Source organism: Urocitellus parryii, chromosome 11 (genome assembly GCF_045843805.1).
Source record: "Urocitellus parryii isolate mUroPar1 chromosome 11, mUroPar1.hap1, whole genome shotgun sequence".
Classification (NCBI taxonomy): Eukaryota; Metazoa; Chordata; class Mammalia; order Rodentia; family Sciuridae; genus Urocitellus; species Urocitellus parryii.
The window spans coordinates 37,537,499-37,659,394 of NC_135541.1; the positions used below are offsets into that span (position 1 = coordinate 37,537,499).

The 121,896-nt window shown below is 50.7% G+C and overlaps 2 protein-coding genes across 4 annotated transcripts; one reads left to right on the forward strand and one right to left on the reverse strand.

Annotated features, from left to right (window-relative positions):
* Positions 1-56,072: 56,072 nt before the first annotated feature.
* Acot11 (acyl-CoA thioesterase 11) lies at positions 56,073-102,664 on the forward strand. Of its 3 annotated transcripts, XM_026381593.2 has the most exons (17): positions 56,073-57,250; positions 57,442-58,277; positions 81,518-81,725; positions 82,703-82,772; positions 88,626-88,686; positions 89,548-89,646; positions 90,003-90,138; positions 92,454-92,610; positions 93,752-93,871; positions 94,508-94,652; positions 95,770-95,825; positions 97,324-97,390; positions 97,704-97,787; positions 98,427-98,560; positions 100,806-100,937; positions 101,529-101,655; positions 102,502-102,664. In XM_026381593.2, exons 2-17 carry the CDS (start codon positions 58,245-58,247, stop codon positions 102,655-102,657), a joined length of 1,785 nt encoding a protein of 594 aa, XP_026237378.1. In that variant the 5' UTR covers positions 56,073-57,250; positions 57,442-58,244; the 3' UTR covers positions 102,658-102,664. The 3 variants fall into 3 exon arrangements, with proteins under 3 accessions (XP_026237378.1, XP_026237383.1, XP_026237388.1); XM_026381598.2 differs by lacking the exon at positions 56,073-57,250 and having other exon boundaries at positions 57,406-58,277; XM_026381603.2 differs by lacking the exons at positions 56,073-57,250; positions 57,442-58,277 and adding an exon at positions 58,399-58,693.
* Positions 102,665-102,774: 110 nt separating this feature from the next.
* Fam151a (family with sequence similarity 151 member A) lies at positions 102,775-116,110 on the reverse strand. The gene is made up of 8 exons (XM_077791644.1): positions 115,998-116,110; positions 114,185-114,333; positions 108,927-109,079; positions 107,694-107,853; positions 105,603-105,827; positions 104,716-104,855; positions 103,913-104,056; positions 102,775-103,456 (listed from the first exon to the last, which is right to left on the reverse strand). Exons 1-8 carry the CDS (start codon positions 116,108-116,110, stop codon positions 102,783-102,785), a joined length of 1,758 nt encoding a protein of 585 aa, XP_077647770.1. The 3' UTR covers positions 102,775-102,782.
* Between the last annotated feature and the right edge of the window lie 5,786 nt (positions 116,111-121,896).

Here is a 121,896-nt window from a genome sequence, read left to right on the forward strand (position 1 = left end):
TTTCCTGAGCTCCATATCCTTACCTATAATTGGGGGAATATTCTGCCAGGGGTAGGAAGAGGCTACCTGGGTGAAAAAGAGGAGCCAGAGGGTGGGGATATAGCTCAGTTAGTAGAATGCTTGCCTTGCATGCACAAGGCCCTGAGTTCAATCCCCAGGACTACAAAAAAAAAAAAAAAAAAAAAAAAAAAGAGGAGATGGAGCAGGGTTCTGGGCCAGAGTGAGGATCCTAGAGGTTTCAGGACACACAGGGTAACAGGGAGAAGGAAGGGGTGAGGCCAGCATTTTGCTTGCCCTTTTTGGAGTGGACAAGTGGTCACTTGTGGGTATGGAGGTGGCATTCCCAGGGGGAACGCGGTGAGTTTAGTGTAGATGGCTTAGAGCTGAGGTTCCCCAGGGAGAAGCATTCAGGGCAGGGTTAGAGGGACAGCAGCTGACATGGCATTGGCAGTGCAGAGGAAGTCTGCAGTGACCAGAAGAGCAGAGGCAGCATATTCTCCTCCTATCACTTCTATTGTGTGCCCCAATTTTAACTAGTGGCTTGGGAAAGAGCTTGGAGAGCAGGTCCCTAGCTGCTGCTGGTCCCCTGGTCCCCGTCCCTGGCAGTACCACCCCAGGCTGCCTCTGCTGGCCTCTTATGATTGGAATTCGACTTTATCTCCCCAAAGGTCACCTTGCCCAAGGCCCAACCCTGGGGATGGACATTCCTCGCATTCCATGGCCCTGGCTGGAGATGGCAGGCCCAGGTTTCCAGCTATCCTCAGCTCCTCTTGGCACAGCTTACTAAAGGCCTACTATGGGACCCTGAGGTCTGCGGTAGGGTTCTAATTAGCTGGAGTTTAAATTCCCACCTGCCTCCTATCGGCCCAGATGATTTGGGCAAATTACTCCTCCTTCCAGAGCTCTCACGCCCTCACCTCTGAGCTGACAGTTGTTAGGGAGGCTGTAGGGTCCTGCCTTTAAAAGCACCTGCCTCAGCGCTTGGCGTTTAGTAGGTGCTCTGCAATGCTAGCTCCTCCTTTGCTTTCTCTGAGCCTCTGTTCCCAATTGTTTATTTTTAAAACATTTTTTGGGGGTACTGAGGATTGAACCCAGGGCCCCTTAACCACGGAGCAACATCCCCAGCCCTTTGTTATCTTCTTTTAAGACAAAGTCTCTCTAAGTTGCATAAGGCCTCATGAAGTTGCTTAGGCTGGCTTAAACTTTCGATCCTCCTCCTTCAGCCTCCTGAGTTGCTGGGATTATAGGCGTGCAACCATGGTGCCAGGCTTGTTTCTTCAATTTTAAAGGAGAATAATAACAGTACTTCCCATGACAAGTGAGGGACTGGACACACACTGGTGTGATGGCTCATGAGGTGGTGAGTGGGAAGCCTCAAAATTCCACTCTCCCCAGGGTCAGCAGAGGCTAGCTATGGCTGGAGGCAAAGTTTGAAGTGACCTCATCTGGTCAGGGAGCAGACAGATGCACAAATGGCTGCCATGATACAGCTGCCGGGAAACGGTGACTGGGCAAAGGCCTTGCTGGGAAAGGCTGATGGGAAAAGAGGCAGGTGACCCGTAGCCCTGAGCAGTTGGAGCCCTATTATGTAGGGTTCCCTTATTTTTCCTCCAGTCCTACCATTCCCTATAAGGTGTGTGCAGGGCAAGGGAATGTGTACACTTGGGGCCCAAGATCACCATTCTAGATTACACTCCAGGTACCTGGCATCTGGAATTCCCTCCCCAGGACACTGAGCCCACTCCCAGGACAGGTGTGTTTCTAGGAGGTGGACAAGGGGAGCTGGGATGAGGGGCCATGGTCTACATATGCGTAAGTGACTGCAAGTGAGGGTGAAGGATGTGGAAAAGAATAAGCTGGCAGGAGGGCTGCCTGTGATCTCTCTAGCCTCAGGCTGCAGTGTGGGGGTGGGTACCTGGTGGAGGGGCCATACTAGCCAATCTATGGCATTTGGAGGCCTTTGATCCAATCCTGACCAGCTCACCTACACATCCCCAGACCAATCTCTGGAAGTTAACATTCCCTGCTCTTAAAGAAGATCCTGAAACAGGCACATTTAACAAGAATGCCTTCCTTGTGCCAGACCCCAAGCTGAGAGCTTTGTGTTCAACATCCTGTTTCATTCTTAAAATGACCCTGCAAGGCAGGTAGCAGGGAGGAAACTGGGGCTTGGTGAAAAGACTTGCCTAAGACCCAGAGCTAGAGAACAACAGAGCCTAGCCAGGCACAGTGGTACACGCCTGTAATCCCAGCCACTCGAATGTCTGTGAAAGAGGATCACAAATTTGAGGGCAGTCTGGACAATTTAGCAAGACCTTATCTCAAAATAATAATAATAATAATAATAACAACAACAACAATAACAATAATGAGTTGGGGATGGCCGTGGTGACACTTGCCTGTAATCCAGCAGCTCAAGAGGTTGAAGCAGGAGGATCCAGAGTTCAAAGCCAGCCTCAGTGACTTAGTGAGGAGCTAAGCAACTTTAGTGAGATCATTTCTTTAAATAAAATACAAAAAAGTCTGGGGATGTGGCTCAGTGGTTAAGTGCCCCTGAGTTCAATCCCTGGTACCAAAAAATGTAATAAAAATAATAATGATGATGATGGGTTGGGGATATAGGTCATTGGCAGAGGATCTCAATTCCCAGTAACATACACACACACACCACACATGAGACTGCGACAAATCAGCATAACAGACTAGCTCCTTGTATTCCTCTTTCCCCCCTTCATCCCCAAACAAACTTGGAAGCCCCCAAAAAGTTCAGAAAGAGATCATAGTACAGAAAGAGTTTGTCAGAACTCCAAAATTCCTTTTGGACAGATCCCACTGGGACCCAAGAGAAAAGGTGCTAAGAATTAAATCATGAAGGACAATCTGTCCTCTTCTCTGTGGAAGGGGTGGTGGCCTGGTGAAGGCCCTCCACAGCCTGCTGATTCTGGGCAGCTCTCAGGTCGCGACAGGGCTTGTCTATCACCATGTCCACTCCATAGGTGCAATTCTGCCACATTTACTTCTTACCAGCTCTTGATTCTATTCACACCTTTCATGGACTTTGCTTCTCCTCTTATTCAGGCCTTATCATGTTTCAGAAAGACCACTGGCCCCTCCAAGCCATTCCACCCAGGGCAGTTAGAGTGACCTCCCTACGGCCCCATCCTATTTTTCACCTCCATGTCCTTGCCCATACTGTCCCCTTTCTCCCCTAGGCTTCTGACCTCTGCTTCCTGGGAGTCCAACAAGAATTACCTCCTCTAGAAAGCCTCCCCGAGTGAGTCTGGGCCAGGACCCCTCCCCTCTCCCTCTCCTGTGGTGCGGTGCCCTGCGTGCTTGTGGCCTGCAGAAAGATGTTTACTGAGTGCTACTTCCACACACTTTTCTTTATTGACCCATTTACTCCTCGGGACCATTCTAGGAGGCAGGTTCTAATCGCCTCTATTTTTCAGATGGGTAATAGTTAACTCAGAATGCCGTCTCAGGCCTGGAACCCAGGCTAGCTGTATCCAGAAAACTGGCCACAAATTCTGAAATGCTGCCACCTGGACAGTTAATGGGGGGGTCTCTCTCCGCCTCAGCCATTAGAGAGAATTTGAGACCCCCAAGGGCAGGGTGGCTTCTGAACCATCTCGTGCTCCCAGCCGCCAGCCATCTCCATGGCACCGGGAGGTGCCCAGCGCCTGAGCTGCCCGCGCTGGTCTCGGGCCGCTGCGGGGCTGCGAGGCCCCTGGCGAGCTGGGCCTCGGGCGGCCCAGCTGGGGCGGGCTGGGGGCCAGATGGACTGCGCCGCGGCAGGGAGGCCCGGGCGGCCCGGGCGCGCGTTGCTATGGGGACCGGGGGCGGCGGCCCCGCCCCGGCGGGCGGGGGAGCAGGTGGCGGGACGGTGCGCAGGCTGGGGGAGGGGCCGGAAGGGGCCCTCGGGTCGGGCGGCCGGCGGCCCGGGCTGCGCCTCCTCCTGCTGCTCCTTCCGCGACCCCGGCGCTGGCGCGGAGATGGGGCTGGGGCCAGGACCAGACCCGGCTTCTGGAGCATCTTGAGCAACTCACCACTTCCACCTTCCTTTCCAGCCTCAGTTTCTCCCACGTGAATGGAGGGGCCAGCCTAGGAGGTTTCCATGGATGCTTCCAGAGCATGCTACTTTTTCTAGTTCTGGGTTGGTCTGGAGGATGGAAGGCTAGGGAATTTCTCATCATCTTCGTAGATGGAGGCGTTTTCTCACCCAATGAGGTCCTAGACCTAGAACCTGGCAATGTGTGCTAGAACCTGGGAATGTGTGCTGGAAGAGCTAAGTCTCCACACCCAAATTCTCCATCTCACAAAGAGGGCAGAAGTAACCCAGAGAGGGTGAAGGACCTGTCCACAGTCATACAGAGAGGATGGGAAAGCAGGCCTGAGCCTCCCAGTGTCTCTCACCTCCGGCCCTGGAGCTAGTACCTGGGTGGGGGTCCAGGAGGCTGGGGAAGAAAACACCCAGGTTCTCTGTTCTGCAGCTCCATTTGCTAAAATCGGCAGGTAGACTGCCTGAGGGAGGTCGCAACACCTAGGCAAGGGTTTCCTGCCTGCAGTAGAGACTCTCACCGCTGTCTTGCCACCACGTGCCCTACAAGGTCTCCTGTGGTGCCTCCTATGCAGCTCTGTGCCTTGTCAGCCTTGTAAAGAGGTGTGGAGGTTGGAGGCTCAGCGTGCAGCCCTAGTCAGTGAAGAGCTGGAGCGCCCTCCTTCTTGCTGTCTTGTCCCTAGCAGGCCCTCGTTCTAAAGGGAGACCACCCTTCCTCAGCAATAAAGCTTCTTTCTTCTTCCTCCTGGAGGACCCATTCCTGAGCTCTCTGTGGTGGGGCTGGGATGTAGCTCAGTAGCAAAGCGTCTGCATTGCATTCACAAAGCCCTGGGTTCGACGCCCCCCCAATTAAAAAAAAAAAAAAAGCCCTGTGATGGAAGGCTAGTTCTGAAAGTAGTGGGCTTGCTTTTTTTGCCCCTCAGGCTGGAGTCACTGGGGACACCCTACCCTAGTGCAGCTGATGGTAGTAAGGAAGCTGCAGTTCTAGCTAGAGGTGGAGGAAGAGGTAGAGGGGCACAGGAGGAGGCAGAGTCTGCGCCTTTAAGGTACAGCTTGCTGCTGGAGAGACACACACACACACACACACACACACACACACACACACACACACCAGACTCTCCTGCACACAGTCACTCAGTCACACAGCCACACAGCCACACACATACACTCCCAACCTCTGTTCTGTCTCCCCCTCCCTCTCTCCACACACATACTCCCAGGCTCTGTTCTTTCCCTCCCTCTCCCTCTCCCCTCTGCACAGACATCCATACTCAGCCCCACACACAGAGGCACCCCTCCCTCCCTCCCTCCCCCTCTCTCCCCAAGGTCTAGTTTTGAACCATAAGAGCAAGGGGAGGAAGGGCAGGGGCAAGGAGCTCTGACCTAGAAAATGGCCCTGCCTCCTTCTACCCACCCCGGGCCCAGGAAAGGGGGCTTCTTTTTCAGTTTGGCTTCTCTGCCTGGGTCAAGGCTGCAGGAAAGAATGAGTCCTGCGCAGAAGGCAGGTCAGGCTCTTGGACAGGGAGGGAAGAGGGCTGCTTGGCCAGGTGCCCAGCCTGTTGGACACAAACCCAAGAATCAGAGGGGAGCCTTCCCCACCCACAGCAAGGTGGGGCTCACTTTCAGCACAAAGGAAGCAGGCTTAGGGACAAAAGGAACTGTAATTGGGCAGCTTAGCCATATAAGGATGGACCAGTGACCTTTTGATTTATGATGAAGGGGCCCTTGACCCTTCTTAGGTTACTTTATACCTTTAAAGACTAGAATTTTTTTTTTCTTTTGAATGCCGGGGATTGAACCCAGGGCTGCCTGTGTGCTGGGCAAGCACTCTACCACTGAGCTCCCCGCTAGCTCCCTTACTAGAATTCTTCCCAAAGCTCTGGGACAAGTCCTTCCTTATTCATCAAAATTTTTTTTCTTCCTGAAGTTCCAAGTATAGACTGGGAGTGCTCTCTCTGGGGGACTTTTAGCCTCTTCATTGAAATTTCTTAAGTCTTATGGCTTACTCAATGGGGGAACTCCTGTTTATACTTCAAAGCCCAACTCAAAAATGCCCTCATAACTATAGCCCTTTCCCTGCCTCACTCCTTTAGGTAGAATGAGTTCCTGTTTTCCATAGGCATCAAGGCTTCCTGCACTTTCTATAGTTAGAACATGTGTAATTAATAAGGAAGTGTGTACCTGACCTGTGCAAGTTGCTTTTCTCACATTATCTCATTTATTTATCACACCCTGTCCGCCTCTATGGAGGGAGTTGGGATCACCATTTAATACACAGGAAAAACCAGGTTCAGCTAAATCAACTCTGGTTGAACAGCTAAACAGGATTTGAACCCCAGCCACGTGGTGTCCGCTCTCTGGGCCTTTCCATTATCTCTCACAACTCTTCATAGGACCTTCCATCTCCTACAGGAAGGCGAGGCCCATGAGATTTCCTGGAAGATCAGAGCTGATATAGCCAAAGTGAGCTCTGAAGTAGACCTTCTTCAATTCACCAAACTTGTTTGAGCACTTCCTTGCGCCAGCCCCTGTGCTGGGTGCTGGGATCTAGAAAATAGACACTGCCTCCCATCTGTGGGGCGGGATGACAGGACATAGGGAGCCCGGGGCTGGGATGCTAGGAAGCAAGAACCCTGCAGGAAGCACTGACTCGGATTGGGCAGGGGCGTGAGAGATGGAGTTAGGACTCCCGGAAGTGTCAACTCAGGAGCTTGAAGGGTGAGTAGAATCTGCCAAGTAGACTGGGGGGACCCTGAAGAAGCTTGAGAACCACACATAGGGTGGGAGGGTCCTCACCAGTCTTTGCCTTCATCAGCCCTACTCCCCAAATGGTTGCAAGGTCATTCTGCTGCCGGCTGCTGTGAACTGACTGGAATGTAAAATTTCCAGAGTTTCTTACCTAGGGTCCCCAGAATCAGAAGAATAAGGTTGGCAGGATTGGGGGTGGTAGAATGTTTGCCTAGCACGTGAGAAGCTTTGGGTTCCACTCCTAGCCAACCTCAGAGACTTAGCGAGGCGCTAAGCAACTCAGTGAAACCCTGTCTCGAAATAAAATACAGACACACAAAAAAGGGCTGGGGATGTGGCTCAGTGGTTGAGTACCCCTGAGTTCAATCCTTGGAACCCCTACCCCCCCAAAAGAAAAAAAACAAATTGCTGAGGGGAATTTCTGGGAAATAGTTTGATTTCACCATGAAATGCCCAGTGAAATGCTCACCTTCTCCCCCCCCCCCCATTCAATGAGACTCTAAGTTGCTTAGGAATAACTGAAGATTTAGAGGGGGACCACACCCAGGATTTCCCCAAATCTGGTTATTTGTAACTCCTCCATGATTTTTCCGCCCATAGTTGCTTACCTTATCTACTTGGTGTTTTTCTGTAAATTAATCCAGTTTTGCAAAAATTTATTTTTTTATTTTTATTTTTTAATATTTATGTATTTATTTTAGTTCTCGGCGGACACAACATTTTTGTTGGTATGTGGTGCTGAGGATGGAACCCGGGCCGCATGCATGCCAGGCGAGCACGCTACCGCTTGAGCCACATCCCCAGCCCAGCAAAAATTTATTTAATAAGAAAACTGTATCGGTACTCTAAATGGAAAACCAGTACAACTTTCCAAAAAACAGAAGGTAAAGATAAAAATAGGGTTGGGGATGTCCTTGGTGGTAGAGCACTTGCCTAGCAAGTTCCATCCGCAGCACCAAAAAAGAAAAAAAAAAAAAGATAAAAATAAATTCAGGGAAAATGAACCAGTTCTACAGTCCTAGCTGATACCCTTGCTCGCCAGGAGGCCTTCCTCTTTGTGATAAAGGTAGACTCATAAGCGTTAGAAAGGCGTTAAAGACATATTAGCCCCTAAGGAGCCTTTTCCCTTCTCCCCGATTTAATCAGAGGAAGGAACCAAAAATGAAGAACTTTCATTAAGATGAGGTAGATGTTCTGGTTTGAGTGGCCAGGCCCGTGGACTCCCGCACCTTCTCCCCAGTCTGGCTGCACGTGCCTGTCCCCACACCTTGGGGAATTCTGCTTCTCTCAGTCCAAGTCTTCCGGTCCAGGGAGAGGAGGAGACAGACCCAAGGTCATTCAGCAAGGGAGTAGCCAACCCAGGAACCCAGGATTTCTGGCCAAGGCAGATGTTGGCTGAAGAGAAGCTGAACTCTTGGACAACAGAAAGACCTGGCACAGGGGTGCAAGTACTGGCTGAGTCACAGAAGCCTATCCCTATCCTAGATGTCTTTTGAGCAAGACCCAGCATTGCTCCTAGCCTCAGGCCCCTCCTCTATATGGTGACAAGGGTCATTCATGAGGTCATTGGACTCCCCACTCTGGCTCTCTATGGCCATATACTTCCTAGGAGATATGGACCCTCAGGGTCTCCCACAGCTTGCAGGCAGACCTGACTAACTTGCAAGACATAAGGCCTCCCCTACCCCACTTCTCACTGCGGTGGCCCTGCCACTGTTTACTCCCCAGCTCACCCTCTTCCAATCCAGAGTAGCAATTTGCTGAGTGAAGTGCCTGGGACATCACAGGAGTGCCATCAATATTTGTTGAATGCATGAATCAATGAATTCTCTGCCCTGCGCTCCAGGCTGCCTGGTCTCTGTGTCCGCTGTTCCTTTTGCTTGGAATGCCCTTTCCTCCTTGCTTGGTCTCTAAGCTTTTAGTCATCATTTTTAAAAACTGTGTTTACATGCACCCCTTTGCTGCAAAGCCTTCCCTGAAACTACTAATTCAACAAGTGTCCACTGAGCATTTGCTGTATGCCATGCACCATGTTGGATGCTGGGGAGACCAGGGTAAGGAGGATAGGCAAGGTTCCTTCCCTCCTTGCTGTCCATTCTCTCATCTGGGCTTCCCAGGACCCAGGTCCTGTGCTGCCCTTGAGCTGGCCACCCTGCTTAGAGCTTCTGGGCTGTGCACAAGGTCTGAGCTCCAGGCATCTCATTATGCCATGAGTTGCACTGTCAATCACCAGGCAGCCCTCCCTACCCCCAGAGCATGAGCTGGCCATCATTCACTGAGCCCAGAGAGCCCAGCGGGTGCTGGGCACCTGACCACATCTCTACAAACGTCACCGTACTCACTGTACATTGGTAACCATGACCCAGGAGTCTAACCCAACCTTGCAGGCCACACATCTTCCCCAGCGGCCCCTCAGCCCTAGGGGAGCCCCTTTCAGAGGCTGGATTCCAGGAGCCTCCTCTTTTCTGAGCCCTGCTCTGCACACCCCCATCCCCCCAGCACTGGCCTGGCTTCCTGGAATTTGTCCTCCTAATTGAAACCAAACACCGGGGCTCCTCAAGGGCTGTGCCCCAGAGGCCCTGGTGGGTTTCTCTTTTCCTCCCTCCTCCCTTCCCAGGCTGGGGGTGGGGTGCTTAGCCCTAGGCAGCATGGTGGTGGTGGGGCTCTTCCCCTGCACAGAGTGTGGGGTAAGGAGCCCTCCCTGCTGCTGGGATGTGACTTAAACTGTGCTGTCTCACAGGCTGGAGAGATGGAGGAGAAGAAAGGACAGAGAGCATGTAGAGTAGCTTGGTTAACTCAGTCCTAAGGAAACCCTGTCTCAGGCTGAAGGCCTGGAGACTGGAGCATGGATTTGTGAGGGTCAACTCCATCCAGACCTACTGTGTGACCTTGGGCAAGTCTTTTCCCCTCTGTGGTTCCTGTGGGTCTTCCTGTTACAAAAATGGGAATATCTGAAACCTTTCTGGCAGGTTTTGGAGAAGTTTAAACAAGGTAATCTGCGTAAGTATCAAGTGGCCTATGGTTGGTGCTCAATGAAGGAAACCAGGCACCATTATTATTACTGGCCGTAAATGGGTCTGTAGGGTTGGTGGGAGGTGTGCCTGACCCTCCTCAATGCAATTACTTCAAGCAGCACTTGTCATTGTGTGCCACCTGGCTCTGGGTACTGTGGGAGGCCGTGACCATGCTGGAAAGTCTAAGCTGACCTTTGCCCACAGGGTTCTGCCCTCCCCATGCCATTCTCACCATCCTTGCTCCCACCACATTATCACCATAACTTCTTGTTTCCGTGTCCATACTCCTCACAGTGCTGTCCTACTGACATAGAATACAAGTCACCAATATGGACCACTTCTGTTATTTCAAATTCTCTAGTAGCCACATTTTAAACAGAAAAAAGAAACAGGTGAAATTACTTTGTATAATATATTTTATTAAATACTATATATTCAACATATTATTTTTTTAATATTTATTTTTTAGTTGTAGTTGGACACATTACCTTTATTTTATTTATTTTTGTGTGGTGTTGAGGATCGAACCCAGGGCCTCGCACATGCTAGGCGAGTGCTATACTGCTGAGCCACAACCCCAGCCCAATGTATCCAATATATTATAAACATGGAATCAATACAAGGAAATTATTAACAAGTTATGTTGCCATTCTTTTGGTACTAAGTCTTTGCATCTGTAGCAAACCCTCATTTTAACTGGCCATACTTCATGGCCTCAGTAGCTCTGTATGGTGAGCGCTTGCCATATTGGTTGATAGAGCTCTAGAATGGGTTCTTCCAAGGCAGGAACCCTGGACTATTCATCTTTCTTTAGTGGTGAAAGGGTGTCCTAGGAGAGGGCAGAGTATGTACAAAGATTCAGGAGCATGAAAGAGCAAAGAATATTCATGTGACAGTGAGTGGCTGGAGTGTAAAGTAAGTTACCTGGGAAGAGTGAGCCATGTGGAGTGGCCTTGAATGATGTGCTATCATTATGTGGGCCACTCAGATGGGATTTTTATCCTAAGCAGAGGAATGTCACATTCAGGTTAAGGCTTCCAAAGAGCCCCCTGGAAGGCCACCTGGAGGACAGTTTGGAAGGAACCAGTCATTCATCAAGAAGACCCGCTAGAAAGCTGACACAACTGTGTCTTAGGATGATCAGGAGGTTGAGCTGGGGGCTGACTGCAGAGATGACAAGCAGTCAGGCCTCAGGATGTGCAGGCTGCCGGTGGAGTGGGAAGTCAAGGGTAATTCCCAAGCTTCTAGCTCAGTGACATGTAGCCCAGCTTTCTAAGCCAGACACAGGAGAAAGGGGAGGAAGAAAAGGACTTGAGAACACTAAGATTTCAATCTTGGTACATGCTAGCTTTGAGATATTGACAGGACATCTTGGTGAACACAGTATGCTGTGTTAGAGTTCATAGATAGTAGTTGGGCATGCTGATGAACATTTGTAATCATAGCAACTCTGGAGCCTGAGGCAGGAGGATTGCAAGTTCAAGGCCAACTTGGGTGACTTAGGGAGACCCTCAGCAATCTAGCAAAACGCTGTCTCAAAATACAAAATAAACAGGGCTGGGGATGTAGCTCGGTGGTAGAGCATCCCTGGATTCAATCTCCAGTACTGGCCTGGGGGTTGTTCATAGATGGTAGAGAGCTCCCTGTCGCTTGTGGTATCCAAATAAGGGCTGGACAAATACTAACATGGGGTGTAGAAGAGGGCCTGTGTGCATCCCAGGTGAGGTGGGCCTCCTGACCTCTCAGCCTGGACAGTCTCTGACTCCAGGGTTTTGCTGTGTGTATGTGTGTTTGTATGGGGTTGGTAGGGCTGACACTATCAGAGCTTGAGTATATCTGTAATTTGAGGACCTCTGCAGTCTAGAGGTGGTTTGTTTATTTGTACCTTGGCCCACAGTCAGAATTGGGGGCAGGATATAGGGATGACGGCTACGTGGGGACAGAGGCTGCTTTTCAACAGACCATAAGGGAAGAACCCCCAAGGTCCTACTGGACCTCTATCTTATAACCACAGAAGGATCCTTGGAGACGCCCTCCTGTGACCCCAGACTCAGGAGGATGGCAAATTTAAGGCCAGCCTGGGCAATTGCATGAGACCCTGTTTCAAAACAAAATAATACAAAAGGCTGGGGATGGACCTCAATTATGGAGCACTCCTGGGTTCAACCCCCAGTACTGCTGCCCCACAAAAGATCCTCGATCCTCAACTAACCTCCCCTTCTCCCCTTACCCTAATTTAATTTGTGGGCAGAAAAAAGGATCTTTCTCAGGTCGCACCTCAGGGCGTAACTGACAGGTGGACCCATCCCTAAACCATCTCCCACAAATAAGAGCTGAACAAATACCCCAGGGCCTTTAGATCCCCTTGCCTTTCCTTGGTGCTAGAGAAGTTCTGTAATGCATGGGGAAAAAAGGATCTTGGTTCTTTTTAATTAAGAGGATACAAAGGCAGAAGGCAGAAGGCAGACAGCCGCCCCCACCCACGGACGGGAGACTAAGTGCCCCCCAAATTACACAGCAGATGCCTGGGCTCCAGCAACAAGACCCAGCTTGATAGCTCTGTGGAAACCACGGCCAGCACAATTTTATTTTTACATTTTAACTCCTCAGTGACATATAGCCCTCTCACAGGCAGGAGGCACGGCATCCAAACTTCTCCCTTTAAAAAAAAAATATTTTTTGGACTTGTGTAACACATGCCCAGTTTAATTACCCTTTTGTCAGAAGCTTGGTCCACCCCAGGCTGGGTGAGAGGACTTTTTGTCCCCTGTGAGCTAGAGCTTAGTGAGAAACACTCCAGGGGACATGCCACCTCTGCCACTGCCTGGCTGTGTAGGACCCTGGGTTGGCGGCGACCCTCTGCTGCCTCTGGATCCCTATTGGACAAATTACCCTTTGGGCAATTTTATGCTCCTCCTTTGGGGGTCTCTTATTTTCTCTGTTTAAACAATTTCATAGCTGGGGCGTAGCTCAGCGGTAGAGTCCTTGCCTAGCATGGGCAAGGCCCTGGCACTCCCCAAACAAAACAACACCCAGGAAGTAGCCCAAGGTGCTGTGTGCTCTGGGAGTCCCCAGTTCACCTCATTACACCCCACCAAATTCCTATTTTCATGCAGACTTGGAACTCAGAACTGGAGCCTGAATGTTTGGGATCTAAGCTCACCTCTGGATCATACTCTGGTTCCAGGGTACAGGGGCTTGCCACTCCTGCCCCACACTGGGTCCTTTTTTCCCTAGCCACACAGACTCTGCTTATTGTCCCTTGTATTTATTTCTGTACCTCTTTCTGGTCTTAGCTTTTAAATACTCAGCTCTGCTCTGTGGCTTCGTTGGTCAGACAACTTCAGTAACCCACCCCCCCTCATTGTCTGAGGAATGAAGCCCTAACTCTTGCACCTCCTGTACCCCCAAACCTAGGCCCTGGCCACTTTTGCAGCCATTCCTGCAGCCCTTTATATTTTCCATATTCCATTCATTTACCCTGTAAATATTTGTTGGGTTCTTACTTTGTGCCAGGAATTGTGTGGGCACTCAGGAAACAGTACCGAAATGCTCAAAAAACTAAGTGTGTTTTGAGAGCTTGGGGTCCAGGGGCTCATAGGAGGGGCACCAAATTGACACAGGGACTGGGCTGCGGCCAACTCCCTTCTCGCCGGTTTCCTGTTTACTGCTGACAGCTGCCCATCCCGCCTAGCACACAGATGCCCCAGCGAACCCTGGTGTGTTTTCAGACCGCAGTTCAATCACAAACGTGAAGCAGGCAACTTGAAATCTGCCTTCAGCTGCCCTGGAAATCTGTAAGGGAGCCCCCTCTAATCCCTGCCGCCCTGTGCACTCCCCAACTTCTGCCTTCCTCTCCCCCCTTAGAGGACATATGGCCCCTTGAAGTTTTTGTTTGCTTGCAGGGGGAAAAAAAACCCACCCAGTCAGTGTGGAGGGTTTTTCCCTTTTATTTTTTATTAAGCATCAAGAGACAGCAATCTGCTTGCAGATTCTGTACGTGCATAATTAATAAAATCTCATTATTTATTTATAAAGCGACACACGAGGAACTGGAGAATTAGGGTTATCCCCATTATGTGGGAAGAGAGGGGGAGAGAGTGGGAGAGAGGCGAAATACTTTTTGAACGTTGGATCCTTCCAGAGAAGTGAATCTCTTAATATGCAATGAATAAAAAGACATGTACTCTTCATCGGAGTGGTACTCTGTGCCCAGGAGGCATCAGACAGCGGAAACCTGGTTCAGGAGCTTAAAAAAGGAACGGACGGATTTGGTGCTCTCAGAGCCCAGCACGTTGGCAGGGGAGAAGAGCCCGACGAGGCACCGTGGAGGGCCTGGCCGCGGGGACAGGGGCTTGGGAGGCAGTCCGGGTCTTCTCAAGGAGGGGTACTTGGGGCACCGAATCCTTGGCAGGTGTGGGAGACGGGGCAGTGACCCAGCTGCCCACCACATAAATAACCGCGTCCCCTTAGAAGGCGGCTAAAGGGAGCCCTTGGTTTCTCTGGCTAGTCACAAGGCAGGTCACTTTAACTTGGTGGTGGTGGTGGTGGTGGGCTTCTCAATGGCAGCTCTGCCCTTGGAATCTCGCATCCCGGATGCCAGGGCAAGACCGCCAATATCAGTAACCCAACTTATTACATAAGAGCCCCTGAGATCAGGGACTCAGGGGTCAGATCCTCCCAGGCTTCTAGAGTTGAGGGTGGACCTTCTCTGTTTTCTCTCCCTCTCATTTTTTTTTTCTTGAGACATGCTTTAAAATAGAAAACAGGCTTGTGCAGGAACCAACCCCATAGAAAGGGGGTGGTTTGTAAGGATTTTTTCCTCCACCTCCCTCGAGTGCAAGCAACTCCTGCAGCGGAACGCTCAGCCCTCCCCGGGCGGCGGGCTCCGGGAGGGGTGTGGGGGCGTATGGGGGGGTGTCGGCTTGGGCAGCAGCCCCCGCAGGGTTACCGGGGCGCGTGCAGGGAAACGTCTCAGCAATTCCAGCGCCCGAGCGGAGCGCGCGGGGGGGTGGGGGCGCGCGGCGCGGGGCACCTTGAAACCGCCGGCGGCCGCGAGCTGATTGGCCGAGCCGCCGCCTCAGCGTTCCAGCCAGGCGCCCCTCCCCCCGCGCCGTCCACCCCGGAAGGAATTTCCTCCTCTGGCGGCCGCTATTGTTGTCCGCCTTCGCTGTTTGGGTCGGATCGCGTAACCATAGTATCCAAACTGTGTCCGCGCGGGGCCCCAGCCTGGGACCCCTGTGCCCCCCAACCCCCCAGCCCACCCCCCACTTTTTCTTCTTTTTGCAGCCTACTTATCATGACTTCATCGGACTCCGGGGAGCAGGGGAGGGGGATGGGGAGGGGGGCGGGGAGCTGGCCCGTTCCTGGCGGCCCTTACTTCGAGATGTTTTCAATTATAATTTTTTAAAAAGTCGGCTTTGTGGGTTCGGGGCTTTTACATTCTTCCTATCTCCCCCCGCCCCACCATTCAACCGCTGGACAAAACTTGAATGGGGTTTTTCCCTCGGTTTCCCCTTTACCACCCTCACTGCAGCCCCTGGCTTTACGCTCACAGCCGGGGGTGGGGGGAATTCGCAGCAGGAGTCACCCCAAAACCATAGCCGGTCAGGTCCTGGCTGTGTCCGGACTCTGGGCCTGGGCTTGAGCTGGGGAAGTGAAGGCTGGTGGTGGGGTCGGAAAGCGGGGACACTGCAGCCCCGGGGCTCTTCCCGGCGGGGTTTGGAGATCCCTGGAGATGGATCTGGGGGAGGTGGTGCGGGATGGATGCCTGTCAGACGTTGGGGAGGGATAAAGGGGCCACGGCGAAGCAGCTGACAGGGTCTTGGAAGAACAAGCCCCTTTGCCCCTCCAGTTTCTCCCACAGATCTCTGAGCACAGACATCCTACTCCGCACTAAGCAGCCTGAGCCGAATGCCTGCCCCCCACCTCTGCAAAGAAACAAAAACAAAAACCCGTCCCTGCGAAGTGCATTCTGCTGGGAGAGGTGGGGAGCCAGCAGCTAGTCCGCACCGAGCGGGCGGCGCGGGAGCCCCAGGGCTGGGGCCGACGGCGGGGGGCGGTGTGTGCCGGGGGTGTCCAACATTCCCAGAACTCTAGTATTCTCCCGGCGCTCGGCGGGGCGGGGGCAGTGGCGGCAGTCGCCCAAGTTCGGGGCAACACTGCCCCCTAGGGGCTGCCGCCCGAGGCTTGCAGGCGGGGCGGCGAGGGGTTTTGAGGTCTGGGTCTAGTCCTGGGACAAGGTCCCCTGCCTGCAACATTGCAGAGAACGGGCCGAGGCAGGGAATATCTGGCCAGGGGCTGCAGTGATCCCTTACAGACCCAGGCCAGAGAATAGGGTAGCAGTAGATTTGTATTTTTCCTCTAGGGCTCAGGGAATAGGGTAGTAGTAGATTTATATTTTTCCTCTAGTATTTTAAACTTTGGTGGACAGTTGGGTGCATCCTACACAGCCTTTCTCTGATGGTCTGGACACTCCAGATTACTGGATCAAGTCCTTTCGTTGTGCAGTTAGGGAAACTGGCCCCAAGAGAGGGTAATGCTGGCTTAGGGACATGGGGTTTGAACCCAGACCTCCTGTTTTCAGTTGGGTTTTTGAGTTCATCCCTGATGATGGCTCCTTGTTAGAGAGGCGTTGGACACATTTTATAAATGAGAAATCAGAGAGGCTCCACTTGGCTCTGACCGATGAGTGAGAGCTCAGTCCCCTGTCCTTTAGTCCAGCTCTCTCTGCCACGGGGACTCTGGGGCTAGGGTCAATGAGCAGGCCTGCTCTCTGTTCCGGAGCCTACACTAGTGTTCCACACCCATCCCTGACAGACCAGGGGAGGTGGCTGCTGCAGGCTGGAGTCAGGGAGGGAGGGCACCCCACAGAAGGGTGTGAGTTTGCCAAAACCTGGGTTCTAGGCCTCTAGCCAGCTGCCATCTCGGGGCCTCAATGACCCTGTCTCTAAAATGGGGGATGGCAGGAGGACCTGGAAGGCATCTAGCCTCTCTGTGGTTGGGGACAAGGTCCTCCTCTTGTGTCGGCCACGCCCCCTCTTCTCTCTCCGCCCTAGGTTGGGGTCTGCCTGGCTGGCTTCCTCCCTTCTCCCGCCCTGCAGAGCTCCTGCGGCCGCCCCTCCCTCCCCGCCTGGCAGGAGCAGAGCTGCCTGCGGGAGGGAGCGGTGGGCTGGGAGCCAGCCGAGCGTCGAGTCAACCCCTGGGGAACACCGGGTGGGAGACCGCTGTTGGAGGCTGCAGCTCAGCGCTGGCGGGGGGCAGGGGTCCCGGGGGTTATTTGTGTCCTAGGTAACTGGTGTCGAGCTGGCTACTAGCCTCTTCCCTCTCCCCCTGGAGACAGGGGAGCTGTCAGGAGTCATCTTAACTCCTCCTTCACCCTTACCGCCCTTGGGCAACCAGGCACCAAGTCTGGGCCTTTCTCCCCTGAAGTATCCTCCCTGCTCCCTTCACTCCATCCTCTCAGCTGCTGTCCAAATCCAAAGGCTGTGGCCTGCTGGTCTCCTGAGGGCTGTAAGTGGCCTCTCTGAGCCTTCTTGCGCAGGCTCTAACCTGCTTCACACCCTGCCAAGCCTTCCATTGCCCTCAGGATCAGCCTCCCCCCCCCCTTCCCTTGGTGATACCTCTGTGCCTGGGGCTTGCCCACCTCTCCAGCCTCATCTTGGATCCCTCTCTGGCACATACTTTGTGTCCTAGTGACACTGTATGTGACTTCTAAAGCTTCCCATACTGCCTGGCTCCTACAGGTTGTTGGTCAGTCAGGACCTGCCAGTCCTTGGGGGATTCTAAAGCTTTTCCTTAACTGTGACTTTAGAGTCACAGGTGGGTCAACCAGCATAGTCACAGAATGACTGTTGGCAGAGGTCCTAAGTGGCCTCTTACCTTGCTGGGGAATCAGGGAGGGCTCCCTGAAGGAGGTGATGCTTGGCCCAAGTCCCATGAGCGGTGCAGTTGGTGTGATATACAGAGGTAAAAGGAGAGGACAGTCCAGGGAGAGGAAGTGTCCAGGGCAGGCACAAGTTATGAGAGAGAGTGACTCAAGGAAATGCTAAGACTATGGCTGAAGTGTAAGAGGTGACAGGAAGCTGGAGAGATGCAGATCGGTTGTCCTTGTGTGCTGGCCCCTGGAGCGACTTCCAAGTACAGGTCCTGTGGAGTCACAGAGGTTCTGAGCCCTGGGTTGGGTCCTGTGGATCTTGGGAAGGCAGAAATGCCGACTTTTGTCTGCCCAGTCTACCTTCTTCAGTCTACCTGCTTCAGTTCCATGAAGGACAAAAGGGCACTCAACAAGAATCAGGCTTGGCTCTTGCCTTGGAGCTGGCAAACTGCAGTAGGAAAGAATAAACGGCCAGATACGGTGGTGCAGGGAGGCTGAGGCAGGAGGATCACGAGTTCAGAGCCAGCCTCAGCAACTTATAGGCACTAAGCAACTCAGTGAGACCCTGTCTCTAAATAAAATACAAAAAAGGGATGGGGATGTGGCTCACTGGTGGAGTGCCCCTGAATTCAATCCCTGGTACCAAAATAAAAAATTTAAAAAATTAATAAACTGGGTCACGGAAGTAGGAGGAGAGTGCAGAAGAAACTTTCTGGAATACATACCTATCGGCCCTGTTCCTCTGTTTCACACCTGTTTACTGGCTCTTGGGATCCTTAGGGGTCAGCCCCCGACCCCCAGTTTGTGTGGCACTCAAGGCTCTTATGGGCTGCTCTGGTGGCCCTCCAACTCCTCCCAGCCCAAACTCCTCACTCCCTTCTGCCAATCAAGTTGTATTAGTTCCCCCAGTTCACCAGATCCCTGCACCCATCAGCCTGTGGCCCCGCCTGTTTGCTCTGCCCGGGGTCCTGCTCCCCAGCATCTGTATTTCTTGCCCTTTCTTCATTCAGCTAGCATGTGAGGCATTTTTCAAGATGTCACTTCCTCCCAGAAGCCCTCCTTGATCCCCAAAGCTGGGTTTGTGTCCTTTTTTTTTTAATATTTATTTTTTAGTTATTGGCAGACACAACATCTTTGTTTGTATGTGGTGCTGAGGATCGAACCTGGGCCACACGCATGCCAGGCGAGCGCACTACCGCTTGAGCCACATCCCCAGCCCATGGGTTTGCGTCCTCTTCTGGACTCTCACACGGTTCCTTGTGCTCCCTTTGGTCACAGCGTCCATTCCCACATAGTTTCACAGTCCACAGGAGACCGGTGACTCCAGCTCTGCCTCACCCCGGGGTTTTCTGCATGCTCATTCTGAGCACAGAGTAGATGCTCAGTGCTTTGTTGAAGGAGTGCTTGTTATGTCCTTCACGTGTGTTTCTGCTGGGTTTCCTGGTCTCTTTTCCCTTTGGGTGCTTCACGAACAATGACCATCAAGGACAGCCTGTGGCAACCCCAATTTGTGGAAATTCCAGGACAGTTTGAACAGAAGGGTCTCAGGTCTGGCAGATGATCCATCCCCCTTGACACCTGGTATCACTGCTATTTGAATCAATGTCTTTTCATAAACCTTTCCTAAGTGCCTGTATTGGGCCCTGTGTGGTCCCTGTATTGGGCCCTGTAGGGTCCCCAATGACCCAAAAGGACTCAGGCTACTTCTGCTTCTAAGAACTCACCAGGCAATGAGGGACACAGAAGAGACAGAATAGAATTACGTCAGAGATTAAATGAGATGATATATATACATATGATATATTTCCCACCTACTGGTTCTGGCTTGGATAATAGAGGAAAATATCCATTGCTGCATCAATAAAATCTGCATCAACCTTCTAAGGAAGGCATTTCCCAACTGGAAGGCCCCATTGTGTGCTGAGCACCCTGAAGGGTGCCTGGGACTGAATTTCAGCTCAGTTAAACTAAGCCATTGACAAATTTAGGATTGAGGTTGGAGTTGGGAGGAAAGGAGGGGGAAGAGAAAGGAGAAAAAAAGATAGGGCAAGGTGTCTGTAAAGAGGCCCTCCTAGTTAGCTTTGTGTTGCTGAGACCAAAATACCTCACCAGAATGATTTAGAGGAGGAAAAGTTTAATTTTGGTTTGTGATATATATCAGAGGTTTAGTCTATGGTGAGGCAATTGTGTTGCTCTGGCCCAAGGTGAGGCAGAATGTCATGGTGAAAGAGGGTGATGGAGAAATGATGCTCAGTTCAGGGCAGCCAGGAAGCACAGACAGATAGGGACAAAATATAAACCCTAAGCATGCCCGCCCTCCACTGCCCATTCAGTACAGCAACTTTTTCAAATTATTCACCAAATAGCTTAATCCATGGATTAGGTTATGCTTGCATAATCTAATAATTTCACCTCTGAAAATTTGAGCTTTGGGGATGCCTTATATCTAAACCATACATTTTTCCCCTGGCTCCCCCCATCTCACAATGAAAAATGCATTTAGTCCACCAGACACAGTGGTGCGTGCCTATAATCCTAGTGGCTCAGGAGGCTGAAGCAGGATGATTGTGAGTTCAAAGCCAGCCTCAGCAACTTAGCAAGGCCCTAAGCAATTCAGTGAGACCCTGTCTCTAAATAAAATACAAAAAAAGGGCTGGGGATGTAGCTCAGTGGCTAAGTGCCTCTGGGTTTAATCCCTAGTAACAAAAAAAAAAAAAAAAAAAAAAAAAAGAAAGAAAGAAAGCAAGCAAGCAAGCATTTAGTCCAGTTCTAAGAGTCCCCACAGTCTTGTCAGTTTCAGCATTACCTAAAAGTCGAAGTCCAAAGACTCATTTGAGACTCAAGGCAAATTCTTGGCTGTGAGCCACTGTAAAAATCAAAAGCAAGTTACATATATCCAATATATAATGGCACAGGGTAAACGTTTCTATTCCAAAAGGGAGAAGTAGGGGCATAGGAAGAAGGGATGGACCATAGCAAGACTGAAATCCAGCTTGGCTAACAAACCCTCGAAGCTCCATGTCTGGCATCTGGGGCATATGGTGGTGAGGTGTGATCTCCAAAGGGCCATGCAACCCTGCCTCTATGACCTTGCTGGTTGTAGCCCTGATGGCCTCTCTCTTAGGCTGGCTCTGTCTGTAGTCAGCAGCTTTTCTCCACAGATGTTTCATATTATTGTCGTCTCAATCCTGAGATTCTCCACTGCAGCTTTGGCTTTATTTTCACAGCTTCATGCAGTACCCTCTCAGGGGCTGCCCAGAGGGACTCTGACCCTGAGACACTTTGCCTGGCCTCCCAGGCCTTCCTTTGAAAACATGGTAGAATCCTCCATGACCCCCCTTAACTGTAGCATCCTGCATTCTGTAGAACCAGCACCACGTGGTCAATGCCAAGATATACTGTCAGCTCAAGCAGTTAGCCATCCCATTTGAGGCCACAGCTGCAGCAACCTCTGAGTGCTTGGGTAGCTTAGCATGGTGAAATGAATGCCAGGGAAACAACTTTTTAGGCGCCCCTCTATGAGCAAGGCACCCCCAGATTTTCCTAAATGGGTTTCTTTTTGCTTTCATTTTTATACCTTAAGCCTGACATGCATGTGGTCTTGCTCATTCCGGAGATGCCCTCAAAGCATCTTTTCTGCCATTTCTGTGCAAAGTACTTAGTTTCTCTTTAGTGGTATAATCCCTTCAACAACCATACCTTCCTTGGCCACATTATTACATGTACTTTTCTAGCTAAACTGCGAGTTTTAAAAATATTTCTTCTCTGCTTTCTGCTCCCAATTATCACAGTAAACCTGGCGAAAAGTCACCAGCAATACCAATGCTACTGCCTGAATACTGTGCTGCCGGGAAATTTCCTCCACCAGATTAATTAGTCCATCATCTTTAAATTTAGCCTCATGCAGTCTCAGGACATGAGCAAAATGTAGATAAGTTCTTTTCCAGAATGTAATATGAATGGCTTCTGGTTCAATCCTTGTTCCCGTCTGAAACCTCATGAGCAATCTTTAATGTCTGCATTCCTATCTGCAGTCTGGTCTTCTGAGCTCCTACCAGAATCACCCAATAAACTCCACTTATGACGTTCTAAGTCTTCTTAGAATTCATCTCCAAACTTTTCCAAACTCCTCCCACAAACCAGTTCCAAAGGCTTTTGAACCACATGGACAGGTTAGGCATAGCAACAACCCCACGCCTGGTACCAACTTCTATATTAGTCAGTTTTGGATTGCCGTGACCAAATTACTTGACCAGAACAACTTAGAGGAGGAAAAGTTAAATTTTGGCTCACGGTTTCATAGGTCTCAGTCCATGATCAGCCAACTGCAATGCTCTGGGCCAAGGTGAGAAAGAACATCATGGCAAAAGGGCAGAGGAAAGCTGCTCGGCTCAGGGCATCCAGCAAGCAGAGAGACAGGGAGAGCAAGGTGCCAGAGACAACATATGAATGCCAAAGATGTGCCCTTAGAGACCCACCTCCTCCAACCACACCTGGCCTGCCTACAGTTACTACCCAGTTCAGAAGTCCTTTCAAATTATTAATCCATCAAATGGTTAATTCAAAAGGGTCTAATCCACTGATTAGGTTACAGTTCTCATTATCACTTCACCTCTGAACATTCCTGCATTTTGTCTCACAAATGAGCTTTCTGGGGATACCCCATATCAAACCAAGCAGAGGCGCTGGCATAAATCCAAGCCATGAACAGGGATGTCCTAACATTCAATTTTAAGTCACTCTTTGTCTCCTCAAGTCCTCAGCAAAGCCCACTGTAGCTTCATTTGCCTTAGCTGAGTTTATGTGGAAATGGGAAAAGACTCAAGTTTCTGTGGAGGTCTCTTGGCTGTGACAGACTTAGCACCTACAGGTCAACAAGAGAGTCCAAAAATTGGTCAAATACAGTAGAAGGAGGAGTTTGAAGTCAGAGGTGACTGTGGAAATTTAAGTAAGTCCCTGGGGAATTTACAAAAATATGGAAGAGTCTACTTGGGAGGCCAAGGCGGGAAGATGACAAGTTTAAGGCCAGCCCCCGGCAACTTAGCAAGGCAGTAAGCAACTTAGTGAGATCCTGCCTCAAAAAAAAAAAAAAAATATATATATATAGATAGATAGATAGATAGTACTAGAGATGTGTAGCTCAGTGGTAAGACACCCCTGGGTTTCATCACCAGTACAAAAAGAAAAGAAGAAAGATTGAAAGTTAACCAACTATGTTAGCATGCTATTTTGGAACCAAGGTGCTGTGGGAGCCAGAGGGGATCCCTACCTCAGCCTGGGAGGTCCAGGAAGGCTTCCTGCAGGAAGTGATGCTGCTTGGAGTCCCTGGGTAGGGCTAGGCTCACAGGCAATGTCTGCTCCTCCTCTCTGGGTACTGCTTGCTCTTTCTTGCCCCCAGTGAAGCTTCCTGGCTTGGTGTGTGTCCTACAGGTGCATCTCCATGTCTGAGGCCCCTGGGCATCCCTCTTCCCACCCCTCTCTCCCTCCTCTGGAGCTGAGGCTCACTCTTGCTGTCTCCTCTGACTCTGGGTCTGGCTGGAGAAAATTAAGTCAATGGGGAGGGAGGAGTTGACAAATAGACGGTCTGGTAATTGAATTTTTTCCTCTCACCCTCCCTCTGCCCCCCAGAGAGCAGGAGGAATAGCTCTGGAGACAGTGGCTTTTCCTGCTTACAGAGCCCTGGTAATTGCATCCCCTCCCCTGCCTAGGCTAGCCAGCGAGTGCTGAGCAGCAAGTGAGCCGCCTTTGGATCCATGGGGCTAAGCCTTGTGGAGCGGAGAACTGAGGCACGTGGGTAGAGATTGGCCACAACTGCTCAGTCCTTAGAACCTGAGCCAGGGCTGCAAGAGAAAGGCCACCCAGGCCAACTCCCACGCGTCCCAGGAAGGCAAGGAACAGGACTGGGAAAGGATTAGTGCTTGGCAAGGGCACAGGCTCCAGCTAGTTGCAGAAAACCTGGTGGCTCACGGGTCCCACGCAGCAGGCAGCCCCTTTCCCACGACACTGATGGGGGTTTCTTTGGCTGGGAGCAGGTGGAGTTGGTAGAGTGGCACCCAGGAGGCAAGCCTGTTGCTTTGCAGGTCCAGCCACCCTACAGGACCTGGCTACTTAGCAAGCCTTTCTTCACCTAGAGCACCCTCTAGGGGCGAAGGTGGGGGCCACTAACTCGGTACTGACTGGGCAGAGGGGAGGCAGGACTGGAAATAGTCATAGGCTTCAAGGCACATATTTCTGAAAAATAAAAGCAAACAAAAACAAAACAACAACAACAACAACAAAACAAAAAACAAAAAAACGGGCACAGCAGAATGGATCTCACAAGACTGCGGTGCGTTGGGGATGGCACCGGCCCTTAGCTGGCACTCAATCAATAATATCCGTTCTTGACTCATGGCAGGGATGAAGATACTGAAGCTCCGAGGAGACTCCAGTTCTGTGTCTCAGTGTCTCAAGTGCCAGAGCCAGGATTCAATCCCGGGGCCTGTCCTTGCACAGGTTTCTGGACTGAGGCGGCGGGGGCGGGGTGCGGCGCCTGGCTCCGCAGGGCAGGAGGGGGTTGGCGGCCTGCGCTTGCCCCCAGCCCAGCCCAGCGGGCGTGGGCGCCGCGGCCCCGCCTCGCCGAGCAGCGGAGGCTGGCGGCTGCGGGAGCGTTTGATTTATTAAGCTAATGTTCTAGCACATTTTCCTCGTCCCGTAATGAGCTGTTTCCACCAGGGGGTGTCTGCAGAGCGACTGCGGCTTCCGGCCGCTCGGGGGAGGCAGGGCCGGCGGGCGTCTGCGGGAGGCTGGGGAGTCTGGTCGCCCGGGGAGGGTGAGGCTGCACCGTCTGGGTTGAAGAGCCGCCCCACAGTCGGGGCCTGGGGAGGGAGGCGGGAGGCCGGCCCGCCTGCCTGTACCGCCTGGGAGCTAACCCACGTTTCTCCCACCGACTTCAGGAGGCCTGACGGGGACCCCCTACCCACACCCTGGCCCTCTTCCTCTGCCTTCCTCCTCCTCCTCAATGGGTATCGAACATGTGCCAGGCAGGCGCTTTATTACTGAGCTACATCCCCAAACCTTTCTGAGTTGGGATCTCCCTAAATTGCCCAGGCTGGTTCCAAGCTTGCAATCCTCCTGCCTCAGCCTCCAGAGCAGCTGGGATTACAGGCCTGTGTCACCTTCTTGCCACTCACACTTCTGCAGATTTCGAGCTCAGACTGCCTGCCACCTCCCCATAGTTAGGATGCCTGTAGCTTGATGGGACAGTTATGTCCTTTGTAACCAGACAGCCCAACCACCTTCTAACTGTGACCTCTGGGGAATCCTTGACTTTTCTGGGCCTCAATTTCCCTTTTTAAAATGGAGAGGAGGAGCTGATTTTTGTGGGTTTGTTGTGAAAATCAACAATAATGCTGCGGGGCTCTGATAGCCCCTGTAGACCTCCTGGGCAAGACCAGCCCATCATGTGCAGGGGGGAGGCACCTGGACACCTTAGTCCAGAGAGGGCACCTGTAACTGCAGCCTTATCACCTGGGGCCAGAGCACTCACCTGCTGACCTGCCCACCCAGAGGCTTTGCCCAGCATAGTCAGAGTATTTTTTTTTTTTTTTAATACTGGGGGATAGAACTCAAGGGTGCTCTGCCGCTGAGCTATATCCCCAGCACTTAAAAAAAAAAAAAAAAAAAGAATTGAGACAGGTCCTCACTAAGTGCTCAGACTAGCCTTGAATTTGCAGCCTTCCTGCCTCAGTCTCTTAAATCATGGGATGACAGGCGTGGGCCACCACTCCTATCAGTTCTTGGTATTTTGGTTTTAAGAGACACCCTTCATTTTTCCTCACCAAGCCCCCACTCTGCCCACACTTTGCTGGACTGGTGGTAAGCTGGCAGGATGCCATTCTGATCGGTGTGCACTCTTTGGTATTTTATCTTCGTTGCTCGTTTCCTTTAGCACACGCCTGGCACCCAGAAGGTGCTCGTGGAGTGAGTGACTGTCGGTGCTCTGGGTGTTGCAGAAAATGCTGTCTCACTGACTCCTTCGAGGCAACCAAGGGGGATTAACATGGGCCTCTGGAGAGCTGTCAGTCTCTGTTCTGTTGCCAATAACACAGTACCCAGACTGGGTAAGTTACCAGGATAAGAGGTTGATTTTGGCTTACGGTTCTGGACCAGGGTCGAGGGGCTGCGTCTGGTGTTGGTCTTCCTCCTGGCAGAGTCCAGAGGTGGTGCAGGGCCTCATATGGTAAGAGACAGGGAGTGAGCCTGTATTTTCTGTTCCATCTTATAAAGCCACCAGGAGGGGTCAGGGGTGGAGCTCAGTGACAGAGCACTTGCCCAGCATGTGCAAGGCCCTGAGTGCCATCCGTAGTACTTGCAAAAATAAGCAAGTAAATAAATAAAGACATCAGGATTCAGTTGTGGGGACTCTGATGACCTTATCTAATCTAATTGCCCCCAAACCTCCCCTATATACACCATTGTCAAATTAAATTTCTCACAATGGGAATTAGATGATGATAATGATGATGATGATGATGATGATGATGATGATGATGATTGGTAAGACTAGGGACTGAACTCAGGGGTGCTCTACCATTGAGCTATTTCTCCAACCCATTTTAAAATTTTAATTTGAGGCAGGGTCTCACTAAATTGCTGAGATCGGCCTCAAACTTGCAATCCTTCTGCCTCGGCCTCCTAAGTAGCACTACAGATGTGTGCCACCGTATCTGGTTGGGGATTAAATTTGGAGGAGACAAATAATGACAAGAGTGGCTCCCTATCACATAGTGCCGAGGGCTGCTTGCCCTCCCTGGGAGATGTTACCCCACTGCGTAGGTCAGGTTGAGGTGGTTGGGTGACCTGTCTGGATACCTAGGATATAAATGGCAGAGCAAAGACGGAAAGCAGTCTGCTCAACTGACCTCAGACTAACGTTCCTCCCTCTCTTCCCTGGAGATCACTGGGGACACGTCTGGGTCTTTAGCAGGCCCTCATGGCCCTCAGGACAAAGGCGAGTTCTGCAAGGACAGCTTTGCAGACCCTGGCTCCAGGTGGACATGAACAGGTGGGTGGCATCTTTTCAGTAAAGGCAAAGTGTGGAGTAGAAGAGGTGGCGGACTGCCTAGGACCCCCCCTGGCCCCCTGTACCTGCTGTCTTGGTTTTTGTTCCCCATCAAATTCAGAATCTTCCAGCATCCACCTGCCTCCTCAAAGGACCTGAGCCTCCCCAAAGCACCAATGAGCAGGTGGGATGAGTGAAGATCCAAGCAGAGGAGGCGAGGCCATTTCAGCGCACGCCTTTCGCAAAGAACCTGCGAGAACCATGTCAGATGTGCTGTTCTCCTAAGCCTCTGCCTGGCTGCCTGCTCCGGGGGCTTTGCCCGTCACTGCCTACCTTGGTGGCCTCGTCCCGCCCAGCCTCTGCTTGTGCTGTTCCCTCCCTGGTGGCAACCCTCTGTCGCCTGGTTCCTGTGAGCAGTAGACCTCAGTCACTTCTTCAGTGTGGCCTTGCCTGGCCTCCTGAGCCAGAGAAGTCCTACAGCCAGTCCCTGTCACATGTCACATTGCTGGCATTTGGGTGTCTTTGTAGAAGTCATCTAAAAGTTCCCTGTTGCTGGGTGTGGAAGCAGGAGGATCCCAAGTCCAAAGCCAGCCTCAGCAAAAGTGAGGCGCTAAGCAACTCAGTGAGACCCTGTCTCTAAATCAAATACAAAGTAGGGCTGGGGATGTGGCTTGTGGTTGAGTGCCCCTGAGTTCAATTCCTGGTACCAAATAAATAAATAGAATAGAATAGAATAAAACAATAAAATTAAATATAAGAGGGCCTGGGAATGTGGCTCAGTGGTTACACACCCTTGAGTTCAATGCCATATATATATATATATATATATATATATATATATATATATATATATATAAAATCCTTTTTACAGTGGCAAGTGTTTGTAGTCCCAGATAGTTGGGAAACTGAGGTAGGAAGATCAATTGAGCTTGGGAGTTCAAGGCCAGCCTGGGCAACACAATGAGACCCAGTCTCAAAAAAAAAAAAAAAAGAAAATGCGGGGGTGTTTTTGATGGTGGTAGTGGATTTCTTTCTTTTCAGATTTGCCTGGGCCTCAGCACCTGGCTCCAAATGTGCACACCTGTATTTCCCTTAGGACTGCAGCTGCCAGGGGTGTGTGTCCCCACTCGTCAGCCTTTGCTAACACACGTCTGTGTTTGCTAGTCCCCAGCACCATGAGTGCCTTCCTGGTATTAACTCTCCGTGCTTGGAGCGGCCCCTTGGAGGATGTACTGTCCTCATCATCCCCACTTTACAGAAGCTCAAGCTGGAAATAATGGCCCAGTCTTCTAGCCAATACTTGGCAGAGCTGGGGTTAAACCCACATGTTGGTTCTTGGCCTGCTACCCCACCCAGACTCCTAGGAGCAGCAGGGTGCCTGCCTGATGTTCAGAGGGCAGCTTCCCATCACCTTGTGGAATGAGGACTTGGAACTTGTTCCTGACATCCACCCTGCATCCCAAAGAACTTTTTTTTTTTTTTTCCAACACTGGGGATCAAACCCAGGGCCTCGTGGAAGCTAGGCAAGAGCTCCATCCCTGGCCCCTCCAAAGAGCTTTTTCCACACGATTGGAAGAACAAAATTTCCTCCATTGTGTTAATCATCTAACAGAAGGCAGTGTGAGAAAGCGCTGTGTATGCAGCCAGGAGCTGTCCTGGGCCTGGCAGGACTGGGTTTGCTGAAGGGGTGGCCAAGTTTGTAAAGCTGCCTGGGATCTTCTGTCTTCATACTCCTTTCTTTCCTCTGTCCTCTCTGCAGCCCAGTTTTCTTGATATTTTCTGGGCTCCAAGTGCATGCTAATGGGCATTTATACACTCCCACATCTGGGAACCTGTGTTCACGGGGTAAGAAAGACAATCTTCTGCGACTGGGAAGAGTGTGTAGGGTATAGTTATGGATGTGGCCTCTGTGTGGGGTGTGGCCTTTGGAGAAGTGGTGACAGTGAGATGAGCAAATGAAGACCCTGAACACTAAACTAATGGACTTATCCTTGGGCTTCTCCTCGGGGTGAGGAGGGTTTCAAGCAGCAGGGTAGCAGAATCTCATTTGCAATTTTCATGGCTGGCAGTTTTTAATCTTTTTTATTTTATTTATTTTTATTTTTTGGGGAGGACTGGGGATTAAACTCAGGGGCACTGGACCACTGAACCACATCTCCAGCCCTATTTTGTATTTTATTTAGAGACAGGGTCTCACTGAGTTGCTTAGTGCCTCCCTTTTGCTGAGGCTGGCTTTGAACTCATAATCTCCCTATCTTAGCCTCCTGAGCCACCAGTTTTTATTTTTATACTGGGGATTGAACCCAGGGGTACTTTACCACTGAGCTACATCCTCTTTATTTTTCAGTCGGAGACAGGGTTTTGCTAAATTGCTGAGGGTCTCCCTAAGTCACCCACACTGGCCTTGAATTTGCAATCCTCCTGCCCCAGCCTCTCTGGCCCAGTAGCTGGCAGTTTTGATGGTTTGCTCAGGGTGGAGGTCAGCTGAAGGGGCCAGAGAGGACCCAGGGTGTTGTAGGGACAAATGAGGCAAGACACTGAAGATAGAAGGAAACAGTTTTATTTGGCTGCAGCCAGGTTCAGAGGGCACAGCTTTTGCTGTAACAATCAATCCCCTGAACCCCGAGTTCAGGGAATTTCAGAGTTTTATACCCAGCATGTAAGGGGAGGGGCTCAGAAGTTCACAGTCTGCAGAAGTTCACATAAAAATAGCTTTTTCTTTCACTGTTTTGGGCAAGTTAACCCTTCAAGGACAACACCTGAGAAGGGGAGAGCTTCTTCTCCCCTTTCTTTCCTCCCCCTGCCAGCTGTTACCATGGAGCCCAATTGTAACTTATCTTAAAAATGTAGACAGCTCTGTGAAGCCCAGCTCAAGGCCAGAGGCCTTGTTTGCACATTTCTACAAACTACTATACTGGATACGTTTGTGAAAAACTAGTAAGTGGGTGTCCAGCACCTGGAGTGCTGGTATCTTCTCGGCCAGTGGCCAAGTAAAACAGGGCGACACGGAAAGAGGAAGTTTATCTACATTGGATTCTTTTGCAGAGACTCTTTTGCTGACAGTCCTAAAATCAGCCATGTTGAAGATTTTTGGAGAAGCCCAGTTAAGACTTTTCTGTGGAGAAAGGGGGTGCCACTTCAAGGGTACTAGCGAGGAACAGTTACTCCTGTGTAAGGTGCTAAGGACCTGGACTTGGGGGCAGAATTCCCCAAGGAGGACGCACTGGCCCCCTCTGCCCTCTGCTCTGGCCATTTTTGTTTCCTGCCTCCTGGACCTTCTTCTTAGTTGTCCATTCCTGCAGCACATTCACTCCCTCCTCTGAAGCTCCCTGTGGTGCAGACAGGACCCATAAGCTTCAGCTACTCTTGGAGTCTGAGTGTGAGGAGGATCAGAAAGTGCCACAGGAGATCCAGGGGCCCCCCATTATGTGGAGCCACAGCGAGCGCCCTGGGCCATATTCTGCAGAGTTTTAATGCCAGCTTGGAAGAACCAGTAGCAGATAAAGGCATGGAGCTATGGGTGAAGGGCTTTCCATGCAGAGGAGACAGCAGTGGCAAAGGCATGGAGCTAGGAAAGCACAGGCATGGCTGGGGATAGCAGGGGGGAAACAGGCCTTCAGGGTCCTAGGGTCTGAGGGAGGTGCTGGTGCCTTGAAATCCCACAGAAATGCCATATCCTATCCTAGGGAATTTGGAAGCACAGCAGGATGGACCATGAGGCCAGGTGTAATATGCACAGGCCAGGATGGTGTCCGCTGCAAGGCTGAAGGCCCACAGAAGCAGCTGATGGCTGGGAGGTAATTAACAACTGTAATCAGTCCCATCACGACATTATTAAACTCCGATTGCACTGGCTGGGAGGCTGACGGATGGGCCCTGGAGTCACAGCTCAGAGGGAAAGTCAGCATCCTTCCTCGGCAGGTGGAAGACAGCAGTGGGGTCCCAGTCTCGTAGGTGAGGGCCTCGTGGGCCTTGAGAAGCTGCTGCCATCCTGGGCCTGGTCGGGGCAAGTGAGGCTGGGACCACACCTTGTACCGGTACAGACTCTGCAGCACAGGACAATAAATCTAGCTGGAAGTCTTAAGAAATCATCCCGGGGAGGTGGCCTGGGGCTCTGGGGAGGGGGCAAAGGGGAAGCAGGGCAGTGAGGTTCCTTGTGTTTCCCACACGCTCCAAACTGCTTTTCTCTCTCTAAATAGAAATATCATATTGTTGATTATATGATTATGGAGATGGAAATCCAAATATGGAGGAAGCATAGTCCTTCACAATTTCATTGCCAGGCCATGATCATTGTTAAAAGTTTGCTAATGTTCTACTTCCAAGGGCCCCATGGCTACCCTCCAGTTCCTGCCAAAGACTTCTGTTCTGTGGCTATCCTAGTGACCTCCCAAGAAGTCCCCCTTTTTACTTAAAAATAAGGGGAAGCTTTCCCTCCGGGTGCAGTCGTATTCGAAGAAAAGAAACCAGTGCTTGATATCCCCCCACAAATGCCCTTCCCTGTCCCAGGGCATTGGGAAACACAGCCCAGTGGTGGAGGAGGCTGGAGTCTCCTGTTCCCTGCCCCAGGCTTGGTTCTGGGCTGCAACCTGCTCTTCTCATTTAAGAAGCTATAAGTTTTCATCTCCTGCTGGTTCTTCCTGTTGCCAGAAGCCAGTTGTGCTAGAAGGCTTTGTGTTTAACTGGGGCCCTGTGTTCTTAGAGATGCTGGCCTGAGGCCTGGGGGTCAGGGAGAGGAGGAAGAAGAGCTAAAGGGCGTGCAAGAGCATCAGGACCTGGAACAAGAACACAGGACTGTGTGGGGGTTACGGGGCTGTCTCCTCCTGCCTCTGTTTCCCCTTCTTGGCCCTAGTTGAAGATGTGTGGGGTGAACACTTCTGTCGTCTCTCTCCACTTCTCTGCTTTATTCTACCGGAGAGGAGGAGGGGTGATCCATTGGATAAAATCACGGGGAGCCTGGTAAGCCTGTGTAGAATCACTGCTTTAAAAATGCAGTATATTTGGAGACAGTGGGTGTCCATCTATTTTGTGTGTGTATCAAATTAACCCAAAACTTAGTGGCATAAGCAATATGCACTCTGCTCACAAATTATGTGGAGCTGCTGGCTTGGGCCCTCTCTGCACTGCATCCCTTGAGTGAGCTGCAGGTAGAGTTGGGGCTGGTCTTCCTTTCTTGCCCTCTATCTATCTATCTATCTAATCTATTTACACTAGTAGGAATCGAACCCAGGGCCTCATGTTTGGTAGGCAAGTGCTTTACCATCCCTGAGCTATATCCCCAGCCTCCCTCTCACCTTATTTTTGGTACCATGAATTGAACCCAGAGGTGCTTGACTACTGAGTCACATCCTCAGCCCTTTTTATTTTTTATTTTGAGACAGGGTCTCACTAAGTTGCTGATGCTGGTCTTGAACTTGTACTCTTCTTGCCTCAGCCTCCTGGGTAGCTGAAATTACAGGTATGTGTTCTGCTGTGCCTGGCTCTGGTTTTTGATTGTTGTTGTTGGGGTTAGAGGCCTGTCATCATACAGGGTCTGCCAGCAGCTGTGATGGGTAGAAGTCCTCCTTTTCCATGCCAATTGAGCCTGACCAGTAATAAAGCCGATTTTTCACTCTGACGCTCCCAGAATTTTTGAGGTTCCTACCAATAAGGGAGGGGAGATAGGAGTTAGAGCCCTGTGGGCTTTTGAGAGGAGTATGACCTGAAAGGGGAACACCATGAGGCCAGAAGAGGATGAGTGTTCATGACAGTAATATTGGACAAGAGGTTGGCAGGTATTTCCTGCTCTGGGCCCCACACCTCTGGTGCCCTGGATTCCTGGTGCACACTACTATACGCAACTGTCTTGTGTGAGTGGGGACTTGGAGGTGGTGTGGAGGGAGAGAGGTGCTCCAGGGCGGGGCCAGGGCTGAGAAAGCAGGCAGTGTAGACTGCATCCTGTGTACACCAAGCTCCCCATGCTAGCCAGCCTCCAAGATGGCCCCAGTGATTGGCCTCCTGGCTCTCTCTGACACTGAATTGGAGCTGGCCTCCTGTGGCCAAGACAGCAAGGAAAGTGAGGACAAGTGACTCTTGTGACTGGATGGTAAAGGGCATTGCAGCTCCTGCTTTGGGTTTTTGCTCTTTTGCTCTGGGGATACCAGCTTCCAGGCTGTGAGAACACCCAGCAGCCCCCGGGAGAAGGAACGTGAACAGGGGCTGAAGTCCTTGGTGGAAGCCAGCCCTAGCCTGCCTGCCAGGAGAGTGACTCACAGAGGTCTCCTAATCCCTATCCTGCTCACCTTGAAAGCTTAAAAGTGCATCCTTGAGCAGGGCACAGTGTCACATGCTTGTAATCTCAGTGACTTGGGAGGCTGAGTCAGGAGGATCACAACTTAGTAAGACCTTGTCTCAAAAGGGCTGGGAATGCAGCTCAGTGGGTTCAATTCCCAGTACTGTGGGAAAAAAATAGTGCTTGACCTTGGGCCAGATCAAGACTTCAGATACTTGCAACCCCAGTAGGCACTTGACTATAGCCACAGGAGAGACCCCAAATGAGGACCACTCAGTTCCCTGAAGTTCCTGACTGTTATGGTTTGGATATGAGGTGTCACCCGCCCCCCTCCCCGAAGCTCCTGTGTTTCTGGGGTAATATTCAGAGGTGACATGGTTGAATTGTGAGAGATGGGCCCTTCCCCCATGATGGGCTTCCTCATTTCAGGCTCAGAGCAATGGAGCTGACCATCTATGGACTGAGCCCTCTAAAACTATGTGCCCCAAATAAACTTTACCTCCTTTAAATTGTTCTTATTGGTTATTTTAGTCACAGCAATGAAAAAGCTAAACACTGACTCACACAATTTGTAAGCATAATAAATAGCTCAGCTTCATGGCTAAGTTTTGGCATAATTTCTGGCACAACCTTTGGTAACTGGATCCCTCCTTGTCTTTGTCTGTTTGGGTTGTTAGGATGAAATATCTGAGGCTGGGTAATGTATAAACAACAGGGACTTATTGCTTACAGTTCTAGAGGTTGGAAAGCCCAAGATCAAGATGCCAGCAAGGTCCGTGTGGTGGGGCTTTCTGCTTCACAGACGGTGCCTTCTTGCTGCATCCTCACATGGTGGAAGGGACAGACAGGCGCCTCAGACTTCTTTTATCCCATGAATGGTACTTATCCCATTAATGAGCGCCCTCATGATCCCAAAGGCCCCCCCTCTCACTACTACCCATTGGGGTTAGGTTACTATACATGAATGGGGGAGCACCCCTATCTCCACATCCTCCAGATTGGGTTGGGAAGATGATCTGGAAAGGGAGACAGATGAAAGCAGCTGGAGAGATAGATAGCCCTCCCACATCCTCCCAGAGAAGGGCAGACACCCAGGGCTCAGGCAGCCCTTAAGCCCTTCAGCTGGCTTCCATTCAAGGGTTCTTGCAGGAGAGCTCTGCAGAGCTTCTCAGAGAGAGCAGCAGGCCCCACGGCATGAAGAGGCCCACAGTAGGTTATCAGAGGAGTGTGTGAACAGTGAGAAGCTCCCACAGGAACCTAGTTCTGGAGGTGTGGGACGTGTCTTACTGTTTAGATGCATGGGGAGAGAACAAACCACACGCCATGAGCCCTCTCTCCCCTGTAGGACCCAGAGCCTCCACCTCCCCTCACCTCCCTGGTGGAGAAGAGAAAGCCTTGACTTACAAGATGTGGTGATTGTGGAATGCATAAGACTCTAAGGTGACTGGGGACATCTGGGACTTGAGGGGGACAAGGAAAAGGGCTGGATGTCAGGAGAGAAAAGCAGTGATGAGCAAAACTGCCCACCTCTTCCGTTTTATAGCAGACTGGGGGCACCTCAAATTCTATTTTCTCATCAGCAGATCCCAAAGGACTGGTACACAGGCTGTTTGGAAAGTGGTCCAGCAAGATCAGAAGGAGGCAGGGGAGGGGGAGGGAAGGTCAGAGGGTGTGCTGTCAGGCTGGTTCTCATGGGCATGGGGCGGGGGACAGGCTCCATTTTGCAACCCCACCAAGAGGCAAGGAAGCCAGGGTCTTCACGCTCCACCTCCCACTGGTCATTCGTGGTTGCCGGGTCTGGCTTGCATTTCACAGCCCAGACCCTTCCAAGTACAAGGTAGAAGGAGGCTCATGGCTAAGGGAGGAGCCTGGGCTTGCCATCTGTCTGCCTGTTCCAAGTTTTGCTCTTCTGGTGACGCAGCCCATGTCAGTCTGCATGACGCTCGGATCTGATTCACCCCATGTCCCGAGTCCATGCCTGGTGCAAGGCAGGGTCAGAGCTGACTCAGGATGAAGAAGCTGCTGCCTGGAAGACTCCTTTCCCAGTGACATTGACATTTGCGTTAGAGTCCCACTGCATATCTCCTCCTACCAATCCTCTTTCTCATCAGTGTTCTTCTCATCTCAGTGGAGTGAAGCCTGTGAAGCAGGTGGTCCCCCCAAGAGGAGATTTTCCTCCAAGCCTACTAACTGCAAGGAGATGACAACCCCTTCCCTTCCATGCCATGCAGGTGAGGGAATGAGTCCCAGCTCTGCCACTGAACATCTGGGTGAGGCAAATATCTTAGCTTCTCTGGGCCTCAGTTTCCTCATCTGGAAAGTGAGGATAGTTCACTTTCTGGGGTTGTCTGAAGATTAATTGATACTGTAAGTGGTGGGGCTGAGCACAGAGCGCAGCACAAAGTGCAATGAAAGATTCGCCTTGGCTGGGGCGTGGCTCGAGGGCACCTCCTTAGCATTTCAAGGCCCTGGATTCCATCCCCAGCACATCTAAAAAAATATATATATATATATGAATGAATTGCCTTCCTCCAACCTCCACCAATGTATCCCTGGTTTAAGGACATTTCTGTGGATTGTGGATTGATCTCACAGGACCCCACGTGTCTACATATGTGTGTGCACATGTGTGTGCACTGTGCACATGGGTGTGTGCATGCTCTGTTGTGTGCACCTGAGGGTGGATGTGTGTAAACAAATGCGTGTGTGCACACGCATGCTTGTCTGCGCATGATGGCATGTGTGCACGCGTCTTCTTGGCAGTGTCAGTGAAAGCTGTAATTACGTTTTATGGCAGGGGCAGCACAGCAGCGCTGTTCCCCCAGCCATTAGGTCTCCTCCCTCCACTCGAGTGGGATGGGAGGGGCTGGAGCCACCGCCACCCTCCTGGTCCCTGCATGCTGCATGAGCATCCCCTCTCTCACCATATGCCTGTCTTTTACAGTTCTTTGGTGCGTGGTGCTCATCGAGTGGCTAATTAGCTAAATGAATTAATTGACATCCATACGTGTAATTAGCAAATGGTTATAAGCAGCTATTCTCCTTGGGATGTCTAAAATTTCTGAGGGTCAGATGCCGGAGGGGGGACCGTAGGGGGTAAATAAGAGATAAGAGCAGCTAGTGAGTGCCAGGACCAGCCTGGGGGGCTCTGTGAGCTTGATGGCCTGTCTGTGGGGGGAGTGGGCCAAGAAGGAGGGGTGCCTGGGAGCCTGGGAGGGGAAAACTGACTCCCAGGCCTGGAAGTCGAGAGGCCTGGGTTCTGGTGCCATGGCTGTGACTTCCTCTATGACCTTAGATAGGGCCCTTTCCCTCTCTGGGCCACAATTTTTGCTTTCAATGGGGATGGATGGGACCAGCTGGTCTCTGGGGACTCTCTTCCCTCTGACATCCTTCCTTGCCTCAAGCCGAATTTGTTGATGACAAACAGGATCATGCAAAGATGGGTGGTGCACCCGAGTGCTACATGCCATGCCTCGTCTCCAAATGCCAGTGTTCACCTAAGATCTCCAGAGCCATACCCAACAGAACCTTCTGGAATGAGGGACATGCTCCATATCGGTGTCCCCTATGGAAGCCACAGGCCACCTGTAGCCATTGAGTGTGAATGTGACTGCTACAATGAGAAGCAGAATTTTAAATGTATTTACTTTTAATTCATTTAAATTTGAAAAGGCACATGTAGCTAGTGACTATTAGATTGGACAGCACAGCTCACTGGAGATTCTTTAAGATTCAATTAATTAACTCATTTAATCGTCCAACAACAACAAAAAATTTATTTTGGTACCAGTGATTGAACCCAGAGGGTCTTAATCACTGAGCCATTTTTATTTTTTTTTTATTTTGAGACAGTCTCCCTAAGTTGCGTAGGGCCTTGCTGAGTTGCTGAGGCTGGCCTTGAATGTGAGATCCTTCTGCCTCAGTCTCCCCAGTCACTAGGATTACAGGCGTGTGCCACTGTGCCAGGCCAGTAAATATTTATCGAATGCCTGCTGTGGGTAGCCACTGAGGACACTATTGAGAATAAGCAGGTGTGACTCAGTCCCCAGGAGGTGTTTATACTGGGAAGGGAAAGGAGGGAGAAAAAGAAATAGAAAAAACAATCGGAAGTTAGAATAAAAGCTGAGAAAGCGGTTAACAAGGAGCTGAGATGGGGAACAGAAGGCCTGGGGAGATGGTCTTTAGATGGGCAATTGGGAAGGGCAACCCTAGGAGGAGCTGTTGGAGCTGAGCCCCAAGGGGTGAGAAGGAGCACTCAGGGAGAGAGCAGGGCAAGGGCTTAGCACAGCAGCAGAGGTACTGAGGCGCAGGAAAGGCAGCAGAGCCAGTTGGGAGGAGTGAGGAAACCGTGGGGAGATGATGGATTTGCTTTTTATTTTTGTACTGGGGATTAAACCTAGTATGTGCTCTACCACCGAGCACATCCCAGCCCCTTTTATTTTTTATTTGGAGACAGGATCTTGCTAAGTTGCTTAGGGCCTCAATAAATTGGTGAGGCTGGTCTCAAACTTGCGATCCTCCTACCTCAGCCCCCTTTCAAATCACTGGGATTACAGGTGTACCGCACTTGACAGGATTTTTTTTTCCTGTTTTTAATTTTTTTTCCCCTGTGGTATTGGAGATGGAACCCAGGGGTGCTCTATCACTGAGGTACATCTTCACTCCTTTTTATTTTTTTATTTTGAGACAGGATCCAAATAAGTTGCCCAGGCTGACCTGGAACTTGTGGTCCTGCCTCAGCCTCCCAGGTAGCTGGGATTTCAGGCGTGTGCCACTGTGCTGGGCAAGACTGTAGATTTTGTTGTGAGCCCTATAGAGGTTACTCAGGGCTTCTAGACAGGAGTGTGCACAGCAGATGAGTGTCTTCAGAAGATGTCCTGTCAGTCCCTGGGGCAAGGGGGTGCTGGAGGAGTCCCCAGGGAGGCCGGGAGATGGTTGTCTAGGGTACGGCCTGGCCAGGCTAGTAAGAAGAGCTCAGAGGTCACCTCTACCAGGAAGCTGTCCCAGCATCTCAGGCTGTCCCTGGCTCTTCTGTGCTGCCACCCCCAGGCCTGACTCTGCCATGGCACCTCACCTCTTGCTGGCATGGCCTGTCAAGGTCACCCACTGGATAGGGTCCTTCCCTCTTGTGGCCATTTCTGATTCTATGAGTTGCTCAGCGGGGGCTGGTGCAGAATGGGGCTGAGGGAGGACGACCCTCCGGACCCTCCCGACTCAGCTTGGGTGTCCGCCAGCTCAGCTTGGGTGTCCGCCACCTCCCGGGAGTGGGCAGGCTGGGCCTCTGCCTGCTCTGCTCCCCAGGCTGCCTCAGGTGCTGCACTTCACAGTTTACAGAAACTCTTTTCCATGCCTGTCTGTACCACCCTCCAACAGCCCTGGGGGGAGGCAGGGCAGGAATCCTCATTTTCCTGCTGGAGAGGCCAAATGCCAGACCTGGAGCAGGGCCCCTGGAACCCTATGGGTGGCTACAGAGCACAGAGGTTCAAGGTACGGTTTTGAGATCAGGCAACCTGGGCTTGAATGCTGGCTATTAATTTCCTGTGTAACTTTGACAAAGCACTTAATCTCTCTGAGCACCCGTGTCCTTATCAGAAAGATGGGGAGTATAATTGCATGTACTTTTCAGGTGATCGTGGGTCTTGTAGAGTGCTCAGGGGAACGCCTGTCCCACGAGAGGCATGTAGTACTTTTGGCAATTGTTATTTGAGAATCTGACACAAGGACAGAACTCCTTCATAGGACACACAGTTTCTGAAGGTTCACAGAACCCCTGGAGCCCCGTCATGGATGTACTGGGAACTGTGGGCCCTGGGTAAAGAAATGGAATGAAAACGACCTTTTTTTATAGTAGAAGTAGAAGAAGTACCTAAGGAATAAAGTGTCTGAAGAGTAAAAGATGTGCAAAACCAGCATGTAAAAAAAGAAAAACAACACTTAACTGAGAGAGATTTAGAAAGACAAATAACACAGCACACACCTGTAGTTCCTGCAACTCAGGAGGCTGAGGCAGGAGGAACACTGGTTTGAGGCCAGCATAGGCAACTTAGTGAGGCCCTGTCTCAAAATTAAAAAAAAAAAAAAAGAAAAGAGAAAAGGAAAGGAAGCATTCAGGATGTGGCTTGGTGGTAGAGCATCCAGGGTTCAATCCCAATTAATAAATGGAGAAAAAGACTTAGCATTGATAAGAGTATTGATTTTTTTCCCCAAATGAATACGTTAATGTATAAATATATTTTAATGCAACTCCAATTTAATATTTCAACTGGGTTTTTCTGTGAAACTTGACATACTGATTCTGAAATATATGTACAAGAATAAAGACCCAGGGCCAGGAATATAGCTCAGTTGGTAGACTGCTTGCCTTGCATGCGCAAGGCCCCTGGGTTCAATCCCTAGCATCAAAAAAAAAAAAAAAAAGTCCATTTTAGCTAGGTGGAGTTCAAAGCAGCCTCAGCAACAGCAAGGTGCTAAGCAACTCAGTGAGACCTTGTCTCTAAATAAAATATAAAATAGGGATGGGGATGTGGCTCAGGGTCGAGTACCCCTGAGTTCAATCCCTGATACAAAAAAAAAAAAAATTCATTTCAAATTAGTTAAATACTTACATGCCTAAAGCAATACTTGGAAATGTTAAGAAGAAAGTATAAGTGAAGGTCTTTTTGACTATGGGTAGTTCTTAAAAAACATTAAAATTGCTAACCATGAGGTGGGCTTGGAGATGCACACCTGTAATCCCAGTAACTGGGGAGGCTGAGGCAGGAGGATCACAAGTTCAAAGCCAACCTCAGCAGTTAGTGAGGCCCTAAGCAACTTAGTGAGATTCTGTCTCATAATAAAAAATAAAAAGGACTTGGGATGTGGCTCAGTGATAAAGTGCCTCTGGGTTCAATCCCTAGCAATTTTCAAGTGCATAATACATTTTTTGTCAACTCTAATCATTATATTCCACAATAGATCTCAATCTAATTAGAAATTTGTAGCCTTTGACCCAAGTCTCCTGGGCCTCAGCCCCTGGTAACCTCCATTCTGCTGAGTTTGACTTTTTTTTAGATTCTATATATAAGTGAGCTCATGCAGTGTTTGTCTTTCTGTGCTTGGTTTATTTCATTTAACAAATATTCTGGGATTATCTGTTTGTTGCAAATGATAGTATTCCTTTCTTTTTGAAGGCTGAATAGTATTCCATCCATCTCTCTCTCTCTCTCTCTCTCTCTCTCTCTCTCTCTCTCTCTCTCTCTCTCTCTATTTCTATCTTTCTCCATCCTTCTGTTCATGGACAATTTGATTGGTTCTGTATCTTAGCTGAAGTGAACACGAAAATTTAGACATCTCTTTGACCTGCTGATTTCATCTCTGTTGGATATATACCCAGTAGTGAAATTGCTGAATCATATCATAGTTCTATTTTTAATTTTTGAGGAACTTTCATACTGTCTTCCCTAATGCTGTACTCATTTGTATCCCACCTCCCCACCAACAGTCTACAAGGGTTCCCTCTTTTCATTCTTACCAACACTTATATTTTTTTGCTTTTTAAAATAATGTTGGAGCTTATGTGTATGCTAGGCAGGCCACATTCCCAGCCCCCATATTTTCTCTCTTTCTTTTTTTCTTTGGGTGGGGGAGTACTGAGAGTTGAACCCAGGGGTGCTCTACCACTGAGCTATACCACAAGTCCTTTTTCTTTTGAGGCAGAGTCTCACTAAGTTGCTGAAGCTGGCCTTGAACTTGTGATCTTTTTCTCTCAGCCTCCTGAGTTATAGCTTTCATCTTCTTGATAATAGCCATTCTAAGAGGTGTGAGGTGATCTTCCTTGAGGGTTTGTTTGGGTGCTGGGGCTTGAACTCTAGGACTTGTGCATGCTAAGCAAGCCTTCTACCAGTTAGCTACACTCTGGTCCCTCATTGTGGTTTTAAATAATCCCTAAGGATTAATAATGGCGAATATTTTTATATAAGTATGGGCCATTTTTATGTTGTGTGTGTGTGTGTGTGTGAAATGTCTATTCAAGTCCTTGCCCATTTAAAAATCGTATTATTGGTTTTCTTGCTATTGAGTTGTTGGAATCATATATTTTGCGCACTAACCCCTTATGAAACACATAGTTTACAAATATTTTTCCACCTTCCATAGGTTGTCTCTGAGAAACTAATGTGACTCCATTTTTAAAAATAAATAAATAACAACAGTTTCTACCTCAAAGCCTGTCCTAAGGAAGGGGGGCATGACCTTTGTCCTTGGAAAAACCCATAGAGCACTCCTAAGCACATACCCACCCTGCTGAGTTGTTTGTCTGTAAATAACAGGAGAGGTCTGCAGCACCAGGTGTCCCTGACTCAGTTAGGCCAGGTGAGGACCCATGGCAACCCCCCTAGCAACCTCCAAACAGCATGAGACAGAGAAAATACCTGGAATGCCAGATGATCCCTAAGTAGTTTATGGTGGTTGGTAACCTGTTGGGAAACCATGTAGTTCAGCACGTACACCCCTCGTGGCCTAAACCAATCAGTTCAAGCGAATCCCCCTTTTTACTAACCAATCACCCTACCCAACTTGTTCCCGCCATTGAATGGGCTAATCAATGTTAAGAGCTGTTGTTTGATTTTCCCGCGGTATGGAATGATTTGCTGTGTGATGTTGTGACGCATAGAGTATCCCCCCCAAACCTATAAAATCTCACTGGACAAAGGACCGGGACTCACTCCCTGGGACCACTGCATCGGGAATGGTTGTGAGTCCAGGCTCCAGCTTGCAATAAAGACTCTTGTGTGATTGCATCGGATTCGGCTCCTGGAGGTCTATTGGGGTCCCACGAATCTGGCATAACAGTCTCTTCACTTTCTTGGTTGTTTCCTTTGCTGTGAAGAAGCTTTTCAGTTTGATGTAATTCTGTTTGTCTATTTTTGTTTTTCTGTCATCTGTGTTTTTGAGTCATCTCCCAAGAAGTCATTGCCCAGATCAGTGTCATGGGGCGTTTCCGTTATGCTCTCTCCTGGTAGTTTTACGGTCTCAGTTCTTATGTTTAAGTCTTTACTGCGTTTTGGACTGATCTTCTGTACACAGTGTGAGACGCGGTCTACTGCAATTCCTCTGCAATGTGGATATCCAATTTCCCACCATCATTTCTTTTTTCTTTTGGGCATCAACGATTGAACCTAGGGACACTTTACCACCAAGCCACATCCCCAGCCCCTTTTATATTTTATTTAAAGACAAGTTCCCACGAAATTGCTTAGGGCCTCACTAAGTTGCTGAGGCTGGCTTTGAACCTGTGATCCTACTGCCTCAGACTCACCAGGTGCTGGGGTTATAGGCGTGTACCACTGTGCTCGGCTCCCAGTACCATTTCTTTCTTTCTTTTCTTTTTTTTTTTAAAGAGAAAGTGAGAGAGGGAGAGAGAGAGAGAGAGAGAGAGAGAGAGAGAATTTTTAATATTTATTTTTCAGTTTTCGGCGGACACAACATCTTTCTTTGTATGTGGTGCTGAGGATCGAACCCGGGCCGCACGCATGCCAGGCGAGCGCGCTACCGCTTGAGCCACATCCCCAGCCCCCAGTACCATTTCTTGAAGAGACTGTCTGCAAAGTCAGTTTCCCCACTGTGTATTCTCGGCATCATTGTTGAAAGCCAGTTGAATGTAAACATGTGGGTTTATTTCTGGGCTGTTCATTCTGTTCCATTGGTCTATGTGTCAATTTTTTTAAATAAAAAAAAAAACTTGTAGTTGCAGATAGACAGCATGCCTTTATTTATTTTTTATGTGGTGGTAAAGATGGAACCCAGTGCCTCACACATGCTAGGCAAGCGCTTTGCCGCTGAGCTACAGCACCAGACCCCTATGTGTCAATATTAATGCCAGCACCATACTATTTGATTACTATCGCTTTGTAATATATTTTAAATCAGATTGTGTGAAGCCTCTGGATTTTTTTCCTTTTCTTTTTATGGTATTGGGATTGAACCCAGGTGTGCTCTACCTATATATTCCCAGATTTTAATTTTGCTGTTTTTTGGGGTTACTGGGTATTGAACCTATGGGTGCTTTACCACTGAGCTACATTCCCCCCACATTTTTGTTTGAGACAGGATTGCATTAAGTTGCTGAGGAACTTGTTGAGATTGGCTTTGAACTTGTCTTCATCCTGTATCAGCCTCTGGAGTCTCTGGAATTACAGAATGTGGCACTGAGCCCAGCTTTATTTTATTTTATTTAAAAAAAAATTTTTTTTAGTTGTTGGACACAATATCTTTATTTTATTTATTCATTTATTTTTAAATGCAGTGCTGAGGTTCAAACCCAGTGCCTCATGCATGGGAGGCAAGCGCTCACCCACTAAGCTACAACCCAGCCCCACCTTTATTTTTTATTTTGAGACAAGATTTTGCAAAATTACTGAGGTTGGTTTTGAACTTGCAAACCTTCCTGCTTCAGCCTCCCAAGTAGTTGGTGTTGCCAGACACAGTGATGTAGGCCTGTAATCCCAGTGGCTCAGGAGGATGAGACAGGAGGATTGTGAGTCCAAAGCCAGACTCAGCAATTTAGTGAGGCACTAAGCAACTCAGTGAGACCCTGTCTCTAAATAAAATACAAAATAGGGCTGGAGATGTGGCTCAGTGGTCGAGTGCCCCTGAGTTCGATCCACGATACACAAAACAAACAAACAAAAAAACCCCAAGTAGCTGGTGTTAACAGGCATGTGCTACTGTGCCTGGCTGGCTGTGTTCTTTTTGCTCAAAATTGCCATGGCTGTTTGGGATCTTTTGTGGTTCCACACAAAATTTAGGATTGTTTTTTCTATTTTTGTGAAAAATGTCATTGGAATTTTGATAGGAATTGCATGGAGTCTGAAGACTGCTTTGGGTAGTATGAATATTTTAACGTTCCAACTCATGAATACGAGATATCGCTCCATTCATTTGTATATTCTTCAGTTTCTTTTATCTGTGTTTTGGATTTTTTAGTGGATAGCTCTTCTATATCCTCAGTTAAATTTGTACCTAATATAAAATAGTACACTTTGAATAACCTATGGGTCAAGAAGAAGTCACAGAGAGATTAGAAATGATTCCAATTTGAATGAAAATGAAAACATAATATTAAGTTTCTTTTTTTTTGGGGGGGGGCAGGTATCGAGGATTGAACTCAGAGGCACTCAGCCACTGAGCCACATCCCCAGCCCTATTTTTTTTTTTTTAAAGAGAGAGTGTGTGAGAGAGAGAGAGGGAGAGAGGGAGAGAGAGAGAATTTTTAATATTTATTTTTTAGTTTTCGGTGACACAACATCTTTGTTTGTATGCCAGGCGAGAGCGCTACCGCTTGAGCCACATCCCCAGCCCCCCAGCCCTATTTTTAAAAAAATTTATTAGTTATTGATGGACCTTTATTTACATTTATTAGTTTATATGTGGTGCTGAGAATTGAACCCAGTGCTTCATACATGCTAGGCAAGCGCTCTACCACTGAGCTACAACGCCAGCCCCCCAGCCCTATTTTGTATTTTATTTAGAGACAGAGTCTCACTGTGTTGCTTAGTGCCTCTTGTTGAGGCTGGCTTTGAACTTGCAATCCTCCTACCTCAGCCTCCCGAGCAGCTGGGATTATAGGTGTGTGCCACTATGCAATATTAAGTTTTTTGATGCAACTAAAGCAGTGTTTGAAGAAAATATACAGCATTAAGCACTTGTATTAGAAAGCAAGAAGCTCTTTCATAAATCACCTAAGCTTCCACCTTTATGAAACTAGAGAGTGAAGAGCAAACTGAACTGAAGTAAGGAGGAGACAGGACATAATAAATATAACAGTGGAAATTAATAAACATAAAACAGAGGAACAGCAAGAAAAATCAATGAAACAAAAAATCTGGTACTTGAGAAGTTTAATGAAATTGATCAACCTCCAGCCAGTCTGATCCAGAAAATGAAAGGGAGACATAAACCACCAATATCAGAAATGATAGAGGGGAGAGCGCTGCCAGTTTGATAGACATTAACTAGATAATAAGGGAAAGTTATGAATAATTTCAGGCCAATAAATCTGAACTTTTTGATGAAACAGAAATACAATGTAGGGCTGGGGCTGTAGCTCAGTGGCAAAGCACTTGCCTGGCATGTATGTGAGGCACTGGGTTCGAGCTGTAGCACCACATAAAAATAAATAAATAAATAAAGAAAGAAAGAAAGAAAGAAAGAAAGAAAGAAAGAAAGAAAGAAAGGCGGTTTGTCCATCTATATCTACCAAAAAAATAAAAAATTAAAAAAAAAGAAAAAGAAAAAAAATAGAGTGCACCCAAATTCAATTAAGATGAAATAGACAGGTCTGGGATTGTGGCTCAGTGGTAGAGCACTTGCCTGGCTGGGTTCGATTCTCAGCACCACATATCAATAAATAAAATAAAGGTCCATTGACAACTAAAAAAAAAATATTTAAAAAAGATGAAATAGACAACTTAATCAACTCTATATCTATTAAAGAAACTGAAGCTGGGCATGGAGGCACATGCCTGTAATCCCAGCAGCTAGGGAGGCTGAGGCAGGAGGATCATGAGTTCAAAGCCAACCTCAGCAGAGGTTAGGGATGTGGCTCAGTGGTTAAGCACATTGGCTTCAATCCCTGGAGAGAGAGAGAGAGAGAGAGAGAGAGAGAGAGAGAGAGAGAGAGAGAGAAAGAAGAAATTGAATATGTAGATATGTAGTTTAAAAACATCTTACACAGCCTACGTCATATAACAACTTCATTGGTGAATTCTACCATTTAAGAAATAAAAAGTATTTGACCAGATCCAACGTTGTTCAGCCAGGCATGGTGGGGTACCCCATAATCCCAGAGACTTGGGAGCTGAGGCAGGAGGATGGCAAGTTCAAGGCCAATCTGGACAACTTAGTGAGAACCTGTCTTAAGACATAAATAAACAAACAAACAAACAAACAAAAGGGTTGGGAATGTAGCTGAGAGGTAGGATGAGCCTGGGCTCAGTCCCCAGTACTGAAACAAGCAAACAAAACAACAGTGACCAAAACAACAACGACAACAACAAATCTCACAGCAACCAGAAATAGAAGGATAGGAACTCCCTCAGCCAGATAAAGGGCATCTGCAAAAACTCATGTCGAATGTCATACTTAGCACGGCAGAGAGATAGACTGAATGTCCTTCTCTTAAGGTTAGGAACCTGAAGGCAAGGATGTCCTGCCTTTACCACACCTACTCAGTGTGTGCTGGAGGGTGTCATCAGCGCAGTAAGACAAGATGGATGGAAGGCGCATGCCTATCCAACCAAGAAGTCCTCTGAGTCTTTCTCTGGAAGCACCGCCCACCAGGGCATCACAGAGGCCCTGCTCAGTGCTGGGGAGTAACAAAGTCCTCTGAGTCTCCAGCCAGGGCTCTCTAGTTTTCCTTTACTGGGAGTTGTGGGATTTTCTTGGGTTCAGGTGAGAGAGAGCCTCCAGAGAGCATAAGGTTTTTTGGAATTGTGATTTGTAATCCAGAAGAAGGTGCGGTGGGGGTGAGGTGGGAGCATTAAGTTGGGAGAAATCTAAGAACAAATAAAGGCATGCAGATCAGAAACTGAAAACTGCCTTTATTTGCAGACACCATGCTGATCATTACAAAGAAAATTCTAAGCAACATACAAAATGCCACTAAAACTGAGTGAGTTTAATAAATTTCAAGACATACACTTAATATTAAAAATCATTTCTTTCTTTCTTTCTTTTTTTTTTTTTTTTGGTACTGGGGATTGAACCCAAGGGCACTTTATCACTGAGCTACATCCCCAATATCTCCTTGGTCTTTTTTAAAATTAGAGATAGGGTCTTTCAAAGTTGCTGAGGGTCTTGCTAAGTTGCTGAGACTGGCCTCAAACTTGAGATCCTCCCTCTTCAACCTCCTGAGCCGCTGGGATTACAGGCATGTGCCACCGTGCCTGGCTAAGGATAGTCTTAAAACAAATGGCACTGGAACAACTGGTGAACTATGTTTAAAAAAATGGAAGTCGGCTGTGCCGGGCATGGTGGTGCGCACCTGTAATCCCAGCAACTCAGGAGGCTGAGGCAGAAAAGTTCAAGTTTGAGGCCAGGCTCAGCAATGAAGCAAAGCTCTTAGGGAGACTCTGTCTCAAAATAAAAAAAGAAAAAAGGCTGGGGACTTAGTTCAGTGGCGGAGTATCCCTGGGTTTAATCTCTAGTACTGCAAAGCAAAACCAAAACCCAAGCGCCTCTAAATACACTTCTCACAAAACAAAAAGAAAACACTAAAAAGAAGATAATAAAAATATAAGGGCCAAAACTATAATACCTCTAGAAGAAAGCATAAGAAAAAATCTCAGTGACCTTGGATTTGGTAGATGTCTGAAATTGGACACAAAAAAAGCCTATGCTGTGAAATTGAAAATCAATAAATTGGATTTTATCAGAATTAAATAATTTTGATTTTCAAAAGATATTATTATGAAAAGGAAAACATGAGCCATGGGCTTGGAGAAAATATCTGCAAAACAGATATACAAAGAATAACTTGTATATAGAATGTATAAAGAACTCTTATTTAAAATTCTTTGCATTGTGATAAATTATTGTACACAACATAAAAATTGCCATCTAAACTTTTTTTTTTTTTGGTGGGTACTGGAGATTGAACCCAGGTGTGCTTTACTACTGAGCTATATTCACAGTCTTTTATTTATTTTTTAATTAAAAAGAAAAAAAATCTTTTTAAGAGAGAGTGAGAGAGGAGAGAGAGAGAGAGATAGAGAGAGAATTTTTGATATTTATTTTTAGTTCTCGGCAGACACAACATCTTTGTTTGTATGTGGTGCTGAGGATCGAACCTGGGCCGCACGCATGCCAGGCGAGCGCGCTACCTACCGCTTGAGCCACATCCCCAGCCCCCCCCAATTTTTTTTTTGAGACAGGGTCTTGCAAAGTTACTTAGGGCCTCACGAAGTTGCTGAGATTGGCCTTGAATCTGAAATCCTCCTGTGACAGCCTCCTGAGGATTAAACCATTTTTAAAAATATATATATATATTTTTTAGTTGTAGATGGACACAATATCTTTATTTTATTTTTATGAGGCACTGAGGATTGAACCCAGTGCCTCCCATGTGCAAGGTGAGCACTCTACCACTGAGCTCAAGCCCAGCCCAGATTAAAGCATTTTAAGAGTAACCGTTCTGTAGTGTAAAATCTATTCAAATTCTCTAGAACTTTTTCTAGCAAAACTTGAACTCTGAGGCTGGGGTTTGTGGCTCAGTGGGAGAGCACTTGCCTAGCATGTTTGAGGCACTGGGTTTCATTCTCAGCACCACATAAAAATAAATGAATAAAATAAAGGCATTGTGAAAAAGAATCCTAAAAAAGAAACAACAACAACAACAACAATAACAAAACACTTGAACTCTGAACCCTTTAAATAATCTCTCTTTTTCCCCTTTCCCCTGTTCTGACAACTACAATTCAACTTTCTTTGTCCATGAATTTGACTGCTCTAGATAACTCATTTACTGAAATCATATAGTATTTCTTTTGTGATTGGCTTATTTCCTGAGCATAATGCCCTCAAAATTTATCCATGTTTAAACGGGGCATGGTGGTACATGCCTGTAATCCCAGCAATTTGGGACATTGAGGAGGATTGCAAGTTCAAATTCAATCTTGGAAATTTAGCAAGATGCTGTCTCAAAATAAAAAAATAAAAAGGACTGGGGCGGTAGCTTAGTGGTGGAGCACCTCCAGGTTCAATCCCCAGTAATGCAAGAACAAACAAAGGGACCACCATGGTTCGTGCCACCCCAACCATCCTTCTTGTCACTGTGGGAATTCTTCTCTGTGAAGTCCACCAATCCCTTAGGTTTCTATGTGTCCTCAGATGTGACTCACCAGCACTTAGAGAGTGATCTTGGATGTCATTTGCTTTTGCTGACACCCAGAGACCCTGCTGAGCTGAGGTTCAGCATTAATGTTGCCTGCTGAGCCTGAGATGGCCTGTGTTGGCACCCAGGCTGTGGCTCAGGCCCACCCATGAGATGCTCATGATTCTGGCCCTGAGGGTCTCATCCTTTGGGTGCTCTGAGAACATGGTTGAAGCCCGTGGCAAGGGGAAGACCCTCATCTGTTACCACGGCAGGTCCCCCTAGGAGGCCACGTGGGCCTCAGGTATGGCTAGTTGCACAGCAGCTCTGTTTCCACCAACTGTCCCTTTCTCCCCACAGTGACTGGGCAGGGTGAGTTCCTGCATCAGCCTCTGTGGGTGCCTGGAATGCCCAGCCCCCTCCAGCCCCCGGTCCTGGTGTGGAATATACTCCCAGTGCCACACTCCTTCTCCTTGGAAGCATCTTTTTTTTTTTTTTTAATTTTTTTTAATATTTATTTTTTAGTTCTCGGCGGACACAACATCTTTGTTGGTATGTGGTGCTGAGGATCGAACCCGGGCCGCACGCATGCCAGGCGAGCGCGCTACCACTTGAGCCACATCCCGAGCCCCTGGAAGCATCTTCTTTTGGGGATCGCTGCTGTACTTTGTTAAGTCTCTTCTCAGTTTACCAGATGAGCATGTGTCCCAACACTGGCTCTTCCATCTATCTATCTAGCTGGTCCCTCCAAGCCAATGACCGCAGGTGTCCTAGGCCAGATGACTGACTCCCAGGGTTCCACCAAACCAGATATAGCCACTCACCCCAAAGACCAAACAGAAAAAGTAATGGCAAAAAGCAGGAAAGGAACTTTAATTAATATGGCTGTATTGGGAAGGTAAAGTGAGACCCAGTATCTCAGCCCTGCCTTTGGGGGATTCATATGAACTTCAGTTTTAGATGAAGAATTGGGGTAGGGGCAAGAGGTATGCAGAATTGAAGAGTCTTGGTCAAATTGTGGTCTGGTTGATCATGGTCTTTGTTGTAGTTCTGCAGAGAGAGGTGGCTCTGGAGAAGTCCTAGGACTTGAGGGGGCATTTCAGTTACCATGGGACGACTGCTTCTGTTTAGGGGGACAGTCTCACGGGTGATTTGCCTGCAACATTTACTGTTCCTGAAAGGTTTTAGGCAACAACTGAAGACTTCTAGGTGCTACCCCAGGGGTCTGAGACAGGATGATGTGGAGGCTGACAGTCGAATGTCCTTGTGTCATAGGAGATGAGGTACCTCCAGAGAAGGGCCCAAGAAGTTCCCAGAGAGAAGGGGTAACACAGCCCAGGATGAGCAGGGTCCTTGGCTTACATAAGAAAAATTAATTTCAGCACGTACCAGAGGCATAGACAGGGGTTTATCTAGGAAAGCAGATACATGTTCAAGAGAGAATGTGGGCAATCTCAAGACAGAGATGAGCTTTTATCTGGCTCTTTTTTTTTTTTTTGGATCAAGAATTGAACCCAGGGATGCTTTACCATCAAGCTACATCTCCAGCGCTTTTATTTTTTTTTATTTTGAGATAGTCTCAGTAAGTTACCCAGGCCAGCTTTAAATTTGTGATCTTTCTCCTGACTTAGTCTCTGAGTTGTTGGGATTACAGGCACATAGACCCTGTGTTAGGCCTGGCTCTTCTTTTAAAAGGGAATTTGGGCTTGGTTCAGTAGTGTTCACCTGTAATCCCATGTTCTCAGGAGCTTGAGGCAGGAGGATTGAAAATTCATTGCCAGCCTGGGCCACATAATGAGAGTTTGTCTCAAAATAAAAAGGGCTGGGAATATAGCTCAGTAGTATAGGGTACAATCCCAGCACCACAAAAAGGTAAACAAAATAAGTAAGTTCAGCCAGGTGCAGTGGCGCACGCCTGTAACCCAAGCAGCTTGGGAGGCTGAGGCAGGAAGATCATGAGTTCAAAGCCAGCCTCAGCAACTGTGAGGCACTAAGTAATTCAGTGAGACCCTGTCTCTAAATAAAATTAAAAAAAGGCTGGGGATGTGGCTCAGTGGTCAAGTGCCTGAGTTCAATCCCTGGTATTATAAAAAAAAAAAAAAAGTAAGTCAATAAAGAGAGGCAACTTGGAGAGGGGTGTGTGTGAGAAAGTATGTAGGGATGATATCAGTCTAGTGATCACAAGGCAGTTTATGGTGGTCAGGTCAATCTCGGATCTTTAGGCTAACATGCTCTTTTTTCATTATATAATCAATATATAGTGGTGGAAATCTCCCTAACTTATAGGTTTTTCAAAATGTGGTAATTCTTTTAATCTATTTACTTCGAGGGTTAATTAACAGTGCTCACGGTAATTATCATAAGTGAATAGATTTATAGTTAACTTTAAAATTTGCAGATTTCCCAGGAATTCGGGAGTGACTGCCTTAGAAGAGAGACTGGTTTTGGGAATGACAGGTCTGGAAGCGTATGAGGAACTTCTGAATCAAAATTTCATTTCCTTGTCCTTTCTTTCTATCCCCTCTTTCTTTCTTTTCTTTCTTCTTTTTTTCCACTGGTACTGGGAATTTAATCCAGAGGCACTTTACCTCTGAGCTTCATCCCCAATCCTTTTTTATTTTGAAGTAGGGTCTCACTAAGTTGCTGAGGCTCTCCTGGAACTTGCAATCCTCCTGCCTCAGCCCCCTGAGTCACTGGTCTTATAGGCTTGTGCTACCTCACCTGGCTTTTTTCTTTTTTATTTCTTGTATTCTACCTCACTTGCAAATCTTGGCTAAGTCTTGAAGGGGAATAAGTTGGGTCAAAGGTAAAGTTAGAGCAAATAAAACTGAGTTACCAGTTTTTAGATGAACACCCCTTGGATGATTAACATGTGGATGTGTGGAGCTGAGTAGGTCACAGCATTTAAGATAATAAAAAAGACGGACAAAAAATGAAGGCAGAGATGCCAAGCAGTATTCTGCTTTCAGTTAACCCATAAGACATCTGCAGGTCTAGGCAAAGTCATTGCTTTTAGCAAAAGCAGTGTCTCTGAGTCCATTATCCTAGGAGTATATCCTATATCAGATAGTTCATATCATGCAACATACAGACATAGGGTTGGAGAGATGCCTACATCTCAGCTCTAGCCTGACTGGAAGCACATGTCCCCAGATGTCAACAGTGGTTTGCTCTGGGTGAAGAGATCCTGGGTGGCATTGATTATCTTTGCACTGTTTGGAACCATCCATTTTTGTCCCTTTTTTTCCCTGTCAATACCCATAAGGGCAAGGACAGTATGTTCTACTCAGAACCTCATCCCTGCACAGGGCAGGAGTTCTATAAAGGTGAGGTTGGTTAGCAGATAGTCCTGTTGAAGACTATAAGGGGTTGGTTTAGCGATAACGGAGGCAATTTTCACGCCCCAGCGCCAGCTGCACTCGGCCTGGACCTGGTGCCAGCATTTCCGCCCCCGTCCAGTGCCCGGGAACTGACGCCTTGGGTGGGCTGGAGAGTCTGGCGCCGGCCAGGAGGCCTGGACTTTTGTGATCTGCTGGCCCAGCAGCCCGGGGCCGCCCCACCCGCTCCTGGCAGGGGAGGGACCGAGCCTTCTGGTCCAGGAACTCGCCCGGACCGCTCCCTCCTTCTCCCCTGCCTGGCGCCGCTTCCGCGCCTCCCTCCAGCCTCCGCGGTCAGCCTCTGCTCTGGCACCTCCGACGCTCCCCCAACTTCTGCCCAGCAAGCAAGACGGTGGCTCCGGAGTGTCCCAGCACTTGGGTAAGCTTCCCTCCACTCGCCAGCCCATCCCCCAGGCCCCCGGAAGGGCCACGTCCCTCCCTCCAGGCTCCTCCTCCCCGCAGGTCTCTCCGGACAGGTGAGCCTCTTTCCCGAACTGGCCTCCAGACGGCCAGGTGGTGCCGGATGACCTCTTGCTTGGGCATGCTGTGGCCTGAAGCATCCCGGGATGGGAAGCTGGGGTGGGCGGGCCTCTCGCTAGGACGCGGGAGGACTTCAGAGGCTGCCCGGGGAGAACTTGGGGACTTGAGATTCCGAATCCAGAGGGTGCAGCCAGTGCTGACTCACTTGGGGACGTGCTGGGCCCGGGAGGACAGCCCTCTTGCCGAACAGTTCCTGTGCAAGGAAGTCGGGTCCAGTAGGGTATTCCAGCTGGGAGACCCCAGAGGTAGGATGGAGTGCGGGGCTGGCGACACTCGCTCCTTCATCCTGGATCTGCCTTCATGACCTGCAGACCGTGCCGCTCTCCACCCGCACCTTGCTGGACCATTTAGCCTGCTCCTCACTGCTCTACTTGTCCTCGCTTCTTCTCCACAAAGGGCTGGGCATCCGAGGGGCATGGCTTTGAACCACCTCCACTTCCTCTTCCTCTGGTATCACTACCCCCTTCCTCCACCTCTTCCTTCTTCTTGGGCCCCTGCCCACCCCTTCATTCATCCCACAGCTTCCTGTGTTCTGCCATGCCCGAGGGGGCCCCTGAGAAGGAACTGGAGTCTTCAGCCTGGGGAACAGGAGGGGACTGAGGAAAACACGCTTGGCCTTCATTGGATCATGTGTTCATGCATGCATGTGCTTCCACTTGCTCACATAGCCCCTGTTCTTTCCCATTCACTCATTGGTTCATTCTGGGGACACTTATTGAACATCTACTATGTTTAAGGCTCTGAGTGAGCCAGAGGTGGTGGTGTGCATCCTGTAATCCCAACAGCTCAGTAGGCTGAGGCAGGAGGATTGTGAGTTCAAAGCCAGCCTTCGCAACTTAGCGTGGCCCTAAGCAACTCAGCAAGACTCTGTCTCTAAAATATGAATAATATGTGAAAATAAAATATAAATAAAATGTGAAAAAGAGCTGGGGAAGTGGCTCAATGGTTAAGTGTCCTTTTGGGTTCCATCCCCAATATCCCCCCCAAATAAGACTGAGTGTTCACAGGTGTGTGTGGGTGTGTGAGTATGTGGGTGGGTCAGGATACTCTGTGTTCCATCTCTGCTGCTAGCTTACTTAAGGTCAAAAAGGGGATATTAGCACAAATTCTCTGAATTTAAGAGAAGAAGCATTGTGAGATATAAAGGGCTGCAAAGTGTGTGTGTCCGTGCGTGCCACTTAGGATGGGAAAGGAAGGCTTCCTGGAGGTGGTGGCATTTCAGCTGTGCCCGAGTGGTAAGGTCTGGATGTAGACTCCTCATTACTCTTGGACCATGGGGTGGAGGTAACGGAAAGAAAAAAAGAAACCCTAAGTGTGTGAGGGAACCGGGGAAGCAAGCTCATGGCGTGAGAGGGAGGCCTCGCCTGGGACTGGACATGTGCTCCCTTGTCTCGGCTGGCTGTCTCAGGCCCAGGGGAGCAGCCTTGTTCTGAGTGGCTGTTAAACTCTCTAATTGTCTAGGCAGCGTGAGGGAGTTCACCCTTAATCCAGGGGGTATACATGTGGAGGCTGGAATCCTAGGGATGGGCATGGAGCTGTAGGATCTAGGCCACGGAGGATACTGAAAAGTGGAAGTTGGAGCGGATGATGCTGGAGGTCCTCCTGCCCAGGGAATCTTTAGTCCTATATGGAAGGCTTAAGGCTAAAGGCCCAACAGAAGGAATTTCTCGGGGTTTGGTTATTTATTCTCTCATTCATTTCCTCACTCACTCCTATACCTATTCATTCACTCAATTCATCCATCCATTCATCTATCACTTTGTAATATCAGGGTCTGTACTGGGGACTCAAATGACTCCGATGAGGTCCCTCTGCTTGTGAGTCAAATGGGAAAGACAGACCCAGGCCTGATAGTGACAACTCAGTGGCACTGTGATTTGTTACTGGGTGGGGAGAAAGGGTATGGACCTGCAAAATGAATGTAGACATTTGTGCTCCATCCAGGAAGGCCCAATTGTGAGGCCAGAGAAGAAGGATACAGTGTGGGAAAAGGGATGCTTGGAGGAGAAAATACTCTGGGCTCACAGAGCTTCCAGAACAGGCTTTCTGCAGACAAGGAATGTCCCAGAGGCTCACTGGAAGACTGGGCCTTTGGGCTGAGGACATCACAAGCTCTTTCCACATTAAAAACAAATCTGATGGGCTGGTGTTGTGGTTCAGTGGTAGCGCGCTCGCCTAGCAGGCATGAGGCCCTGGGTTCGATCCTCAGCACCACATAAAAACAAATAAAGGTATTGTGTCCAACTACAACTAAATAAATAAATAAAAAAACAACAATAACAACAACAACAACAAAAAACCCAAATCTGTTGCCGGGCATGGTGGTGCACACCTGTAATCCCAGCAACTTGGGAGGCTGAGGCAGGAGGATCCAGAGTTTAAAGCCAGCCTCAGCAGGGTGAGGCCCTAAGCAACTCAGTGAGACCCTGTCTTTAAATAAAAATTCAAAATAGGGCTGGGGATGTGGCTCAGTGGTCAAGTGCCCCTGCGTTCAATCCCCAGTATCCAACAAACCAAAACAAATATAAAAACAAACCTGTCATAATCCCGGTACCAAATAAACAAACAGAAACAAATCTGTCATGCCAGCAGCTCAGGAGGCTAAGGCAGGAGAATCACAAGTTCAAAGCCAGACTCAGCAACTCAGCGAAGCCAAAAGCAACTCAAGTGAGATCCTATCTCAAAATAAAATAAAACATAAAAAAGGGCTGGGTATATGGCTCAGTGGTTAAATTCCCCTGGATTCAATTCCGGGCACAAAATTAAATAAATAAATAAATAGATAAATAAATAATTAATTAAAAATCTGGGCTTCGTTCTCCCCAGTGATAACATGGAAGGACTAACTTAGGTCACTGATTCTCAAAGTGAGGTTCCTGGTGATAAGCTTCAGCATCACTGGGGGGCTTATTAGAAATGCAAGTTCTTGGGCCCTACTTTTTTGGCCCTGTTGAGCCAGAGACTCTGGATATGGGCCCAGCAATCTGTTTTAACAAGCCTTCCAGGTGGTCCTGACTCAGGCTGAAGTCGGGCTTCTCTGGACTATGTATGATTCATGCACATGTTTCATGCCTCCTGCATTTGGGGCCCTGATCTGGGTGCTGGTGGGCAGGGAGAACAGAGATGAGTAAGATGTGGTTTCAGCCCTCAGGGAGCTGCCGGGTGAGTTGGAAAGGGGATGCAGATACCCATGGGAATATTCTCTACAGGAATGGACCGTGCAGAGCTGCTGAGGCAATGAGACAGGAGCTAATCCTTTAATAAATAACATGGGGAAGAGGAGATCTTTGTGAGCTGGATGGGTCTCTGCAGAAAGATCTAGCTCTCCATTGCTTGTTTCTGGAAGTCCTCTTATAAGTCTAACCGAAGCCTTTTACCTTATGCCTTGTTGTGGAGTTGTGCAGACAGGGCTCTGGACTTGAGGTCAGGAGTGGTTAGGAGTGGTGATTCTAGACAATGTCCTCACTTTGGGTGGCTTCCTGTCCATCCTTGGGCCTCAATTTGTCCATTTCTAAGATAGGGTCGCTGGGCTAAAATCCAGTGAGGCTGAGACATGGTGTTCCTTTGGAGAGAGGGTGGCTGGGGGCCAGAAGCTCTCTGGGTTTCCATTCCTTCCTTTATATAGTTGAGGGCCCTGAAATTGCCCTGGCTGCCTGCCTATCAAGTTACCTCAGGGACCGAGTGAGATGAGCTGTCCCTCTTGGGGTTTGTTTCCTTCCCAGTCCAGGCAGGTTGTGTGAGACCTCTTCAACTCATACGGCCTTCATCATGCTGGGTGTGTTCATCATTCCCAGAGGCACCTGGCATCAGAGGCCCTGCAAGATGAGGCTCCTCAGAGCCCTGCATCTTCTTCTGTTCCTGTTAGGCCGTCCACCTCACTCCTCTTCTCAGTCTATCCCAGAGCCATTCAAACTTCAGGCCAGCTCTGGCACTGCCAGAAAGCAACCTGGATTTCCCCAGTTTTCAGTGCCAGTGCTATCTGTGGGCCATCTTGCTGTTTTTAAGGTCTTGCTGATTTTAATTTCTCATTTCTAGACACAGAAATGCTGACAAATACAAACTCTTTGAGGGCAAGGCCTGAGCTCACAGGGAAGGACATTATAGTCCTTGATTCCCAGAGCAGGGAAGCCTAGAGAGGAGGGGACTTGCCTGGAGTCACACAGCACATTAATGAAAGAACCAGACCCAGAATCCAGGTCTCATAAGCATGCCCAGAAGAGACAGTATTGAGCTTATAGTGAATGAATTAGAAGCATGAGGGACAGAGGAGAGGGCAGAGAGCTGGGAGCTGGCCTGATCGTTTTGCAGGTGCTTTGTAGTTATTGGCTGTACCACCTGGGGTACCTTCCTGGTGGGTGCCTGGCTCACAACAGGGGCCTAGTTGTTATGGGGTGCTTGTTATCTCCCCCATCCACTTGTCTACCGCAGCTCTCTTGCCTGGATCCCTTCCCCCATCCTTTTATCTTCTACCTTCCAGGTTCTTTTTTTTTTTTTTTTTAAAGAGAGAGTGAGAGAGGAGAGAGAGAGAGAGAATTTTTTAATATTTATTTTTTAGTTCTCGGCTTACACAACATCTTTGTTGGTATGTGGTGCTGAGGATCGAACCCGGGCCGCACGCATGCTAGACGGGCGCGCTACCGCTTGAGCCACATCCCCAGCCCCTTCCAGGTTCTTTACTGTCCCAACTTCAACTTGAGTGTCAAGGTTTCCTGGTCAAGCTTCTTGCAGGAGTCAGGGGTAGAAGGGGAAAATCCTGGTGGTGACTACAGGGGGCTGAATCCTGCATGGCCATCAGGTGGAATTTGGCAGGTGCCACTTTTAGAAGAATCTCACTGCCCAAGTTAAAGAAGTGAGTGGTATGCCCTGCCTCTGGCCAGCAGCTGCTGGACTTGACAGCCTGGATGGGTGGAGCGGGCAAGCGGCTCTCTCCAGGGTGAAGAGTCCTAGCAGGTGGGTCGGCTGTCTCTGCAAGGTGGCTGGCAGCGCCCTGGCCTCCCGCTATGCTGCAGCCTGACCCCTTGTGGACGGATGGAAATCTGGACCTGGAGCTGAATCTCCGGCCCCTGGGGACCATTCTGGAGCCCAGGGTCCCCGTGGGGAGGATGACGGAGCCCGCATGGGGGCTGGAAATAGGGGTGATCGGAGTTTGGCTGGGGCTAGAAGCCGAGTGAGCTTCCGGCTGGGTGTCCAATAGGTGGGGACTGGCTCCCGAAGCGGCGGTGCCCAGTTGGCAGCCCCTGAGAACCCTTCTGGGCAGGGGTTCCGGGAGGAGGGGAGCAGGAGCGGCTGCGGAGAGGCCGGGACGCGGCGAGAAGTTCTGGCTGCGGAGGGCGGGAGCTCGGGAGGAGGAGCCCGAGGCCGCTGGCTGCATTTGGAGCCCCAGCCAGAGCCGGCTGTGGCTCAGGTGACCTGCGGCTGTCTCTGGGAGCGCGCTGCTCCCCACCGCCTGGTCCACACTGCTAGCGGCCGCAATGATCCAGAATGTCGGCAATCACCTGCGAAGGGTATGACCAGTGGGCTGGGGCGCGGGAGGCTGGGGACCCAGAAAGATTAACGTTTGCTTTTGAAGTTAGAAGTTCTTCTGCTTCTTCTTCTTTTTTTTTTACTTTCCACGGGCCATTTTTTAGCTCTCTTTGGAAAGAAATTGCAGAAGCCGGGGCTGTTTAATTATAAGCAGCAATTTCCAAACAAGCCCTAGGGACCACTAGATCCCCAAGGGCTGGCTGTTTGGAATCACTCGCAGCCAGTTCTTCTGGAATTCTTGTGGGGTTGTGCATTTCTGCAGGCGCAGTTGTGTGTGTGTTTCTGCTGGCCATCTGAGCTGGCTCTGTGGTGTTCCAGCTCCCCGCTCAAAGCCCTTTGAGCAATGGAAGTTACAGGATGAAGGTGTGTACACCCTCCAATCACAGAGCGTGACCGGGTAAGGACGGGAGAGCAATCGCAGGACCATGTGAGGGAAAGGCCATGTGGAAAAGTGTTCTGTGAGGTGACCTTGAAGAGCACTTTCCCCTAGAACCTCCTAACAGGGACTTTGGAGCTGAAATTTCATGTTGAGGCCCCAGGCAGACTCAATTGCCTCTCAGTGTCTGGCAGGGATCTTTGACCTGGTGCATGGAGAATAGCTCAGGACAGACTGGCAGAGCTTTGCTGGGTGTATAGTGGCTGTCTATTGAGGACATTTTCAGAAAAAAAAAAAAAAAAACTTTTAAAAAGGGACCGGAGGGAATAAAGAAATATCTTATTTATCCTCCACCTCCACCTGCACAGCCACCTTTCAACTTGACCTCCTGCCCCTCCCAGTGTACCTGTCTTCCCACAGCCAGCCCCCTTCACACTGCTTACCTGTTGCTGGGGATCTTGGTGACCTGGCTTGTGCATGCCTCCCTCTCATCCCCCATCCTGCCCCTCTGCATTCTGGGCATCAGCCCACTATCCTGCTTTCCATGGTCTCAGTGTCCCCGTAGTCTCTCTTTCAGGCTGGTGTCCATACTGTGCCTTCTCGCAGTCACCCCAGCCTTTCCGTGCCTCCCCTAAGCTGCCTCTGTGGCAAGTTCCTCCTGAGCCATCAGATTGAGCTCAGATGCTGCCTCCTCTGGAAAGCCCTCCCAGATTTCTCACACCACTGTGCACGGCTATGTGAGCTCCTTTTCATACTGGAATGTGTGCTTGACTCGCATGTCCACCTCTCCCACAAGCCAGTGAGCTCCATGCAGCTGCTCCTGGTGGACCCAGCACAGAGCTGGGCCTGGCCGGAGTCCAGGGAATGATCAGTGAATGAATGAGAACAGGCGACTTCTCAGCCAGGGCAGGTGGGATCTGAACAGCAGGGCCCAGGGGGCAGAGAGAGGGTCTTCCAGGTAGGTGGGCTGCCTGTGTCTTCTCTTAGTCCCTGTCATATTTAACCCTTCAGGACTATTTTCCCATTAATCCTCATCTGTAACTGGGGACAAGCGGGTGGGTAAGAGTAGTGTCATTTTATAGTAGCAGATCCCCATAAGTGCTGCCTGTGCCAGGCACCAAGCCAAAGTCAGGCACATGTTAACTCAATCAGTTCTCTGAGGGAGGTACACTCACCACCCCCAAATTGCAGATAAGGAACCTGAGGCTCTGAGATGTGAAGTGATTTGTCCCAGATCACACTGGTAGGAAGTGGCAGAGCTGGAATTTGAGTTCAGTGGTCCTGGCTCCACAGTTTGAGCTTTTAAGAAACCTGAGACAGAGTCGGGAATGGTGGTGCACTCTTGTAATCCCAGTTCAAAGCCAGCCTTAGCAACTTATGGAGGCTCTGAGCCACTCAGCAAGACCCTGTCTCAAAATAAAAAAAATAAAGAAATAAAAAGGATTGAGGATGTATCTCAGTGGTTAAATGCCCCTGAGTCCAATGCCTGGTACAAAAAAAAAAAAAAAAAAAAAAAAAGAGAAACCTGAGACAGCCAGATGAAGGTCCAGAAATGACATTCAACCCACATGTCCTGAGCCCATCTGCCTTTTGGTTCCTCTGTACTACCTCCATTGATTCTTGGAATGGAGCAGGGTGTAGATGTGGAAATTGGGCTCATGAGAACACAAGGGACCTCACATCAGCTAAAAGCTGATGGCTCAAGAGGAACTTGCCACAGAGGCATCTTAGGGGATGTGACCTTGATTGCTACCTTTGAACTTGTGCCTGGTTGGCAGAGATTCTTGGATTTCCCTTGCCTCTTCCCTTAGCTCTTCTTGAATTCGGGAGATTTGGGAGGGATGTTTTCTGGTTTGGTATCAAAGCTGTTTTTAATGAAAAGCAAGCAAACCCAAAACCCCACCAAAGTATTTTCACTAGGTACGAGGAAGCCAGATTAAACTGGGAACAGAAGTAGGGGGTTGTTTCACAAGTCCCACTTTGCATGGTTTGGGGACAATTTCCAGTACCCCAAGGCACTGCAGACAGAGTGAATGTTGAAGTCTGGTAATTCTGGCTCCTACTCACGACTGGGTACCGAGCAAATACTTGGTGTGTAAAGTGACTGAGTGACTGAAGCTGTGAGTGCCACTAAGCCTGGTGGCAGGCAGGGTGCTATGTGTGGATCCAGGGATGCTGGAAAGTTCTCCCTGTCCTGACTCATATATGTCTCTTCTTTCCCCATCCAAGATGTCAGTCTATACTGAGAACTGAGTCCTGCACTCCTGACGGTCAGTTCCCTGTACAACATTTTTACTCCAGAAATAGTGACAGGGATGTTTGTCCCAGTTCTCTCGTAAACATCTGTGGGCATCTGTGCTTGTGTTCATAGACTTATATGCTGGGCTATACCTCTAGCATGATTGTGCTACCTCACCATGAACTTGAGGGCAGCTGGAGGAACTTCTGTCCCAACTCGACCCACCCAGCCTTGTTAGGGGTCTGGTGGGGAGGTTTAGGACATGGCATTTGGATTAGAATCTTAGGTTCACTCCATATTCACTGTGTGACCTGGGCCAGGTGTTCCTCTGTCTGGGTCTCAGCATGTTGGGTGATCATAGAGGTCCCCTAACCCTGACATCCAGAAACCTGAACATTTGTGACAGATCTGTGTATCACCTTGAGGGTGGTCTTGAGAAAGGCAGGGGCTGGTCTCCCCGGAGGAGGAGGAGGAGTGGTGGAGAAGTAGACCTGTAGACATAGAATGATGTGCCTATCACATAGCAAGGGTTCAGAAATGACTGAATGAAGTCATGACCACGGAAGTGGGCTGAGGTGATCCCAGAGGAAGAGGTGAGACTTGAACAATCATCATCAACCTCTTCAGGAGCGGTGTGTGAAATCCAGTCTGGTCATGGGCAGATGCCCTTAGTGTTCTTAATCTGTCTGGAGGACTCTTCTTATCCTTCAAAGTCCAGCCATCGCTTCCCATTTGAATCCCATTCTACCTGGCCCCAGAGTAAATAAGTTTGCTCAGGATGTGCTACCCACTTCGCTTGTTCCCTCTACAGGTACTTAACTCCAGAGGATTAACATGCGGCGGGTGCTGACAGCTAATAGGGGACAGATGGTAAAATGGTAGTCAAATCAATACCAAAGAAAATCTGTATTAAGTACTGTGACTAAAGAGTCATTGCCCTGTGCGAGCTATGCATCAAGCATGCAATAACTTATTTATTCCTTGTAACAACTCTGTGAAGTGGATAATGTTATTGTGTTCATATTAAAGGTGAAACTGAGACAGAGAGATTAAGCACTGTTTCTCATATCACACAGCTAGTAGGTGGCATTGCAGGGCTTACCAGGCTGTCTGGAGCACTGAGATCTGAGAGAAAAGAGACGGAGGTCAGGGGAGAGCTCTTTGAGCAGGTGACAGCTGAGCAGAGATCTAGTGGCTGAGCAAAGGCAGCTATGGGAAGACCTGGGGAGGAGCATTCCAGGCTGAGGGAGCAGTGTTCATTTGTAGGCTCTGAGGTGTGGGAGCTTGGTGTGTCTGACAGCTGAATGGAGCCCAGGTGGCTTGAAGTGGGGAGAACCAGGGGCAGAACAGCTGGAAGAGGCAGAGGTGAGGCTCTGAGATGCTGCAGCTGTGCATCTGGGCCTTGTAGGTGAGGGGGTTTGGTGTGCTGTGAGCTCCTAAAGACTCTCTGGTCCCCAGGCTTAGTACAAGATGCACAGCCCCTGCAAGCTGGACTCAGGGAACCAGGGGAACAATCCTCCTGACTCTGCTTCTCTGTGTGGCTAGCACTCTGATGGTCCCAACTGCCTTCCCAATGACTCCAACTCTTCATAGCAGGGAGGCAGGGATAGGATCAGCCCCCTGCACAGATGAGGCACAAAGAAGTGAGATGAGGTCCCTGGGTTCTTGAAGCTGGCCAGAAAGACTCAAGACCCACCTGCTAGCTTGGGACCCTTCTCCAGGTCTTGCTTTGGCGGGAAAGCATCTGGAACCTCTGTGCACCTAGTGGGTGGCCCCCATCACCCTTGGACCTACCCCATCCAGCCTCCTCTGCCCACGCTTGCACACTGAAAATGTGGGCTTGGAGTCCCAGGCTGTCTGAGCTGATCCTCCCATGCATATATCAGGGTCTAGGGAAGGTTGTACCACCACCCCGGCCTGTGCCTGGGCTGGTAGAGGGACTGTGCTGGCATCTTGGAACTTTTGGAGAGCTATTCACTGCTCTACCAGACAGCGAAAGGGTCCAGAGAGACTTGCCTACTTACTTTGCCTTTGTAGGCTCCAGTTTTTTGATCTATGAAGCAAACTTGCCAGGTTGTTGATAGAATTAGCCATTGGAGGACTGTAGAACTTGGCATGGGATTGGCCTTGGTTAGTACTCTTTCCTTTTTTTCCCCATCTCATCTGGACTTGAGTTTCCTCAATGGCCCAGTGGCAGGGCTGGCTGGTCTACTGAGATGGTAAGAGTTAATTTTTCTGTTGAGGACCTACTAAGTGTTAGGCATATTTAAATGTCTAACAGCTCCGCAAGGCTGCTGGCATTCAACTGGCTTTCTTTCCCCCTCTTTTGGTATTGGGGATTGAACTCAGGGGTGCTTTACTACTAAGCTACATCCCAGCCCTTTTTATTTTTATTTTGAAACAGGGTCTCACTAAGTTGCAGAGGCTGACCTCATATTTTTGTTCCTTCCAGCCTCCTGAGTCACTGGAATTATAGGTATGCACCACCATCCTGGCTCAACTGGCTTCTCAGATCAAGGCTCTGGCATTAAGTCACTTTGAGCTAGTTAGACAATTTGAAGTCTTGCCTGATCCTAGGCTCCAGCTGGGCAGGGATCCTGGGTACCAAGGCTCTTTACCTTGTTCTGGTCTGACCTGGCTGAGCCAAGAAACTGACATATTTGCCTTGTACTTGCTCTGTCCTGTGGTTCCAGGCACAGCTGGTGCTACTAGCTGGGTCCTTGGCCAGCTCCCTGGCTACAAGCCTGTGCCCTTGTCATTCCCAGGAGCAGCCTCATTGCAGGTCAGAGGTGGCATCAGGGCAGCAATAGGCCCAGAGTTTGGCACTTTGGGGATGCAGGAATGAGTCAGACTGGACCTGTCCTCAGGTGCCCCAGATGATGGGGAGATAGAGAGAGGATCATGTGATGATGGTAGCACAATGTGGCCAAGCTGGGGCAGATGAAAGCCTTGAGGTGGCCTTTACCAGCTCAGGGAGGGGTCAGGACAGGCTCCGTGGAGGAGGTGATGGATTGGCTGCCCTGAGAGCTTTTCTGGGTTAGGAAGTGCAGTCTAGGAGAGGCATCTATACATGAGAGGTAGGAAAGAGCCAGTTCCACAAGAAAATGAAGGAATTTAGCAGGGACCCCTGAGGACACTCTTTCTGCCCCCCTTGACCATGTAATATGTGTGTGTATGGGGGGGGGTAGGAGATATACATATGCATCTCCTGCCTGGGTCTTCCTCAGTGGTAATAATTTTCCCTCAGCCAATTACACATTAACTCATTAATGTCAGTAGACACAAACTGGTAAGGCTTTTTGGAGAGTCTTACCCAGTGGGCAGAACCAGCTCCAGCAGGGAGAAAGCAGAATCTCAGCTCTACCACTCAGTGGCACAGAGCCCTCAGCTCCTCTGATAACCAGGCTTCATTTGGCTCCCTCTCCTGTGCCAGAGGCACGGCTCCTTGTCCCTCGAAGGGCTAGGTGAGGAGTAAATGGAATCACGCAGAGCTGCTGTAGAATGTCACAGCCAGATGCCAGACTTCAGAGAGACACGTGCACTAGCCCCTGCTCTGGGGCTTTTCCTGGCTCCTCATGTGCACTTTGCCATCTAGAATGTGCTGTCCGTGTTTTATCAAATCAGGCTGTTCAGAGCCAGTGAGTCAGCAGCTGGGCTGGGCCCAGGCTGAATCCAGGCTCTGGGGGCTCGCTGGGGGGCAGCAGTGCCAATTCTAAGGTCTCTCCACTCCTAAATTGTGTCTTATTTGTGACCCTAGAACAGGCTGTGATCTGCCCTGGGGTGTGGCCTGGCCCAGGTGTGATCTTGGTCCCCAGTCAGAGATTGTTAAAGGCCCTTTGGCCTCTCTTAAAGCACCTCTGGTTTCCAGGAGCCTCCAGGCCTCTGTACCAGGTAGGTCCATGTTTTCTTTTGATCCCTTGAGAAGGTTGTGGAGAGACCTAGTACCTCTCTTTTCTCCAGGGATCCAGCCCCAGTGAGCCTTGGCAGGGCCAGAGGGGAGGTCTGGAGCCAGAAGACCCTGTTGTGATCTTGATGAGCTGTTTCTCAGCTTCAGCTTCATCTCCGCATGGCAGGGCTACAGGGTAATGATGGACCCTGTCACTTGAGCAGGTTCACACCGTGAGCTTGACCAAGAAATTAATGTTAGATCAGTCTGCTTGCCTACAGGCTTTGCAAGCAATGGGGTTCATGGAAAGGGTGGGCCCCGAGAGAGGAAGGGGCCAAGGGTTAAATGACTTTAGAGTAGGGATGGGGTGGAGGGATGGTCTGTCCCAGAAGAGAGTCAGAAGGGGAAGAGCCCAGCACTGCTTCCCAGCCCCACCCTGAGGGCCTCCTGGGACTCTGAGCTGCCCCAGTCCTACCCTCCCCTTGATTTTGAAGATAAAAGCAGAGCTTCTAGGCAGCAAGTCTAAGAAAGGTGTGTCTCTTGGGGAAACTGGTTCTTAGCTAGGCAAACAGGTGAGTGGGAGGGGCTTCTGAGCTGGCCAGGCTGGCCCTGTGGACAGGGAGTGGTGGTGTGGTGTGGCAGCCAGGCTCTTTACCTCAGAGATCCCTCCACAGCCCAGGTAAGATCCACTCTTCAGAGACCACCTCCCCAGTCAGTGGTGTTCCCCTATTGCCTGGAGGGCAAGGGAGTGGGGAGGCCAGAGAGGAGAGTCTGAAGTGCCCAGGGTAGGGGCCTGGAGATGTGGCTTGGTGGTGGAGCATTTGCCAGGCTTTGCAGGAGGCCTTGGGACTGATCCCTAGCACCTGTAAAAATCCAGAGGAAAGGGGTGCCATGGACTGGTGACCTGACCTCCTTCTGGGGGTGTTCCTTCTGCAGAGAGCCCTCGCTAGGTTCTGGAGTCAGGACTCAGTTCAACCTCTCCTTTGCCTTTTACTGATCAAGAGTCCTTGGAGGGATCTTTTATTGATGAATTTTGTTTTCCTCATCTGTGAAGTGAGGATTTCTGCTTCTATTTTTTGTTTTGAGACAAGGTCTCACTAAGTCGCCAAGGCTGACTTTGAATTTGCAAATCCTCCTGCCTCAGCCTCCTGGGTTGCTGGGATTACAGTGGAGTTGAAAATTTAAGGATCCCCAAGGACTGGACCTGGCACACAGTGGCTGCATGACAAGTGGTAGCCTTGGATTTCTAAAAGCGATCTTTTTTTTTTTTTTTTGCGGGGGGTGGTGTGCCAGGGATAAAACTCAGGGGCACTGAGCCACATCCCCAGCCCTATTTTGTATTTTATTTAGAGATAGGGTCTCATTAAGTTGCTTAGTGCCTCACCATTGCTGAGGATGGCTTTGAACTTGTGATCCTCTAGCCTCAGCTTCCTGAGCCGCTGCAATTACAGGCATGTGCCACCAAACTGTGGTTCTTAAAAGCAGTCTTTGAGGTTCTGCTAGGTCACTTCTTGGGCAGCTCCTGACCTGTGGGCAGCACTCTGGCTCCGTGGGACCCCTCCTACAGGCTCTGTTCCTTAGCATGGAAGGAGCTCTAACATCTAACATCTAGGACCTTCCTGTCCCCATGTCCCCTTCCAACTTCTACCATGTTTCTTTGCTCCATTTCCCCTTAATAATCACTGAGTTTTCTGTAATCCCATTTCCACTTGGTTACATCTCATCTTCTCCCTAAGTCATTCTGACGAATCCTCCCTTTCCCTCCCCACTCCCTTCCTGTGGTTAAATTGGCTAGAACTTCTCTCCCCATCTGCTTCAGCTCTGCTTGTGGCTCCTGGAGAGCTACCCTCCCCAGGGCCTGCTCCTACCTGGCTCCCTCTAGGCTCCTCCTTCCTACTGGCCTGTGTCACCTTCTCTCCTTGGGTCTTGTTGGTACTAGTCCTAAGACTGCAAAACAAACCACCTCAGACTTAGTGGCTTAAAACAACTCTTTATGACATCTTGATGCCCAGGAGCTCGATCAGGGTTCCACTGGGTGATTCTTCTGCCCTGTGGGGCACTGGTGGAGGTAACATGGTGGTTTTTAGTTGGAAGATGAGCTAACTGACTTTGTTGGCACCTCAGTAGGGATGGCTTCAAGGTTGGGCTTAGCTGGGACTGTCATTCAGAATACCCACAGATGACCTCTGCAGTGTGACAATCTCAGGGGAGTCAGATTTCCAACCTGGCAGAAGACTACAGAGCAGGAAGTCCCAAAGGCCTAGGTGGAAGCAGCAAGGCTTCGCATGATCTGGTCTTAGAGGTACTGGTTGAAATGTCACCAAAGGTGACTCAGATCCAGGGGCGGGGATTCGATTCTGCCTCTCAGCAGGAGTAGCAAAAAATCAGCTGCATTTTGACCACAAAGTTGCAGATACTCACATGCCTTTTTTTTTTTTTTTTTTTGGTACCAGGTATTGAACCCAGGGCACTTAGCCACTAAGCCACATCCCCGTCCATTTTTTATGTTTTATTTAGAGACGGGGCCTTGCTGAGTTACTTTAGGCCTCACTAAATTGCTGAGGCTGGCTCTGAACTTATGAGTCTCCTGCCTCAGCCTCCCAAACTGCTGGGATTAACAGATGTGCGCCCAGTTCTGTTCTATTTTTTTTTTTTTTTGTTTTGAGACAAGTTCTCACTAAATTGACAAGGCTGACTTTGAATTTGTAATCCTCCTGCCTCAGCCTTCTGGGTTGCTGGGATTACAGACATGTGCCACCATGCCTGCCCTGGAACTCTTTGACACCCCTCTTTGACTGTCTAATTCTTGCCAGGTGTGGTGTCACATACCTGTAATCCCATCGGCTCTGGAGACTGAGACAGGAATATTGAAAATTCAAATACAGCCTCAGCAATTCGGCAAGGCCCTAAGCAACCAGGTGAGAACCCTGTCTCAAAAAAAAAAAAAAAAAAAAAGTCTAGGAACGTAGGAATGTGTCTTAGTGGTTAAGCACCCCTGGGTTCAATCCCTGGTACCAAATAGATAAATAAATTTCCCAGTCACTCATTCCAAGCCTGAGCCTTCCCTTCCTCTCACCCTCCTGTCTGGGAGCCACCAGCAAGTGGTGCTGGAGGGAAATCCAGCCCCTGTGGGGACCTACGTGGCCTTGGGCAACCTGGCCCCATCTGCCCTCCTGACTTCTCCCCTTCCACCTTATCCCATCGGACAGCCAAACCCCTCTGTTTTCGGCCTGCCACCCTGCAGCCCCAGGGCCTTGTGCAATTGCTCCTTGCCATTTACCTTAGGCAGGAGCTCTCCTCTTCCCACCCACCACCTTCTCTCCTGATGACATCCCTGTTTTTCTCTCTTCTGGCACGGTCCATTCTCTAAGATGACCTTGTTTCTTTTTGCTTACTGTCTGTCCATGAGGCTGTTGTGTGCCATCCTGTGTTCCCAGCTCCTGCAAGTAAGGAATAGGAGTTTAACAGAGAGAAACACCTGCTAGAGCTGGTCTCTTTCTAACCTTGTTTATCCTTGTGCCATCTGGATTTTATACCTTATTAGGTCTCCTGCTCTCTGACCCAGTAGGCCGTCCACTCTGCAGCCAGAGTCCCTCACGCAGCCTGGCTCCCCCTCACCCCACAGTTCCTCCTGCAGCCTGGCTGTCCTTCCTGGTCCTGGCCCCTCTGTTCCCCCCTCACAGTGCTGGGCCTCATGCTGCTGTAAAACCCCAGCTGTCTCCTCCCTGCACTGAGTCACTCTTCCCCTAAATGGGACCCCTTACCACCTACCCCCACCGCAGCGGTAAGTCTTCAGCAGCCACAGGGCCAGGGTTTGGGTTACAGCAGGATTGTCACTGTTGAGTTTGTGGACAGACTAAATCATGAGGCTGTTTTCACATAAACAGCTATTAAGCTAGAGCCACCCTCGCACGCAAACAACTTAAGAAAAGGGATAGTGGCAGAAACACTTCAAGGGAGGCCTGCAAAGTGAGCCTTTTCCATTTTCATCTCCTGGGTCTGCTTGGTCTTTTTTTCCCTTTCAGTACTGGGGTTGGGACTTGGGGGCGCTCTACCACAGAGCTACATCCCTTTAAAATTTTATTTTTATTTTTTTTTATTTTGAGAGAGGGTCTTGCTAAGTTGCCCAGGCTAATCTTGAACTTTTGATCCTCTGCCTAGGCCTCCCAAGGCCCTGGGATTACAGGCATGAGCCACCGTACTTGGCTTCTTTTTTTAAAAAAATATTAATTAATTTGATTCATTGTACACAATTGCAGTGCAACTTTTCATTTCTCCGTTGGACATGATGTAGCATCACACCCTATGTGCAGTCATACAGGTACCTAGGGTAATGGTGTCCATCTCATTCCACCTTCTTTCCTGCCCCCATTCCCCCGCACCCCACTTGGCTTCTTCTGCTTGGTCTTGTATGTTATAGACTTTCAGGTGGCCTTCCATGACCGGGTGATTTCATTCAAGCCATGATCTGGTGTTGAATGGAGCAGGCAAATGGGGTACTCCTTTGGAGATGCCTCTCAGTTTCAATTTAATATGAGAACAGGCAAATGGGGTACTTCTTTTTTTAAAAAAATTAGTTAATTTATTTTAATTAGGTATATATGACAGTAGAATGCAAAAAGAAGCCAAGTACAGTACCCTGAGGGTCTTGAGCCTTCCAGGGGCCTGGGAAGTAGGAAGGGTCAAGCGACCGAGTGTTGGACTGTGTGGACATCTGTGGGAGGCCTCATGAAGGGCCATGGACTCTCCATCTTGTTCAAACCTGATTCTTCATTGAAATGAAGTCCTGGTGGGAGAAAGATTTTGTGTTCAACAAGCAGTACTGGGAGGAAAAAATGAATATGATTGTCATAGGAATGGGACTAGGAGGCCCCAGCTGACCCATGCTCTGCAAAGGCCACTTGACCAGTCTCATCAGATGTCCCTTACCCAGGGCCCTGCTCAGGCCTTTCCTCTCTAGACAGTTTCCTGTGTCTTTAAACCATACTGGCTTTTTTATGTGTGTGTGTGTGGGGGGGGGGGCGGTAAGCAGGATTGAACTCAGGGGCACTTGACCAGTGACCACATCCCCAGCCCTATCTTGTATTCTATTTAGAGACAGGGTCCACTGACTTGCTTATCACCTTGCTTTTGCTGAGGCTTTGAACTTGCAATCCTCCTGCCTCAGCCTCCTGAGCAGCTGGGATTACAGACAGGTGCCGCTGCGTCAGGCCCATGCCCAGCTTTTTAACAACATAAAGATCTGAGTGTTGGGAGCCCTTCCTGTGTGTCAGCTCCTATTCTTTCCACATGTAATCTCATTGAGTCCTCTCTGTGACAGTCCTGTTCCCATTTTAGAGATGTGGAAACTGAGTGGTTTAGATAAATGGCTTAGGGTTATCCAGCCAGCCAGGCAGGGCAGGAGCCAGCACAGTCTGAGCCTGCTGAGCCAGGCCTCCACCTCTGTTCACCCCTTGCCTTTCTGTGCTTTTCTTTCTTCTCTCCCTGCACCCCCTTTTTTTTTCTTCAGTAAGCCTTTCTTGTGGGTTCAGATTCCTCTGAGAGTGTGGGAAACAGTGGGGTGTCGCAGGGCTAGGACAGGTTAGAGCCTTGTTGCAGGCCCAGAGTGGGAGGCTGAGGGAAGAGGGCCATGTGCAGCCTGCGCCTGGAAAGAACCGTGGCGCCCTGTCTGCTCCACAGCCTCCGCCTCTCGACCCTCAGGTTTGCCAATGTGAGGCCTTTGAAGCAGCCCCACGGGGTTGGTGTCCCTCTGTAAGTCTCCTTCCGAGGCCTGCTCCACCTGCACTGCTTAATAAGGGAATGTCTTCGGTGACAAGTCACACCTCCTGCCCGCCCTGCTCTGCCCTGCTTCCTGAACATTTTAGAGAGAAATGAGTTCTTGTGTGGTCCTGGGGAGGGGGGTGAGGTGGGGAAGGTGGGAAGGAGGAGGCTGAGTGGTAGGGGAGTTCTGAGGCCAGCACCTTGGGGGCCTGTGGGGTGCCCAGTGGGGAGGTGTGGCCTGAGGGGCCTGGGAAGGCAAGACACAGCCCTCAGCAAGAGGGGCCCACCAGGCTGCCCGCTTCCTGGGGCAGGAAGTCCCAGCGGCTGCCAGAATCCCCAGGCTGAGAGCAGCTCCAGCCAGAGGAATGTGTGGTGTGTGGTGTGTGGGGGGAGGCGGGAGGGGCCCTTCATGTCTCCCTGGCTTCTCCCTCTGCTGTGTGTGTGTGTGAGCGTGTGTGTGCGCATGTCTGTTCTGCTTGGCTTGCCGGGCTCCCTGTCAGCCTCTTTTGTTTTTTCTCTCTCCCTGACCTCATCCCTTTTCTATTCTTCCTTTCCCTCCTCTCCCTTTGTTCCATTCTCTCTCTACAACTGTTTTCCCCCTCTGTCTATAGCTGCTCTCTTTTCTTCCCCCTTCCTGCTTGTGCTCCCTCCCTCCCTCCCTCTCTCCCTCTCTTTCCTGGAGGGGAGTTGTGATGCCAGGAGCTGCAGTGCCCAGTTCCAGGGTAAATGAGGCAGCTTGCAGGATGGCAGGGCCTGAGCCTATTGCCTGGTTGCCTGTTGCCATGGTGACCTAGAGGCGGTGGCAGGCAGCAGCCTTGGCTGTCTGGCAGGGAAGGCATGTAAGGCTCTCATGAGGTGAGGCCAGGTCTGTCCTTCACAGCCTCTGAATGGCCACCTAGCTGCCAGGGCTCATGAGGTGACTGCCTGTGCATGTGGATGCTAGGTTGGGTGCTGTCCTGGTGAGTCCCCTGAGGTGCACACGGCAGAGATCAGTCGCGCTTGGGGTCAGCACCCTCCTGGCCTCTTTCTGGGGCATGCTGGAGTAGGGAGTAGGAGGTGGCAGAGGGTACAAAAGGAGAAAGCCACAGGGAGGCAGCAGGGGTGGAGGTGAGGTGGGTGCTGGGAGACCTGGACGGGCAGATGTGCTTCTCAGTAGAAGGGTTTGTGTTGGAGAGAGTGAGCCCATGGTTCAAGGGAGCAAGCGAGCTCATACTGGACAGTCAGTGGATGGGGTAAGGCAGGTGGCATTGCTGTTCTGGAGAGAGGCCCATCTGGCATGAGGTGACTTCTCCTCAGAGCAGAGGATTTGCAAGGTACAGCCTTCAGCTCACAGAGAGCGCACAGTCTCCTGAATGGTGGTGGCTCATTGAGTCAGCGTTCCAAAAAGTGCCTTGACTCTGGACTGAAGGGTACTGATACCACAGGTCTTTCGGCAGGGGACATGAGAGTAGATGGGGAGCTTCTAGGGAGTCTTGTCTCCAAGGCTGTCACAAGTGCCTGGGAGGCAGCGGTGACTACTCTGTCTGCCAGGCAGTTACAACAGAGGGGCCAAGCAGCCTCAGCCTTGCAGTTAAACAGACTCGGGCCCAAGTCCCACCTCTGCCCTTTACTGGCTGCATGATTTCGTGTGTGCATATTCAAGGCACCCACCCTCCCTGGGCCTCTGTTCCCCCATCTGTAAAATGGGACTAATAACAGCAGGGTTGTGTGGAGATTAAAAGATAAAAGTGCGAAGATTAAAACTGCATGTGAAATCCTCAGTACTCAGTAAATCCTCAAGGGAGAGCCATTGTTCTCCATCTTGCTCTGTGTGCATACCCTCTTCAATTTTATGAACAAAAGAAGCTTGTGAAAAAAGCCCAGACAGGTTAAAACACTTGCTCACGTCCCACAGGACGTTAGCTCTGGGCACCTTGCAGGCATAGTGCCCAACAGTACAGAGAAGAGACCAGTATAGTGAGAATCCTAAATACTCAGAGTGGTCCTGAGGCACAAAGGTGAGAACACAGGCAAAGGCAGAGCCTGTCCTCCATGTCTTCATGCTCTTATCCAAAGGCTACGTCAGGCTAGCTGAGGTTAAGCGGAACCCCAGCCCCCACAGACTATGCCCCGTCCTGCGGGTCTCGGCCGCCAGCCCCCACGCAGGCTCAGGCCGCACACACTCCTGCAGCCCCAGCCCCTGGGTTACCAGCATCTCCCAGGATGCCTCTGGTTCCATGCCTAGCTTCCCATCTGGACCCTGTGAAGGTGGCCCCCAACTCAGGCTTGCCCACCAGGGTGGGCTTGACCTAGCCTTAGGATAAGAGCATGAAGACATAGAGGACAGCTTCTGCCTTTGCCTGTGTTCTCACCTTTGTGCCTCAGGACCACCCTGAGTATTTAGGATTCTCATTTTACAGGTGAGGAAACTGACCCCAGGGGGGTTGCCCATTGGTTGTTGAATGAATGAACGAATAGCTGAGTGGACAGAGGGGAAGCCGTTGCCTGAGGCCCCCCTGCTGCTGAGGGTAGGGTTGGGATTCCAGAACTCCAGGACCCTCTGTTCCATGCTGCATCCCTTCTCCATGTTTCCGTTTCCCCAAGTGAGAAACAAAGGCTGCTGTCTCTTTGATGGTTGAGAAAAGTGAGCCCCATCTAGCCGTCGGCCCTGTACTCTGCAGTCTCCTTCAGTGATGCTCCCGCACATGTGTACAGCACCTCACAGTTAGCTGCTGCCTTGAGTTTTGGGGATCTGCTTTTAGTAGTAGTAGTCCCTACTACTCTATCACTGAGCTGCATCCCCAGCCTTTTTCATTTTACATTTGGGGACAGGGTCTCACTAAGTTGCTGAGGGCCTTGCTAAGTCGCTGATTTGCAACCTTCCTACCTCGGCCTCTGGAGTCCCTGGGATTATGGCTGTGTGCCTCTGCGCCTGTAGGAATCTGCTTTGATCCTTGTCCTACCCTTGAATGGAGGTGGGCTGCTTGTCCCGTTTTTCCCAAAGAGGAAACAATTCAATGACTTGCCCAAGGACTGCCTGACTCTCAGCCCATTTGCTTAAGACCTTGGACAGAGCCTTTGTGCCTCAGTTTCCCCATCCATGCAACCATCCAGGTGTAACCAGTCTCCAAGCCCTTCTCACTCATGATGCCAAGGAAAGGTCTGCAGGGTAGACAGAGGCCAGAGACCTGTGCTCAAGCCAGAGCTGGGCAGCTTGGGCGGGATCTAGGACTTCACTGAGCGAGGGTCCCTGGATACTTTGTCAGTGGTAGGGCCTCAAATATTTGCTCCTGGGTCAGATGAGATGTGCATGGAGTGGCATTCAGGAAACGCCTTCTCCATTTGCTCTGGCTCCTGGCCAGTTTCTCAGTGGGCCCTGGCAGTTCTGATGACCTTGACCTGGCTGAGGGTAGGCATCAGATTTCAGACAAGGATATTTTTACCCTTGGGGGTGGAGGAAGGCAGGTGATGTTCTGGCTGTCTGTTCTAGAATGGGTTGAGGGGACAGGGATAGGAATGGGGCCTCGTGATGTGTGTGCTCCCTGCCTATGTGAGGTGACACTAGGAGAGCTGGGGACCCACTGAACAAATGCATATAGTTGGACCACAACAAGCCACACTCTGTGCTCCTGGGCCCTATAGGCACCAGGAGTGGAGAGACGGTTCCTGCTTTGTGGATATTCTATTCTGGTGTCCATCAAATAACCCAAGATTAAGTGGGCATTGTCACAATGGAGAGCACGACAGAGGTGAGGCACATGGCGGGTGCCAGAGTGCTCAAGTGGGGAGGAGATAATGCAGCCAGGGAGAGCAGGAGTACAGAAGTGGAGATACCATCTGATGTTTTCTTCATTCATTTTTTGTACTGGGGATTGAACCCAGGAGCACACAACCACTGAGCCACATCCCCAGCCCTTTTTATTTACTTATTTTTATTTTGAGACAGGGTCTCATTAAGTTGTTTAGGGCCTCACTAAATTGCTGAGACTGGCTTGGAGCCTGTAATTCCCCAGCCTCAGCCTCCTGAGCCACCTGGATTACAGGTCTGTGCCACTGTGCCTGGCACAATCTGATGTTTTAGGTAATCAGAAGCCTTTGGTATTTCCCTTCCCAGGCTCAGGATGGCTTCATGGATGAGTGCACCCTGTTTTACCTAAGAGTTTGGTATCTTCTGCTACCCTTTGTTGCCTTGTCTGCTTGGAACCTCAAATCCAAATGCGGTTCTCTGTGGCAGGATCTGGATTGCTACCCTAATCTTATCCTCCCTTATTTGGTTCTTTAACTGGATTTGTTTGCATTTCTGGCCCAGTGAATGTGTATCCTGTGTGTGTCCCCTGTGGGTGTGTAGAGTCCACCTCAGAGCCTTTTTTGGGAAGAAGGTAGGGAGTAGGCCTGAGGGAGAGCTTTGGAATGTGGACAGTACTCCTTCTGGCCTGTGGGTAAATGGCTTGGAGGCTGCCCTTGATTGCACTGGTCTCTCAAAGAGGCTGGAAAAGGGCTGGGCCTCCCTGGTGGGGACAGGCATCCAGTTTAGGAATCTGGCTCACACTGCTCAGCCTGACCTGGCTAGGACAATGAGGACTTTCATGGGGCCTTGCCCATGGCTCCAAGGGTGGGCCAGAGGCCTTCTCTCCCTACCCCCTCAAGGGACTGCCTGGGGGGGACCCCACCCCATGCCCTTGAGAGAGATGGGGTGGGGGTGGGAGAACACTGGCTTCGTGGCATTTGGCTTGGATTAAATCCTGCCCCGGGATCACTGGCTTTATAAATTGTCCCAGAACCGCTTAAAGGAGCTCATAATCTGGCCCTCACAGGGCTGTGGCTGGGTTCTGGTGAGTTTATGGGTAGAAAGTACCATGTAAACAGACCTGCGTCAACTATGTTTGGGTCTTTCCTGGCTTTATTTCTGTAGGAAACTCAAACTCAACTTTCTAAAGTTAACAGTAAGTGATCAGTAAGAGCTAGCCATAGGGTAGGAGTTTTATACACTTGCTCTTCTTTCATCCCACAGTGACACGTGGAGGTAGGTATCATAACCCCATATTTACCGGTAAGGGAGTTGAGGCCCATAGATGTTGAACAGTGTGCCTGAGGTTTCATGGGGAGGTAGCAGAGCTGGACTTGAACCCAAGCCGGGCCAACCCCAATGCCTGTGCCCAGCTGGTGTCCCGGTGGGCATCTTCAGAGGCTGTTCAAGCCGGTGACTCCTGCCAGGGCAGGTGCTGTCCTTTGCACTAGGCCTGCTATTCTGAACGGGACCCGCAGGCACTGTGATCGGTGCCCTGACTGATCACTGTGGGCCACACCCTTCTCCAGGAGTCTTCCAGGGTTTCTGGGCACTCTGGGTCTGCTCACCAGGTCCCTGACGCTGCCCACTCCTGTTTCCACCCCAGCAGTGTGCCTGCATTTCCCCACCAGGGTGCTTTGCCCTGATGTCCACACTACCAGAGCTGCTGCTGTTCCCTGCCCCTCTGTTCCCCACAGCCTCTCGGCAGCTCACACAGACGCCTCTTGTCCTGAGTCTCACCCTAAGGCTGCCTTGTCATTCGTCTTTTCCTTCCTCTCTTCCACTGGCAGTCATTTGGCATCTGCTCTGTGCTGGGCCTGGGTCTTGTCCTGTGGGGGTAATGGAAGTGGCAGGGCTTGGTCAGTGCTGTGAGGGAGACAGGAGGCTGCAGGAGCCTGGGAGCCCTGACTCTCCCTGTGGATGAGGGGCGTGGATAGAGGATGAAAGTGGCAGAGGAGAAGGTGGACAGGGTGGACAGGGGCAAATGAAGGGGCTCTGGCAGAAGCAGTATTCCTGTGGCGGGGGAGAAGAGCAGGAGCGGGAGCAGTGCTCTGAGGAAGGCACGTGGTTGGGAGCTGTGGGACTGGGGCTAGTGTAGAGCTGCAGTGGCTGGGCCTTGCTCCTGGACAACCATGGGAGCCATCAAAGAGTCTTGAGCAGGTAGTGCCTGGCGAGAACTGTTCTTTAAAGAGGTCATTGTAAGCTGAGCACAGTGGTGCACTCCTGCAATCCCAGCAGCTCAGGAGGCCGAGGCAGGAGGATTGCAAGTTCAAGGCCAGCCTTAGGCAGCCCTAGCAACTTTAAGAGACCCTGTCTCAAAAATAAATAAATAAATAAATAAATAAATAAATAAATAAATAAATAAAAAGGGCTGGGGATGTGGCTCAGTGGCCCAGGTTCAATTCCTGATACCAAAAAAAAAAAAAAAAAAAAAAAAAAAAAAAGAAAGAAAGAAAGAAAGAAAAAGAGAGAGAGAGAGAGAGAGAGAGAGAGAGAAAGGTCATTGTGGTCCTAAGGTCAGAGTGAAGCATGGAGTCCATTGTAGGAGTTCTGAGGACTTGACCAGATCTTCCTGCAAGGCAGGGCATAGTAAGTAGCTGTGGTTGAGTCTCTGGGTTTTCTTTGGGGACAGATCCCCCTGGTGCTGTATGGAGGCTGGAGGGAGATGGAGTGGCTGGAGCCTGTGGACAGGCTGTGGGACTAGTCAGGACAGGGGAGGCTGAGTGTTTAAGAAGGTGGGATTATTGGGACTTAGACACTCGGGCGAGAGAGGAAATCACGGTTTAGCCTGTTGTTGAATTGCCCAGCAGGAACCTGGCCCAGGAGGGCCAGTCTCTGCCGTTTCAGCTGGGTGACACTGGACTAGTCTTTCCCTCCATGCCTTAGTCCCCCCAGCTGAGCAAGGTGGTCTCTCCTGCTCTGACTCAACAGGTCTGTGATGTGACTGGTCAGGAGGACAGACACAGAGCCCACGGTGTGACCAGCCAGGGCCTACACTAGGATCATCAAATCTGGCCAGGTCGGCTATGGCCTGGGGCCAGTGCTTGGCATGGCTACTATCGGAGAGGGCACATCTCTGACCTCTGAGTGCCCTCCCCTTCACAGCAGCTGGGCCCTGTCAGCTGCGTTGGCCCGGCCTGCCTGGCTATTCCAGGTCCTGACTCCAGCCAGGGCCTCTGCTCTCTGGAGAGGAGTGGCTCCAATCTGGGGTGCCATTGGCTAAACCTTGCCTGGCTGCACACACCCCTGCTTCCCGGGCTGGCTGGCTGCCCACCTGAGAGGGAGGCCTGGCCTGCCCCATGTGGGCAGACGGCCTCAGAGCCTAAGAGAGGAGGTGGGGGTCTGAGAGACTGTGCCTGGGGCCGCCTGGGCTGCTCTGTCCCCACCTCCTTTGCTCCCACCTCATCTCTGCACCCCTCCTGTGAGAGGAGTCTCTTGTCAGCTGCGATGAGGTCCTCAGCTTGCTTCAGGGTGGAGGGCTCAGCCCTGATTGGAGGAGCATAGTGTTTCTGTTTGATGGGGTGATGGTGCTCTGCAGCTTCCTGATTGGGAATCCCACTGGGTGTGCCAGGCCCCAGGCGGGCTTAGACCCTAGAATCCTAGAGCCAGTGCTCTGTACCTTAGGGAGTGGCAGTTCTCTTCTTTGCTGGTTCTTGCTTTATTGACCTCAGGAAGAAAGGGGCCTTGCTCATGATCTCATAGCGCCTGAGGGACAGGCTAGAGTTTGCACTTAAGTCTGTCTCTGGTTGTCCTTCTGAAAACCTCTAATGAGGTCCTACTGTGTGCTAGGCTCCTCTAGGCTCAAGTTGTCATTTTATTCTTGGTGCTTGGCCCAGGGTCCAGTACAGAGAAGGTGCTTGGTGAATGAATGAATGAGGCAAAGATCCTGTCTCTAGGCACACAGAGTCTAGTGGAAGGCGGGGTTCCTTTTCACAGAACAGGAAGCAGGACAGTCAGGGATAGGGACCGCTCCGCTGAGAAGTAGGGAGAGAACTGGAGCTCAGAAGTCTGACTCCTGGCCCAGGGCTTTGTCCAGCTTCAGTTTCCTCATCTGTAAGATGGGTTGACAGTCCTGGCTTTCTGCCTGCCTCGTGAGGGTGGTGGTGGGTGGGATAGAGCAGGGCCCTGTGTGGGGCTTCCCTCTGTGCATGTCCAGACTGCCTAGGAACCTCAGATGGTTGACTCCCTTTATTCTGCCCACCAGTCCTCTGCCTCTTGCCTCCCACATTTCCTCAGTTCTCTCCAGGCTTCTTTCTGGACTGTTCTTCCCAGAACTCCTGGCAGTGAGAAGGGTTTGGAAAGAGTGTGCGTAAATGGACCCTGCCTGCCTCCTCCCTCTCTCCCTGCCCCTGCTCCCAGAAAGCCAGCTACCCGCATCCATGTAGGCCTCCAGTGCAGGGCCAGACAGGAGATGCCTTGGCAATGGTTTCCATGGCAACAGGTCCTGCTGCGTGGACCACAGTGCCTTCAAGCCAACAGTGAGGACCAGGAAAGCTGGTCAGCCTGGCACTCCATGGGCCTCCGCCCAGGCTGAGAGGTCTCAGGGCTGTGGCTCTCTTTTTTCCCAGCCCTGTGCTTACTACCCAGTGGCTCTTGGGAATGAGCTGCTTCTCTGGGAACCACAAGCAGTTCTGGGTCAGACAGGCCTGGTTCTATCACTTGAGGGGTCAAAGTCATGTTCACCATGGCTTGAACAAGTCATGTTGGTAGGTTTTGAATTTATGGAATTAGCTTAGGGTTGCCTGTGGGGGGACTTATCCGGGACACACAGACCCCCATCACAGGAGCCAGCACTGCTCCCTCCTGCAGCTGTGGCAGGCTCGCCATCTGATCAGGACGCTCTTTGCTGCTACATCTGAGGCCCAGGACCCTGACTCCTCATCTTGGCCTAGGAAACCTTGCAAGGGACTTGGTGTGGAGGGAAGGAGCTCAGACCGCTCCAGATCTCAGGGGTGGGAGCCAGGCTCTGCTACTTCCCTGACCCTCAGTCTCCTTATCTGTAAGATGACATACCTGTCCCACAGGTTTGTTGTACAAATGGAATTGAGTTAATACACGTAAAATTGAAATAATACACGTAAAATAATCTGCTAAGGCAGATTATGTGGACACTTAAATGCTGTATAAACGTTAGCTGTGACTGTCGTCACCCCCCTAGAGTTGGCATTGGCTTGTGACAATTGGCTCCACGTGCCTGCCTCTCGTTTTTCTCACACACAGGGTTGCCCAGATCCTGAGTTCACAGACTGACCCAGGAGGGTATCCCAGAGAGAAGGGATGGCAGGTTGCCTCCCTAGCCCCCATCAGAGGGGCTGATGGGCATGGCCCCCTGTCCTGCCTGGAGAATAAGACAGGGTGGGCTTCAAGCTTGAGACTCTACCTCTCCTGAGTGCATTTGAAGACCTTCCCTGCTGATTCTCCAGTTGGCAGCTGTTGCGGTCCTGCCCTGGATCAGACAGCTGCTCAGTGACTGCCCAGAGCCCTCCCAGTCAGTAGATCTGAGTGCCGGAAGGCATTAGCACCCACTGGAGGCTCCTGATGCCAACTGAAGAGCCCAGGAGCTCAAGAAAGGGCCTGTGGGGATGAAATCAGAGCTGCTTCCTGAAGCACTTTTATGGGAACAATTCTCAGCTGGACCACTGCAGGTTCACTAGCTCCCTAGGCCTCCCTGCAGAGAGTGGGGTCAGTCCCCTTGCTCCCTCTCTCCCTTTTCTTTGTCTTCATTATTGGTTCTTGCTTTATTGATCTCCTTTTAATTGGAATGTTTGCATTATTTACATTTTTAAAATGTACCATTAAAAAATATACACACATGATATATTTTTTAGTTGTAGATGGACATAATACCTTTATTTATTTGTCTTTATGTGGTGTCGAGGACCAAACCCAGGGCCTCACACATGCTGGGTGAGCGCTCTATCACTGAGCCACAACCCCAGCCCCTAATTTTTTTTGGTACCAGGGACTGAACTCAGGAGCACTCAATCACTGAGCCACATCCCTAGCTCTATTTTGTATTTTATTTAGAGACAGGGTCTCACTGGGTTGCTTAGCGTCTTGTTGTTGCTGAGGCTGGTTTTGAATCCACAGTCCTCCTGTCTCAGCCTCCTGAGCCACTGAGATTACAGGCATGTGCCACCGTACCCGGCCGTTTTAAATATTTTTAAGTGTACAGTTTAGAGGCATTAAGCACATTTTCAATCAGGCAACTATTCTTACTAACCATCTCTAGATCTTTTTCAACTTCCCAAACTGAAACTCTATACTTAATAAATAGTAACTCCCTATTTCTTCCTCCCTAGCCACTGTCTGTCCTTCATTCTTTTGTTCCTTCCTTCCCTCTTTCTTCTTTCTTTTTACAGTACTAGGGATTGAACTCGGGGTGCTCTACCACTGAGCTACATTCTCAGCCCTTTTTATTTTGAAACAGTCTCACTAAGTTGCCCAGGCTTGCCTTGAACTTGCAATCATCCTGCATCAGCGTCCCAAGTTGCTAGAACTATAGGTGTGTGACACCTGACTGCTGTCATTCTTTTGTCTCTCTGAATTTGACTACTCTACGGGCCTCCTTTGAATGAAATCACAGTATTTGTCCCTTTGTGACTGGCGTGTCTTCCAGGTTCATCCACTGTGAAGCATGTATAAGAATTTTCTTTCTTAGGCAGGTGCCGTGGCCCATGCCTGTAATCCCAGCGGCTCGGGAGGCTGAGACAGGAGGATCACAAGTTCAAAGCTAGCCTCAGCAATTTAGCAAGGTCCTAAGCAACTTAGGGAGGCCCTGTCTCAAAATAAAAAATAAAAACAGCTGGGGATGTGGCTCAGTGGTTAAGTGCTCCTGGGTCAATTTCTCGTATCAAAAAAAAAAAAAAAAAAAAAAAAGCAAAACTTTTCAAAAGTTATCCCACAGGCAGAAGTGAGGAAGTGAAGTTTCTATATTCTTCTTCTCTCCTCCTTTCTCAGGTCCAAAGTTGTGTTAGCTCAGATTTGTTGGCCAAAAAGAAACAACACAGGTGGCTTCCAAGGAGCCCCTGGGGTCTGAGACCATGGGCTGGAGGGTGCTCACCTCTCTCCTGGTGGGGCTGGTGGGAGGTGGCCCTGGGATGCTTCTCCTCTCTCTGGGGCCGTAAGGTCTCAGGGCTTGGCAGACCCAAGAACCTTGGGGAGAGCTGATCTCTCTGCCTCTGTGTTCTCCAGGGCCTCGCCTCTGTGTTCTCCAGCCGCACGTCCCGCAAGTCAGTCTCACGTGCTGGGGACGACAACGACATGGAAGAGGGTGAGGGATACCGGAACCCCACGGAGGTGCAGATGAGCCAGCTGGTGCTGCCCTGCCACACCAACCATCGTGGGGAACTGAGTGTCGGGCAGCTGCTCAAGTGGATCGACACCATGGCCTGTCTGTCCGGTGAGGCTACGCTTGGCCTGGCCATCTCCAGCCACGGGCCCCACAGACCCAGAGCAGGGGCCTCTATTCAGAGATGATGACTATCCCCTGAGTGTCTCCTTTGCCCATGCTGGTCCATGTGCCTGAAGTGCTCTCCCAGTTTCCCAGTGCTCAGGACAGCCCCCCCCTCTCCCCCAGAGCCCACAGCCCTGGGTGTTGGTGTCGTGCCCTGAGGCCCCTGCTTCCACAGTGCAGCCATGGACAGGGCTGCTTCACCACGGGCTTGAAAATGCCCCGAGCACCGATGGCGGCAGGCTGCTGATAGTGATCCCCGTGTTGAGCAGAGCTGCAGAGCTCGCTTCATTCTCTTTGCTGTGATGGTGTCTCCAGTCCCCTGGGAGCTCCCAGCCTGGTGGAGCGGTGGGGGGTGGGGGCATGCAGGAGGACCCCACTGCCTGTTTGAGAGACCCTGACCCAGCTCTGGGGACAGGGAGGGGTTTCTGAGGAGTTAGGGCACCTGAGCAGGTCTTTGTTTACTTTATTTTGGTGTGGTGCCAAGGATCAAACCCAGTGCCTCACATATGCCAGGCAAGTAAGCAAGTCTTGAGGGTGAGAAGGCTCAGGGAAGGGAACAGGTGGGTGAGGCATGGGTGCTCAGGAAGTCAGGCTAGACAGCGTGGCATGATCAACCCCATTCATTCAGCAGCTGCTGGCCTGAGAGTCTGTGCAGGGTTTTGACCTGGGAGCCTCGTGCAGCGATGAGCAGGACAGGTAGAAATTCTTGCCCTCAAGTACTTCCCAGTCTAGCAGGTCACTAGACACAGGGAACCAGATCTATAAAACAGGGTCAACATGTGGTAATGGTGGGAAGGGTCTGGGAGAAGGCTGGGTGGCCTCGGCTTGGGCAGATGGAGAAACCTCTTGGGGAGGTGACATTTGATCGGAGGCCAGTGACGTGGGAAGCCTGTTAACATCTGGCTTTCTTCTTCTGACGCCAGCGGAGAGGCACGCTGGCTGCCCCTGTGTCACAGCCTCCATGGACGATATCTATTTTGAGCACACCATCAGGTAAGCAGCATCTGCTTCAAGGTCCCTCCCTGCCACAAACCCATGGCCACTCCCCCATGACCCTGCCTGGAGTCTATCAGGCTTTTGAATATGGAAGGAGGGCAGCTTCTGGGGGCAAGGACCTGTCTGCCGGGTCTCTGGGCAGCAGTGGGCTGGGTCCCTCTGCCAGGGTGGGGCTTGGGAAGTGGTTTGGAGTTGGGCGTTGCTGAGATATCACTGTGGTCCTTCAAGAGCCATGCCATTCTGGGGAGGTCAGTCTTTCCCTCTGGGCCTTGGTTTTCTTATCTGAACATCGAAGGCATTAGGCTTGACCAGTGAATGCCTTTCTGAGCTTGGACATTCTCTGTAGTCACTGGTTTTGTACTGTAGGGAGGCCCCTAGGCAAAGTTTCTTGGCAAAGCCTGAGCTTGAAACTTGGCCCATCTCCCTGTGTTCACACACGCCCAGGTTGATAAGGTGCTCATTACCCGAGGGAGACCTTTTTCTCTTTCTAATGACTGTCCTGGTTACACTGTTCTGAGCTTGTCTTTGCATGACATTGCCTGTTGGTCCTTGGCCTGCTTCTGGGACTCCAGGAGCATGCTGAGTCCTCCACTGGGACAGGCTGCAGGGGCTGCCCACACAGCTCTGTCTCCAGCCTGTTCCTTGCTGGCCATCAGTACCTAGGGAGTCAAGTGCCAAGTGCCAAGGGCTTATTTGGGACTGCCTGGTGCTCGGTGTGTCCCGGTTAAGGAGAAGTTTGGCCATCCCAGTGCTCATTAGTCATTCACTACATACTTAATATTAGTTGGACTGGGGCCATGCTGGGTTTGGGGACACAGAGTCCATTAGAGAATGATCTCTGCTCCCAGGAGCTCCCAGACTGCAGGGGAGGCAGATGAAGAAACAAATTCCATTCCAAGTGGGTGTGGGGCCCAGCTCCACAAAGACATTGTGAAAAATAGAAAGTTCCACACTAATAATGTGAATTCTGATATATAGAGGCTTATCATACATTTTGAAATACTTTAAATTTCAGAATAGTTTTACATTTACCATGAGGTTATATCTCTGAATATAGTACAGAACTCCTATATATCCCACACCCAGTTCCCTGATTAGTAACATATTTATAGGGCACCTTTATCATAATTAATGAACCCATAACATCAATACCTTATTTGGAATGCCTTTTTTTTTTTTTTTGTACCAGCAATTGAACCCGGGGCACTTAACTACAGAACCACATCCCCATCCCTTTATCCCTTTTTATTTTGAGGAAGGGTCTCAATAAGTTGCTTAGGGCCTCCTTAAGTTGTTGAGTCTGGCCTTGAATTAATTGTGATTCTCCTGCCTTAGCCTCCTGAGTTGGTGGGATTATAGGCATCCGCCACTGTGTCCAGCTTGGAATGCCTTTTTTTTTTTTTTTTTTAAAGAGAGAGTGAGAGAGGAGGGAGGGAGAGAGAGAGAGAGAGAGAGAGAGAGAGAGAGAGAGAGAGAGAATTTTTAATATTTATTTTTTAGTTTTCGGCGGACACAACATCTTTGTTGGTATGTGGTGCTGAGGATCGAACCCGGGCCGCACGCATGCCAGGCGAGCGCGCTACCGCTTGAGCCACATCCCCAGCCCCCGTTGGAATGCCTTTTTAATATGTTAATTTATTTAATCCTCAGAACAACACTATGAGGTCATGGCTATTAGTACCCTCATTTTTCAAAGGAGGAAACTGAGGCACAGGGAAGTGAGGTCACTTGTTTAAGGTTGAAGAGCTGGTGGAGGACCCAGGAAATACTACCAGGCTGCTGGTCTGACCCAAGTCCCTGTTCCGACCAATGGGCTACATTTCCCATGTCTGTGGGTGAGGGTGGTGCCATGGAGGGTAGTCAAGGGGTCTTCCTGGAGGTCTGGGCTGGCTGCAGGACTGTCAGCTCTGTATAGAGCAATGCTTTGGAGGCCTGTGACCATGTCTGGCCTACTCTGGGTCCCTGCTGCTGATACAGGTTGTCTTCCCTGGAGGGGCTGGGGGTAGAGAGCACAAAGAATGGACTTGCTATGGGCCCAGCCAAGTGAAGGTGAGTCTGGTGGAGGGGGCTGTGGGTGGCAGGGAAAGTGGGGAGGGTCCGGGGGAGGGGTCTGGAGCACCGCTGGTGGCCTGGAAAGGCCTGGCTGCACCTGAGGAAAGCGGGAGAAGGTTTTGGTTTGTTTCTACTTTTGCCATTTAAAAATATTTCCAAATATAGCTCTAAGGACTAAGTATTCTTTTTTTTTTTTTTTTGAGAGAGAGAGAGAGAGAGAGAAGAGAGAGAGAGAATTTTAATATTTATTTTTTAGTTCTCGGCGGACACAACATCTTTGTTGGTATGTGGTGCTGAGGATCGAACCCGGGCCACATGCATGCCAGGCGAGCGCGCTACCGCTTGAGCCACATCCCCAGCCCCAGTATTCTTTTACAACATAACTTCAACACCATTACAACACCTAAAAAATGAACAGTAATATCCCACTAATATCAATGCCGTCAGTATTCAGATGCCCACACTGTCTCAGGAGTTTGTTTATTTATTTATTTATTTGGTGGTGCTGGAGATTGAACCCAGGGCCTTGTGCATGCGAGGCAAGCACTCTAGCAACTGAGCTATATCCCCAGCCCCACCTTGTTTTAATTTTTATTTTTTGCTTTATCTTTGTCATTCAAGTCAGGATGCAAATAAGTTTGCAAGTCCAGTTGCTATGTATAAGTTTTTGAGGTTTTTAAAAATACTTTTATTTATTTACTTTTATGTGGTGCTGAGGATCGAACACAGTGCCTCATACATGCTAGGCAAGTGCTCTTCTGCTGAGCTAAGCCCCAGTCCAAGTTATTCCCCCCACCCCTTTCTTTTCTTTTTCAGTATTAAGGGGTCTTCCTGGAGAAGACCCAGAGCCTTGAACGCTCTACCACCGAGCTACATCCCCATCTTTTTTTCAAATTTTATTTTGAAACAGAGTCTTAATAAGTTGCTGAGGTTGGCTTTGAACCTGCAATCTTCTTGCCTCCCGAGTAGCTGGAATCACAGGTGTGCGCAAGCACACCTGGTCACTTTTTAAAACATCTTTAGATAATACTTGCTCATCCCTAACACCAGGGCCCCCTTAAGTTGTTGAGTCTGGCCTTGAATTGTGATTCTCCTCCCTCCCTCCCTCCCTCCCTCCCTCTCTCTATTTTTTTCCCTTGACATTTGTTTGTTGAGGAACCTGGTATTTGCCCCCTAGAGTTCTCCGTTTTCTGGGTTTTGCTGTTAGCATCACTATGGAATATATACTTTAACATTTTCCTCTGTCTGCTGAGAGTAATTGGTCTTGCAGAAGGGCTTACAGGGTTCAGGTTAGTTTATGGGGAGCCACCCTTTAGCATTGTGAAGACTACCTGGAGGGTGTCAGGGAACTGAAGGCTTGTGGGGGCCCCTGAAGGAGCCAGCGTAGTCTGAGTGCTGGGATGCAGGACAGTTGGGAGGAAAACAAGCTCCAAAGTCTAAGTGGCATCTGCTTGGCTTTGGGTGAGCTGGGGAGGAGGACAGGGCGGAGTGGAGAGAATCACAAATCTCTTTCTTTGGGTACAATTATCCTGGCGCCTGTGAGATTCTGGAGATCAAACACAGCAACTCATGAATGTTAGGCAAGTCCTCTACACTGAGCTATATCCCCAGTCCTCTTACACAGAAAACAGACTTTTTTTAAAAAATATTTTTTTAGTTGTAGTTGGACACAATACCTTTATTTTATTTACTTCTTTTTATGTGGTGCTGAGGATGGAACCCAGGGCCTCACACCTGCTAGGTGAGCACTCTACCGCTGAGCCACAGTGGTAGTTACATCAGTCCTGCCTTATCTGTGGGAATATGTTCCAACAGCCCCTGTGGATGCCTGGAACAGTGGCCAGTACCAAACCCTATGTAAACTGTGTTTTTTTCTATACACACATATGATAAAGTTTAATTTATAAGTTAGCCACAGTAAGATATTAACCACAATAGCTAATAATAAAATAGAACAATTATAAAAATATACTTTAATAAAAGTTATTAAACTTTATAAATTGTTTACATCTGGAATTTTCCATTTACCATTTTCATAGTGCAGTTGACTATAGATATCAAGCTGTGGACATGAGCCATGGATGAGGGTAACTGCTGTACTTTGGGGGCCAGAGGAAATTGAATTTTTTTCTTTTTTTTTTGGGGGGGTGAGGGCATGTGGGATTGAACCCAGGGCCTTGTGCAGGCGAGGCAAGCACTCTACCAACTGAGCTGTATCCCCAGCCTTTTTCTAATTTTTGATCATGAAAAACATGTAGAAATCTGAGGAGTGAAATGGTCACCATTACGAGATCCATTACTTAACATTTGCTACATTTACTTTAACTAGACATGGATAAATAAAGACACAAACTTTCTCTCTCTCTCTCTCTCTCTTGGTTCTGAGCCATTTGAAGAGGGTTGCACAGACATCATGCCACTTTATTCACTTTATTTCCCACCTTGTCAGTAGGTGTCTCCTAACATGGCCCTCCCCCATGTGACAACATGAACAGAAGTCAAACATGCAGCACCTGAGCACATGCAGTGCTCAGTGGCTGGGTCAGGCCCACTCTTCATCTCTCCTGACCCTTAGAAGCACAGGCAGTAGGCACACACTCCCCATACTTTAAAAACGAGGAAGTGGACTCAGAGAGGTGAAGTGATTTTCCCAAGGTCACATAGCTTGGCAGTGTGACAGTCAGCCTCTCATTGTGCTCACTGTGGGCCCTTGGCCAGCAGGTGAGCTCGTCCCAGGCTTGGGCAGGAGGCAGTGTAATCTGAAGTTAGCACTGTGTTTCCATGTTCATGAGCCGAGGTGCAGAAAGGTAAAAAGGACTTCTCGAAGTCACACTGTGATTGGCCAGGGCCAGCTCTCCAGCCTCCTGTCCTCTCACCCCATAGCCCACCAGCTGGCCCCTCACTGCTGTCTCCAGTTAGGCAGAGGGCAGGCTGGGTGACTCCCCTGAGGATTTACCTGGACATGGGAAACATTCCAGAAGGATAGGCTACATTTGGAAAAATCACCTAGAATACTGGCCCCGTCACTTTTTAGCTGCATGATCTTGAACAAATGGCTTAACCTCTCTGATGCTCAGTTGCTCCCAAACCTACCTGCAAGGCTTATTTTGAGGTTCAAACCAGGTAATGAACAGTGCCTGGCACATGGCACTCATTCTTTAAATGTTTCCATTTCCCTATCCACCTTCTCTCAATATCCCCTTGCACTTAGTAGGCATTCAATAAATGTGGAATTTGTTAATTCAGGTGGCCACTATTTATTGAGGACCCACTCTATGCATTGTGCCGGGCCTTGGAGAGCCAATGGCGAGCAAAACAGAGGCCCCTGGGGCTGGGGGTGTGGCTTGGTGGTAGAGCGCTTGCTCCATACAACCAAGCCCAAATGAAACAGAAGTACCTGGTTCTTTCTGCAGTGGAGCTTCAGGGCTGTGGGAGGCTAGTCAGTCCACTGGGAGGGGTTGGCGGATGACCCTCATGGGGACTGGAAGACAGGGAGGGCTGCCCCATAGAGCAAGCCACAGAGCTAAGAGTAGAAAGAAGCTCAGCTCTAACTGAACAAGGGATTGGGGGAAGGAGGGAGACAGTGACCCCAGGCCACTTCTCCTGGCCTCAGCTTGCCTACCTGCGAAGTGGGTGCCCACACTGTCTCCCCGGCCTGCTTTGAGGACTCTGTGACATTACAGATGGGAATACCTCCTGCGGTCCCTGAAGTCCCTTTTGCCAGTTCCCCCAGCAGATCTACTATGGTTCCCTCCCCGTCCCCTCTGGAAGGCTCACCTCCTGCTTTCCTCTCCCCAGTGTTGGACAAGTGGTGAATATCAAGGCCAAGGTGAACCGTGCCTTCAACTCCAGCATGGAGGTGTGTGGGTGGGCACTGCCTGGGGTTAGGGTGGGCCTTCCTCCTTCCCATTCTTCTTAGCTTCAGCCCAGGCACACTTAGCTGCAGAGACCTGGTTGGGGCAGCAGAGTTCTGAACTGATTGGCAGGGATAGGAGGGTCCTAAGAACTTCCTGTCCAACATCCCATAGCACAGACAGTAAAACTGAGGCCCGGCAGAGGGAAGGGCCTTGCCTTAGATCACTAAGCCACATGGTTTCCAGTGTGGCCCAGGCCCTCTTGGCAGCCTGCTGGGCTTCCACCCATTAGCTTACCTCCCCTGACCTCTGTCTTCTCATCTGTAAAATGGGAACATGGTTCCTGTGTTGCAGGGGTGGTGGGCAGGGGTGTTGTGTGGTGATGCACAGGGCCCTGTGTTCTGCAGGGAACTCCGCTTCCTCCCTATGGACTGCAGGCCCAGGCAACCTTGTCCAGCTGAGCCATCAAGGCTAGGACAGCAGAACCCTGACTATGCCCCTGGGCACTCCTTAAGTGCCCAGGTCCTGCCCAGGCTCCCCCAGGTGTCCATCCTTTGAATGTGGCCAACATTTTACCTTTTGTGGACACAGTCTCATTTTAGTCTTCTCAGTAGTCCTGAGAGCGTAGCTCTGATCACTCGCATTCTACAGATGAGGAAACCGAGACTCAGAGAAGAGCAGTGACTTGCCCAAGGTTCTCCAGGGAGCTAGGAGCAGAGTCAGAACCAGCCACAGGCCTCTGGCTTAGGCCTGGTGGGGGCTACGGGAACCCCAGAAGCCCAGCTTAGAGTGGCTCTTCCTGTCTTGTCCAGATGAGGGCCTCGAGTTGATGGGCTGTTTCTTCCCATCCCACTCTTCCTCTCCAGGTGGGCATCCAGGTGGCCTCTGAGGACCTGTGCTCTGAGAAGCAGTGGAATGTGTGCAAGGCCTTGGCCACCTTTGTGGCCCATCGGGAACTTACCAAGGTAGGTGCCTGCTCCTCACCATAGTGCTGCCTGTCATGGTGGGTCTGGGCCACAGCCCCAGGAGGAAGGCTCCTTGCCATCCTACCCTGGTTACCTCCTCCTCCTCTCCTCACCCCTCTCTGCATATCTCATGCAAAGAAGTTTTGTCAGCATTCCTCATGTTCACAATGACTCCTCTGTAACCTGGGACTTTGCCCAGGAGGGGAGCTGGGGGGACGTCAAGATGGAGACAGGAAGGTGAGCCCCAGGAGAGGAGACTGCCTCGGGACCCACCAGCATCCCAGCCTAGCCGGTGCCAGCCTCAGGCAGAGACAGACCTTGTCCTGAGCACCTGCCCGCTGTGCCCTGGCCAACAGGTGAAGCTGAAGCAGATCACGCCGCGGACGGAGGAGGAGAAAACCGAGCACAGTGTGGCAGCTGAGCGCCGGCGCATGCGACTGGTCTATGCCGACACCATCAAGGGCCTCCTGGCCAACTATGCCATCCAGGAAGGTGAGCAGCCCACGTAGAGGGATGGTGGCCCGTGGCCTGCATATCCCTGTGCTGGCCCCCACTGGGCAGAGAGGAAGGGATCCTCCTAGGGACTTCTGCCGCTGGTGGCCTCAGGTCTGTCTAGCCTTCTTGGCCTCCTGAGAAAGGAAATTCTCGAGCCTCTTACCCAGTGCCCAGGACCCCAGTACACAGAAGCCTAGAGCCTGGGAGCCATGGAGAGGGCCATAGGATACATAGAGATCCCTTTGTCGGCCACAAAATGCATTTTGAATCTCTAGGAACCAAGGTGTTTAGGAAGGTAGTGTTGAGCTAGGACTCAAAGACTGTAGGATTTTTTTTTTTTTTTAAAGAGAGAGAGAGAATTTTAATATTTATTTTTTAGTTCTCGGTGGACACAACATCTTTGTTGGTATGTGGTGCTGAGGATCGAACCCGGGCTGCACGCATGCCAGGCGAGCGCGCTACCGCTTGAGCCACATCTCCAGCCCAAGACTGTAGGATTTTAAAAATGTACTTGTGTATGTGTGTATTTTTTTTTTTCATCTCTCAAAGGATATAGATAAAAAACCAAGACTCCCTCCTTACCCAGAACCCAGGCTACCTTCCAGGAGGCAATTTTTTTCTTGAGGTACTGGAAATTGAACCCAGGGGTGCTCTACCATTTAGCTATATCCCCAGCCCTTTTATTTTGAAATAGGGTCTCACTAAGTTGCTGAGGCTGACCGTGAACTTGTGGTCCTCCTGCCTGAGCCTCTCCAAGTTGCTGGGATAACAGGTGTGCACCACTGTGCCTAGATGTTACTTGTTTTTTTTTTTTTGTTTGTTTTTTGGTACTAGGGATTGAACTCAGGGTCACTCAACCACTGAGCCACATCCCCAGCCCTATTTTGTATTTTATTTAGAGACAGGGTCTCACTGAGTTGCTTAGCGCCTTGCTGTTGCTGAGGCTGGCTTTGAACTCTCTATCCTCCTGTCTCAGCCTCCTGAGCCCAGCCTGTTACCTGGTTTTCTATCCCTTTCCAGAAGTATTCCCTGCATATTTAAGCATAGTGTGCATTATTTAGCACCATGAATTTACCAAAAAGGGAACACGTGGGACATATTGTGCTGGTGTTGATTCCCCCCACTCCATGTCTCTAAAATCCCTGGAGGTCAGTCTACATCAGCACACGAAGACCTCCCTTGGAGAGATGAAGGAAGGTGTTCCTGACAGAGTGCACAGTCTGGCAAAGGCCTGGAGGCAACATTGAATTTCTTTCCCAATCTCTAGAATGTTCAAGTGCAAGGTCTTTAAGGGATTTGAGGACAAATATAAGGTGATTCGGCTGCCCGGGTAGAGGGAAAACAGGTAGAAGTCGCTAACCCCAGCGAAAGCAGGACACTGAGCTTGGGATTCCCAGCTCTTCCCATTGGCCTCCTTACATCCATCCATCCCACTTCAGCCTCCTGGACCCCTCCTGTCCTGACAGCCTTCTCCCCATGGGCCAGTCCAGATGCCTTTGCCTGACATCCGGGACTTTGGGCTGATTGCTGCCCCATCTGGTGCAGTCGCTTTACTCGCTCCAGCTCCAGCTAAGCAAAGTCCTCTTTGCATCCTGCCAGTGCCCTGCCTATTCTACCTCCAGATCTGGGCCTGGGTCATCCTCAGCTCCTGCTCTCCCTGCCCCCCAGCCCGCGGGTGGCATTTTGGAGAACCTGTCAGCTGAGTGAAATGCCACTCCTCTTACGGACCCTCCCTGCAGAGGGCTGTCTCCATAGGACACAGGGGACAAATGGCACCACCTTGGGCTGGGAGGGGGGTGTCAAGCCCAGAAGCCCAAGGCCCCCCTCGCACTCTGGCCCCTGCTACTGAGGGCATCCTAAGGCTGTGGCTGCAAGGGACAGGGAATGGTCAGAACAGAGGTGGGAAGAGCTTCTCTTTCTGAGGTGTATCCACTGAGTTTGGAGCCGAGCCCTTTCTAACCACCATCACAGTTCACCTTCAGACGGTGGGGTGGGTTGACACCGGCCCTTCACAGATGGAGCAGCTGAGGTCCATGCGGGTCCTTGATTTGCCCAAGGTCATACAGCCTGTGTGGGGTGTGGGGTTCAGACCAGATGTTCCAGTCTCTTCCCTGAGACAGGCTCATATCAGTGACCTCAGTGACCTTCCACCTCTCACCCAGGAACACCTGCACCCATTTCCCTGTTGCTTAACAGATTAAAGATCCTGGGTGGCTGCAGCAGGGTAGGGTGGGGATCCCAGGGCTGCAGGGGTGTATCTTGGTGGCCTCCTCACCTCCCTGCCTCCTTCCCCCTGCCCACTCCCTGGCCAGATCTGGACAGCAGGGACTGCAGCTGCATGGTGCCGGCTGAGAAGACCCGCGTGGAGAGCGTGGAGCTGGTTCTTCCCCCCCATGCCAACCACCAGGGCAACACCTTTGGGGGTCAGATCATGGCCTGGATGGAGAATGTGGCTACCATTGCAGCCAGGTGGGGGCCTGGGCTCTGCTTGCCTCCCTGCTCTTCCTCCCCTTAGTGCTCCCTTGGATGGGGACACTTGCTGGCCCTGCCATGCAAGGCCTCAGAAGCTTGGCTCTTCATTAGGGTAACCCAGGGTTTTTGAAGAACCAGAGAGAAAGGGTTTCCTGCGAGCTGACCATTCTTTCCTCCACTTATAGAGTCCACCTCGTTCCCCCCTGGACTCCTGGGAGACACCAGCCCTGGCCAGGCCCTGCAGCCTCCCCTTGGTCTGGCCCTGCCCGCTTTTCCCAACAATTTCCACTCCCTTTAAATCAAGCCATCGCTGTCACTGTTCCCACGCTCTGCGTTCCTGGCCCCTGGCTCCAATCCTGGTGTGGCCTCCTGCCACACAGCCCCCATGGTGCTTTGTTAACCTGCCACCTCCCCCTCAAAGCCACCTCTGCCTGTTTCCTTCTTCCTGGTGGTGATAACAATTGCTGTCTCCTGTAACCCCTGTACCTCCCGGGCTTGTTCTACTCTAAATATCAATTTTGTGTGTGTGTGTGTTTTTTAAATAGTTTTGGTAACTGACATTCACTAGTGGACACTGTCATATCTCCCTGAAATACTTGCTGTCCCTTCTTCCAGGAGCGTCCTCCCAGCCCATGCCCTCCCCCAGGCTGACTCTTCCTCATCCTTAGAACCTGGCTCAGGTGGCCCTTCTCTGTGTTAACCTGGGGGAGAGGTACTTAAGCGGTACCATTTGGGACAGTTCTTGACTTTGAGTGCCATGAGGTCTCAGACTAGATGGAGAGTTTAGATGGTCAGGAAGGGCTTCTTGGAGAAAGAGTGCCTTAGTGGACTCTTGAATGACAACTCTGGGACAGAGGGGCTTAGCAGGTACTAAGGTATTTACTAAGGTATTGGGAGGAAGATGAGGAAGGCGCTTTCTTCTATCTCCTAAACTCAGCTCCTTCCAGCCACTCACATGGACCTCAGTATTCTAAGCTGTGAAATGGAACTCAGTGCAGAACTGTCTCTGGGTTGGGTTAGAGGGTGATACTCTGGTCCCAGGATGAGTCTGGGTGTGGGGGCGTGCTCAGGCTGGCACAAGCCAGTGGCTGAAGCCCTGGGGGACACGTCTCCTGTCTCCTCACTCCCGGCCCCTCAGCCGGCTCTGCCGTGGGCACCCCACACTGAAGGCTATCGAGATGTTCCACTTCCGAGGTCCGTCCCAGGTTGGAGACCGTCTGGTGCTCAAGGCCATCGTGAACAATGCCTTCAAGCATAGGTGAGGAGCTGGGCTGGGTGGGGCTGAGGGTGCTCCCTGACCCCACAGAGGAGCTACATGCAAACCTGCCAAGACCTCCACCCTGTGAACTGGATCTAGACCCTGCCTGGCTGCCGGTCCCTCCACCTCACCCAAGTGTAGTGCCAGTGTTCCCTCCTCTGGAAGCTCCCCTGCTGCCCACTCTGTAGGGTCAAGGGTCCTGGGCAGCATGTGGGTAGCAGCGACTGAGCTGGTAGCGCCTGGCTGCGAGAAAGCCTGGGAAATCTGTAGAATGGGCATTTCCTCCAGCGAGGTGGTCCATCTCCACCTCTCACAATGACCCTTGAGGTCTGACGTGACCTTTTAGGACTGCTTCTGTGTTTGTAGGCTCCTCCCCTGCTGTGAGCCCACGAGGCACTGACTGGACAGGACTATCCATTTCTGTGTCTCACAGGCTGGGCCCGGTGCTCTGTGCCCTGTAAACACTCTGTAATCAGTGATGGAAGGGGACACTTCTAGGTTCCTGCCAGTGGGACTCTGTGCACCGTGTGTGTGTGTGTGTGTGTGTGTGTGTGTGTGTGTGTGTATGCGCACTTGCTGGGGAGGGGCATGGCTGGGAAGTTCCATCCAGCATGGCAGCCGACCCTTCCCCCTCAGCATGGAGGTGGGCGTGTGCGTGGAGGCCTATCGCCAGGAGGCTGAGACCCACCGGCGACACATCAACAGCGCCTTCATGACCTTTGTGGTCCTGGATGCAGATGACCAGCCCCAGATGCTGCCCTGGATTCGGCCTCAGCCTGGGGTAAGCTGGGCAGCACCATGCCCCCCATGAGCTCCCTCCCCTCCTCTCTGCCTCTGACAGGCCTGGGGACTGAGGGACCCGGCCCTGGTGCTCTGCTGGGGCCCAGCCAGCTCTGAGCGCCCTGGCCATGACTCTGGGGTGTCCCTGAGGAAAAGGCACACTGGGCAGGACTTGGATTGGGTGTATGGGTCTGGCTGGTGTCAGATGTTCATGGTCCTGCAAGCGCCTGCAGAATTGGGAAGAGGCCTGGCATTTGGGTCAGAACCTCACCTCGTCACATTCTCATGGGTGGCCTCCTGAGCTTTCAGCCCCCATCTATAAAATGGGTGTGTCTGTGTTCCCTGCCTCCCAGGGCTGTGGGGCTCACGGGGTGCCTGGCTAAGCCTGGAAGTATTCAGAGATGTCAGGATGAGGGGACAGGGGAGTAAGAGGCACAGGGTGAGTGAGGGTCAGGGGCCTGGGCTCAAAGGCTGTCCAAAAATGCTGCTTGTGCTTCTCATGGACCAGGTGGTGACCTTGTAGTGGCCACCTGGTCTTTCCAGGAAGGTCCCCTGCCGCAGGGAGCAGGCAGCAGGAGTAGCTGGGGGTGGGGGTCCAGCCTGAGGTGGGGGCTGCAGCCTTTGGTGCTCACGAGTGGGGACTTAGGAGGTGGGCTCCAGGCCAGGCCATCTGAGCTCTGATCCCCCGGACCCCGAGACCGTGGGCAGCCACACAGCTCTGAGGATCAGTTTCCTCCTATGTAAAATGGGTGGACTTGGGGCTGCTGTAAGAGTGGATGGCATTGCAGGGGGAGTCCGTGGGCCAGCGGCTGGTTCACAGCAAGTACCCAGTAAACGTGACCAGTGCAGGTGCCCTCTAAGGATCCACATCTCCCAGAGGAGGAAACAGGCCCAGTGAGGGGAGATGGCGTCCCCAAGGCCATTCACGGAGGCCTGGAGCTGCGGCCCAGTGCCCTTGCACTTTCCTGGCTACGATCTTTTAACTCTGGCTGCCCCCGTGAGATATAAGCTCCACTTTAGGCTCCAAGGCCTCTCCTGGCCCTGGGGACAGTTAGGGGCAGAGTTGGGGTTAGCTGGTTGTGCCACTCACCCCACACCTGTCCCCGCTTCCTTCCCAGGAGGGCGAGCGACGGTACAGAGAGGCCAGTGCCAGGAAGAAGATCCGCCTGGACAGGTGAGGGGGGGCTCCCGGCAAGTTTCAGGGTTCTGTGCTGCTCCACCCACCCCAGGACACTTGACTTCCCTCAAGGCTGCTCATGGGCTAAGGCTTTTATTTTGGCCTCATTTATATAGTGGTCTTATGACCCATGGTAGGGGTAAGGACATTGGGGACATAGGGGTTAGGTGGCTTGCCCCCAGGGACACAGATAGGTGCCACTATAGTCTGCATTTGAACCTAGCCAGGCCTGAGGTGATTTTTTTAAAATATCAAAATAAAAATTTAAAAAAATTTAAATTTTTAGTTGTTGATAGACCTTTATTTTATTTACCTATTTTTTATGTGGTGCTGAGAATCTAACCAAGTGCCTCACACGTGCTGAGCTACAACTCCAGCCCCAGGCCTGGGTGATTTTAAATCCTGTATTCATCCCATCAACCCTGAGGCCTGTGTGTCAGATGAAGAAAGAAAGACTTAGCTGAGCATGGTGGCATACACCTGTAATCCCAGTGACTAGGAGGCTGGGGATCTCAAATTTGAGCCTAACATGGGTAACTTAGCAAGACCCTGTCTCAAAAAAAAAAAAAAAAAAAAAAAAAACCCACAAAAGGGCTAGGGATGTGGCTCAGTGGTAGAGAGCCCCAGGGTTCAATTACAAAAACAAAACAAACAAACAACAACAACAAAAAAAACAACAACCTGCTGGGCACAGTGGCACTTACCTATAATCCCAATGGCTTGGGAGGCTGAGGCAGGAGGATCGCAAGTTCAAAACGAGCCTCAGCAACAGCAAGGTGCTAAGCAAGTGGGTGAGACCCTGTCTCTAAGTAAAATACAAAATAGGGCTGGAGATGTGGCTCAGTGGCTGAGTGCCCCTGAGTTCAATCCCCAGTATCTCCCCTAAATAAATAAATAAATAAATAAACAAACAAATAAACAAACTAAAAAGGGGTATGGATGTGGCTCAGTGGTAGAGAGCTCCGGGATTCAATCACCAGTACTGAAAAAAGAAAGAAAGAAAAATAGTTTCTGAGAGGGGGCATCATTGCTAGTGACGGGACCCTGGTGTGACTGCCTGCAGAGCAGCACTTTATACACTGAGTGCTGTAAGGCCAGGAGGTCACAAGGGGGTCACAGGCCATAGCTAGTAAGAAAGTGGCCCTTGGTGGCATGCTCGCCATATGCCAATGTTCTCCTGTAAAGTCCCACAAGGCAGGTGTGACTATTGATCCCATTTCACAGAGGAGTACACGGAGGCCTAGGGTGGAGTTGCTCAGCAGAGACATGGGGACAGAGCCTTAAACCCTGCTCTCCCTCACAGCCTGGTCCCCTCTGGCTCTTTGGGGCCTGGCTGAGGTCCTGAGCTCTCCGATGCTCTTGTCTGGGTGACGCACAGTCCAGTCTCCCTAGCCAGACAGGACAGGAGTGCCTGACCCCCTGGGCTCTGCACAGGGCCTGGCAGATGGCAATGACATCTGTGGAGGGTGATGGCCTCTTCTTTCCTCCCTCCCAGGAAGTACATTGTGTCCTGCAAGCAGGCGGAGATGCCCCTCTCTGTTCCCTGGGACCCTAGCAACCAGGTAAGGCTCTCTGCTCCAAGGAGACAGCCCTCAGGCCCACCAGGGTCCCCTCACCCTCCCTATTGGAAGGAGACCTGAAGGGAACAGGGACTTGGGAGGCCGACACCTTGCTCAGAGGGTTAGTCTTCGAGGGACTTGCCTACGTGCCCTGGTTGGCGGAAGGGAGCTGAGGCCTGAGAGCCGCTTGTCTGGGTCAGAACCAGCCTGCACTTCCTTCCCCAAGGCCTCAGGCTCTCCTCCGGCTCTCCCATGCCAGTGTGGCCTTGACCCAGGAGCCTCAGGAGGGAGGGCAGCCTCTGTGTGCTCTTCCTAGGTGTACCTGAGCTACAACAACGTGTCCTCCCTGAAGATGCTCATGGCCAAGGACGACTGGGTGCTGTCCTCGGAGATCAGTCAGGTAGCTGACCCTGCCCACCCATGTTTTCTCTCCCTTCTGAGTGGCCAGAGGAGGCTGGTGGCCGGTGACAGGACCTCTCAGGCCGCTTATGGCAGAAGGGGATTTCTTCAAAGCAATTCAGTGACACCATGAAACCAACCCAGTTCTAGAAACACGCCTGTCCCCAGGGCCTGGAGCAGAGAAGCCCCAGCCCTTCCCTCCTGCCTGCGTGTCTGCTGCTCTCTACCCAACACCCCTCCCTCCCTCTGCCCCTCCTATAGTGAGTCACCGCGGGGATGAGGGAAGTGGAGTAGCATCTGAGCTCTGCCGCGCTTACCTGCACCTTGGACAAATCAATTGCCCACCGGTGATGCGAGGAGTCACAGGGACACCTGGCTCTGAGGAGCCCCTTCATTGCTGCCTCATGCACTGCTTAAGATTCCTTCCGGTCCGTCCCTTTGTGCTGACTTTGATCAGGGATCCATTCTGTGGGATGCAGCCGAGGCTGAGAGAGGTTTAAGCGCCAGGTCACAGTCACACAGCGAGTCAGTGGCCACCCTGAGCTTTCAGCCCCTGCCCCCAGCATCCCAGGCAGCACCCTATCACCCAGCACAGTCTGGGGAGGAGGTGCAGGGCTGAGGCTGCCCTTGGTCCATGCAGGTCCGCCTGTACAGCCTGGAGGAAGACAAGTTTTTCTCCTTCCATCTGGAGATGGTGGTGCACGTGGATGCAGCCCAGGCCTTCCTGCTGCTCTCAGACCTGCAGCGCAGGCCGGAGTGGGACAAGCACTACCGGTGAGGGCCTGGGGGCTAGCCAGGCTGGGTCCCTTCTCAGGACTGGGGTGGGATGTGGTATCTCCTGTGGAGCTGTCCCACCTCATGCTCGCCCCTGCTGGCCTTCAGTGGGAACTAGGAGTGTGGTGGGAGATTGTAGTCATGTTAGGTGGGGTCAGGGTCATAGGCATTTTTAGCTCTCAGGGAAGAGACGGAGCCTGGGATTGGACTTGGAGGCCTGGATTTAAGTCCTGTTTCCACCCTAACTAGCTGTGTGACTTGGGGCCCCACTTCCTTTCTGGGCCTCAGTTTCCTCCCTCTTAATATGGGTACTTGGAATGGGAATCATGGATTTATCCTCAGAGGATATTTCAAACCACATTCTGTGGAGTTCTGCTCCCAAGGGGGCCCAGGGATTGCTTAGAATGAGGTTGGGAGGCTGAGGGGTGGGTGGGGCTCCCTCCCATGTTTAGACCATCTAAGTAAAGTGGCCAACTTGCAGAATTTAGTTTGTCAATTTTTTGTAAGTATGTATGTGAATGTTACTCTTATTTATTGATACCAGGGATTGAACTCAGGGGCACTCAACCACTGAGCCCCATTCCCAGCCCTTTTTTTGTATTTTATTTGGAGACAGGGTCTCACTGAGTTGCTTAAGGCTTTGCTAAGTTGCTGAGGCTGGCTTTGAACTCACGATCCTCCTGCCTCAGCCCCCCAAGCCGTTGGGATTACAGGTGTGCACCACCATGCCTGGCCAATGTTACTTTTAAATATAGTGATTGACTACGAATGTTATTCCTTTGAATACATTTGTTCCCCAAATTTACTGATTCTTGGTGTATCTTTTTTTTTTCCCTCAAGCAAGCAGGAATCTTTTTGAAAAAGGAAGGTGAGAAAAAGACTTAGAACTCCTAGTGCAGGGCTCCTGGGAGAGGCAAGAGTGCCTGATTTTTATATATCTTCTTGAATTTAGACAGGGAAGATAAATATTTTTTAGGAAAATAGCCAAAATGTCAGTGCTCAATATAGGAAAGTTAATGTTTAAACTTGTGTTTTCTTCAAGACCCTCAAAGCATTTTCTGTTATGCAAACACCCTAGGTCTGGGGGTCTTTGGTCACCTCTCCAATGGCTTACATGAGGAGCCTCCATAAGGAGGGTCTGTGTGTCTGGCAATACAGGGAACTGTCATTTGGCAAGTTGATTTTTTGTTTTCTTGATGCTGGGGGCCAAACCCAGGGCCTCATGCATGCTAGGCAAATGCTTTACCACTGAGCCGTACCTATCACAGTTGACTTAAGACAACTTGGCTTTCCCCTTCCTACCTGGTCTGCCTGCCCCAGTCTGGCCTGCTTGGCAGCATCGAACCTGCTGAAGATCTCTTCACAGGAAGGGTAGTGCTACTCTAAAGAGCCCAGGCCTGCTGGGTGCACTCTGGGAGACTGAGAGCTGGTGGGTGGTGGATGTGGGGAGGTGGGCTAGTGATCATATGGAATCTTGATACTTGATGGCATCTGGGGTCAGGATGGAGAGTCCCCTGAGGGTAAAGAGAATCTCCAGCCTGTTTCCCTTTCCCCTGCCCACAGCTACCCCACTCCCAAGACAGCCTCCCAGTGTAGGGGGAGAGCCAGGGAGGTGGCCGGTCTGGACATGGCTGTACATATCTGTGTGGTTCTCCTGTGTGCATGTACCTGGGTATGTGTGTGCCGTATGCCTGGGGTTACAGTTCTCTGCCTGGAGGCTGAACATCCCAGCCCTGTGTCCCTCTTAGCTCTACAGTTAGGAACAGGTGATTGTCCTGTCTCAGCCCCTCGTCTATAACGTGGGGATTCTGAGGGTGCCCACTGCACAAGGCTAGGCCAGAGACATAATATGCATGTATCCCTGAAAATAGTACCTGGCACACAGTGGGTACACACTAAAAATAAACCACAACTACCAAGCCTTCATACCTCTGTGGGACATACAGATGTACACAGATGCGTGTTCACAGTTATCTACCCGTGTCTGTCACGTGTGAATGGGTTTATACGTGGCTTTGTCCCTGGGTATTTGCTTGTGTGTCTGTGTGAATGTGCCTGTGCCTGTGCCTGCATGTGTCCTTGGCTAGGCCTTCAGGCCCTGTCTGGGTCCTGCTGACTAGTGCAGGGAAAGAAGTCTCCATCACAGATGGTGCTGAGGGCGGCTGTGGCATGTGGGGCCCAGCAGACCCACTGTCCCACGGGAGCGGGTGTGGCTCCCTGGGCCCTGAGCTCTGGCCTCCCCCAGGAGCGTGGAACTCGTGCAACAGGTGGACGAGGACGATGCCATCTACCACATCATCAGCCCTGCCCTTGGTCGTGATGCCAAGCCCCAGGACTTTGTGATCCTGGCCTCACGGCGCAAGCCTTGTGACAATGGGTAGGTGCCTACCTTCTGGGGATGCAATAAGGTGGCCAGCTGGGGAGGCCTCGTCCCCCTCCCTGGGGAGGCAGCATCATCCTGGAGTTAGACTCTGCTTCCCATTGGTTGTGGGATCCAGGCCCCACTAGATTTTTCTGGGCTGCCGTGGTTTTACTGTGGGGTAAGGTGGGAAATGAAGGCCCACACTTCATCTTGAGTCACCTCTGCTCTAAAGCAGGGCCCTCTGTGGCCTGGATGGCCAAAGTTTGCCACACTCAAGGCTCTGGACAAGGCACTTCTCACACAGACTCCTTGGACTCTCCTCTTTGTGACTGGAGGGCCACGAGCCTGTCACTCTGCCACTGGTGAGGAGGCCAAGATAGTGGTGTCCCTTCTGCTCTAGACAGGGGCAGGGGGATGAATAAAATCGCATGCGGCTCTCCCCCTGCCTGTCCACAGTGGAGGGACTTTTCCAGGGGACCCCCCAGCGGGTGGTGTAGCTGCCTCTTCTCCCCAGCCTGGCCTGGAGCCAAAGCTCAGGCTTGGGGGATGGGGTGGACCCTCCTTTCTGTGGCTGATCTCTGCCCCCTCCGCTTCCCTCCACTCCAGGGACCCCTATGTCATTGCCATGAGGTCAGTCACGCTGCCCACCTACTGCGAGACACCAGAGTACCGTCGTGCGGAGACCCTCTGCTCAGGCTTCTGCCTCTGGCGCGAGGGGGACCAGTTGACCAAGGTGAGGCCTGGCGTCCAACAGCATTGTTTTGAACGATACTGAGCTCAGTGCTGCTGGGCTAGGACAAGTGCAGACCTGGATCCCCTTCCAGCATCCTCCCTCTCCCAACCTGGGGGAGCCTCAGAGTATCGGAGGCTGGAAAGGAGGCTGCATTAAGATCTGATGGGTGCGACTAAGTGAGAGCCTGGAGAAAGCTCAGGATGCCGACAGCAGAAGGCTGGGTTCTGATCTAAAAATTCATCTCATTATTTATTTACTTGTATACTTCTTGTCTGGGAAGGCTTTATATGGCTCTGAGGCCCATAAAACTCAGCAAGGCAGTCCGCGTTAATTGAAAAGGTGGGGAGGAGGCTGAGAAACTGGGGACTGCAGCTCCCACACCAGCTTCCAGCTCCTGTGGGGCCCTGCAGCTCCAGGCTGGTGAGCCTCAGCCAGTGTTGGCTACATCAACACACTTGAGCCAACAAACTCAGGGGGGCCATGCTCCAGGCTGAAGTCCAACGTTTTCTCTGCAGCCCCAGAGCACCTTTACTTAAGGGGGATTCTGTAGGAGGTTCTGGAGACCTAGTCCCTTCCCTGAATGCCACATAACTGAGGGAAAAGATGCCCAATGACAGTACAGTGAGTGGTGACTGGCAGCCAGGGTTGTCAGCACACTGAGGAGGGTCAGGGGAAACCGGCTGGAGAAGGTCATGCCTATTAACTGACCTTCAAGACTCCCCGGAGCTGGGCTGTATCTGCTGCTCTCCCAGATAGGCGACTCTCCCCACCCCCGCCTCATGCCCAGGGGTAGGCCATGCCCCTCACCCTTCTCTGCTTCCCTGAGCATGGCTTCCCACCCTACAGGTGTCCTACTACAACCAGGTCAGCCCAGACATCCTCAACTACGTGACCACCAACGTGTCCGGCCTCTCCTCGGAGTTCTACACCACCTTCAAGGCTTGTGAACGCTTCCTCCTGGACAATCGCAATGACCTGGCCCCCAGCCTCCAGACCCTCTAGGCTCCCCTCCAGCTGCCCCGAGGACTCTCGTGCCGTGCGTGGAAGAAGGCAGAGGCATTTATTCCTCCTGCCTCCTGCAGGGAAACCTGGACCTAGGAGTTGGCTGGCCAGGGACCACTGGGCGGTCAGTTTCTGCCAACATCTGCCCACGAGTCCTTATGGTACCCCTGGGGGGGCCTGCAGTAGACTCTGGTCCTGTCCACCCCGCTGGCTGCCAGCAGCCCTGCCCACACAGCTGAACAGCTGCTCCCAGTGGGGCTGTGCTGCACTGTGACGGTGGCCTGGGGGGAGGCTGCCAGCAGCCTGGCCACGGCTCCCACCATGCTCTGGTCCAGTGGCCCGGCTTGCAGCTGGAAGGACACAGGTTGCCTGAGTCCCTGGAAGAGCTCCAGCATATCCATGAGCAGCTGCTCCCCATATCCACTGCCTAGCACCTCCTCGGGCCAGCTGGGTGCCACGGTCACATGGGGGAACACCTCAGCCACAGCCTTCAGGAACTCTTTGCCAGCCGTGTGGCCAGGGACCACAAAACTCCCATATGAGATTGTGGCCCCTACCCACACAGGCCGAGGCAGATGGCCAAGGGCTGAGAGATGTGCCAGGATGGCCAGGGATGGACGGAGGGCTGCGGGCTCTGCTATGTGCACGTGGAGGCCCCAGCGCCCAGGGCGCGTGGCCAGCTGCAGCAGGCATGACTCCAGTGTCAGGGCAGCACTGCCTGGGGCACGGACGATGGGCACAGAGTCCCTGGCTGCAGTTCCCTGGAGACCAACGTCCAGCAGGATCACGCCTTCTCTGTCTGGAAGAGGCAACCATGGCTAGTCTCAGGTTCCCACGGGAGCCAGAATCTCTTGTTAAAAGGGCACGGGTGGGGTGGGGGTGTGGCTATGGGGACGGCCTGGCCTCTGTGGAATCCTCTAACCTTGTTCTGGGTTCCAATTGTGGTGTCTGGTACTTGTCAAGACTAAAGTGATAAGCTGCCAGCTCAGCTCTTGGTCTTTACTTGTGACATAGACCTGGGGCAGATGCCAGCTCCTCCTCTAGCATCATGTGACTGAGGACTCAAGAGTGCTGGTCTGAAGGCCAGGAAGCCGGTGCTCTTGAGACTACCGCACTCCCCCGGCCCCACCCTACTTTGTATCTAGTGTGTGGCTTACAAGGGCCCATGTTGCCATGGTAACCGAGGTCCAAGGTCCACTGGTAAAGGACACCCTTGCAGGTCAGCTAGGGGTACCAGGGCTGTAGACAGACTTACCAGGGAGCGTGATCATTGCTGTTCTGCCATTGCCTTGCACTTCTGGAAGCAGCCACTCCACACCCAGACCATCACCCGCGGGTGGCTGGAGAACAGGGATCAGGCTGCTGCCGGTGTAGTACATTCGTTTCCTTGTGGTATTTACTGTGGGGTCCAAAATTGTTGAGATGAAGTGGCAACCATTCAGAGTGCCTTCTATATGCCCTGATTCTACCATATTCCAAGACTCTTGCTGTCATCTCCCCACTTTGATAGACTAGGAGAAGTGATTTGCCCAAGGTCCTTCAGCAGTTAGTGGATTGGAACTGGATGGAACCAGAGCTAGCTGTACCCACAGCTAGTATCCTCCCCCTCACTTAGGTAGCTCCCACAGTGGGAATGTGGACTCTGATGGGACCCCCTGTATCCACTCAGCTGCAGGGTCAAGGGAGCAAATATGCACAGTAGCATCTGGATTATTAAGTCTCACCCAGAGAGACTGTGCTACATGGAAAGTCTATAGGGTTGGAATTTGCTGAGTTCTGATAAGAGCTCTGCCTTGATAAGATCTGATGACATATTAAACTCTGTAACTGTTTACACCTGTTTCCTACCTGAATGGCTCAGCCACATCTTCCATGATTCCCAAGTCCCTTGGCCTCCTCCTCCACAGGTATCAAAGAAGATCCTGTGTCTCTCCTCCTATTCCACCCAGGATCTTCCCCTTCTGATGTCACTTCCCCCCAGCTCTGCACCAGGGCTGGCCCAGGGGCTGCCCTATGCAGAATCCAACCCACACCACCCTCCCCAGGCTTCTTCCTTACAGGCCTGCTGCTTGAACTGCGACAGGACAGGCTCAAAGAGGTCATAGTAGACTTGGTGGGCGGCGGTGTTGTCCCGGATGTAGAGGAGATCATCCACTGACACGGGGTCGGAGGCGCCCTGCCACAGTGTCAGGCTGTACCTGGGCCCAGACAGCTGGCTCAGTGCCAGTCTGGGCCCAGCAAGACCCTCGGCTCCCCTCCCGTGCTCAGAACCAGAGGCTGGCTGGGCCCAAGGGTGGGGCACCAGTCCTCCAGTGTCACACAGCCCCTCCTCCCTGAGCACTGCCCATTCCTGGGGGTAACTGCAAGCCAAAGTCTGGGAGGACAGAGGAGCTGTCCGCTCAGAGTGCCTATTTTCGAGCTCTGCCTTAGGAAAGGGACAAGGACAGAGGGCAAGGTGTGGGGGTGAGGTCAAGTGTGAAGAGGGGAAGTGGGCCACCTTGGGACTTTTGTGGGGAAGGGCTGAGAAAGGGAGGGTTGGGTGGCTGAGAGCTGGCTGCAGGGTAGGGTGGGGGGTCCCTTGAGCCCTATAGGGCTATTCTGGGCAGAGGTTGTAGGTGTAATCTCTGCAGCTCCAGGGGCATAGGTGGCCTATGGGAGGAAGCTGCCAGGAGATGGATTCTGTCTCATCTCAGAATAAACATTTGTTAACAGGCAGACATTTACCCACCAATGGAAACCTGCCCTCCCCACCCCCAGGAAGTAGTGAGCAGCCCGTCACCAGAGGTATACAAATAAAAGACAGGGACATTGTAGGTGTGAGCACCAGTAGGGTTGGACAAGATGATCTTTAGGACTTTCTAGCCTAAAGGTCGGGATCAGGGATCCCCCCCCCCCCGGAGGTGGGTTTGGAACCAGCAGGGGTGTGAGAACAGGTGGAGTCTCACCTTTCTGACTGGCCCAGCAGCCATCTGAAGTGGGGCCAGGCAGCCCGCACCATGACAGCCCGCACAGGGAAGGTGACCCTCTGTGGCATCGCTCCCACCAGCTCCTGCATCTTCTCCACCATGGCTTGGGTGTAGGTGCTGTTTGGGATCAGGGGCGTATAGAGGGTGGTCCAGCCTGGAGACAAGGTGGCTTGAGGATACTTCTCCTGGACCAGTGCCAGGAACCTGCAGAGAAGGGAGACACTGGTCTTTCAGAGCCATGCTGGTCCTGTCCTCATCACAGCGAGAGGAAGTGGCGGGGCCTGTTGAATCTGTGACAGGAGGGCGGCTGCAGAGCCTGAGGAACAGAGTGACTTGTTCACAGACCCACAAGTGGGGCGCGCACTCTGGAGCCAGGGAAGTCTGGGTTTAGGCCCTGACTCTGACCTGGGGCTGGTCAACCTCTGATTCTCAAATAACAGCATCACTTCAGAAAAGGAAGGCTTCTCCGTCTCTGTACTCGCGATTGAACCCAGGGGCTCTCGACCAATCATCTACACCCCCTTTCCTTTTTAATTTAATTCTGTATTTTCAGATAGGGTCTCACTAAGTTGCCAAGGCTGGCCTCGAGTTTGTGATACTCCTGGCTTAGCTTCCTGAGCTTCTGGGATTATAGGCATGTCACCACACCTGGCAAATTTCAGACTTATTTATTTATTTTCAAATTTTGCTTTTAAGCCAGGTGTGGTGGCACACGCCTGTCATCTCAGAGACTGAGAGGTTGAGGCAGGAAGATCATAAGTTCAAAGCCGGCCTCAGGGGGCTGGGGTTGTGGCTCAGCGGTAGAGTGCTCGCATAGTATGTGCAGAACGCTGGGTTCGATCCTCAGCGCCGCATAAGAATAAAATGAAAGTACTGTGTTGAACTACAACTGAAAAAACAAAATATTAAAAAAAAAACCCAGCCTCAGAAACTTAGTGAGGCCTCAGGAATTAATTATATCCTGTCTCCAAATAAAATATAAAAAGGACTGGAATGTGGCTCAGTGGTGAAGTGTCCCTGGGTTCAATCCCTGGTACAAAAAAAAATGCTCTTATGTAAATTTTAACATGCAAACAATCCCTCCCCCCGCCCATATCATGAGTAAAATCAACACTCCAAGAAGACTAACCATATTTCTCTGGGTCCATTGACTACATTTTCAAACTGCTACTTTCCAAGTGTCCCAGTTGGAGACATACTCTAAACGTTGGATGGATGGTTAGATGCACAGATGGGGTGAGAGAGAAATGGAAGGTAAAGAGCATGGAGCTTAGAACGACAAAGGCCTAGGTTTGAATCTCTGCTCTGCTACTAATAGATGTAGGCAGGTCATTTGACTTCCATAAGATAGTTCCTATGTTTGTAAACCCAAGGCGATAGCACCTACCTCATTCTCATTGCAAGCGTTAAATGGTATTCTTCAAGTAAAGTGCTTAAAACAGTGCCTGGGATGTGCAATAAACCTTCAACAAGTTGAGCCTCAATTTCTGTGATTTTTTTCACATCTGTAGAATGGGGAGGAAAACCCACTCCTCACCTAGCAGTGCTGCCTGCTTAAGGACCAAGTTAAGGACATCCCTTCCTTCCACACAAACCTCCTTTGCAACCCACTGCACACTCTGCAGCTGGTGACCCAGGATTGTTAGTGGAAGGAGGTGCAGGGGAACTGGGATGGAGCCAATGTTTTAGACTTTTCTTGCAGCCAAGTCCTGAGCTTGGCCCTGTCTGCCCCCTGGGAGTCCACAGTGGGGGTGAAAACCTGTGAACGGTGATCACCCAATGAGATCGGGGCTGTGTTAGGAAGAAATTTGGGAACCGTGGGCCCCAGAGGAAGCCTCTCAGCAGCCTGGGAAGTCAGGTATATTTCTGGAGATGGTAGTGACTGGGCAGAAGTTCTTCCAAAAAGGGGGAAAGGCACTCAAGACAGAGGGAACAGCATATGCAAAGACTCAGGTGAGATTACATGGTGGACTGAAGGCAGACTCAAGGAAGGTTCCCTAAGTTCTCCTTCCGTGCTAGGTGTTGACAGAAGAGGGCTGGATGCAGCTGGGGAGAGAGGTGAACACTTACTGTGTGGCATTGACCTCTATTGGGAGGGGCACATTGGGGCCCCTTAGAATGTCAGCATTGAGCCACACGGGCCTCTGGACTTTTCCGGCTTCTGTCAGCTGTTGCAGGAGGTCCAGGGAGGGGCCCACGGCCTTGAGGCTCTTGAAGTCCAGTTTGATACCTGTGGGGAGGAGGCAAGGGCTTGGGGAACTGGAAGATGTGGCTGAGCCAGCAGGTAGGGTGTGTGTGGTGGAGGTTCGGGAAGGTGGGAAGACAGGGCAGATGGTGGCTGGGTGTGAGGACGGTCTTTTAAACAGAGCCAACCCAGAGAAGGGCAGTGAGTCCCACCCTCTGTGGGGCGGAAGCAGAGGCCCCCTAAGGCCCAAGGCCCGGGCATGGGGATTCCTGAACAGGCTCAGAGGCTCTGAACTACCAGGGCCTGCAGGGGAGTGGCGTGGCTGCCAGGAGGGGGTGTTTGAGGGAGCATCTAGGCACTGTCAGGCCATGCAAATGGAAGCCCATCTCATTCAGGATGGTGAAGAGGTGGGGCTGGACAATTAGAAAAGATATTGAAAGCCAGGCCAAGACAATGGCGAGCCATTGAGGGTCAAAGCAGGGAAATGTTATGAAAATACTGGCCTTTTGGAATGGTCACAGTGTGTGTGTGTGTGTGTGTGTGTGTGTGTGTGTGTGTGTGAGAGAGAGAGAGAGAGAGAGAGAGAGAGAGAGAGAGAGAGAGAGAGAGAGAGAGAGAGAGAGAACATGCACGTGCACACGAGCACTCAGTAGGCAAGGGAAGGCCAGAGGGACTGAGTTTGTGACAGGAACCAGTGAGGAAGGAGGTCCAGGAGAGGGATGACGGGGCTGGGGCTGGAGATCGCATTCGCAGATGCAGCAGCTGAGTGGAGGGTGGGGGAGAGGGAGACACTAGGAGGGTGCCTGGGTTCTGAGGGTACCTGACACTGCGACATGGGGGTGGGTGTGAAGTTCAGCTCTGAACATCTTGCATCCAGTATTGTGGATACAGGAGGGGATGCCCTGAACACAAGGGGCACTTTGTAGTTTGCTCTGCACTGCTCTGGCACCTCATCTCGCCCGTGTGTCCAGGAGAGGACACCTGGACATGCACCTTTACTTCCCCACCTCACCCGGTCTTCACTGAGCCTGGGAAGTCAGGGCGGTGAGCAACTGGTGAGGACCCCTCCCCAGGAGCAGAGAGCTGGGGTGCCGAGGAGGGGTCCAGGGTGCACATACCCTTCAGGGAAGAGGCTAGCACCGTCTCCAGCCACTGCTGCAGGGTGTTGTCACTGTAGATGGCAGGGGGATGGGCCATGATGGGGACCCCTGTCTCATTCGCGGTATTGAGCCCATGGACAGTAACATCTGCCTCCAAGACCATGGCATTGCCTGTTTCAGGGTCAGAACACAATTCAGTTTTTAAAAACATTTTTTCTTCATCATAAGGGCATTACACATTTGTTATAGAACATTTGAAAATACAGAAAAACAGCAGAGGGAAATAGTTAGCCACATTTCCATCATAGCTCATGTTTTAATGGATTTTCTTTCATTTTTGCCCATGGGTAATTTTTGCAAAGTTGAAACTACCTTGCATTTATAATTTTTGGGTTTTTTTTCTTGCAACATTATGAGATATTTTCACAATCTTCTCTACATCTCATTAAAACAAAACTGGATACAGTGGTGCACACCTGTTAATTCCAGAGCCTCGGGAGGCTGAGGCAAGAGCACTATAAGTTGGAGGTCAGCCTGAGCAACTTAGCAAGCTCAGAAACTTAGAGAGGCCCGAAGCAACTTGGTGAGACTGTTTCAAAATAAAAATGAACAAATAGAAAGGGCTGTGGATGTAGCTCAGTAGGAAAGCACCACTGGGTTTAATCCCTAGTTCAAAAAAAAAAAAAAAAAAGCAACAAGTCATAATACCTTGTTGAGGATATTCACTATGATGTGATTTACCATCCCCCCACCCCTGAATCATTTTGATTGTTTCTAATTTTTTGCCACGATTTTCTGATCCCTCCTTATAGGATCTGAGTGCAGGCCAAAACAGGATATATATCTGGTATACACACACACACACACACACACACACACACACACCTATATACAAACACACACACATATATATATAAATACCAGATACCTAAATATATATGATTGAACCTGGTCCTCAAAAATGCTAGGCAAGCACCAGTGAGCTACAGCCCAATAAAGGATCATTTACAATACCATATTATCAAGTTACTTTCCAGAGAGGCTATTCTGCTTCATGTTTCCACCTAGAGAACAGGGATGGCCTTCCTCACCACATACCTATCAGCACTGAGCATTGTTATTTTTATCTTTTAATTTCACAAGGTTAACTCCATCAGGAGAATATCCTCGGATCCCTGACTTTGAGAGTTATCTAGTAGGGGCTCAGACCTTTCTAAGTCTCTGAAGACCGTGCAAGGGGTACTTGCATTTGGGAAGTGTAGTGGACTGAGGAGGGATTCAAGTCCAGCCTCCACCATACCACAGGCAACTGATGTTGGCAGGGGCCTTTCTCCAGTGTACTGAGCCTGACTGCTTTTGATCCCTCTAGCACGGCTCCAAGCCTCTTCTCTATAGAGAAGAGTGTTCTAAACACCTACCTGACCACATCACCATCCTGATAAAGAAAAAAAAAATTAAAAATCCACCCATATTCCTGAGATTCAGATCCAAACTCTGTAAGGCCATCTTTGCAGCCTTCATGACCAGACCCTGACACATTTTCCAGTTTATCTCAGGTCTCTCTCCCTCCCTCTTGCCTTGGCTTCCAGCCACTCCACTTTTTCCAAGTTTAACGTGCCCAGAAATCATCCAGGAAGGAACTGTTAAAAGGTAGGTTCTGATCAGTGGATGTGGGGCAGCACCAAGATTCTGCATCTCTAACGTGCTCCCCAAAGAGGTCCATGCTGCTGGTCCCTGGACCACACTTTGAGTGGCAAGACTCTAGCTTGTCTTGTCTTTCCCGTCTCTGGGTTCTTAGGTGTGGCTGCTACCTTGCAACCCTCTTCCCTCCACACCTCTCACCCAGGGTGGGGGGAAAACATCACTTCCTCAGGGAGCCCCAGTCTGCTCCCTGCTGCCAGGAAGACCACCTTCTCCTTTGCGTGCTCAGCCAGGGCGGTGGTCTTGCTCACCCGGTGCCAGCCCTCCTGAGTATCACTTCTGCGACAACAGGGTCTGGGTGGGAACTGACCATCCCTCGAATTCCTGGTGCCTAGAGGGAACCAGGACTAAGAAAGTGCTTCAAAGATGGGTGTTGAATGACGGGCTGAGTGCATTAATGGCAAAGTCAAGAACAGCCTGTCCAGGCCCAGGGAGATTTCAGCAGATTTGTCTAAACCAGATGTCTAGGTTTCCAGGATGGAGGTCACTGACCATGGGCTGCTGCCAGCACGTCTTACATCAGCCCATTCCATCCTTGAGTCATACCTGGTGCTTCAAGGTGCCTGGGACCCTGCTGCTCTCATCAGTGAGAAGAGATGAGCTTCCCAGCTCCAGAACACAAGATAAGGCCCCAGAGCTGATTAGGATCCGTGAAGGGCTTTGTGAGTGTTGTGAAGATGGACTTTGTGACCGAAACACAAAGTCCTTTTGTATCTTAACTTTTGGCCACTTGGGAATGCAGTGAGAGGGGTCAAAGGTTTTGGGGCTCCATGAGGCCTAGGGAAGCCAGGCCCAAGGTGCACCTGGTAGATAAGAGGATGGCTTCAGAGGTGAGCACTGAGGTCCCTCCCCTATGTCACTGGGGCCAGTTCTGGCCTGGTGGAAGTAGAGGTGCCATAGGAGGAAGCAGGGTAGGGTTGGGGGAGCCATGTTTCTGCATCCCAGTGACCTTCCCTTGAGACCCCAGGAGCATCTTAAAGACAGACCATGGCTGACTCCTCATTCTTCCTCCGGGTCGGGTCCACACAAATACTCAGCAGATGGGACAAAATACTGGTGGAAATTGCACTCTGAACCTAATTGGCCTCCTCATAATCACTACCTGGACCAGCTTCTTCCTGAGAAATCTTCTCCCTTAAAAATTGGCTGGGAGCGGTGACAGGTAGGTCATCCCAGCGGCCCGGGAGGCTGAGGCAGGAGGATGACTACTTCAAAGTCAGCCTTAGCAAAAGTGAGGCACTAAGCAACTCAATGAGACCCTATCTCTAAATGAAATACAAAATAGGGCTGGGGAGGTGCCCAGAGTTCAATCCCTGGTATCCTCCCCCCACCAAAAAAAAAAAAAAAAAAAAAGTTGTGTCATGCTTCCCAAGGGCTGTCTTGCTTGGGGAGTGGGAACAAAAAGGGACAAGAGAGACGAGGGCAGGATGGGGTTCCTGTGGCCACAGTAGGAGCCCGGGTCCTCAGGGGGTTGCCATCAGAGTGAAGGATGCTGCTCTCCAGAGGGAAGGGGACCTGCAGTTCCCAAGTCCTTCACCCACCCTCCCTGGGCCAGGAGGGTTAGGCATTGAGGAAGGACAGCATGGTGGCTGGGGGTGCAGACCCCCAATCCACACCACTGCCTTCCAGCCCCAGCCCTCACACTGGCCAGCTGTGAAACCCTGGGCAGTTTCTCTGACCCCTGAGCTGGTTACCTCATCTATAAGAATTAAGTAGTAAAATGCCCCTGGTTAGTGTTCACCAAGTGTTAATTATTATTTGCACAGGGTAGCTCACTTACCTAAGGTAACCTGGGACCCCCTGGTTTATTTCTGTTGCTCAGCATAATTCCCAATCCTGACCTCGTTCGCAGCCAAACATGCCCTGGCTTGGATGATAAATGGTCACCTTATGGGCCTACACTGTACAGAGGGGGGAGCTTAGCTGTAGACTAGTGAAGTCACTTGTCCCAAATCATTCTGCTGATAAATGGCCAAGGGAAAATTAGAGCCCACTTCTGCCTGCCTTCCGCGTCTCCCCTCCACACAGATGACCAGTTACATCCAAGATGGTTTCACCAGCCCACCTCTATAGCAGTGCCCCTTTAGGAAGGCAATACCCTCCTCCAGAGGCCTACAGCAGGGACCTGGCAGAATCCTAGGGAGGAAAGGAGGCCTGGGGCCTTCTCTGGACCCCTGGAGCTAAGCTAAGGGGAGCCTGTGCAGTTCCCTGCTGGTGGCAGGGCCTGCTTGGGACGCTTGGCTATCTTCTCAACTAAGGTCCTGCCTTGGCAGGGCCTTGATGGTTCCTACCAGTGTCAGGGCTGAGCTGGGAAGAACCTGGGGGTGGCAGGTCCTTTTTTCATTCCCTCAGTAGTTTTCTCCCTGGATGAGTACTTCTCTGGCTTGGATCTCTGTCAGGGCAGAGGGCTCTTTATCCTCCTAGTCACCAAGGAGTGGCAATCAGCCTCCAGGACAGAGAAGATCAGGGAGCAGCCACAAACTTCCCCACCCAGCCTGCCTCATCCGGAAAGTCCTCCCTACCCACCTCTCCTCATTCATTCATTCATTAAACATTTCCCAGGCTTTAATCTTAAACTCACAGGTGTGAGGAACCTGCAGGCATTAGAGGCTGGCTCCAGGCCTCACTTCAGACCCACTGTGTGACCTTGGACAAGACCTTCTCCCACTCCACACCCGTTTCCTCATCTGAAATTGGAAGGTTTTTCTTGGGCCACAGTTCTCAAAGTGCAGTCCTGCGTCCAACAGCAAAAACCTCCTCGGGCCCCACCCTAGAACCACTCACTGAGTCAGAGACCCTGGGGGTCGGGTCAGCACCCTGTGTCTTCTGAAGACTTCATCTCTTACAGCTTAAAGCACCAGCTCTTTGACCAACATTTTCTACTGAGCTTCCCAAAATGTCCTGAAGGACAGAGAGTGTTTCCTCCTTGACCCAGGGATCAAGCACAGTACAGTGGCTTGGGCATGCCCTGTGGGGCTGCGGCCCCGGGCTCCTCCACTCCCTAACCACTTTCTGACAGCAAAGCCTAGAGTAAGTCCCATGACTTCTCTGAGTCTCCATTTTTCTTCTATAAAATGGTGCCCATGAAGAGGGCTGCACAGTGTTCCCTGGAGAACTCCTGTGTGATGTGGATATGTGGGTCCCACCTGAGTGGCAGCTGACTGGTCACCCATAATCATTTTGCATCTGAGACTCAGAGGGGTCACACAAGCTGCTCAGGTGTTCACCATTCATTTTAGTAGCTCCAGGATTCCAATTCAGATCTCTGGCTTCCTTAGACTTGAGGGCAAAGGCCTCCTTAGGAGGGGGCATCTGACAGGCCAAGGGACAGAGGGCAGTACAGTGGTGACTTTGGAATCAGACATCTGCTCCGAATCCCAGGCTTGGAGCTGCACTAGCTGGAGCCAGTTCCTCAGTGTCCAGGGCCCCACGTCCCCAGGTGGAGTATGACAAGAACACAAAGATGGCCATTCTAAGGCCGCAGTGACCATGGCTTCTTGGCCTCCCCTCTGCCCTCCTCCCTTTCCTCCACCGTGCCCCCCCTGGCCTGCCCTAGTTCTGGCAACTGGACTTACTGCTCAGGGCAGCCTTCATCTCTTTCTGGCTGTTGGCTGCGTGGTACCAGGTGACTGACAGGCCATCCAGGTGACTGATCTGCCCCAGGCTCAGCAGGTACTCCAGCATGTCCGCGTCGGGCCGGCAGACGTCCTGCTCACAGCCTGGAGTGAATGACAGGAGCTGTTACTGTCCATCCTAGCCTCAGCCCAACACACCTGTCACCCCCAACCCTCCCTGGTCTCCCACCATGTGCTGCAGGGGACTGTGAGGCACACAGTCCCTGGTGCTGCCAGAGAGGGAAAGGCACAGGATTCTGGGGCCATGGAGGCTCTGGTGCTGCCTGGGGCAGAGAGAGAGGGAGTTCACAGAGAAGGGGACATTCAAGGGGCCTTGAAGGATGGATGTATGTTTGACAGAAAATGGGGAAAGAACAGACAGAAAGAACAGCAGACATGAAGGCTCGGCCACAGGAAAGCATGGTTGTTTAAAGGAATGGCCACTGGCCTGCTACAGATGGAGATGGGCCAGGAAGGCTGGAGAAGAGGGCTACAGGCAGGTGGTGAAAGGTCTTAGATGCCAGCAAAGGAGTGGGGTGGGTCCTGGGGGGCAGGGAGTGAGTGGGTTGTTTAGAACAAGGTCGCTGGCTCAATCCCTCTCCTGGGTCTATACCCAAAGGACTTAAAACAGCATACTACAGGGATACAGCCACATCAATGTTTATAGCAGCACAATTCACAATAGCTAAATTGTGGAACCAACCCAGATGCCCTTCAATAGATGAATGGATAAAAAAATGTGGCCTATATACACAATGGAATACTACTCAGCAATAAAAGAGAATAAAATCATGGCATTTGCAGGTAAATGGATGCAGTTAGGGAAGATAATGCTAAGTGAAGTTAGCCAATCCCATAAAACCAAATGCCGAATGTTTTCTTTGATATAAGGAGGCTGATTCATAGTGGGATAGAGAGCAGGAGCATGGGAGGAATAGACAAACTCTAGGTAGGGCAGAGGGGTAGGAGTGGGGGAGGGGTCATGGGGTAATTAATGATGGTGGAATGTGATGATCATTATTTATCCAAAGTACATGTATGAAGACATGAATCGGTGTGAATATACTATGTATACAACCAGAGATATGAAAAATTGAGCTCTATATGGGTAATAAGAGTTAAAATGCATTCTGCTGTCATATATAAATTAAAAAAAGAAAAAAGAAAAAGCTTGCTGGCTGCAGAGAGGGACAGGTACTGGCAAGAGCAAGCTAGTGGCAGAGGGACTTGGTAGGAAGGGGAGGCCACGGCAGGGTCCAGGAGATCAGAGGTCTCAGGCGGGGCTGCGGGGAGGGTAGAGGGTGGAAGGCAGAGCCCTCAAGGTTCAGGAGCCGGGCCTAGGCACCAGGCTCAGAAAATGTGGAGGCTCCCCCAGGTTCACCAAGAAAGGGATAAGGAGAGGGAGGGAGGCAGGGAGAGGCTGAGTTCAGCCCAGACTGTTGAGTTTGAGGAGCCCACAAAATTCCCAAGAAGGAATACCCATCTGAGGGCAAAGGAGGGAGGACTGGGCCGAAGGCTGAGGTTTGGTGGTCTTCAGGCAACTGACCAGGGGAAAGAAAATGAGTGGGACCCTCCACCAGGGTTGAAGTCTTGGTAGGGCTGGGGTATGGAAGAGGCAGAGAGAGCTGTGGGTGGGGGTGAGTCTAGTTGGAATAAGGGGCAGGAAAAGATCTGATCGGCTGTTGGTAGGACAGCCTTGGTGGGAACAAGGAAGGACAGCAATGGGGAGACCAACTGTGTGGCTGCAGGATGACTCTTACCTGACCGAGTGCCCCGCTGCAGGGTGAAGCCCAGGACCATCCCAATGGTGAACAGCAGAGCCACACTGGCACTGCCGGCAAGGACCCACTTGGTTGGATGCTCGGAGCAGCTCTTCCTGCAGGCCATGCTGACCCTTTCTAGAGAGTGTTCCCTTCCCTACTCCTCACAGCCCAGAGTCCCTGAGACTCCCCACCGCTGAGATTGGGTGGGAGGCAGGAGATCCAACAGCACCTAATGCTCCTCCAAACTTGGCCGGCTCCTGCAGGTCCTGGATGTCCCAGCCTGGAGACAGCTCCTTAAATCCCTCCTCCCTCCCCGCCCTCCTCCTCCTCTTCCCCTCACCCTCCCTGCATCTTAACAGGTCAAGCAGAAAATCCTGCCATCCCCCAAATGAACTTTGAGCACAATGATAGGTAATGAAGGACATGGCCTGGGCCCCCACCCCTGCCTGTGGCTCCTGCCTAGGGGTTGGAAGGCCAGAGATCTAGTCCAGCTCAACCTTGTTTTCCTGGTGGTCTGGGGCAAACATCTGCCCTGCTCCTGGCCTCATTCTGTCCCTGTGGTGATTCGTAATGGCCTTTTCTCTTCTAACTCGAGGACTTTCTGCCCTGCCCCAGAAAATCCCTGGGTCAGGGAAGGGTTTGTGACAAGGAGAGATTAAATCTGCCCGAGTGACATAAATTTTCCTTTTATCTAAGAGTACAGCTGGTGGATTGAACTGGGATCAAAACTGATAGTTCTGCAGGACACTCCTGCACCTTCCTGCATGGAAGTCCATGTGCAGTGGGCTGGGTCCCCTTCTCTTGCAGAGGGAGCTCTAGGGGCTCCAGGATGCGAAGCAAATTTAGAGACTGCCCCTATTTCAGGGACGCTGGAACTTAAATGAATCCAGGAGTTACCTGTAATGAGCATGCACAGGCTTCAGAGTGCAGAGGCTGATAAAGAAATCCAGCAGGGGGCACTTGGTGACTGATTAGTGAGTGGGTTAGGAGCAAGGAGTCTGAGCTGGTTTGGTTCCCATTTTTTCTGCTTTCATTACTACAAACAGTAACAAAATATATTATTCATTGATATCCTATAAAGTATTTCACATTGCTGAGGGCCATCGCCAAGTAGGAATGACGCATCAAAATCTCCTTGCCAGCGTACCCCATGCTGCTTAGAGGACATTCAATGGGACATTGCATGTATGCTTTAGTAAGATGACCCTGCTCAAGGTGATCGAGGGTGGATCCAGGTTTGAGGAAGTATCCTGCAGGTTTGAGGAAGTATCCCGGTCCTTGGGTTTAGGGTGTTCCCGGTTTAAGACAATAGAGGTTTTAGGGAAGTTGGAGGTTGAAGATTATTGCTGCTGGGATTAGGGTGTTCCTGCTGCTTGTTCCAGTTGAGTTCTCGTGAGATTCAAATGGGATTTGGAAAAAGCCTCGTGGAGTAGGATTTGGGGGCGGCGGCATATTGGAGATTGCCCAGAACGTGTTTGTAGACGGCCAGTGTGAGTTCGGGAATAAAGAATTGCTGTTTGAACCTACAAAGCTGTGTGGTGGCTCGTGATTCAGTGCCAGCCGAGACATCGGCATCACATCTTTATTATTTATTTATTTATTTATTTATTTATTGGGTACAGGGGATTGAACTCAGGGGCACTCGACCACTGAGCCACATCCCCAGCCCTATTTTATGTTTTATTTAGAGACAGGGTCTCACTGAGTTGCTTAGCATCTTGCTTTTGCTGAGGCTGGCTTTGAACTCTCAATTCTCCTGCCTCAGCCTCCCAAGCCACTGGGATTATAGGCGTGCGCTGCTGCACCCAGCTCACATCTTTATTTCATATACTAATTGTGTAAGAAATGGAAAGTTCGGTGGTCCATTTTCAGAATATAGTGTTTACCTTTAATTGGGATGTAAGATCTAATCATAGCCATTTTGAAATCCAATTGTAACCATTTTGACTACAACTCTTCCCTTCACCCACCCTATTTTTACAATGAGCCAATCACATAGATTGCAACCCCAAGCTCCTGCTATCAATCCCCTGTTAGTAGGGGGATTGCTGGCCCATGTGTGGCCCATGTGTGGCCCAGGTGTGCTTGCTTGCCAGGTTGGGTAGTATGCACTTCTGTAGAAGTAAGTTTGCCTTGCAGAGCTACTTCTGAGCTCGCCTTTGATTCCTTGTGGCACCCCAGTATTTCTAACAGTCACAACATTGCTAAATGGTTCTTGTGTCCCCATGATACAGGAGAAGATATTGAACCTCAGAGAGCTCAATACTTGTCCCAAGTCACCTCATATTCACATTCAAACACAGGCCAGGCTGGCCTCAGGCCCAGCTGCCTGGTTTTATGACATCTGCTGGTCTTTTCTTGTCCATTCCCATCGACAAGGTGATGATCTTTTTTTTTTTTTGTAATATTTAACTGAAAATATTTATCCAGCAAAACCCCCAAATTTAATTCTTACAGTCTGAGAGGGATCTCGGTATACAAACCACCCTCATATTAACCATAGCTCAATTAGTGTTTGTGACTGAGAAATTGATGTGACTCCATTTTTGAGAAACCAGCCTCTATCTCAGAGCAAAGCCTGTCCAAGGAAGGGGGGGTGACCCTTGTCCTTGGAAAAACCCACAGAGAACTCCTAGGCATATACCCACCCTACTGAGTTGTTTATCCACTGATAACAGGAGAGATCTGCAGGCTAGGTGTCCCTGATTCAGTCAGGCTAGGTGAGGACCCATAGCAACCCCCTAGCAACCACCACCCATCAGCATGAGACAGGGAAAATACCTGGGATGCCAGATGACCCTCCCAGTAATTTATGGTGGTTGGTAACCTGTTGGGAAACCATGTAGTTCAGCACATACACCCCTCGTGGCTTAAACCAATCAGTTCAAACGAATCCCCCTCTTGTACTAACCAATCACCCCTACCCAACTTGTTCCCACCAGGGAATGTGCTAATCATGTTTTAGAGTTGTTTTATGATTTTCCTGTGGTGTGTGATGATTTGCTAAGAGATGCTATGATGTATGTGAAGTCCCTGCCTTCCCCAAAGAGTGTATAAAACTGCTGCAAACTCTGGGCTTGGGGCCTCTCAGTGTCACCAGTTGCTGTGTGCATGGAGGACCGAGCTAGCTGCTTATATTGATCTTGGTCTCTGGTGGTCTTTTGGGGGTCCTGAACTTGAGCATAACAGTGACATCCATGGGGGAAGCCTCATCATTCCTCTTTTAATCCAGGGCTCCGAGGTTGGGGTGTGAACCCCTTGCAGCAGGCCATGCGGCCCATCCCACCCTCCCTGAGAAGCAGGCAGTGAGCTCGGAGGCCCTGGGCCTGGTTGCTTCTCCACCTGGGGGCTCTGCAGGCTGCATCTGGGTGGAGAGGGGCTTCATCCAGCTCTGGCTTTTGCAGGAGGAACAAGCTTCAAAGGACTCCTCTGCTGTCTGTGATTATCTCTTGTGAGATTAAGTAACAACTTGAAGTCACTGAGTGTGCATTCACTGCCGGGCCTCATACTAGGCTCTGGGACCCACTCACAGCATTTTGTAGCAGAGGAAATGTCTGCAGATTTGGGCATTTCAGGTGTGGAGCAGCTGTTTTAGGGCTGGTGTGCAGGAGGGAGCACACGAACTGTAAGGATGTTTGGCATGCAAAGTGGCAGTGGGCATGGGACTGGATGTGTGGGATCTGGAGATGCAGGAGATGGGGGAAGAGCCCCAACTTCTTTCATGGGCCATGATCCTATGGGAAGAATCACCGCCCAAGCTGGCTGGGATAACCAGGAGGGACGTTCAGGCACAGTGAGCAGTGTGTGGGTGAAGCCAGCCAAATTTTGGAGGATATGTGCAGTGCAGCTTGGCCTGAGCACCAGGTGGGACATGGGGGAAGAGTTTGGGAGATGAGGCTGGGGAGGTGGGCAGGGCCTGGTGCCCCTGGTAAAGAGCTAGACTTCAGCTGGGTATGGTGGTGAAGGTGAGGCAGGAGGATCTCGAGTTCAAAGCCAGCCTCAGCAATTTAGAGAGCCACTAAGCAACTTAGTGAGACCCTGTCTCAAAAGAAAAAATAAAAAGGGCTGGGGATGTGGCTCAGTGGTTAAGCACTCCTAGGTTCAATCCCTGGTTCCCCCCAAAACAAAACAAAACAAAAAACTTATTTTCTGTGTGGAGAATGGGGTCTTTCACCTGTGGGGTGAGCAGGAGGGTGTGAAAGGGTAAAGTTTCTAAGCTGGAAAGCTTGAATGTAAAAGATTAGGTATTATTAAGTTCCTCTGTTACACCCAGATTCCTGAGATAGTTAAAACAACGCCCTACTGGCCATTTAGCCAAACCAATCAGTTTGAATGTGTATCCCGCTTAGGAGTGACCAATCATCCCCGCCCGACCTGTTCCCGCCAATGAATGTGCCAATCACGTTGTTGTTCAATTTCCCCGCGCCTCATGATGATTTGTTCTGATGTATGCAAAGCCCACCGTCCTCTCCAGAAAGTGTACTTAAGCTCTGCTTGACCTCTGCTTGGGGCTCCGGGCTGCTCTTCCTTCTTGAGTGAGCACGGGGCCCCAGCGCGCTGGAATGGATCCCCAATAAATCCCCTTTTGCCAATTGCATGGAGCCAGTCTCTTGTGTGGTCTCTCCCTCCGACGCTCCGCCGGACCCTTACAGGTGCTCAGCTCTATCTGAGAGGGTGATTCTTAAAGCTGGTATGAGAAATGGCTGGAGAAGGCCAGATGTCCCTAGTACCCAGGCATCCAGGTTTAGCACTGCCACAAAGCAACGTGTTGTCACATATTACAACACCCAGAACAGCCAAAGACCTATGGAAATTTGAGCCTCAGGCTTTGTTACCTGGGTTGCTTTGATATTCTCCTACTCTCACCCCATGACAAATAGGGGAGAAGGCAGGTGCTTGGGAGGCTCCAGCACTGCAGATGTGGAGCAGCTAGCTGTTCAATCACTGCTGCTGCCTGGGCATGATGGGACATGCCTGTGGTCCCAGTTACTTGAGAGGCTGAGGCAGGAGGATCTCAAGTTTGAGATCCCCCTCAGCAATTTAGCAATTTAGTGAGATCCTGTCTCAAAATAATTAAAATCTAAAAAGGCTTGAGGCTAGGTATGACTTGGGAAACTGATGCAGGAGGATTGCAAGTTCAAAACCAGTCTCAGCAAATTAGCGAGGCCCTAAATGACTTAGTGAGACCCTGTCTCCAAATAAAAAAATGAAAAAAACTGGGGATGTGGCTCAGTGGTCAAGTACCCTTTGGTTCAATCCATGATCCCTCAAACAAAATAAAACAATCAAAACAAGCTGCTAATGTAAGAGGTTCTGCCTCTGTGCGACAGTGTCCCCACCTGCCCTTCTCCCTGAAGGAAGCCCATCACAGTTAGGAAATGCAGCCGGAGTCACTGTAGTCAGAAAAAATGACTGATTGTTCCAGAATCCAGCTCATGAACATATAACACACACTTACTGGGCATATCAATACTTTTTTTTTCTTTTTATTACTGAAAAAAAAGAAAAATAATAAAGTCTAATAGGCAAATGAAATAAAAACAGAGGAAAACTAAAATAAGGAAAAACAGCAGCATAGAAATGGGAGGCGGCTGATTGGATTTAAAATCTTATAAGGTCCCTGTGGGTTTTTTTTTTTATATGTTTGCTTGTTTAAAGGAAGATAACAGTATTAACTTTAGATTTTGATAACTGGAGTATGAATGTTAAAATGGTTTGAGTAACCCTGTGTGACTTTGTGAGTCTCTGTCTCTAAATAAATAAAAAGGACTGGTGATAAGAAAAAGGAGGAAGAGGAGGAACAGTTACCAGGTGTGAACTAGGTCAAATTTGAACCAAAGGTAACAGAAACAAGATTGTGTGCTAATGCCATTTCTATGTAGTGCAGAAACGAGTCAATCTAAACCATGG

Excerpts from the sequence above, each read along its gene's own strand:
- Acot11 (XM_026381593.2), top strand. The coding sequence starts at position 58,245 with ATGATCCAGAATGTCGGCAATCACCTGCGAAGG. Across the intron at positions 58,278-81,517 it reads TCGGCAATCACCTGCGAAGG|GGCCTCGCCTCTGTGTTCTC; the intron begins GTATGACCAGTG and ends TGTGTTCTCCAG. Across the intron at positions 101,656-102,501 it reads AGGGGGACCAGTTGACCAAG|GTGTCCTACTACAACCAGGT; the intron begins GTGAGGCCTGGC and ends CCCACCCTACAG.
- Fam151a (XM_077791644.1), bottom strand. The coding sequence starts at position 116,110 with ATGGCCTGCAGGAAGAGCTGCTCCGAGCATCCAACCAAGTGGGTCCTT. Across the intron at positions 109,080-114,184 it reads GATGAAGGCTGCCCTGAGCA|GCAATGCCATGGTCTTGGAG; the intron begins GTAAGTCCAGTT and ends ACCCTGAAACAG. Across the intron at positions 105,828-107,693 it reads ATAGAGGTCAATGCCACACA|GTTCCTGGCACTGGTCCAGG; the intron begins GTAAGTGTTCAC and ends CCTTCTCTGCAG.